The sequence below is a fragment of the Phodopus roborovskii genome, unplaced genomic scaffold (assembly GCF_943737965.1).
Source record: "Phodopus roborovskii unplaced genomic scaffold, PHOROB, whole genome shotgun sequence".
NCBI lineage: Eukaryota > Metazoa > Chordata > Mammalia > Rodentia > Cricetidae > Phodopus > Phodopus roborovskii.
Window position 1 is genome coordinate 50,486 of NW_026126598.1, and position 115,361 is coordinate 165,846.

The following is a 115,361-nucleotide window of genomic DNA, read 5'->3' on the forward strand; positions in this document are numbered from 1 at the left end:
AGTTGGAGGCGATTCTAGATGGCTGGCCCTCTGAGCGTTCCTGGAGAGCTGCATTGACCGTTTTATCTTATTCACGATATTACATTGTCTCCCGCAGTCAATGATCCCTGTTCGCGTAGTTCGCTTCCCTGCACTAAGTAGAAAATCCAGCCTTTCTTTTGTTGGGTTTTCGAGACAGGGTTTCTCTGGCTTTGGAGCCTGAAAATTCCTCTCTCCCACTGTCTTCCACTTTTGGTGTGGCTCCATAGCTGCCTAATTTCTCCCGTCTTTTGAGCTTTTGCACTCTTCCGAGTGACTGCAGTCACTATTTTCCTTGACCTTACATAGTTGGTTTCCCGTCCTTCAGGATTCAAGTAATTTACCAAACAAGTAATTTTTATATTTTATTTCTTTGGCTTTTTGAGATAAGATTTCTCAGTATATCCTTGGCTGTCCTGGAACTCGGGTTGTAGATTAGGCTGGCCTTGAACTCATAGGGATCCTTCTGTTTCTGTTTCCCAAGTGCTGGGATTAAAGGGATGCACCACCACCGCCTGGCAAACAAGTACTTATTGTCTGTTAGTTTTTTTTTTTTGTTTTTTTTTTTTTGTTTTTTTCTTTCGAGACAGGGTTTCTCTGTAGCTTTGTAGACTAGGCTGTAGATTTGCCTGCCTTTGCCTCTCGAGTGCTGGGATTAAAGGTGTGCACAACCACCGCCCAGCAAACAAGTATTTATTAAATCATCCTCTACTTATCTGGACCTTCTTCGCTATAGTACTTATACGAGCATTCATTTATTTCTTGGGAGACAGTCTAACTAGTGTAAGCAGGCATATATTCAAATCTGTTTACTAATTTTATACTTACTTTCAGTAATGTGATCTGTTATCTGACTGGTGTCAGGGATTAAATTCTTAAACGGTAAAACAAAAAGGATAAAATTGCTGAGCATAAGAATACTCGACACAAGCGGGGCGATGGTGGCCACTCCTTTAATCCCAACACTCCAGGGGCAGAGACAGGCGGATCTCTGTGGAGTCCAGCCTGATCTACAGAGCAAGTTCCAGGACAGGCTCCAAAGCAAAACAGAGAAACCCTGTCTTGAAACAAAACAAAACAAAACAAAAAAAGAGAATACTTGACACAATGTTCAATCCTTTGGTTACTGTTCTCAGTTGTAAACTTCAGGGCTGGAAATGTAAGTCAGTTGGTAGAGTGCTTGTTTAGCATTTTGCTTGGGTTTGTGCCTCAGCAACACAAAATCATATCATCCTTGCCTACACAGCAAGTTTGAGACCAGTGTGGTCCACATGAAATTCTGTATCAAAAAAAAAAAAAAAGAAAAAGAAAAAAAGAAAAAGAAAAGAAAAGAAAAAAAAAAAAAAAGAAAGAAAGAAAGAAAGAAGGAAAGAAAGAGGTAAACCATAATGACAAAACATTTTTCTGTCTCATTCATAATTGTTTTTTCTTTCTTCAAGACAGGGTTTCTCTGTGTACCCATGGCTGGCCTGGGAACCTTCTGCAGACAAGCCTGACCTCAAACTCACAGATTGGCCTGCCTCTGCCTCTAATGCTGGGATCAAAGGCGTGTGCTGGCACCTCCCAGCTCATAGGCTTAAAAATAAAGATTTTTATTATTCTTCTGTGTGTTTGTGTGCAGGTGCTTGTGGGGTACAGAAGAGGTAATTAGATCACTTGGAGCTAGTTAGTAAGTAGCTGTCAACCATCTGATGTTAGTGTTGGGGCCTTAATTTTGGTCCAGTGGAAGAGCAGCAAATACTCTCAACTGATAGCATGTGTAGCACCCCCCTTCCCCTCAAATCTCTAAAGTTATCTAGGGACATTTTCTACCTTAATACTTTGGTCCCACTCAGCTGATATGAATTGTGCTTGTTAATGAGAAAAGTCTCCCTTGGGTTTCAGGTGTAGTTTTTGATGAAGGTAGGAACTAACTCATGAATGAGGGTGTAGCCATGATAGAGCACTTAACTGGTATAAACTGGAAGCTAAGCCCCCTTCCTTTCTTTGTTTGGTTCTGAGACAGTTTCACAATGTAGCCCTGGCTGTCCTGGAACTCACCTGGTAGACCAGGCTGGCCTTGAACTCACAGAGATCTGGCTGCCTCTGCCCCCAGCACCACCCCAGTGCAGAGATTAAAGGCAGTCATCACCTCTGCCCAGTTCAAAGTCAAGTTTTTTGATTAACACTTCATTACCCAGAGAACTGGACTCTGCACAAAATAATTTGGTCTGTAACTTTATTGTTCCAGGAAAGACAGTGGTTCCTTCCTCTTGCATACAATCTCAGGAGCATGTGGAGCAACGTTGAGCTGCTAACAAGTGATGACACTGGAAGTGGACATGTCAATATTGGTTCAAAAAAAGAAAATGTGACAGCATTGTATCAAGTAGACTTGCTTGGGAGGATCTCCTCTGAGAAGGTAATGATCTCATGTTGACTGTGAGTCATTTTAGCAGTGTTTCCAACACTTTCGAACGCACATGCAAGGTGGATGGATGTAAGCTGAATTGGATGTGGTGGTTCCAGTATCTGGAGGATGAAGCAGGTGGGAGACCAGCCTGAGTCATGTAATGAATCCAGGCCACTTAGGGCAACAGTAAGCAGGCACTGTCTCAAAACTATCACAGAAACAATCCCTGGCAGGGGTAGTATATATAAACTGATATAAAGAGTTACCTGCTGTCTGCTTAGAAAATAAGACATTCCCGATAGAGTTGAAGACCAAGGCTCCCTCCCTGGCCTAGGTCTGCTGTTAGGAGCACTTTCCCAACAGCCTGGTCCCAGAGCCTCATCAGTCCCAAAATAACACACAGAGACTCTGTGTTAATTATGAAACTGTTGGCAGGTTACTAGTGTTTCTTATTGTCTAGCTCTGTCTTAAATCACTAATATATGTATTTCTGCATGGTCTTATCTTACTGAGAACGCCAGACTCTCGTCCTCTTTTCCAAGATCACTTCATGACTCCATTATATTTCCCAAAATCCTCTACCTCTCCTAGTTCCACCTATCTTGCTTTCCTATAGGCCAACAGTGCTTTATTCATTAACCAATAAGAGAAACATATTACAGATTGACATCTCCCATCAATCTGCCCCATCAGTGTTGCTTATCTACTAAGAGTCTGGTGTTTCTACATTATGGGACTATTTCTCAAAAACTTGAAAATAATAATTCATCCAGGCTCAGAAGTAGTAAAGAGATTTTATTCAAAGTAAAGCAAAGCAATACAAAAGACTAGAATGTCCTGCAAAAGATCAGCAGGGCACTGGAGGTAGGGTACTCAGGGCTTCTCTGGTTTGTGGCTTCCTTTCATGGGGTTCAAGAAGAGGCATTTGATTGCTAAGAGGTGTAGTATAGGCAATTCTGTATTTTGATTCAAATTTGGTCATAATCATTTTTATGTTGCACATATCCTTTCCAGTAATTCATTTGATTTTAATTGTATCTATGCCCAAATTATGAATAGACATAAGGTAAATAGGGGATTTTCTCTAAAATCTTAATACAAATTTTTGTTTGGTTTTTGTTTTTTTTGAGACAGTGTTTCTCTGTATTGCTTTGAAGCCTATTCTGGAACTAACTCCATAGACCAGGCTGGCCTTGAACTCACAAGAGATTTACTTGCCTCTGCCTCACAAATGCTGGGATTAAAGGTGGGTGCCACCAACATCCAGCTTTCTTAATACAATTTTATCTTACTGTACACGTACTCAAAACCAGTTGAAGCCGGACCACATTTCTGTGCTTTGTACTTAACTGCATTTGAAATGCGTTTGATTAGAAACTATTTAAATTTAATTGTTAAGGGCACAGGCATTTATCTTACTGTTCAGAGATTGGTATGAGTAGCCTGATGCATATGCCAGTCTGAGGGCATTTGACGATAGTTAGGTGTATTGTTCAGAGGTGTGTGTGTGTGTACAGGTAAAAGGGTTAGGTTCTCAAATGCTCTTTACTACACAGTCGAAGCCAAATATAGTCACAGGCTAAATAAACTCACTCTTGCCTGCCTCACTCTGCAGGGTGAAGTTTATTCTTTCTGTTAATTTTCTGTATTTTAACTTTTTTTTTTTTCTCTTAAAGTCAGGGTCTTAACTGTAGCCCATGCTACAATGAAGATTCCATTTAGCCAATATTTAATAACCAGTACTTGTTCTCTACCCAGATTTCTTGCTTAGTTAGACAATGAGGCTGAGGCAGAATTATTTTCACTAGGCTTTCAATGTTTGGTGCAAAGTTTATCTTGCTCTATATGGATTCTTTTTCATAGAGGTATATATTCTCTAGTTCACAATTTACCATGGTTCCCATCCTTAGTTTAGGCTTAATACTGTGATTTTAAGTCAGGCTTAAAGTCATGTGTTCCTCTTGATGCCTGGTTCCTATAAGTTGATAACAGCTTTTGGGAGACAAGGGATTTAAAAAGATACCTTTGCTCTTCCGTGTCCATCCTGGTTTATATCCCTACTTAGGATCCTGTATAATTTTGAGATATGCCATACAATATGTAAGTACTTTATGACTCACTAGGCAGATTAAAGAGAAAAGTCTTATCTGGTTATGTTTTAAAGTAAGGTATATGACAATACTTTGTTCTGTTTGTTTGTTGATTTTCAAGACAGGGTTTCTCTGTAAATCAGTCTTGGTTGTCCTGGAACTTGCTGTGTAGACCAGACTGGCCTTTAACAGAAGCACCTGCCTCTGCTTCCCAAGTGCTATGATTAAAAGCATTCACTACCACCACACGGCTAGTTTGTTACTTGTTGTTATTGTTTTCTGAGACAGGGTCTTAATATATAACTCTGGATATTATGGAATTTGATATGTAGACCCGGCTGGCCTTCAACTCACAGAGATCTGACTGTCTCTGCCTACTTGAAGGGAGCAGGCAAAAGCACCTTGGTCTAAGTATTGCTATTTTGACTTCAGACTCAATTTTATCTGTAGGGTGAAACATAGTTCAAGTTCCTAGGCCATAGGGGAGCTGGGAACCTTCCAATAGCTGAACTACCTCCTCCTTATGCAGTGGAAGCATTCTGTCATTTCTTGTTTTGTTTTCAAGAGAAGGTTTCTGTGTTGCCTTGGCTGAGCTGGAACTCTTTGTAAACCAGGCTGGCCTCAAACTCACAGAAATCCACCTGCCTCTGCCTCCCAAGTGCTGGGATTAAAGGTGTGTGACACTACCTCCTTGCTGAAGTCTTTTATGCCCCTAAGTTCTCTAAAATATCATGACTGTCCTTAACAACAAAAAGAACAAATGAATCTGATTGGATTGAAAGTCTCACGTTTTATGTCAGTTTACAATGATGGAAGACACAAGGAAAGTCCCAAATCTTTGACTTCTGATTAATGAAAATTGTAACTGTAACTTGGTAACTAATGTTTGTGGGTTTTGTGCTTATAAAAACCCGGCTTCTGCCCCTGCTTGGGGCTGCCAGGAGAAACAAGGTTTCGGAGTTCTTTCCCTGCATCCCTGATGTGGTGATGTATTAAACACTTTAGAACCCGTCAGTGTTGTCTCTCCTTCCTTGTGGTGTCTAATGTGCTAGGTGTAACATACTGAGTACTGGAATCTTTAAAAAAAAAAAAAACAGTGTGCATCACTACACTTGTCCCTATGATAATACTATTAAATATCATGAAGTTTATATGAAATTATTTTACTTTTGGTTATGTTTTCCCCTCCTCCAGGCCTCACTGAGTCCAAAGATACAAGCATGCAGTTTAAGCGATGGCTTTATAATTGTTGCAGACCAGTCAGTGATATTGCTTGACAGTATATGCAGAGCACTTCAGTTGCATCTTATATTTGGTAAGTCTGATAGAGTGAAATACCTGAGAGTCAATCTTTATTGCTACTGGTTTCTAATGGTCCTTGTTTCTTTAATTATTGTTATAAGAATTAAAATTAGATGAATTTCAAGAAAATCATCAGTACCTGTTGGGCCTTAGCTTCAAAGGATGCTGACATAATACCTTGCCTCAGAATGTCTAAGGGGGTTATGCATGTTAGCAAGCATTTCATTTTCTTGTTGGTTTTGTGGTATTTCTTCAACCCTTACTTGGTTTCATATTTGAATCTGTAAGTCTCAATTCCGGGGTCCTGATAGGCCAATGGGGGAGCCCCACGACACAAACACCAAAACCAGGAGATGCAACAAGCAAGAGGTGTTTATTGAACGAGTGCACTCGGGTGTCAGCAATCTTGGGGAAAGCTGCACACCCCGCAAAGGGTTCAGGCTCCTTTTTATAGAGACAAACCGCTAATCAGCATACATGCATGGGGCACAAGGTGATTGATTGCAAAGTATGATCTCATGTTTGAGAGATCACCCAGGTGTAACCTGTTTTTCTTCAAAGGAAAAACCATAGAGTGTACCTTGGAAAGTCCCCAGACTGTCCGTTGGTCAGGTGTGACCCAGACAGGGTTGCTCATCTGGAATCATTTGTTCCAGGGTTGGGGCCTATTTCCTTGTTATGGGTCAAGACCTGTGGGAACTTCTTATCCCTTTTCTCTTTGCAAATTTAAGTCTTTCATACTCTGGCTTTCTCTTGGCTGTACATTTAGAGCCTTTAATTATTCCACAAAGGTTTAATGATTCAGTAACTAGCCCTATTTAACAAGATCAGCCTAGCATATAACCACTAGCCCCATCACCATAGTAACCTTTCTTGTTCTCATAATTCCTGATCTTTCTACCCATGTCAACATCCATTCTTTGTGATTTTCTATATTCTGCTTGCAAGAACTATTCTCCTGCCCCTTTCCTACATCCTTGCCCTGCAAACTAAAGTCTTTCAAATCCTAATGTTTGAGCCATTTGTGGTCAAGTACCTAATCTTGTACACATTTTAGGTTTGTACAGGTGAAGGAGACAGGTTGCCAAGTTTATTACTTCTAGGATATATCACCCTGTAATAATCAAATAATCAAAGAAATAGTTCTTTGAGTACCACTAAATGGGATTTAATAATGAATTACATTGTGGTGTGAATTTGTAACCCTAGTGCTTTGGAGGCTAAGCCTGGAGAAATGGAAGTTAGAGGCTAATCTAGACTACATTCCAAGTTCCAAAGTTGGCCTAGGCTGCACAGTAATACCCTATCTTTAAATAAAAACAAAAAAAAAAAACAAAACAAAACAAAAAAAAAGATCTTAAAAGAGCTGTGAAGATAACTCAACCATTAAGAGCACTGACTGCTTTTACAGAGGACCTGGGTTTGGTTTCCATTACCTATATGGGACTCATAATTTCAGTGTAAGGGATCTGATGCCCTATCTTGGCCCCCACAGCCACAGACATAGCTTTCCTGCAAAACACAAATAAAAATAAAGACAAATTTTAAAAATGAGTCACAGGGTGGGCAGTGGTGGCATACTCCTTTTTAATCCCAGCACTCAGGAGAGAAAGGCATGCAGTTCTCTGTGAGTTCAAGGCCAGCCTGACCTACTGACTGAGTGAGTTCCAGGACAGCCTCCAAAGCTACAGGGAAACCCTGTTTCAAAAAAAATGACTTTTTTTTTTTTTTTTTTTTTCCTCTGTGTAGTCCTTGTTCTGTAGACCAGGCTGGCCTTAAAGTCACAGAAATCCACTTGCCTCTGCCTTGGGAATGCTGGGATTAAAGGTGTTGTGCCACCATACCTGACTCAAGAGTCACAATTTAGAAATAAAGTCTTGAATGATTATAAAAACTGTTAAAGAATGACTTGTGAAAGATTTTCCTATCTTACTGTTTTTTATTGTTGTGTTTTTGATTTTTACTAGCTCATTTTTTTTTAGCCCAGGTTATCTTTTTGTTGTTTTGTTTTTTTGAGACTTGGTTTCTTAGTGTGGCTTTGTAGACCAGGCTGGCCAAAAACTCATAGAAAGCCACCTGTCTCTGCCTCCTGAGTGCTGGGACTAAAGGCATGCGCCACCACTTCGAGGCAACCCTGGCTGTCTTCAAACTTGTGAACCGACTGACATCTTACTTCCAGCCCTGAGGAGGTAGAGGCAGGTGGATCTGAGCTGAGGGCAGCCTAGTCTATAGAGCAGCTAAGTTCCAGGATGCTGGGGCTACACAGAGACACCCTCTTGATCCTCCTGTCTCTGTCTCTTATATGTTGGGATTATAGGCATGCATCACCATATTTGGCATAGATTGGTATAATCACTGACTTTTTGGTGTGAAAATTTTGCACTTTCTAAATTGAAATTAAGGATTATTGAAAGTTGCTTGTAACTTTGTAAATTTGAAATTTTCAGATACTGACGTGGATGTGGTGGGCCTGTGTCATGAAGGAAAGTTTCTTTTGGTCGGTGAAAGAAGTGGCAACTTACATCTTATCCATGTAACATCGAAGCAAACATTATTCACCAAAGTAAGAGCCCTGTTTTCCATTTTCATCCCAACACTCTCTTAGATAACATACTCTGGTATGCCATCACTTAACCTGCATTTTGAAAATAAGATTGTTTCTAATTTAAATAAAATTTATTTAAAAGATTAATTAAGAAACAGAAAATTCTTTTATCTTAAATTTAAGAATCAGACTGCATGAACATGCGAAGCAAACACACACAGAAAACGAAGCTCTGAAGACACTGAGTATGCTTTGTTCAGTTTTCCCTTTTCAAGCCGAAGCAATTAGGGTGTAGTCTGTTATTGCTAATGCTAGTTGATGAGTGGGGCTTAAACAATATACCCCTTGCTTGTTGTATTTATCTCCATTTATGCTTGCTATTTGAAATTCGTTTGCAATCAGGCTTTTGTGGAGAGAGCTAGTGATGAGTATCAGCATACTTACCGGAATCTCATTATCGAGAAAGGTGGTTCAAATGAAGGTAAGTTTCTTTGAAGTTTTTGCATGTCTTTTGATGGATACCCAGTCAATCAAGTATGCACATTTTTGTTTAATAAACATTGTAAGTTCATTGCTGTGCCACCTAAATCATGGTACACTTTCTGTCAATGCAGTTAATATAAGAAACCAGTTTTTTTGTTTTGCTTTAGAGCCCAGGTCTCCCTATGTAGCCCTGGCTGGCCTGGAACTCACTTTGTAGACCAGGCTGCCTTCAAACTTATAGAGATCTGCTTGCCTCTGTCTCTTGCTGGGATTAAAGATTTGTGATACCATAACTGGCACATTTCTTTTTTTTCTTTTTTGAGCAGATCAAATGTTGATTATTAAGGAAAAGTAAGAGAGAATTTCTAAGAATAGGAGGTGTTTTCTAGGTGGAAATACATTTTTAGCTTTTTTTTCTTACAAATACAAATTTTTCTTCATTGTGATGTTACATTCGTTTAAAATATCTGTGTGGTTTTTAGCATGTAAGAACTTTGTTTTGTTACTTTTTCCTTGTTTTGTTTTTCAAGACAGGGTTTCTCAGTGTAACAGCTCTGGCTGTCCTGGAACTCACTCTGTAGACTAGGGTAGTCTAACATCATAGAGGTTCTCTTGCCTTGGCCTCTGCTTCCCGAATTCTGGGATTAAAGTTGTACACCACCACCACCCAGCTCATTTTTTTGTTTCTGGTTTTTTTGTTTGTTTGTTTTGGTTTGTTTTGTTTGTTTTGTTTGTTTTTCGAGACGGTTTCTCTGTGGCTTTGAAGCTTGTCCTGGAACTAGCTCTGTAGACCAGGCTGGCCTCAAACTCCTTACAGTTCCCAGTATTACTTTGACTCTCCTATTCACTAGTTTTGATTTCATTTTACCAGGTACCTATTACATGTTGCTTCTAACGAACAATGGATTTTTTTATATTACAAACCTCCAGCTTTCACAAATTGAACAGGGTAATGTATTTTCTTATTGATTTGTGACAGTGTTTATTAGTTTTAAGTAACTCTTCAAATAGTCCCTTTAAGAATATTTAAACATAGTTAAATAAACCAGTGGTACTGGATATAATTTGAAGTATTCACAGCACACATAACTCTTATCTGCTAAAGCAAGGTAGAATGTGAAGAAATATTATTTGGTTACAGCCTTCTAACAGTTTATAGCTTAATTGTGAAGAAAAGTCATAAACAGTAATAAATGACTTTTTGTAATACTGAAGATCGCATCCAGTGTCTTGTGCATACTAGGCAAGTGCTCTTATGTATTTGCTTTGCAAGCATGAAGACCTGGATTCAGATTCCCATCACCTGTGAAAAGCTGGCATAGCTATCTATGACTCTGCCTTAACTCCAGCATAGGGCTGGGGAGTTGATAAAGGTGGATCCTTAGCGTTTGCTGTCCAACCAGCCCAGCTGAAATAGTGAGTTTCCTGTTCAGTGAGAGATCCTGTCTCAAGGCAGACAGAAAAACAGTAGAGGTAGACATGCAAAGTCCTGTTCTGTCTTCTGCATGTCCAGGCAAGGGTACATGTACCCCTACACTATCACGCATATACCATAAACAACAAACACAAAATAATGCACAGTAACTATCTGTACTGATCCAATGGTATGGACTATAAGTCTCACTGAGCCAGGTAAAACTGAGGAATTGGTTTTGACAAACTTTACCAACATCTACTACAGGCTCCATAATATGTTAGGTCCCATGTATACAATTAGGTTTTAAGATGCATCATTTTTGATGGGGGTGGTGGTTCACATCCTTCATCCCAGTTCTGAGAGGCTGGAGCATCTCTGTGAGTTCTAAGCCAGGATGGTCAATATATTTCCAGTTATATAATATATATATATAAAATTCATAGTTAATTCAGGATCAGGACGGGTAAAAGAGATGTTCTGAGCCAGAATGGGAAATGGTGAATACTTTACAGGTGAGACTTAGTCTTTAGTATAAGTTGGGTGGTATAGAGGCATTTGATAAGATTCTGTACAGTTAGCTCAGCCAATCCCTTGGGAATTTCTTAGGCTCTCAGGGAAGATCCTTGGTCAAAGAGACTAATTTATGGACCCTGACCTGTATCCTTTGACCTAGGATCTATTAATTTCACTTTAACTGAAAAGGAGTCTTATTTTTAGTCTGCATAAACCTGTGGATTGATGTTATATTTAGATGGCTTTTTTTTTTTTTTTAATGAAGCAATTGAGAACACAGACTTGGATTTGGCCAAGAAGGTAAGAAAAGAAAATCATACTGATTTTTTAAAACTTTTACTGCTATGAATATAGAGGCTATTACTGTGATTAGTTGTTGTACTGGTGGTACTTTAAGAATTGTTATAATCTAACATTTCAGTAATGTTTCTGTTTAAAAACATAGATGTTTGTGTTGAACAGATTTTTGTGGTTTTATTCAGCACAGATATATACATGTATTCTAATTTTCTTTTTTTTAATTTTGCAGTTACAAGGACAATTCAAATGTAGTTTCATTTCTACTGAAAATTACCACAGTCTTGGTTGTCTTAATCTTGTTGTTGGAGAATTTGCAAGTGAAACTCCTGTGATAATTGGGGTAATTCTTTTTATAAATTTTGCTTTTGCATAAAATGTTTCTTTTTAGTTAAAGTACAAATTAATTAGTGATGTGACAAGAACAGTCAGGGCTGGAGGCCCAGTGCTTTAGAGCCCTTGCTGCTGTTGAACACCAGAACTTGGTTCCCAGCACCTAAGTTGTGAAGGTCACAAATACCTGTAACTTGGCTCTTGGTGTTTCATGCCCTCTCATGGTCCCTGGACATCTGCACACATGTGTATACACACAGAGAGATACACTAAAGGTGATGCTTACAATGTTGGAAGAGGTTCTTTTTCTTTGAGATGAGATGTTGTAATACGTGTACTGAAATATTCAAGTGATAACAATGAATATGAACACCTTACTGTTCTCAGTCTGTTCTTCACTTATTTATTTGTTTGTGTGTCATGTGAATTTGGGATCCTGCAAAAGCCCTAAAAGAATGTCAAACCCCTTGGAGTTGAGATTTTAGATATAGGCAATTGTGAGCCACTGGTAGTGGATGCCGACAAAGGAATTCAGGTCTCTGTTAGAACATCAAGCTCTCTTAACCACAGAGCATCTTTTCAGTTCTTCCAGTCTGTTCTTGAGCTAAGAGAGAAACCGAGATAAGACAAAAGCTCCTTGGAGCTGGGTGTTAGCCCATGCCTGCAAACCTAGCCTACAGATCTTTCTGGTTAGGGGACTCAGGCAGAAGGATCTTAAGTTTGAGGCCAGCCTGGGCAAATTAGCACAAGAAAGTGCCTGAAAATGAAATAAAAATGACTGTGGATAGTAGTAGGAGAGTGTGCTTAGCTTTGATAAAGCCCCAGAGGGTCATGCTCCAGTACCATAACCACATGCACACATGTGCTTGAACTCAGAATTGTGTATAGCTTGTGTGTGTCTGCTTTGTGCAATTCCTGGAAGGTTTGGGTTTGAGATTTCCACTGATGTCTATTTTCTCTTTTCCAGGGAACTGGTAGTTGTGCGTTCTCAAAATGGGAATCGGATTCTACTAAGAAAGAAATATCCCTTAAGAACTTTGTGGACACAGAGATTATTAAAGGTAAAGATAAGCCACTGGCACTACTTTCTATTGCCACTCTTTGTGTGTGTGTGTGTGTGTGTGTGTGTGTGTGTGTGTGTGTGTGTGTGTGTGTGTTTCAATATAGGGTTCCTCTGTATTGCTTTGGAGCCTTCCTGGAACTAGCTCTGTAGACCAGGCTGGCCTCGAACTCAGAGAGATCTGCCTGCTTCTGCCTCCCTGCGCCACCAATGCCTGGCTTCTGTTGCCACTGTTAGATGTGCCCAGGCTCATATTTGCTGTGTAGCTGAGGCTGACCTTGAATTTCTTTTTTTTTTTTTTTTTTTTTTTGTTTTTAAATTTCATTTATTTTATTTATTTATTTTTGCAATTTTATGTGCATTGGTGTTTTGCCATGGGTATTGGGTCCCTTGGAACTGGAATTACAGACAGTTGTGAGCTCCCATGTGGGTACTGGGAATTGAACTCGGGTCCTCTCAAAGAGCAGTCAGCCCTCTTAATCACTGAGCTATCTCTCCAGCCCTGACCTTGAATTTCTGATTCTCCATCCTTCACTCCTGCAAAAGTGCTGGAAGTACGTGTTTGCACTGCTGTATCTGATAATGTATATGCGGAAGGTGGGCATTGGTACACGCCTTTAATCCCAACACTCGGGAGGCAGAGGCAGGAGGATTTCTATGAGTTTGAGGCCAGCCTGGTCTACAGAGTAAGTTCCAGGACAGGCTCCAAAGCAATACAGAGAAACCCTGTTTCAAAAAAATAAATAAATGAATAAATAAATAAATAATGTGCTGACAGAGACTGAACGGTGTGTCTGTGTTTGTGTGTGCAAAAGTCGGAGCGTGTGTGTGTGTGTGTGTGTGTGTGTGTGTGTGTGTGTGTGTAGGAGAGAGGATGACTCTCAGGAGTTGTTCTTTATGCTATGAGTCCCAGGGCTTGATCTCAGGGTTATCAGACTTGGTACCAATAGCCTTTCCCACTGATCATCTTGTAGGTCCCCTGGCCCATTTTTACTTTGTTTTCCTCCATTACATTTGTTTAGTGTACAAACTTGATTACCTTAATGTATATGTGGAGAACAGAGGCATCGGTTCTCTCCTTTGACCTTGTGGGTTCCTGGGATTGAGCTCAGGTTTTCAGGCTTGGCAAATGCTTTTATGGTCTAGCAATCTTATCAACCCTGATTTTGGTATTGTTTTTGAGGTGAACTCTTACGGTAGAGTATGCTGACCTGAAACTCACTATATAGCTCAGACTTGACTCAGATTTGAGGCAGTTCTCCTGTAGGGGTTTCTGTGGCTCTGGGAGTATAGGTATAAGCCACTTTTCCAAGCATGGGCCATTTTGTTATGCCACAGTGAATGATCCAGATTCACTTGGTGACTGCACACATGTTCATGGCTTATTTCAGTTGTTACCTTTGCAGAGGTTTTGTGTTTTACTGGCCACCTTGAAGCAAAAGCAACATAACGAAAGCCAAAACTGAGGCAGTAATAAATGAAAACGGGAACTTCATTAAGCAGTAGCTCTGCCTTTTCATGAAGATGGTAGTTTACATCTGGGCCAGGGTCCTTTGTGATTGTGAAATAAAATCCTTAAACATTTTCCATTCTCTTTCAGGTGCAAAGTCATTTCAGCTGATCGACAACCTGCTTTTTGTGCTAGATACTGATGTATGTTTCTGATCCTTCTTCGGTGTTTTCATTTTACTGTGACTACTTATTTGTTATTTGAATCTGCACTAAGGAGTCAGCTCACAGCCTCATTAATGCCACGCAAGTGTTCTAGCATGAAGCTACATCCTCCACTCTGATAATATGTGTACTGATACAAATGTTAGACAAGGACATTAGCTGGGGTGGATTACCATGTGTGCTGTGCTTCACTTCAGTGTGTGTGTGTGTGTGTGTGTGTGTTAGACAAGGACATTAGCTGGGGTGGATTACCATGTGTGCTGTGCTTCACTTCAGTGTGTGTGTGTGTGTGTGTATCAAGTAATGTAGCCTAAAGTTTAACTTTGAAATGATAAAGATGTCTAACTGAGTACTACTTCTGTAGAACGTGCTGAGCTTGTGGGACGCTTATACTCTCACTCCTGTGTGGAACTGGCCTTCTCTTCCCATCGAGCAGTTTCTTCTTACAACAGAGGCAGATTCTCCCTCATCCGTTACCTGGTATGTTGGAGTCTAGTTAGTAGTGATTTTCATAGCCCTGGGTTTATAAAGATGGTTTATTATGGTTTGTGTTCAGAACCACATCTGAAACTGTCTAGCAGAGGAGGACCTATTCCTTATTTGCCAGTTTCTATTTGGCACAAATAGGTAATGTAATAGGAACTTGTATGTTATATTAGACACAGAATCTGTGAAAACAGAATCCACGGTCTTCTGTGAATTGCGTTTTAACCTTTTTGTGAGAATGTCACTTTACCTTAGCTTATACTTAGCAGCCTGCAAAGCTTGTTTAACTTGAGCTCCTCTCCTCTCCTCTCCGTTTCTCTCCTTTCCCCTCCCCTTCTCTCCCCTCCCCTCCCCTCCCCTTCTCTCCCCTCCCCTCCCCTTCTCTCCCCTCCTCTAACCTTCCTTCCTTTCTTCTCTTCTCTTCTAGGCAAGGGATTGCAAACCTGAAATTAGTCACTCTGACAACTACAACGAAGGAGAAGGTACTGGGAAATTTTCCTTCATACTTGTCCATTTTGTGAGTTAGAAATCACAATTATTAGCCAGTTCTGGTGGCTCATACCTATATTCCCAGCCATTCTACAGGCTGAGGTGGCATGTTCACAACTGAAGTTCTGCCTGGGTCACAGAGAAATGATGCCATGTAATTCCTACAGCATGCTAAATTGATATGCACATGGGTTTGATAAACCTGAAATAAGCCTGCTGAACTGGATTTCATTTTTCAAAGAAAAGATGGAGTTTTGGCTCTTTATTTTAGGAATCAAAATTAGTGAACTTATTTGAGCTGGGTGTGTTATCTCACACCTGTAGAGTAGGATTTAGGAGGCTGAGACAGCAAGGTCATGCATTCAAGGCAAGCCTGGGATAACCCAAGCAAGTCCAGGGGATGAAGGTGAGAGTGGCTGCTTAGTGAATGCAAGGCACTGAGTTCTCTTTGTAGACCTTAAGGAGAAGGACTGGGATGGCAAAGAAGGAGGGAGATAAAAGAGCATAGAAAGAGAGGGAGGGCACAGAGGAGAAGGCATTTGCTAGGTGACTGTTGGGACATTGTAGCACTGCAGAATTAACTGAGAGAACTTGTGTGCCTGCTTTAATTTGGTGGGTGGGAAAAGAGGCCAGACCATTGTTTCTGTCTTTTTTTTTTTTTTTTTTTTTTTAAAGAACACAGTTTGTGTGTATTGTGTAAATAATAACAGTGGCATAAGTACTGAGAGGGGATTGTTGTTTGTGTTTAGTTTTGTACAGGATCTTTTAGCAGATGTCCTGACAGGGTAGCGCTGATTTGTGCTGATATGTTTGGATTAGCTCACTGAACTGTTTTCATTTCTTATAGACGAGAAACCTCATCATCTATTCTTTACCTACGATGGAAATACTGTATTCTTTGGAAGTATCAAGTGTTTCTTCTTTAGTTCAAACAGGAATTAGCACGGTATGTATATGCACATTTTGGCTACTGGGCTGTAATTTTATTTCTTAACTTTTACAAGTAAGAAAAGCATGACTAGAACTTAGTGCAATACCTAGCTTGATCTCTGGTTTATACCTACGTTCATAATAACAGATACTCAGACCCAACCCCAGTCTTTACAAAAATTAAGATAAATCTGCTATTCCACTTATTTAAAACATATATTTGTAGTGTTTTTAATTGTGTGTGTGTCTGTGGGAGTTTGTGCATGAGCTGTATCGGTTCTCCTGGCTCTGGAGTTGGAGGCAGCTATGAGGTACTGGGTGTGGCTCCTCTGCAAGAGCAGTACATTCTCTGTCTCTGAGCTGTCTCTCGCCCTTCTTCAGCTTTTCAGCTTTCTTCTTTTCTGTACCAGAACCATTGATGGCAATTTCATAGCAGTAGCGATTTTATTTTTGTTATTTTAATTCTAAAAATTTGTGGCATATAGTATGCTAAGTCAGTACACTTATAAAGTCTATAAAGATCAAATCAAGATAGTAAACTTATCATTCCCGTTTACTTTGAAAAATTATGAATATGTAACAATCATATGCATTGTATGATATTCATATTTTTAAATTGTGATTGTTTAAAAAATGTATTGTATATATATATATATATATAAAACGTTATATATATATATATATATATATATATATATAGTGTTCTGCCTGCTTGCCAGAGGAGGGCACCAGATCCCATTATAGATGGTTGTGAGCCACCATGTGGTTGTTGGGAATCAAACTCAGGACCTCTGGAAGGAAGAGCAGCCAGTGCTCTTAATCTCTGAGCCACTTCTCTAGCCCTAAATTGTGATTTTTTTGTTTGTTTGTTTGTTTGTTTGTTTGCTTTTATTTTTTGAGACAGTCTCTGTTTGTGTAGCCCTAGCTGTCCTGGAATTTGGCATGTAGACCAGACTAGCCTGGAACTCACAGAGATTTACCTGCCTTGGCCTCCTGGGTGCTGGGATTAAAGGTGTGTGCAGCCATCCCCTTTGATTGTGATTCCTTCCTTCTTTCCTTCCTTTTTTTTTTTTTTTCTTGTTTGTTTTTTTGGTGGTGGTGGGGTTGTTTCCAGACAGGGTTTCTCTGTGTAGCTTTGGAGGCTGTCTTGGAACTAGTTCTATAGACCAGGCTGGCCTGGAACTCATAGAGATATGCTGGGATTAAAGGCATGTGCCACCAATGCCCAGCTTGTTTTTTGTTTTTCAAGACAGGGTTTCTTTGTAGCTTTGGAGGCTGTCCTAGAACTCACTCAGTAGTTCAGGCTGGCCTCAAAGTCCCAGAGATCTGCCCACCTCTGCCTCCCAAGTGTTGGGATTAAAGGCGTGTGTCACCACCACCTGACAATTGTGGACCTTTTCAAAAAAAACATTTTAGTGTATTTATAAACACACTCATACATGCACACACAAATGTTTTATTTCCCCATACATTTTGGAACTTGTATACTTCTTGACCTTTCATCTCTAACTTCTTCAGTATTTTTTTTTTAAAGATGTATTTATCCTATATACTACAGCATTCTACCTGGATGTATACCTGCATGACAGAAGAGGGTACTAGATCTCATGGTTGTGAGCCACCATGCAGTTGCTGGGATTTGAACTCAGAATCTCTGGGAGAGTAGCCAATGTTCTTAACTTCTGAGCCATCTCTCCGGCCAATTCTTTAGTATCTTATGAATAAGGCTGTAGGGTTGGAGAGATGGCTCAGAGATTAAGAGCACTGGCTGCTCTCCCAAAGGGTCCATGTTTGATTCACAGCACCCATATGGTGGCTCACAGTTACCTATAACTCTATTACCTGTTCTCCCATTATATTTTTATGGCTTTTGTGGGCACCAGGCACAAAAACCTTGCACAGACATACATGTAGTCAAAATACCCATATATATAAAATAATAAATAATTTTAAAGATCACACATATATGTATATTTATAGTGTATGTATGTGTATGAATAGTAATATTATTCTTGGAGCCTGGAGAGATGACTCAGTGGTTAAGCATGCCTGCTGCTCTTGTAGAGAACCTGAATTTGGTTCCCAACACCCACATGGTAGCTCATCATCACCTCCGACATGACCTTCTGATGTTCAGGCCCATGCATCTACATGGTGCACATATGCACATTTAAACACACACATAAAATAAGATAAACTGTAAATTTTTTTAAAAAGAATAAGGCTATTTTAAAGACTAATTTGGTGGCGAAGTTGCTCACCATCACATCTGATAACCTGAGTTTGGTGCCTTTAACCCACGTGTTGGAAGAAAGAATTGAGTTGTCTCATGACCTCCACTTACTAAGATACTTTATATATCTTGTACTGTGTCATGCATGCACAGGCACACATTCTATATAATTACATGTAAAAGCTAAGAATAAGGCAGTTCTGCTGAGTGTGGTTGTACAGGCCTGTCATTCCAGCACTTTGGAACAGGAAATTTAGACATTGGAGTTCATTCTCAGTTACACAATGAATTCCAAGCCATTGTGGGCTATATGTGACCTTGACTCAAAGAAGCAGGCAAAAATCATAAGATTATTCTAATACTCTAATGTTGCACTAAGAAATTTAACATTAATACAAATGTATTAGAAAATAAACTTTGGAAACTAATATTTTACCAATTGTGCCAATTACTCTACAGCTTTTACCATTTATTTATTTAGTGTGGAGGCAGTGCACCTTTGGAGGTTAGAGGACAACCTGTGGTTATCAGTTCTCTCCTACAGTGTGGACTCTGGGGATCTAACACAGTCCTCAGGTTTGACAACCAGTGCCTTTATCCACTGAGCCCTCTTGCCAGCCCCTGGAGGCTTTTTGGAACTTTTTTTCTTTCCAGGATCTAATCCTGAAATTACTGAATTTGGTTATCATGGCAGGGAGTAGTTTCCTGGTCCTTTCTGTCTTTTGAGAGACTGACAGTTGTGAAGTCCTAGCTTGCTGTAAGATTTCTGTTTGGATTTGTCTGCTTACTTCATTTTAATTCAATTCTTGTAAGGTTTTTAACAAAATGCTACACCGATCTCATGTCTCAATGTAACAAGTTGAGGTCCTTATCCTAACTGTTTTGTCCTGTGATGCTGACATCTTTTTCTCAGTTTTTCCACAGTGATATTAAGAATCCACTAATGGATAATTCTTGCCTGAACCATTTGTTTATTATAATGAAGTGCCTGGTTGGCTTTATATTGGAGTTTTAATTTTTTTGTTTGTTTTTTGTTTTGTTTCTGTAGGATACTATATATCTTCTGGAAGGAATTCACAAAAATGATCCTAAGTAAGTTATGCTTTGTTTACCAGATAATCATTACATAGCAGCTAAATTAGAATTTACTCATGAATGCTTCGTGGCAGGGGCATCACAATGTAATATGCTCTTTTTCAGCCTATCTGAAGACTCCGTCTCTGATTTAGTACTTAAGTACCTTACAGAGGTGTTACCAGAAAACAGGTAACTTCTCATTTTTTTTTAAGCCTTATTTGCCCTTTAATGAGAAACTTAAACTCCCTAATGAATAGGCATCTGGTGAAATTTCTTCCAACTCTTCAGACTGAGCCGGTTACTTCATAAGCATAGATTTGCTGAAGCTGAGAGCTTTGCCATTCAGTTTGGACTGGATGTGGAGGTAAGCATTCATTTGTTCAAGTTATTCTTGGGCAGACTTTTCTTGGTGTGCTAGAGGCTCAAGAGTCGCAGAAGGGCTATACTTGAATTCATTAAAACAAGAGCTCTAGGGGCTGGAGAGATGGCTCAGTGGTTAGGATAATTTGTTCTTGCAGAGGACCAGGATTCAATTCCCAGTACCTAAACAATGGCTAACAACCATCTGTAACTCCAGTTATAGGGGATCTAATTATGCCAGACTGGTGGGCCTCATGGCACAAACCTGTAATGTCAGTACTGTGAGGGCCAGAATCAGGCAGGTCTCTAAGTTTCAAGCCAGCCTGGTATACATAGTGAGCCAGAGAGAGATATCATTGAAGAGAGACAGTATCAAAACAAAAAATAGTGATAAAATACAGCTATTCTTGTAGCAGTTTGAAATGACACATTTTTAATGCCAGTCATGATGTGGTTTAGTAGACCTCTAAAACTTACTTCTCCTGTGTTTACTGGAAGACTCACTGCTTCGATAAGCTCCCCTCCTCTGTTCTCTTTAACACTTCTACTAATAAGCAGTATCTTAGCTTTGTTCCTGTGAGTTCTGTTGTTGGGCTGTGCATTTGTAAGTTCATGCATCATCCTTCTGTGCCTGGCAGTTTGGTCCATGTTGTCAGTGACAAGATTGGGTTCTTTTCTAAGGTTCAGTAGTCCTTAGTTGTATACAGACTGTATTTTACTGATTTTCTTATCTATCTATGGAAGCTTAATTAGATTGGATTTGTGTCTTAGCTTGAATAAGAAAGCTCTTTGAACACCTCTTGACAAGTTTATTAAGGATTCAGTAATGCTGCTGGAAGGACCAGCCTTCAGCAATTCAGGAATTGATGGGGAGCCTTGGAGTCGGTGGACTGATCACTCAATTGACTTTTCTATCTGAGGGAGCAAAACGTAATTCTTTGGGGCTGGCAAGCGGGGCAAAACTTAATTCTCTGGAGCCAGCAAGTGGGGCAAAACTTAATTTTCTGTGGCTGGTAAGAAAGGAAAACATATACATCTCCAACATGTCAGGATCTCACCTAGGGTGCTGATGAATGGCAGGCCAGAGAAACTGAAGAGGAGATGCAGAGTAGGCAAACTACATACTCCAGACAGACATATGAGGACTTTTCTGAGGGCCAAAGCTTAGTTCTTCATTTTATTATCCTTTCTGTTGCTTGTTCTACTCTATCCTTTTTCCTCTTCCCTTCCTTTACCCTGATGTTTCTCTTTCGTGATGACTTCCTTCTCACTACTTTCCTGATGTTTTACTTCTCCTTTATTTTTTCCCTTATAGCTTATATATCCCAGCAAAATCTTCAAGCAATAGAAAAATTACAATGTGGTTACCTTCTATTTTTTAAGTGAATGATTACAGTGAATACAAATAAAAAAAAATCATGTTTCTCATTTCCCTTACATGATTAAGCATTTTATGTATTACAGGTGAAAAACAAAATTGTCCTCAAGAACCCACACACAGTTAAACATTTATCTTTGAGACTTCCCATAGATCAGCAGCCATTCAGCCAAAACTGTTTACATAGGCAGTGGTTCTTATAATTGCCAGAGAAACAGATTAGCAGTTCCACTATTTATATGTTAGAGTCCTGTTCACGTATCTTAACTAACCATCCAATTCTTTGTTTTCTAGTTACATGAAGTCAATTGTTTAAAGCTTTGTTTTAATTATGATGCACACCAAAATTTAAGAACACGATTCCCCAATATCAAAAAGAACTTGAGCTAACTCCTGGGACTCAATTGTTTTCCTTAATCATTAACGTAAATCATAGTCTGTATGGCTCCTCAAGAGAAACTCATACATCCTAGCTGCATGACACTTGCTTGGTCCTATTTTCTGTCCTCTGCAGCCTGTGCTTCATCAAGGATGGGGACAATACTATATCCTACCTTTACCTATATTAATTTTTCCCCTAAGCTAACCTCTATCATAATCCTTTACTACATTTGTTAAAAATCTTTAGTCATAAAAATTTTATTTAAACTAACACTTATTGTATAAAATCGGGACCTTGCCTGTCTGAGATTTCCCGCCCTCAATCAGTGCTTTGCATCTGGTAGGCTGAACCTTTGATGCTCAAGTGCCGCCTGCTGCTCCTCATACATAGCCACAGGCACAGTAAAAAATGTTTTTCATAATTCCTAATAATCTGGTTTACCTTCCAGATAGGTAAGAGTTGACTTTTTTCCTTCCATTCCCTTTCTTTCCTTCCTTCCTTCCTTCCTTCCTTCCTTCCTTCCTTCCTTCCTTCCTTCCTTCATTTATTTGAGACAAGGTCTTAACCTTTCAGCCCTGGCTGGCATGGAGCTTCCTCCTTAGACAGCCTGGTAATGAATTACAGAGATCTCCCTGCTCTGCCTCCCAAGTGCTGGGACTAAGGCATGCACCATAGTGGCCACCAAAGCTGCCTTGTTTAAGCCTCGTTCCTCAACCGAGGGAGGAATCTCGGTTTGTCTTCCTTAGCTTCCCAAGATGTGTCACACTCAGATCCTATCCTTCACATCACTTGATATGGCATGTTTGTGTTATAGCTTGTTTATAAGGTCAAATCAAATGATATATTGGAGAAACTGGCTTTGATTTCTTCGGACACCAGTGAGCAGACCAAATGGCAGCAACTTGTAGAAGAAGCTAAAGAAAATCTCTGCAAAATCCAGGTGTGTTTCCAGTCATCAGCTGGAGTTTTCAGGTCGATGTGCTATCCGGCATTACTAAGTCGCCTTCGTCTACATGTTTGAAACAGGATGATGACTTCGTGGTGAATTTCTGCCTTAAGGCCCAGTGGATAACCTATGAAACCACCCAGGAAATGCTCAGTTATGCCAAAGCCAGGGTAAGTTGTTCTCCTTTTAGAAAAATTCGCTTTAATCACTCATAATTCTCTCAGTTCAAATATATTTTCTTGTCCTTCAGTATTTGTGTTTTTCCTTAATTTTTTTTTTTCTTAAGTTACCTTTCTCCATCCAGCTTTTAGACAGTTTACATAAGACACAGATTTTCTGTCTCAAGTTCAGGGTTCGTAGTGTACTCATGGAACTGTGTGCATCAACACATTCTAGAATGAGATGTGTGTAGTTTTCTTTCTGGCCCCTCTCCCTGATAACTACTCATTTACTTCCTTTTTCTACTTAGTGTGTAAATTCTGGATATTTCTTACTTATTTATTTGTTTGTTTGTTTAGGTTTTTCATGACAGGTTTTTGTATGTAGCTCTGGCTGTCCTAGAATACTATAGACCTGGCTGCCCTTGAACTCACAGATATCTGCCTACCTCTGCCTCCCAAGTACAGGGATTAAAGGTGCATGTGTCCAGCCTGGGCAGTTTTCATATGCAATATTTTTAGCAATATCTCTTTAAGATTTATTATTTTATATATTTTTAAGACAGGATCTCACTTTCTAGTTCAGGCTAGCCTGGGACTTGCTCTGTAGAACTGGCTGACCTTGAATTTATAGGGACAAGCCTGGCTCTATATCTCAGTACTAGGATTAAAGGTGTAAGTCAGCATACCCAGCTCTTTTTATTTTTAATTGTGTGTGTGTGTGTGTGTGTGTGTGTGTGTGTGTGTGTGTGTGTGTGCACGTGCATGTGAATGCAAGTTCCTTCTGAGGCAAGAAAAGGGCATCAGACCAGGTGGTGGCAGCGCACACCTTTAATCCCAGCTCTTGGGAGGCAGAAGCAGGTGGATCTCAGTTCGAGACCAGCCTGGTCTACACAGTGAGTTAAAAACTCTGTCTCGAAAAAGAAAGCAAGAAAAAGGCATGAGATCTCCTGGAAGAACAGTATATACTTTTAGCTGCTGGACCCTCATAAATCATTTCTTTATTGTTTAATACCATTGCATATAACAGATTCCTTTCATTTTGGGCTTAAATATGATTTACTTTCAAAGATAATATTTTCTGTCAAGTCACAGAAAGTCCCTCTTTATGAAGAGCAACACATCTCTCTGTTTGTTCTTTCCTCCATCTCTCCCTCCCTCCTTCCTTTCTTCCTTCCTTCCTTTCTTCCTTCCTTCCTCCCTCCCTTCCTCCTTTCCTTTCTTCTTCTTTTTTGCATCGATATACAATGTATTTTGACTAGATCCATCCCCAGCACATTCCTATCCTAACATACTCTTTGTCTCACCATCCATGTTTAGCTTCTAAAGAAAGAAGACAAAACCCTGACTGCCTATTCTGATGGCTTCATGGAGGTAATGGCATTGCATTGGTAGTTAATTCATGTATGAAGATGTTGTTTTTCTTTTTAAGGCAGGTTGCCATTAAGTGACTGTTTAGTACCTCCTTAGCAACAAAATGGGACTTCAAGTAGTATAGTGGCTTTGGAGTCAAAGCAAACAATCCCTGTAGAGCTTTTCTGCCTAGTCCCTGCTAGCTGCTAAACACTCAATAAATGAACTTCGGTGATCAGTATGGGCATGCATACAAGCATATGTGCATTTAAATTCCCAAAGTAAGGCAGACAAGTTGGCTCAGTGGGTCAAAGTGTTTGTGCCAAGCTTGAAGACCCATATTTAGTCCTTGAGACCACATGCTAGAAGGACCAACTCCTGCAGATTGTCGTGTCGTCATCGTCATCCCCTCCCCCTCACTTCTGTGGTACATGCACCCCTCCTCCTCCAAACACAGACAGTGTAATAAATGTTAAAAAAACTAACTTCTCAAAATGAATATTTAATCCAGCTATGTTATCCCTTAAATGTAAATGAGTGAGAAACCCCATACTTAATATTCATTTGCCTTTATAATAAAATGTGACTAGAAATGTTTTCTTTGTGTGTGATATATTAAATAATGAAAGCTGTGTGAATGGGAATTGAGCCATAATACTAGTTAAAATGAGGATGTATACAAAACTGTGGTAGAATGGCCTTTATTTTTAGCATTTAAAACTTTTTAAATTTCAATATCATCACAGTGTGTGTGTGTGTATGTGTGTGTGTGTGTGTGTGTGTGTGTGTGTGCGCGCGCGCGCGCGCGCGCGCGCTGCTGTTTGTATGGATGCAATTACTATAGCATGCATGTGGAGGTCAGAGGACAATGTTGTGGAATAAGCTCTCTTCTACATTTAAGTGGGTCCCAGGGATTGACCTCAGGTCACCAGTCTTACATAGCAGGTGCCTTTTGATGAGCCATTTTACCAGCCCACATATTATTAAAATTATCAAGTTATTTTTTTCTGTAGGTGCTAAAGGCTCATGCAAAGTTAACTACATTTTATGGAGCATTTGGACCAGAGAAATTCAGGTGTGTGCATTCTACTTTTAACTTTGTTTGGGACATCATGAGAAAGATAGTATTCTTTTGAGTGAATTTGTATCCAAGGGAAGGAGGAACCTATGTGTTCAAATGATAGGAAATATTTTCTTTCCAATAATATGACTTAAGAGCTTTGTCATCATTTCTGTCTTGCTCATGGTCATTGCCTTTGTTTTATAAAGATTTATCTTTATAAATAATTATATTCATGGTGTGTGTACATTAGTATGTCTGTTTGAATTCAGATTCTGGGACCACAGCTGCTAAAGCAAAATTTCTATATATCTACATATGTCCTCCAAATATATTTGTTCTGATAGATGCCTTAGAAAATTTCTGTTTTCCATTCATTCTTTTTGTCAGAAAACTCTTGTGTTTTGTTAATCTAATTTATAAAAAGTATTTCAAAATTATAACTGGCTTAATTTGTTGTTGTTGTTTGGTTGGTTGGTTGGCTTTTCAAGACAGAGTCTCTCTGTATTGTTTTTGGAGCCTGTCCTGGAACTCGCTCTGTAGACCAGGCTGGCCTCGAACTCACAGAGGTTAGCCTGCCTCTGCCTCCTGAGTGTTGGGATCAAAGGTATGTGTCACCAATGCCCGGCTTGACTCCAGTTTTAATGACTTTTGTTTTTGTTTGTTTTACATAAGAAATCCTTTTTTTTTTTTTTCTTTTACTTTTTTGTTTGTTTGTTTGTTTGTGTTTTGTTTTGTTTTTAGAAACAGGGTTTTCTGTGTAGCTTTGCATACCAGGTTGGTCTTGAACTCACAAAGATCTGACTGCTTCTGTCTCCCGAGCGCTTAGATTAAAGACTGTGCTACCATCGCCTGGCTTACTTTTTTTTTTTTTTTTTTTTTTAAAGACAGGGTTTTCTTAAAGCCTAGGTAGCTGGCTCAATTCTCCTGCCCCCCCCCCCCTTTTTTTGTAAAGTTTTGTATGCACTGTTTTTTTGTTTTGTTTTGGGTTTTTTTGCCCACATATATGTCTGTGTAATGGTGTTAGAGCCCCTGGAACTGGAGTTATAGACAGTGTGAGCTGCTGTGTGGATGCTGGGGATTGAACCTGGGTCCTCTGGAAGAGCAGCCAATGCTTTTGACCACCGGGCCATCTCTCCAGGTTGTTTATGTTGTGATTATCTGATTTGGGTCCCTTACTGGAGAGCCACTGCCATTAGTGAAGATGAGAGGAGTTCTCTGGATTTGGGAAAGGGGGCTTACTGGACACTGTGGAATTTTTAGATCTGGTTTGTTTTTTACTTAATTGTTTAAAAAAAAAATGGTGGAAAGATGGATAAAGTGCAGTTGTTCTTGTAGAGAACCCAGGTTTGGTTCCCAGCACCCACCTAATGGCTCTCAGTAATTCATAACTCCAGTTCCAGGAAGTCAGACTCCCTTCTCTGACCCCTGAGAGCACCACACGTGTGGGTGGTACAAATACATGTGTGTAGGCAAAACATTCATGCACCATACTTGTGGGTGGTATAAATACATACATGTAGGTAAAAATTCATACATGTGAAATAAAACTAAAATTTTAAAAAGGGAAGTAGTTGGAACCAGCAAGATGCTCAAGGAGTTTGCCACCAAGTGTGACTAAGTTCAGTCCCTGTGGCCCACATGATGGGGGAGAGAATCAGTTCCTATAAGTTGTCCTCTGACCTCTACTTGTGTGCCTAGCACAGTTCCCCCAACTAAATAAATAATGTTCAAAAACAGTGTTTAAGATGTATAATAATACCTATTTGGAAAGTATGATTTTACGCTCCTAACTTGGTTCTTCCCTCTGATTTCTCAGTGGTAGCTCTTGGATTGAATTCCTGAATAGTGAAGATGTTCTCAGAGATATTTTTATGCAGCTAAGAGAAGGAAACCTTGTTTGTGCTCAGTATCTTTGGCTTAGACATCGGGTAATGTATTCTGCATTTTAATTTCTTGATTTCTAGTTTCTGAAATGGGTGGTTGAGTATTGGGAACATACAGGCTGTCAAGTGTAACTGAGCAGCACAGTGTTTCTAGATTGATAGGCTGTGACCTGAGCCACAGGAGATTATCCCCAGATAATAGTAGATCATAGGAGAGCTGTGGTATGCTGATAGTGCCTTATTTTATCCATCTTCATAGTCCAATTAGCTTTGAGTCGTTCCTCAGTAGGCAATATCTTTATTAAGGGACTTATTAATATCATGCTTCTGCCAATATGATGGAGAGGATGTTCCTACTATTTGGATTGTAGTAAAGGAATACTCAATAAAGGTGTTTATCTGAGGTGTGTGCAGTGGCACATATCTATAGTCACGATCCTCTGGATGCTGAGGCAGGAGGATTGCTTAGTCTAGGAGTTTCAGGCCAGACTAAGCAATATAGACACCATCTTATCCACAGATTGACCGTTTATTTAAATCCCCTTATGTTAGCTGATATTGACATATAGCATTTAGTTTAAAAAAGTGTTGTGTTATGCCACTCAGAGACATTCTTATTAGTATTTGTATTATCATCTCCAGTTGTATTTTCCTTAGGATACAGTCCTTTCTGTGTATGTTTATTGTCTATTGCTCACTAATTAATTATCTATTACAATATTTAGTGAGTTGTAACTCCCCCTCATTTGAATTAATTACATAAAGTTCCTTTCTCATTCTTTAGTAAATCAGTAACATCATTGGGCAGTACTGGTGTATGCCTTCATCCCAGCACTCAGGAGGCAGAGGCACTCGGTGATTTTCCAAGTTCTAGGACAGCCAGGACTACCCAGAACTCTATCTCAAACAAACAAACAAACAAACAAACACAAAATCAGTAACATATTCTTTGAAATGGCTTTAAAATTTCTTGTTTGAGAAAATAATATTCTTTAGTTACCATGCAAAGTAATGGGTTTTGGCAAGGCCTTTAATGCATCTGTGTCCTTGTACTTTGTCTTTATTTCGCCCTCTCTCACTGCCTTCCGCAAAGATCAAGCAGGTCTTTGTCCTTTGAGGGGTTGTTAGTTTAAACTTGTTAGACAAGTCTTAATTTCTAATTCTGTAATTCAGGCTGACTTTGAAAGCAAGTTTGATGTGAAAATGCTGGAGAACTTGCTGAACTCAATTTCTACACAAGTCTCCTTGGAAAAACTTTGTTCATGGTTTAAAAATGATGTGATCCCATTCGTGAGGAGGATTGTGCCCAAAGGACAAGTGAGTTTCTTGTAGTATTTCCACTCTTCAACCTAATTTAATGCTTCATATTGGATTGCTGAGGAAGCCCTGTAAAAAGGTGCTGCAGCTGAGTGCAGGGTGCACATTTCTAATCTCAGCCCTTGAGAGGCAACTGCAGAAGGACTGCTGGGAATTTTAGTTCATTCTACAAAGCAACTACACAGCTAGTTCCAGGCCAGCATGGGTTACAGTCCTGTCTCCAAAGAAAAGCAAAGATAGTGGTGGTAGAGTACTGACTACCACGCTGGCCTGTTTGACGTCTTGGAGTCGGTGTCCAACAGTGTAACTGATAGATAAAGAACTCCTAAGAGACTGCTACAGGGCTGGGAAAATGACTCGCTCAGAGTCTTTTGGAAGGCCTGGGTTTAGTTCCCAGCACTCACATGTACCTTACAACCACCTGCTGGTCCAGCTCCAGGACAGCTGATGTCCCCCTCACCCCGGCCACACAGATGCACTCACATACATTTTAAAAAAATACTTATAGGGATTTTTTTGTGTGTGGTTATTGAGAATTTTGTTTTTAAATGTTGTATCCATTTCAGAATATTCTTGCAAAGTGGCTGGAACAGGCATCCAGGAACCTAGAGTTAACTGATAAGGTAATACCTGTGTATGAACTATGAAATTGACCTTTGCTCTCTCACAGCAGCTTCAAACTTGATTTTTAATAGTCTTTCATTTTTGTAAAAGGCAAACTGGCCGGAAAACGGACTTCAGCTAGCAGAGGTGTTCTTTATACCAGAAAAGACAGAGAAGTTTGGATTTGCATCCTCTTGGCAGTGGATTTCCTGGGTATGATGTTGAGACAAATTTTATGATAAAATAATCCTATCATGGTGTGGGAAGTATCAGCAGAAGGATATCCTTGGCTATGTATCATGTTCAAGGCCAGCCTTGGCTACATGAGATCCTCCCTCAGAGGCAGAATTTATATTTGGGTCTTGAAACAATTGCTTTCCTGCTGGTTCTCAAATTTTAGAATCTGGTTTCCTCCTCTGGGTAATTCTGGCTCCTGTGTGTAATTATGGCCAGTACTTACTTCTTTGAGATAAGTTTGATGGTGTTTGCCTATCACACTTTTGTTCTGTGTCCTTAATGATGTTATAATGCTTTTGTTTTAGAAAGATTACCAAAACACAGAGGAAGTCCAACAGTTACAGACACTGGTAATCAAGTTGCAGGAGCTGATCACCCTGCATAAGAAATACAACTGCAAGCTGTCCCTCTCTGAGTTTGAGAAGGTAGAGTTCCAGCCCTAGGAGTGCTGTTTTGTTTTGGTACCCAGCTGTGGCCAGACTCTGCATCATTTACACCATCTTCCCTGTCTCATCTCCAGGAAAATACAACCACTATAGTGTTCCGGATGTTTGACAGGGTCTCGGCACCAGAGCTGATCCCCTCTGTCTTAGAGAAGTTTGTGAGAGTTTACATGCGGGAACAGAATTTGCAAGAGGAAGAACTTCTTTTGCTTTATATAGAGGTAATACTTCCAACTTTTTAAGTATTCCTTGTATGACTATGTGTGCTCACAGGCATGATGCCTGTTTGAAGGTCAAGAACAACTTGGGAGACTCTCCCTACCTCCACATGGGTCCTAGGTGTCTGACTCAGGTCACTATCCCCATTACCTGCTTCCCACTTTTTGATTCTGAAATCTGTGCTATACGTCATCATGGAAAATGCTTGACTCTGTAAGGACTGCTGATGGCTTTACCACTAGCTACTATGAGGCACTCGAATTGATCAATTCTTATTCTTAAAACCGTCGGAGGACCTTCTGGCTGTTAGAGAGACTGAAATACTTGGGTCACTCAAGCCCAAAACCAGCTAGGCAGCATAATGAAGTCACATCTCAAGAAAAGAACAGTAGGGTCTCCTGTGAGGTATTAGGAGTAGAAGCTCAATGGGATCTTGAATGGGAGAAGGTACTAAGGATCAAGCCCCTGGAGTCCAAGCTTGGTCTGTCTCATTAAAGGTGTGTGCTACCACATCCAGCCTGTGAGTTTCTAATATTTGAAAAATGTATGTTTCTCTTTCTTAGGATTTACTAAAGAGATGTAGCTCAAAGTCAATGACACTCTTTGACACAGCATGGGAAGCGAAGGCCATGGCAGTGATAAGATGCTTGTCTGACACAGATGTAAGCAAACGCTAACTGTTGGGTTTTCCTTTTTTGAACATGAAAGCTATTTTCTGGTCATTAAAATGATATTTATTAGGGAATTTTTTGGGGGGAATGTAAGAAAATGATAAAAAAAAACTGTACATAATTCTGTTTCCTTTATTATGCAAAATGAGATGACAATCCACCCATTCCTACTACCAAGAGAATGTCCATGGTGGGTTGGGTGCCTCTGTTTGGGTGCTGGAATTACTCAGAAGCGAGTCTCTTAACTTGTTGGTGCTGGGCTTTACAGTGATTTCCCGCTATTATTAGTTCTCATTATAAAGGTAGGGGTGCATGTGCTCTTAGTCCCAGCATTTAGGATGGTAAGTCCTAAATACATTGGGAAAACGATAAAGGGTAGGAAAATACTAAATATTAAAATACAAGGGCAGCCCTGATTGACTGGGTTAGAGAAAGAGGACATAAAGGTTGGAGGACCCATGTGAGTCTGGGGGCAGTTGGAGGAGGTAAATAAGGGTAGACATGACCAAAATACATTGTATACATGTTTGAAAGTCTCAAAAAATACATTAAGAGATTACATTTAAATTATGGAATCTACTTTTCGGAGACAGCTGAGCATATAGGAAGAACTCCACAGCTGTGCTGACAACATCCTAGGTACTTCTCTGAATAACAGAACTGCTCAGTTTTGTTTTGTTAGAGATAGAGTATCAAGTATCCCAGGCTGACCTCAAATTCACTCAATAGCGGAGAGTGCTCTTGAACTTTTTTATTTTAGATTTATTTATTTTGCGGTTTGTATATTAATCATTTGCTTGAATACATGTTTGTGTGCCTGGTATCCATTCAAGTTATAAGACGGTGTCAGATTTCCTAGAACTGGCCTTAAAAGGCAATTGTGAGCCACCTGATTTGGGTTCTGGAAACTGAAGTCAGGTCCTCTGCAGGGGCTGCTAGTGCTCTTAACCGTTGAGTCTTCTCTTCAGCCCCTGAAATTGTTCTTTGTGTGTAACAACCGAAGGAAATGCATGCTCCCAGTCTACGCTGCACCTGATGTTTGCAGTGCCAATCACTTAGATGAGAGGTGCAGCTGAAGGCTGGTCATTGTCCCTGTGTGGTCTCTTTGTAGCTCATCTTTGATGCTGTGCTGAAGATAATGTACAAGGCAGTGGTTCCCTGGAGTGCAGCTGTGGAGCAGCTGGTGAAACAGCACCTGGAAATGGACCACCCCAAGTAGGTTTGCAAACACTAAATGATGTGCCCTGCACCAGCTTCCTGTTTTGGGGTGACAGCCAGTTGGGTTTTTCCATTGGCTACTTCATAGTTATGTTATTAATATCAGTACATTTTGTTCAGGGTCAAGTTATTGCAGGAAAGTTACAAATTAATGGAGATGAAGAAACTTTTACGAGGCTATGGAATCAGAGAGGTGAATCTCTTGAACAAGGAAATAATGGTAAGTGCTACTTGGATTTGGTTCCTCTACTTTCTTGTAATTCTAGAGCAGCTCAGGAAATTGAAGATTGAGCTAGACTTATATGTGCCATGACAGACTTGAGGGTAGAAGGAAAATTCAGAGGAGTTGGTTCTCTCCTTCTACCACGTAGGTTTCCTGGAGTAAACTCAGGTTGTCTGACTTGGCAGCAAGCACCTTTACCCACTAAACTGTCACTGGCCCCATAAACCATGTTTTAATCTCAGATCCAGTTTAGGGTTTGTTTGTTTGTTTTATTTTTCCAGACAGGGTTTCTTTGTAGCTTTGGAGTCTGTCCTGAAACTCACTCAGTAGACCAGGCTGGCCTCGAACTCACAGAGATCCACCTGCCTCTGCCTCATGTGCTGAGATTAAAGTCATGCGTTACCACCTCTCGGCCAGTTTAGTTTTTTTTGTTACATTTTAAAAATATTTCAGGCATTTTGCCTTCATAAGCAAAGTGATTTCTTCATAAGCAAATGTAAGTCTTCATATTAAGAAATACGTATTGTCTCTTTCAGAGGGTGGTCCGATACATTCTCAAGCAAGATATCCCGTCTTCTTTAGAAGATGCTCTGAAGGTGGCCCAAGGTTACAGGCTGTCTGATGATGAAATCTACAGTCTAAGAATTATTGATCTGATTGACAGAGAACAGGTGTGGAAGTTTTAGATTGTCATGGGGTTGCTTTGTTGACTAAATCTCTACAGAAACCAAATTGTCCATACTACTTTCACAGAACGCAGTAAATAAGCTATGTCACCATGAAAACAGTACATTAAAATAACTACTTAAAAACTATTCTATAAATAGATCTGAGTTTGTTTGTTTTGTTTTTTTTCTTTCTTTCTAACATCATTCACAGGAGGATGACTGTCTCCTGCTGCTGAGGTCTCTACCTCCAGCCGAAGCTGAGAAAACTGCAGAAAGAGTCATCATTTGGGCTCGACTGGCACTGCAAGAAGAGCCAGATGGTTCTGAAGAGGTGAGGGGGTCATTAACTGAGATGCGGTGCTGGTGCATACCCAGAGCTCAGAGAAGGGGCGGGGGAGCAGGACCTTGAATTCTTTCTCTCTGTTGTTAAATCTTCAGAAATAATGGCTGAAAGCCTAGTTATTTACTCGACTTAAATTACTTGAGTTGTTTATTAAGTGCTTTCCCTGAGAAAGTTTGCAAAGGTTTAGTGTGACTCTACAAGAAAAAGAAAGCTATTTCAATTAGTGTAGTCGAGAGGCTGTAGGTTAGTGCATCTTTCCTGCTATTTCTAAAGTCCATATTGGCAGTCTCCCTTTGATGCTCATATCGCCTTGCAGCTCCACATAACCCTCAATCACTTGTTTTATTACTTTTCTCATTCCTTCTCCTTCATTGGTTGTTTTGTTTGCTTCCTTTGTGTGTGTGTGTGTGTGTGTGTGTGTGTGTGTGTGTGTGTGTGTGTGTGTGTGTGTGTAACTCGCTCTGTAGATCAGGCTGGCCTTGAACTCATTGAGATCTGCTTGTCTCTATTTCCCCAGTGCTGGGATTAAAAGTGTTCACCACCACCTGCTGATACCATTGTTCTTATGTTTTTGTCTGTGTCCAGCTGAGGTGATCAGTAAAGAAGTAGATTTCACTTTTCATATTTTATTTAGGACAAGGCATGGAGAATGTCTGTGGCGAAGACATCAGTGGATATTCTCAAAATCCTGTGTGATATACAGAAAGGTAGTTTCTCTAGCCTCTGTTCCTCAACTTGGTTTTTGTGCCAAAGCTTGACAAGGCTCTGATTGTCTAATTTTACCCATTTTTCCATAGGAAAATTCTAACCTTTTTTTTTTTTTTTTAAATTAGTCATATTGGAACAGACCATGTAAAGTTGGTTTGCTTTCTGTTTACATGTTCCAGTAAGCTGTTCATTGTTGGACCAGATACTGGATGTATCTGTTGGCGATGATAAGAGGAGAAAGCCTATTTAAACTTGGACTCAAAGCAGCTGAGAAAGTGACTTTCGTGGTGGGGTGGGGGAGGGCATAATTTGTTTAGGAAGAATTGCCATTTTTTTATTATTTTTAATTATGTGTATATGCGTCTGGGGTGTGGGTATGTTCATGTGTCCATGCAGGCCAGAGAAATTGGACCCCTGGAGTTGGAGTTACAGGTGATTGTGAGCTAGTTACCTAATGTGTGGGCTGGGAACTGAACTCTGGTTTTCTGAAAGAGCAGGGCGTGCTCTTAACTCCTGATTTTATTATAACCCTTAAACTTCCCTGTGCTGCCTGAAGAAAGAAGTTTCTTTTTTTCACATTTCATCTCTTTTTGCATTTCAATTATGTCATGTCGGGGCAATGTGATGGCTCTTCAGGTAAAGGCACTTGACAGGCAAGTGTGATAGCCTGAGTTCAAGGAGAGCCCCTAATCCACAGAGCTGTCCTGTGACCTCAACATGCATGCTGGGACATGTGTGTGCTTGTGCACACACACACACACACACACACACACACACACACACACTAAGTGAAAATTTAAAAATTGCTACATTGGCAACTGAAAAGCAGCACAGAAGATTTACAAGAAAACCAAGGTTAAATAATATGTTAGCTTTTTAAAATTCCCGATGATGTAGTATGTTACTGTTTTATTGCTATAACAACATACCCAAGATTGGGTAATTTAAAGAATAGTGGTTTATTTAGCTTATAGGTCCAGAGACTGAGAAGTTCAAGGGCATGGTGCCATCATTTGCTCAGGGTCCGCCAGGGGTCTTGCTGGGTCCTCATGTGACGGAGGGCATCATGCATTCAGAAAGACCAAGCTAGAGCCATCAAGCACTCTTAAAATAACCTATTGATCCATGACTAGATTAACACATTCACGATGACTTGGCAGTCCTGCCTTCCGCCAGAGATCCTGCCTCCTGTCATCATGACATTCTGGGGGAATTCAAATTATAGCATATGGGATTTGTACATCTGCTGTAACTTTTAAAACTGCAGTTACAGGCAATCTGCAGAAGAAGGATGAATCTGAAGAGTTCTTGAAGCGATTTAAAGTGGTTGCTAGTTTACAGGTAAGATACTGCACACCCTCCCAGTCAGTGCACCTGACCTTAGTGTGTTCAGCCTTCAGAGAGTGTGACACACTGGGTCTTTCTCACCAACTGTATTGAGATGTAATTCATGTATTGTATACAGTATTAATTGATACTTTTTGGTATATTTCTATTTTCTTAAAATTATAGTAAAATAATTAACAATGATCTGTTCTAATCATTTTTTCCACCTTCATTTCAATGTCATTAATTATACTTGCAGAGTAGAATTACCCCAGACTAATGGTTAACCCTCCCCTCTTTTGCATGGCTCCCCACAGCACAAAATTATCTGGACCCAAATGTCAAGAGTGCTGAAATTGAGATGCCCTTCTCCATAATTATGTTTTCTTATCTTCCTAACATTTAGCATTGGTATGTTATTAATTTTGAGCCATAAAAATCTAGAAGTCCTAATCTATAAGTGAGTAATTTCTCAAGGAGGGAGTGAAGCTCAATGCTGAGTTTTAACCCTGAGTAAACCTGGGTCTTCATCTCACTTTGCTGCAGGAGAACTTTGAGGTCTTCCTTCCATTTGAAGATTATAGCAACAGCACCCTGGTTGCCAGCCTTCGAGAACAGTATATTAAGGCACACGAAGATGCACAGGCTGAGCACAAACTCAGGGGACCCCCAGGGCCCACCCTGGCCAGGGGGACAGACCTGAGCATCAAGTCCAAGCTGCACAGACAGGCACTGGCCCTGCAGGTGTCTGCACAAGAGCTGGAGGCAGAGTTGGCCTTAAGAGCCTTAAAGGACGGGAAGGTGGGAGCAGCACTGAGCAAATGCAGGTGACACCGCTTGTCAGAAAGTGACATTTCCTGTGTCCGTTCCATCACTGATAAGCATAGGGCCACGGCCACTTTTATTTTTACAAAAGTGATTCTGGGTTTCCTGAGAGCCTGCCTGTTTTGGGGCCTCTTTGTCTAAAAATAGTGGTATGGGAGGAAAATAGACCCTGTTCAGTTGGTCACATGATTGTTGGATGTTGTCTCCTGTTCCTTGATCCTTAAGGGTAACTAAAGTACTTTGCAAATGGATCACATTCGTACCATGAAAGTTGTTTTTGTTATGAGTATGAGTGTTTGGGCCTGAATGTATGTATGTATGTGCACCACGTACATGTTTAGTGTCCTTAGAAGTCAGAAGACGGTGTCAGATTGCCTGGAATTAGAGTTCCAGATGGTTGTGGCCACCATGAGAGTGCTGGGAATGGAACCTTGGTTCCTCTGCAAGAGCAAGTGCTCTTAACTGCTGCGCCATCTCTCAGCCCCCATGAGACAGCTTTAAAAGACTTTCAGTGTGTTGCTGTTAGTGGTTACACACAAATGCAAGGAGGACTAACGGCTATGCTTTTGATCTGAATCCTGACCCTACCATTCTTTCCTCTGCAGACACTTGCTTAACTATTACTGCAATGCTGACACCGGGAAGTTGCTGTTTCTGGTTTGTCAGAAGCTTTGTCAAATGCTGGCTAACGATGTCCCAATGACAGCACCCGTAGGACTAAATCTTCCTTCTGAGATACATGATCTCGCATGCCAAGCTGCCACCATCTGCAGTCCAGGTGACAAGATGTATAATCTCCATATTCTTCCACATGCTATCTGTGATGACTGCATTCTGGAAACCACACAAGAGACAGTCCTTCTTACAATAGGATAGTTTAGTTTTAAAACGTTAGCAGCCAAGTTGTCCTCTTTAGTGCTGAGTTAGAGGACTGTGACACAGGAGGATCAGCAGCCCAAGGCTAACTTGGGCTACTTAGCTAGACCTTGCCAATTTGTCAACCAGTCAGTAAATTCCAAAACCCATTAACACTGTCATTTCTTACTATTGATGACATTTGCTTTTGTATTGTCATGGCGTTTCTGACCTTCCCACAGCTTAAGCACAGACATGAACTGTATTTACACCCTTCAACTTTCCAGGGGATTTTAAGTGGTCATTATAATAAGGTTGTTTTCATTATTCCAAAGGAATAATATAGAAGTTTGAGGATCCTGTCCACTTTCTTTCAGATCTTTTGTTGGATGCTTTAGAACTAAGCAAATATACTTTAACTGCTGTGGAGCTTTCCAGACAATGCCAGATGGATGACTGTGGAATTCTGATGAAAGTAAGTCACCTCTCAGTTTTATTTCCATAAACAAACTGCTGTTGGCCCAGCATGTGGTGCTTCATCTCATCTGCACAGTTCACATAAATACCAGGTTTACTACTTACCCTTGTTTTGGCTCTCCTCTAGGACCCTGTCCTTTAAAAAGCTGGGGAGCCAATTCTTTTTCCCAGGCACAGTTGTTCATTTTGATTTGAACAGTTTCTTGAAATATAGGGCCCTAACCAAGGCCTCTTTGGGTACTGACCCTTCTATTAAGAGTTTATTTGTAAGTGATATTTTTACAAGTTGCCAACCAGAAAAAAAATACTAGAATGTAACTTTCCCTCAGTATACACCAAAGAAATTGGTTCCAGGACCGTCCTTCCCCTCAGAGACACCAGGATCTGTGGGTGCTAAAATCCCTTATCCAAAGCTGTGTGCCATTTACATGTAACCCACATACATCTCTCATGCCTTCGGTTCCAAGCACCCACATCAGGCATCTCACAGAAGTCTATAACTCCAGCTACAGGCTCCAACACTCTAGCTTCTGCATGCACACATAGAGACCTACATACAGTTAAAGGCTGTGTTTGTTTTGTTTTTAAAGCTGTTGGGCTGTTATACCTCACTCCCTTAATTGGCTTGGTGAAGGTGGTATGTGTTGCAGTGTACCAACTGCTGTCTTTTCTGTGTGGCTTGCTGTTTAGGCTGCTTTTGGAACTCACAAGGATCCATATGAAGAGTGGTCCTACAGTGACTTCTTCAGTGAAGATGGAATTGTTCTTGAGTCACAGGTGGTGCTGCCAGTCATCTATGAGCTTATTTCCTCAGTGGTGCCTCTTGCAGGTAAATGTCACTTGTATCATCATATATATATATATATATATATATATATATATATATATATATATATTTGCTTTATGAGCACTGGAGCTATAGATGCTTAGAACCAGAACTATATCTAATAAGATAAATTTATATGCTTAAGGACCCAAGCACAGAGGAACACATGTTTTGCATATGATTTCATTTATGCAAGGACAACAATGGGAATGAGGGGCTTCTGGGTATAAAGTTCTGCTTCTTGAACATGGTGCTGCCATATTCAGTTGGGCTACTTATTAGATTGTATGCTTATCTGAGCATTCTAGATGTGTAGTTTAAGGATTCTTGTTAGTTTGGTTGGTTGGTTTTAGTTTTTTGGGTTTGCTTTGAGATAGGACATCGTTCTGGAGCCCAGGCTTGCCTCAAACTTGGTAGCCTTCCTGCTGCCTAGGAGCTGGGATTTCAGACATGTGTCACCAGGCTCAGCTTTGAGTTTTGTAATTGATTTTACTTCTTAAAACAATTGCCGCTTTACAACATTGTTTGATAATAACTCAATTTCAATGATAACTGAGTCCGATGCTTTGTAAGAGTTATGTTATTTAGTCTTAGTTCATTTCTTTTTTCTCTTTTCTAGAAAGCAAAAGATATCCTTTGGATTCCATAAGTTTGCCATACTGTTCCACTAGCAAAGGTATTTACAATTAGAAATGTATAATATTATATTATAATTTTACAAATACGCAAATGCCAAGATAATTTAAAGCATAAATTCATAATACTGAAATTTTGAATATAAATTTGTCATAAAATCCTTGATGATGTTTAATAATTGTTTAGTAGTCTCATTGGTACATTTTTATAAGTCAGATAGTCATGTGATTTGTCTAATTGTTTTAGCTTTAATGACTTAATAAATTTCAGTTTTCTGTATAGTGAAAATGCCTTTACCTGCCAATAAGTTAAGCATCTAAACTTTAAAAAATACAGATTTTATAACCATCGGGACTTATTTTCTGATTTAAGTGTTAACTCTTGTTAACAATGGTTTGTTAACTCTTTGACAAGACTTTGGGAGTGAACTCTGTGGCTGTCACCTCTTTGAGGAAGTAGACCATCCCTGAGAGCAATTTCCCACAACAGTGATCATTATTTAAAAAGAAGAAGAAGGAGTTGGCTTTTACAGAGGACCCTGGTTCAATTTCCGGCACCTATACAGAGGCTCTAAACTCCCTATAACTCCCTCTGACACTCTCTTCTGACCCCCAAAGGCTTCTGCACACCCATAGTGCACACACACATGCTCTGGCACCCACACATACACATTAAATAAATAAGTAAATATCTGCATGAGTTTTTTATTGTTAAAAAATACAGCTATTGGAAATCTTTTCACTTTGCAGGAGGCAGCCTTATTCTCCCCATTGTACGTTCCATCTCTACTCTGCTCTGGAACCTTCAAGAATCTAGTCAGTGGGAGCTGGCCCTAAGGTTTGTGATCAGTTCCTTTGGTGCCTGCCTCCAACACTCTATGTCAAACGTCATGAGTGCCAGCTTGAGTGAAAAGGTATGACTTTCATAATAATCGATATGGTTTTAGATAATTAGTCAAAAGCTCTGGCAAGCCAATCTCCTGTTGTCCGCATAGCAAAGGCATTGATGATTATTTGTTAAATGCAAGATCTATTTGTTGAGTATCTACTAAGATTCCAGGACATTTGCACATATTTTTATTAATAGTCCTGAGAGTTTCCACTTTCCAAATGCAGAAATTCAGAACTAGTAAAGTTAAACTAGTAAGTTAAAACTAGTTAGTTAAAGTTTTAGGTAGGGCTGGTAATTCCTTACTCTAACCTGAGCACAGCATTTGTCTGCTGGTGACTTTTGTGTTTTGTTATAGGTATTTATTGCTGTTATTGTTTGTTTGAGGACTTTTTTTTTTTTTCCACAGAGTATGTTGTAGCCCAGGCTGGCCTTGAATTCACAGAGATCTACCTGCCTCTGTCTCCCGAGTGCAATTTCCAGAATTGTATATCAAAGTGGACCTAAAGATTCTTTTATTCTTTTCTGAAAGTTACTTGGCGAGACCACATTGGCGAACTCAAAGCAAATCGTTATAGAATTAAAAGAGAAGTCCATCATGTTTATCAGAGGAAATGCCACAACACTCCTGCATAAAGTGAGTATTTGTGGTTGGCTTGTTTGTTTTGACCCAGTCATCTATTATTGTTTGAGAGTGTTCTACAATTCAGAAGCTTCAAGAGCCAGTGTGACCTCCAAACACTGTTGCTGTTTTATTTTGTAGTTTATGTAAATGATATTTTATTGAACATGGATGAAAGTGTAATGATTCCTGTCCATTTCTTCCCCTTGATTTTGTTATTTTTAATGAACTAGAGGATATTAATAATCCTTAGAGTTTATATTAATAATCCTTACAACTGGAGACACAGTTGTAAGTTGTTGCTGCAGAGGTATACCTGTAAAGCTGAAACGTTTACTATGTTGATATTTTTTTAAAAGGTCTTAGTCTTCTGGCTAGAGAAATGTCCCAGCAGTTTAGAGCAGAGAGGTCCGGGGTTTGAGTCTGTGGACCTAGATGGCAGCTCACAAGGGTGTGTAACTCGAGTTCCAGGGAATCAATCCGACACCCTCTTCTGGCCTCTGCAAGAGCTGCACACATGGTGCGCATACATCCATGCAGACAGAACATCCATACATAAAGTGATAATATAACTTTTTTAAATGGCCGTGTCCTGGAGTTGTTTAATCTGGGAGGCTACACTTTAAGGTGCAGAGTGGTGCTCTCTTTAGAGTTCTCCAGAGCCTGGCATTTATTTTATTTTGTTGTTAAATAGAAGAGAGAGTATTGAATCACCAGAGGAAAGAGAGTAACAGTTTTAAGTTAGATGACTCTGGCAAAAGCAAGCCCTTAAGTAGATGAGGGGGCCTGGAGATGGGACCCGCTGACATGTAAAGGGGAGAGGCGTCTGTTAGGTAGAGTGTTGACTGATGTGTAGGTGAAACAGTATAAACTCATGAATTATTCCTACACAAACTACAATGGCTATAACAGCATCATGGCCCTGTGGGACCCCTGTTGTACATGCAATCTGTCAGGGACTACACGGCTCTGTTGCAGAGCTCACAGCTGTATTTGGGTTCAGATCCAGACGGTAGAGTGGATTGGCTGGTAGGAAGATGCGACAAGTCTCTTCAGTCAGGTTCCTTCTGATTTCCTGGCTTGCTAAAATGTGGGGTCAGTACTAAAGAGGCAAAGGAGGGTTTGGAGGGAGATTTCAGAGACTGGAGTCAGCCATAGGGAGAAGGAAGAAGTCTGCCTGCAGAGGTCGCTGAGACTGCTTTCCTTCCATTTCTAGTCCTGGCCAGGGTGCCCTAAGCAAACTTCTTAGAGCTGTTTCTCCGATTACCTCCTTGTTCTTCTTGGAGGGCTTAGACCTCGGCTGGGGAAGTGAACCGAAGGGCCTTCCTGCTCTTGCTCATGGAGACTTCACTCATGATGCTTTCTCCCCACAGGTGTTTAACTGTCGCCTGGTGGATCTGGACTTGGCCTTGGCTTACTGCACTCTCTTACCTCAAAAGGATGTGTTTGAAAACCTCTGGAAGCTCATAGATAAAGCGTGGCAAAATTACAGCAAAGTTCTGGTATGCCCTGAGCATGGAAGCCTGCTCCTGTTGGCATGTTGAAAGGGTTGGGGGACAAAGTAAAGGGCTTTGCTAGCAGGTCTCAGCTGTGCAGCAGAAGTTGTGACCTGTCTCATATGGTCTCCACCCACTTGCACTTGACTGTTGTCACACTGGTAATAAGCATTGCTTAAAGAACTAAGATAGCGCTCCCTCGCTCCCTTCCTCCCTCCTGTCCTCCTGCCCTCCCTGCCTTCCTTCCTTCCTTTTTCTGAGACAGGGTTTCTCTGTGTAGCCCTGGCTGTCCTGGAGCTTGATCTGTAGACCAGCCTGGCCTTGGCCTTTAGAGATTGACTTCCTTTGCCTTACCTGACTGCTGGGGTTAAAGGAGTGTGTCACCACTGCCCATCAGTAACTCAGTTAGAGGTCTGCCTGTTCTACAGAGCAAGTTCCAGGACAGCCAAGAATAAACATAGAAATCCTGTCTCAAAAAACAAAACAAAATATTTAAGCCTATATATGTGGTCAAGCATGGTGGTACACACTTTTGATTTCAGTACTCTTGGACTGCAGAACTGAAAAAAAAAAGAAAAGAAAATAGGGACTGGAGAGATGGCTGAGCAGTTCAGAGGACTGGCTGCTGTTCCTGTGTATCTGGGTGCTATTTTCCCAGCATCCTCAAGGAACTGGCAACTGTCTTGGGGAGTATAAGTGCCTTGGGCACAGCATGTGTGTGGCCCAGACATATATGCAGGCAAAACACTCCCATACATAAAATACAAATAAATAAGCCCGTCTGTGGGCTGGGGAAAAAGCTGTTGATGAAGCTTGCTGCATAGGTAGAAGAATCTGAGTTTGATCCTCAGAAAACACATTTGAAAAAAAACAACAAGGTGTGCTGGTGGGCATGTGTAATCCAGTGCTGGGGACGGGGAGAATTGGGTGGGCCCATGGGCCTTGCTGGCTAACATGCCTACTTGTCAAGTTCTAGTTTGGTGAGATAATGGTCTCAAGAAAAAGGTGGGTGGTGTTTGTAGAATGAAAGCCAGGGTTGTTTGTGACCCCACACACAATTTCACCCCTTTCTCTGAAACCCTGGACCCCAGAGCAAGGCTTTTGTGTAGGATAGGTTTAGAGGCTACATAACTCATCCTGGAGTTGTTCTGGTTGATTGGTTTATTTTAGTTCTTTTTATTTGGGAAATTTGTGGGTAGCCCAGGTTGACCTAAAATTGTCCTTTTATTGCAAAGGAAAACTAGACTAAATTTAGAGTTGTGCAAAAAGCGGAATTATCCAGACTATGTAAAAAGTTATGACTTCACTGGTAGAGTACTGTGTAGCACAAATTCTAATTGGAATTAATAATAAAAACTTGGAGTCAGATATTGGGGTTAAAGCTGAAGATCAGAGAAGCAAAGCAGCCAGCCACTAGAGAGTTCTCACCTCTACCAATGCTCAGACCGAAAGGGCAGTCCTGTCCTCAGACGGCATCCGTCTGTCTCCATCAAACCTCAGAGTGCTGAACTCCTGTCTCCTCCTGCCTCATATTTCTTTCTAGTGCTGGGATTAAAGGTGTTGGATCCCAAGTGCTAATATCACCTTTGTGTGAGCTGTTTTTCTTTTAGACTAGATCAATTTCCTGTAGCTCGGGGTGGGCCTTGAACTAACAGAAATCTGACTGCCTCTGTCTCCCAAGTGCTGGGATTAAAGGTGTGTACCACCACTGCTTGGCCTCTATGGCTAACTAATGTGGCTAGCTTTGTTCTCTGATCTTCAGGCAAACTTTATTAGATCATAAACAAAATGTCAACACAGTGCTGGCTGGCCTAGCATGCAGGAGGCTTGGGTTTCAATCCCCAGCCTTGCATAACAAAGTGTGGGTACATGCCTGTAATTGCAGCCCTCGGAGGTAGAGATAAAAGAATCCTCAGATACATAGTAAACTTGAGGCTAGTTAGGGCTACCTGAGACCCTGTCTCAAAAAGTCTATGTATGGTATGTGTGGGGTGTTAATGGAGAGAGGACTCAGCATATGTGTGGGGTATTAACGGAGAGAGGACTCAGCAGTTGAGAGCAGTTGCTGCCTTAGTGGAGGACTCAAGCTCAGTTCCCAGCACCAGTGTCAGGCAGCTCATGGCTGCCTTGACTCTATCTCCAGGAGAGTTGACACCTTCTAACCTCTGCAGGTATCTACACATGTGCGGCATATACTCACATGGACATACACATGTATAAATCAAAACAGAGGCTGGAGAGATGGCTCATCTGCTTTTGCAGAGGACTGGAATTTGGTTTCCAGTATCCACATTGAGCAACTCACAACCCTGTATTCCAGCTCCAGGATTATCTTAGGTCAGTGGTATCCTTGAGCACCTGCACACAGGTGCTGTCATACATAAAGAGAGACATTGTAATTTAAAATAATAAAAATCTTTTAAATCAGTAAACCTTTAAAAATTTAAAATAATACAAATCTTTAAAATGAATAAGAGAAATCTTAAAAAAAAAAAAAAAAAAAAAGTAGTGACCATACAAACCAAGACATAGCAGTCTACACTCTTGTCACAAAAAGATTTATAGGGTTTAATGTGGGTACTCAGGATGGAACCCAGGGCATCACACGTGCTGTGTCATGTTTTAGCACTGGGCCATGTCCTCAGCCCAAGGTTATGAGTTTCCTGTTCTCAAACAGGCTTTTGTGTAGCTTGGCTTGGCTGCCCTGACACTTTCCACCCCAGGCTGCCCTTGACCTCTTAGCAAGTCCTCCCCAGTGCTGGGGTTACACAGGTGCTGCTACACCTGGCTTTGACTCCCCCCACTTCTGAATTTCATCTAAAATGTATTAGAACTAATACTATTTGCTTTTGTTTTAACTTTTAAGGCATTATCTTTAGTGGGCTCTCAGCTGGCAAATCTCTATCAGGATGTTGAAACAGGACTTCGGTTCCATGAACTCAGTATTGATGCTCAGTGGGGTATTCGCCTTGGTAAACTTGGTGTGAGTATCTACATTGCTTTGATATTTAATCTGTCTTGAGAATTATCTAGTCTGAGAATATAAAACAAAGGTCTTGCCAACAGTAACTTTGGATTATATAAAGAAATAAGGGTGTTTGTGTTACTTCTTTTTTGTTACTTATTTTAATAATGTTAGAAGGAGCCCGACACTTTTCATCTGCTTAGCTTTCTCATGTACAGTGTCTAGTACCAACTGACATTTATACTCTTTCAGACTTAACCTGTAGCCTCATACCACCTGTTGTTTAGTTACTAGTTTTTGTTGTTTTCTTTTGGAGATAGGATTTTGCTATGCTGCTTAAGTCTTGGACTTGGTTTAAACAGATCCTCCTGTCTAGCCTTCTGAGTAGCGGGAGTTACAAATGTATACTACTGTTCCTTCTGGGGTAAAACTAGTATTAAGGAGTAGCAGTGATACTGACTCCTACAAGTTACCCTCTGACCCCCATTTGCTAACTACAGCAGGCACACACACAGGCATGCACACGCAATAAATAGGCAAACAAATTTAAAAGTAAAAATTGGAAGAGCTGTAGAAAATGTTTCTTTAAAAAATTATAGTAAAGTAAAATAGCATGTTGTAATATTGCCCTGTTTCTGATACTTTTCAGTTTAGAAGTTAGGAGTTATTTTGCTTGGTTGGGTTTTTTGTTTGTTTGTTTGTTCTTTTAATTCTGTGTTCTTTGTTTGTCTAGATTTCTTTTGAGCCTGCTTTCAGACAAGGTTTTGTCACCAAGAAAGACCTCCTTAAAGCTCTTGTTAATAACATAGATATGGACACAGGCCTCATTCTGGAATATTGCAGGTAAGCTTTAACTGTTAATGCTGTTGGCTTAGCCAGCTTGTAACCCTTGCTCTGAGAAGACAGTAGTCAAGGAGGTATTCGGGCAGCCTGCAGACCTCTGTTTTCTTTTTCTGTGGTCAGCCTGAGCAGACACAAAGCCAGATTAGGTTCTCTGATGAGTTTCTAAGCCTGTGACTGAAAATACAGAAACTCTGATCTGAGCGGGTGTCGTGTCTCACACCTATATTCCCAACACTAAGGCTGGAGAATCACAAGTTCAAGACCATCCTGAGCTATATAGTGGAATCCAGAATCAAAAGTAAGAAAAAAAATTTCTGGGTTCTTTCTCCCAGACAGCCTTGACTCAGCAGGTCTGGACTGAGAAGCCCTGAGACCTTCAGTATTTAGTGCAGGCTTCATGTAGATGACCTCTATATTCTAAGTACAGTGATGCCATCTACCTGTGGGAACCATTGCTAAGTAGGTCATATACACAGCATGGAGTCCTGGACAAAGCGAGGAGACAAGGAGGGGGAAGGGGAGGTGGGGATGGGGAGAATATGTGATATGGTCATGGTCAGCCAAATGACAAGTGACTGCTTCTCAAATAGTAAAGGCCCTCACTTCTTTCTGACTTGTGGTTCTCAACTTTTTATTGTTTATTTTGATGTCATATAACCCACAGCAGCCTCAAATATGCTATGTAGCGAGGCTGGTCTTGAACTCCTGATCATCTTTACCCCCATGAGCTAGGAGCATAGGTGCTGGCTCAGATCTGAGTCTCTTTGCTTTTGTTTCGGTACTAGGGATCAAATCCATCTCCTCAAAATCATTGGCTGCACAGCATCCTGATCCCCAGTGCCTAAATTACTGACAACAGCTGCTTGGGATAATCTTTCAACAGCCAAGCATCTAGTCAGTCCCTCCTCCCCTTGGGGATAAGAGTCATGACCCTGGCTCTCTCCATGCTGAGGCTGCAGTCAAGGTCTAGAAGCTGCCCAGAGCTCTGAGTAGCACTGACTTAACTGAACATGGAAATTAAACTATGTCAGTTTTTGGTTTTGAGAACTTCAAATGCTGGTGGGGTATGTGTGCCATTCTTTACAAAGTTGAACCCCGTTGGACTTCTGAGTTCTGCTTTATGGTAACTGCTCCCTTCCTGCAGTTTAAGTAGCCATGGCAATATTAAGTTTGTTTCAGTCGTTCAGCAGAGGCCTTGGTCATTTGTATTGATAGTGACACTTTGCCTGAGGCAATCCATGTGAACTAACTCAGATGGCTTTTAAAGTTTTTCATTTGGTTGTTGTGGTCCAGGCCAGCTTGCAACTCCCTACGTCACTCAAACTGGCCTGCAACTTGTGATCCTGATTCAGCCTCCTAACACAGGGATTACTTATGTGAACCACCCCAGCACCATGCCCAGCTAGATGACTTTTAGAATACCAGGGGACTTGACTGTGAAGGTTCTTAAAGCATAGCTTCATATCTCAGTTACCATGTGTAGCAGACTAAAGGATCACTGTCTCATTCTGAGGGCCTAAGGAGGTGTTTCAGTTGTTACTTATCTATACTGACCAAGATTTTTTAAAAAAGTTATATAACTTATTACTTGTATTTGTGCAAAATAGGGTCTTGAGTCTGTGTGGCTGAGGATGACCTTGAACCCTTGGTCTTGTTGGCTGCTTCCCATGGGCTGGAATTACCTGCATGTACTACCTAGCTCAGCTAGACTATCTGATTTGAAGACAATAATTGAACCAGACATTGTGGTATAGGCCCTACGATTGTCTGAGGCAGGAGGATTACCTCAAGCTTGATTCTAGCTCTAGCTGCTTATCAAGACCCCTTAAAAGGGTGGGGGGCAGTATTTAGCTTTAATGATGCACACTTTTTCTGATTATGAGGCTAGATAAGTTAGGATTAAAAGGCTTGAGTGATGGGAGCATGCACTGAGCTATCTGTCAAAACCCTTGCTTAGAATGCACATATTGGTGATCAGCCTGTAACTGCCTGCTCCTTTCAGCACCTTTCAGCTGGACTCTGACGCAGCCCTGCAGCTGTACATTGAAACCCTGCTCCACAACACCAACAACCAGAGCCAGGGAGGTGCCAGCCTGGAGCCCACCAAGCAGCAGCATTCCAGACTTCTGACCAAAGCCACTGAGATGGTTCCTTTACTGGCAAACACAAAGGATTTGGTGTTCAGTCTTACTGAGATCCTTTATAAGGTAGGTAAGTGAGGAAGTGGATGCCTCTGATTGCCACTCTCCTCATCCTTAATTAATTACCTACATACTAACAACTGGATTTATTAAGTTCTGAAGTTTGTTTTATTTTAAGATAGGGTCCCACATAGCCCAGGCTAGACTCAAGTTCAGTATATAGCTAAGGATGGTCTTAAACTCATGAGCCTTCTGGTTCTACCTTTCAAGTGCTGGGATTGTAGGTGTGTGCCACCAAACTCTGCTAAATTCTGTGTATGCTTGTCTGTCTGTCTGTCTGTCTAGGGGAGGGAGTTACTGGTGCCCCAGAAGCAGGAGTTACTACCAGTAACTGGTTTAAGCTGCCTGGTATGGGTGCTGGGAAACCTTGGGTCCTCCGCAAGAGCATGAAGTGGCTTCTAACCACCAAGCCATCTCTCTAGCCTTAAGTTCTTTATTTTTTACACAGCAGTCTATTAACTAAGCATTTACCTTCTGTCTTATCTTCTTTGCTCCCCTCAAAATAAAGCAGGATTTTCCACCAGAGTTGTTTGTTTGTTTTCCCTCACTATGTGGCTTTTTGTGATGGTCTCTAATAGTCCAAGCTGTCCTGGAACTTGCTGTGTAGTCAAAGGTGACTTTGAACTCCTTCCTCTATTTTCCAATTGCTGGGATTACAGGTTGTGCCACCATACTTGGTTTTTCGGTTTTGTTTGTTTTCATCTTACATTTATTTTGCATCTATTGTGGGGGTATGCTCATCACAGCATGTGTGAGGGTGTGAGGAGGTCAGAGGGCAGCTTGCACAGGTCTGTTTCTACCATGACGGACCCAGGGGTTTAATTCAGGTTGTCAGGCTTGACAGCTCCACTCAGATTTTTTTTTTTTTCCTGAGACAGGGTTTCTCTTATCTAACAGCCCTGGCTGTCCTGGAACTTACTCTGTATACCAGATTGGCCTTGAACTCACAGATATCTACCTGCCTCTTCCTCCCAAGTGCTAGGATCAAAGGCATGTGCCACCACAGCCTGACTCCACTAAGATTTTTTAAATAGCAAGCATCCTTTGTCAAAGAATCAAATGAGAAAGAAAGTATAAATTCCAAAGGGAAATTTTCTTGTGTGTCCTACTCTCTGGAGTGGGATAAATGTTAATAGCTTACTGTAGTGCCATTCCATAGTAAGTATCTGGCTTGTTGCCTGTCTTGTCTAATACCCTACTGCTTAGGGGAAACACTGCATTTGACCAGCCTTTGATAAATAGAAGTTTAAACCATACATTTCAGTATTATAAATGGTTATACTGAATGAATATGTGTTTTCCTAGTGTGTGTCTGTGTGTGTAATGAACTTTTCTGCAAATTGCTATTTTTAAGTTAGGAGGTAGTTTGATTGGGGGTTGGAAGGGAGGTAGCAGAAGAAATGAGGTTATCAGACTGTAAGATGAATTTCAGTTTTATATTTTGTCTGTAAGTCAGTCAGAAATTATAGACTTGCTCGTAGGTATGATAGACCATCTTCCCACTTTGATAATTATGTACTTTTAGTTGGCATTTAAAACAGAAAATGCTGTGTGGGCAGGAAAGAGGAGCAGAGAGAGCTTCTCTTTTTGTAAGCCTGTACAGATACGATCCAGTTAATTCTTGTGTTAGGAAGATGGTTAAGGTTTAATCCCTCAAGAGCCTCAAACATGACTTACCCACGTTGTAGGTAAGTCATTGCCGAGCTAGCCTTCTTCCTATTCTAATTTCTATCATAAATAGAACAAATGGAACTTCAGTTTCAAACTCTTAAAAAAACTGAAAATTTGACCGTATGTTTATTCTCTCTGTGTATTTAGCCTAGAGCCATCTGTCGCCACTAAAACAGAGCTGCCTTGTATAGCTTTGTAAACTATGTTTCAAGACATTTCAGACGTGGATGTTTAGCCTAGAAGGATAGTTGTAGAGTTGAGTTACCTGGGCTTCAGTGCGCGCTGAGTTTACTGTATTTGCCATCTGTACCAATGAAAATTACCAAATAAAGCCTGTGTGAATGTGACATTGTCTTCTCAGGTTTTGACATATTTCTGCTTTTTGCGCAGCTGGACCCGTATGATTATGAAATGATTGAAGTTGTACTGAAAGTTATAGAGCAAGCCAACGAAAAGATAACCAGTGTGAACATTAATCAGGTATAGAAGTATGGTAAAGATTGAAAACTCATCTCTGCTTTGGCTTATTATGATGACAGAATATATATTATAATTATGATAATATTAAGAATATGATCCAGGTCCGTTCTAGGTTGTTCTTTGATCTTCTTTAGATTCTGAACTTAATTCTAAATAGTCTTTTTTTTTTTAATTTTTTTTAAATGCAGTATTTTTAATTCTTTAAAATTTCAGCCGGGTAGTACATGCCTTTAATCCCAGCACTCCGGAGGCAGAGACAGAGGCAGGAGGATCTCTGTGAATTCAAAGCCAACCTTGATCTACAAAGTGAGTTCCAGAATAGTTAGAGCTGTTACACAGAGAAACCCTGTCTCGAAAACCAAAAAGAAAAGAGAGAGAGAAAAAGAAATAAAGAATTTCATACATGAATACAGAGTATTTTAATCATATTTACTCCCCTACTCCTCCTCCCAATTATTCCGGACACACACACCCTTAGTTTTCTTTAAATAATTTATTATTTTTATTAATTCTTTTCCTTTTTCCATTTTTTAAAAACATTATTAACTTTGTGTGCATTTGTATGCAGTGATGTCTGGGTGCGACTGTGGGTGTGTCAGTACCCTGCATGCGTGGGAGTTAAAGGTGACTCTGGGGTCACCACTACCACTTTCCTTCCGTCTTTACCTGGCCTTGGGGGTTAAACTCACTCAGGCCGTTAGACTTGTCAGCAAGCACAGCTGAGACATCTTACCCACCTATGCTTTTGGTTTTTTGAAACAGTGTCTCATTTAGCTCAAGCAAAGTTAGAGCAGGTGCCCTTCACAGTGCTAGGACCAAAGGCGTGCACCACTACCTTCCTAGCTTGCTTGCTATTTTTAAACTCATTATGTAGCTAAATTCGACCTTGAATTTCTTGATCTTCCATCTCTATCTCCCAGTACTGGGATTTCAGACACCTGCTACCACACCTGGCTGGTCACTGTCTGTCTACTTTATGGGTAGAAGATTTTAGAGTTAGCTTGGGAAACATAAGGACCAACCGCAAAAATAAGTTCAGTAATTGTAAATGAAAACTTTCAGCTTCAATGTTTTATACTTCTGTCCCAAACTATTTGAAGAATTTGTTCATAGCTGCCCAAGTCTTATTCTGTGAGCCAGACGGTGCCCTCAGTTCCTCCGAATGTGGTGTCTCTAGTGTTCATATAGCATGTTTCAGGAGACATCGATACAGGGAAAACTAGAAATGGACTGTGTGTGTGTGTGATGGCACTTCATACATGTGGCACCACGTGCATGAGGAGGTCAGGTTGGCAGGCGTGGTAGGAAGTGCACGTTGTGCCAATGTGACCAGGGTGACCCTTACAAGTCTCTTGCTCATTTCCACCCAGGCTCTGAATCTTCTGAGACACTTGAAGTCATACAAAAGAATTTCCCCCCCAGTGGACCTCGAATACCAGTACATGCTGGAACACGTGATAACTCTGCCACCGACTGCCCAGACTAGACTGCCTTTTCACCTAATATTATTTGGCACAGCACAGAACTTCTGGAAAATTCTTTGTATGTTCATTAACTTCCTAGTAATTTTACTAAATAACCAACTGATTTTTTTTTTTTCTTCCTCACATGTTATGTCTGTCTACTTCCCTTTCCAGCCTCAGAGCTCAGTGAAGAGTCTCTTCCAACGCTGCTCTTAATTTCTAAGCTAATGAAGGTAATGGTTGGAGCCTCCTAAGGAGCTTATTGTCTAGGCCCCTGAGCCTGGCCTGGGCCCTTACACTACTTCCTGCCTCACATCACTCTCCTCTTCCTGAAGTTCTCCCTAGATACTCTCTACGTGTCTACAGCCAAACACATTTTTGAAAAAAGCCTGAAGCCGAAGCTCTTGAAGTTAGCACAAGCCCAGTCAGCCCTGATGAGCAAGGAAGTGGATAAGCTCACACAGACCATCGAGTCATACCTCCTGTCCATAGTCAACCCCGAGTGGGCCGTCGCCATCGCCATCAGTCTCACCCAGGAAGTCCCTGAAGGTACAGAGAGCACTCTGCTTGTGGGACTTGGCATGCTCACTGATAGTTTAGGTTTGGGTTGTGTCCCTTTTTGCAGTGCTTGGGATCTCCTCAGGGTCTTGTACATCCTAGGCAAGTGTTCTGCCCTGTCGTTGTTTTCATTTGCCAACGAAAGCTGCTGGAGGAAGCTCCTGGCCTATCCCAGCGTGTGAAGAGTTTATCAATATCTTTTTTTTTTTTTTTCCAAAGTGAACTCCTGAGAGTTTATCAAGTCTTATCCTATGAGCAACAACATAGCTCAAGCCCATTCATAGCTTGTTTGAAAGGGTATTCGAAAAGGCATTGTGGATGATATTATTCTGTTTGCCCCAACATACATAGAAAACTTAGAAACTAGGAATAGACTGGAAACTGAGGAAGGCTCTCTGTGGTGTTTGATTTTTCTGTTTTGTATCCTGCTGTCCCATTTCCCTCATCTTTTATTTTTACTGAGTGTTTGTTTATAATTTTAAAGCTTTTGCTGCTTTGGTAACATGTTGTCTCAGAGGATTTAGATTTACCCACAAACCTTTGTCCTCCCAGGCCCCTTCAAGATGACTAGTTTGAAATTCTGCCTGTATTTGGCTGAAAGATGGCTACAAAACATCCCATCTCAGGTGAACCATGGTTGCTTAGCAACTGTTTCATCCCCGCCCCTTAACCCAGGGACCAAAAAGGAGGAGAAAGCCCACAGTTGTGTAGGGTGGGTGTTTAAGGGTGCAGATAAAGCGGGGAGGTTCATGATCACTAAAGATGGAGTGCCATTCTCCCTTGAGCTTTTTACGGTAAGCCTTTCTCTCCATTTGGATTTTTTTCAAAGGATGAGACACGTGAAAAAGCCCAGGCCTTGCTGAAGAAGCTTTATCTCCAGTTCCGGCGCTCTGGTACTGAAGCCGTGCTCATAGCCCACAAATTGAATGTTCCAGAATATTTAAGAATGGTAGGAAAGCCAGCACATCTCATCGTGAGCCTCTATGAACATCCCAGCATCAGCGAAAGACTTCGTACTACATCTGGCAAAGATCATCCCGGTGGGAGCAAAGCTTCCTTTCTTGGTCCAGGAAGGGCTGCTGTTTTGACTTCCAGCCGTTGCGTGCTGAAAGCCTGAGTTTTCACTTCTGTACTTTTTTTCTTGATTATCTTAGATATTCACGCAGCAGCTAAAGAAATAGCTGAAGTCAATGAAATTAATTTGGAGAAAATTTGGGACATGTTGTTGGAGAAATGGTTGTGCCCCTCGACACTACTCAGTGAGGTGAGTTAATGCTCACAGCCCCAGGTGTGGTTAGGAGCTGATTCCCTGGTCGGCCCCATGATGAGTTTTAATGAATCGGTCTGTGTTTGCTTTCTTTTATTCTGTAGCTATTCTAAAGTTTACCTCATGACTTTGGTTGTTTGTTTGTTTGTTTTGGCTTTATGAGATTAACTTTTTACTTTTTGAAATCATTTTAAATGGAATAGGAAAGGTTAAGAACAGTGCAGAAATATTTCTATACACTGTTTACCCAGTTCATTGGTTTTTAACATGTCTCTATGTTTACTTCATCTTCTTCTCTCCATTATACTCCTTTTGTGTGCATTTCTCTATTGGAGAGTATATTGCATATGCCATGTCCCTTGGCTCCTTAATATTTAAGTGTCTATTCCCTAAGAGTAAGCATTTGCTTAACTACTACAGTTTTAACTTAAAAAATAAAATCACAGCACAGATGATTGCAAGTGTAAGTGCAGTGTCTACATAACAAAGTTAGACTAGCCAGGGCTACCTACTAAAGACCGTGTTTCAAAAGGAAAAATTAGAGGATTAAATGTTCAGACAATGCTCAAGTCTGTAGCTCATCTTACAGTTTAGTCAATGATGTTCAGTATCTAGATTCACAGTCTTTGCACTTGTCCTCTCTGTAGTCTGTCTTAATCTGAAACTCTCCACAACTCCCTGGCCTCTTATGACACTGACAAGTTTTGATTGGTTTTTAAATATTTTTATTGTATGTATTGACTTGTGGAAGTGAGAGGCACATGTGCAGACAGGGTTCAGGGAAGTCAGAGGACAGACAACCTGTGTGAGTCAGCTCACTCTTACTGCTTGAGTTTTCAGAACTAAACTTTGCACCGTCAGGCTTGGTGGCAATGGCTTTTTACCTGCTGAGCCATTTGCCAGCTGACAGTGGCAGTTTTGAAGGGTGTTGACTGGTTGTCTTTCAAACTATCCTTCTACTTCAATTTATCTAATATTTCCTATGGTAGAGTTCAAATTTTAATGAGGTGTGGTGGTGCTTGCCATTAATTTCAGCACTCAGGAGGCAGAGGCAGGTTGATTCTTTGTAGTTTAGCCTGCTCTGCATAGCAAGTTCCAGGCCAGCCAGAGCTACATAGTAAGACCTTGCCCCAGAATAAATAATCATCAAAATCAAATATTTTGTTTGGGTGTCATGCTGCATAAATGATGTTGGAATATGATATTTTGAAGAACATACCTGTTTGGCACTTATGGGTGGAATTAATTTAGTAGTGGGGGAGGGGTGTTGGTATTTATGCGCACATGTGCTATAGCACAAGCATAGAGGTCACTTCTGTCCTCTTTAATAAAAGTTATATTAATTTAGATGTGCACTTTGGCTAAGTTGTTTCTCTAATACATTCTGTTCTTCTCTTTGTAGTTAGTTATTAGGGGAAATATTTTGAGATAATACAGCATAAAATTCTCTACAAAGTCTTCTCCTTACCTCATCTACCCACCCCCACATGTTAGCTTAGCAGCCATTAATGGCTTTTTAACATGTTTTAGCTGGGTATAAGTCAATTGCTTCGTAAATGTCATTGTTGCTTTGCTTGCGTTTTTCTGTGGTTTAACGTGGGTTATGGACTTTAGTCATACTCTATTGGTGATATGTTCTCTTCACTGGAACACAGTAGGCGGCACATAATGATTTATTTTTTTTTTTAGAAATAGTATAATTAGCATCTAACATTTGTGGAAGGATTTAGCAATCTCAATCCAGATTTTTCAATAGTTTCTCTGAATTTTCAGGTAGAATTTAAGTAGATTCTATAATTCCTGTGCTTATATAGGAAAATAATGTTTTTGAAATGTATGTATAAAAATGGCATAGCTAATATGAAATTAAGTGTTATATTTGGTGGGTTTGTTCAAGCTGGGGTACTAAAATGTTGCTCAAACTAGTTCCAACTCCTGGTCAAAAGCATTTCTCCTATATCCTCTCAAGTAGCTGAGACTAGTTGTAGCTGGGAAGCTTCTATTTGTTTTCATCTTATTGAGGTGATTGACTGACTTTTGTGCTGGGTACTGAACCCCACTGAGTGTTAAGCCTGTGCTTTGCCACTGAGCTATATCCCAGCCCTTGGTTTTATTTTAACTTATTTTTAATTATCTCCAAATTACTCCAGGGAACTGGCTCTTTCCTTCTATCATGTGGGTCCTGGGAATTGGACTCAGATCTTCAGGCTTCACAGCAACAATGATCCTGTTGGCTTTTAATTAGTGGCTTTTATATAATTTTTCACTCTGCTCCACAGTGTGCTGCTGCTGTTTTACCATTAGGTCTTGAGTATCCTAGCTGGACTCTAGCTCACCATTTAGCTGAGGATGACCTAGAATTTATGTGCCTCCCAAGTGCTGGGTCTGTGTTGAGCCCAGTGCTCCATGCTACTGGGCAAGCACAGCACGCCTAAAACCCAGCACTAGACTCAATCTACCAGGAGCAGACTGCTTCCATGGGAGTGTAATGTAACCTCATGTCTATCACCAACATTTCTGTGTTCCAAGCGCCACAATCGTCCAGATAGTCAACCAAAAGGTTCTGGCATCTAAGAACCAAACCTGGCATGGTGCTCTGGGAGTCCTGATGAATACGTTCAATTGGTGAATGACTCATTTAAATTCTATGACAGAGCACTGGCTGCCATTCCTGAGGCATGGGAGGAGCCAGCCTGAGCTACATAATGAGACTCTGTTTCAAAAGCAAAACAAAACAAAAACCCATACCAATCTCAGGACCCTTTTTGTTTGTTTCTTTTATAGAGCTGTTGGGCCTGAAACTTGAACTTGGTATATAAACTAGTCTTTTCCTTGAATTCACAGAGATTCACCTGCCTCTGTTCCTTAGTGTTAAGATTAAAGGTGTACTTTACCATGCCTAGTTCAGTTCCATTTTTTTTAAGATTAGTTGATTATTAATAGTGTTCTGTCTGCATGTATGCCTGTGGCCAGAAGAGGGCACCAAATTTCATTATAGACAGTTGTGAGCCACCATGTGGTTGTTGGTAATTGAACTCAGGACCTCTGGAAGAGCTGCCAGTGCTCTTAACCACTGAGCCATCTCTCCAGCCCATCCTTTTAAAATTTATCCATCAAATGTCACCTCCACGAGGACTCAAATGTTTCTTTACTTAAGGCCATGTGTGTGCTCTAAATTCTAAATTGCACTTTCATCTAAGAAGTGCTCAGAATATTTATTGTGTGAATGAGTGAGCATGGAACCTTCATTTAAGCAAAAGTCGTCATTAAGCAATTGAAAACAGTATATTCCCCCACATAAACATAGTGTTGTTTTTTGTTTTAAATCATTGTATTATGTTATGTGTGTGAGTGTTTTGCTTGCATGCATGTTCAATCACCACATGCTTGCCTGATGCCTGCTCAGGCCAGAAGAGGTTGTCATGCACCCTGGAACTGGAGTTACTGACCATTGTGAGCCACCATGCACGTTCTGGGGGAATAGAATCTGGGCTCTCTGCAAGAGCAACAAGTGCACTCATAACACTCCATCCCTATAAACAGAGCAATAAACCTGACCAAAAAAAAAAAAAAACCCAATTACAAAACTATGTTTTCGTATTCACAGCCTGAAGTTTTTAACTTTGATTCTTTTCTGTTTTCAAAGAAAGCATCAGAGTTCTTTGAGCTTGAAGAGGATGAAGTACTGCATAGGTATGCTTTCCTTATTGTGGCCTACTCCTTGACACCCAGTGGGGATCTTATTAGGAAATAGATTTAGAAGTTGGAGAAGAATCATTGATTGCTATGGCACAGTCTTCACAGGCTGAGGAGGGAGTCAATAGCCAAGAGTGAGGATTTCAGTCCCTGTGAGTCTTCTAGGATTTCTGCAACAGAGAGTGTCCCAAGCAGAGGAAAACACTTCTGTCAGCTAGAACCTTGGCCCCCGGGCCCTCTGTACACTTGCATTCTAGAAAATAGCATGGCTCAGACAAGACCCAAATTCCTTTGTCTGGGATCAAGATCTAGGGAGTTGTGTACTTGTTGTCAAATGTGCTCACTGCTTGTTCTATTGAGGAGTCTATATGTGAGCTTGGATCAGAAGGAATGAGGTAGCCCATTACCGATTCTGGACCCCAGCACAGGAAGAGGGTGTGGTGGTAAGCTGCCAGGTCTGCCATTCCTACCCTAAACCAGAAGCAGCTGAGAGGCCTGCGAGGCCCCATGGCTGCCTCCTCTCCGAAAATCAAATAGTTACGACAGACTTACAAAGCCTAGAACAAGAAGATAGTTGTTTTTAGTTTTGAGCAGAGCTGACCACCTATCCACTCTCTGCCTCCTTCCTTCTGAACCAGTGGTTGCTTGGGAGGGGGAGTTGTTACTATTGTTTTTTTTTTTTGGGGGGGGGTCTAACAGTGTGGGCAGTTACACTGATCTTAAGCTTGGAATCCTCCTGCCTCAGCCTCCCAGGCACTGAGATGACGGCCCAGCAGTACTGGGCTCGGCAGGCTCTTGTTTAGCCCTCTTATCCCACCCAAGACAAGATTTCTCTGCATAGTCCAGGCTGTCCTGGATCTCACTCTAGTCCAGACTGGCCTCAAACTCACAAATCTACCTGACTCTGCCTTCTGAGTGCTGGGATTAAAGGTATGCATCACGCCTGGCTTCTTGTTTTGTCTTTTAAGGGTAGGTGTACCTTTGTCCAACTCAGATTTAGCTCCTGGCCTGTCTAATGAACCAGTTATGTGTAAAGCATTCGAAGCAATTCAAAGAGTAAAGAAGCACACCTACGAGACCAGAATTTCTGTCTTTTCCACCTGAGAGCTCCCTCTCTTCCAGTTTGTCTAATCTCTCTGAACCTTCCTAGGAATGGCCTGCCAGCCCTGGAGCTAGAGTCAGAATTATGCCACGTACAAGGTCCTCCTGGGTACTGGGCAAACAGTTTGCTGTATGTGAGACTCACTGTGCCATATGTTGTGGTTTGTGTCATTTTCATCCCTAACACCAGAAGGCTGGCTGGCTGTGTTTCAGAGAGCTCTGAAGACAGTGTTTGTTCCATACGTTGTTGTCTTTTGCTGTGAAGAAACTCAAGAAAAAGCTAAACATCCATACTAGAGGCATGACTCATTGATGAAGGGCACTGGTTGCTCTCCTAGTGGACATGGGTTTCTTCCCAGCACCCACATGACAGCTCACACTGTCTATACTCCATTTCCAGGGGATCTGACTCCCTCTTCTGGCATCTGTACAGACACACATACAGGCAAAGCACTCACACACACAAATTTAAAAAGTTTAAACACCTTTGAAAGGGAAAACAAAGATGCCATTGGCCCACGTCCTTCGGGCGGGTATCTAGGATGTTGCCATTCACTGTGGACAGAAGCATGGCTCTATCATATTGGTGTCTGTCTCTATGTTTTAAAATATCTTCTTTTTTTTTCTTCAGAGTCGTGTATCTCCTCCAGTCTCGTCCAATTGATTATAGTTCAAGAATGCTGTTTCTATTTGCCACCTCAGCCACAAGTGTAAGCTCTAGAAATTTAATCAGAACATGGGGGCATCTGAGCTTGACATTTTCTCCCTGTGTTTTTTTTCCACACTTGGTCCATAAACACAATCGAGATAATGCTCACTTACATACTTACCAGGCTATGCTGTTGGATAATGCAGTAATCACTGCACACATCACACTGCATCTAGCACCAGGGATGCAGCATCTTCTTTGCAGGCCACAGGATGCACCTGTTGGCAGCTCCCAAAGGTGCACTAGCTCGTGGTTACTAACTTCCCATCAGTCATCACTCCTGACACCAGGAGTGTACACACTGGTCCTTCAAAGTGGCCCCACTTGTCTCCATGCCCTGTATGACGTGTTCTGGGTCTAATCCCCCACTGGCCTCTCCCCATGCTAAACTTCAGTCTCCCTGAAGGGACACACAAACTCTTTAGTCTTCGTGATTTTTAATACAGCAATTTTGTTAGTAGTTGGGTGTTTGGCAGGGAAGAAGGTATTCATTTTTTATTTTTGTTTTTTGAGACACAGTCTGGCTTAGACTCTGTAGCCTAGACTGATCTCAAACTCCTGGCAAGCCTCCTGCCTCAGTCTTCTTAGTGTTGCAGTAAATATGAGCTATTGCACCCAGCTAACAAAATCCTATGAGGCAGCTAGAGTTGGCAGAGAAAGGCTGAGGAACCACAGGACACATGGTCCTTAGAGGGGCAAGAGGAAAACTTGAGATACTGGATGTAAGCACATGACGGTTCTTACAAGGGAGTCTGTCCTTCAGTCGTTGTTTAATTATACATTGGCCAGTACACTGGCTCAGCAGGGAGATGCCTTCTTTCTGATGCACTATCTGCAAGTGAACTGTCCATTTTGCCAAGAATATTAATGAATGCATCATCATTGATGTTAACATGTAAATTCATTGACATGTTATGTATATAAGAGTTGAGGGATTAAGAAAATTAATTTTTATTGCTCCCTCAAAAACATCTCAAGAGCCAGGTAGTAGTGCTACACACCTGTTCCCTGCGCTGTACCTGTCAAGGGCAGAGATTGGAAAACAAACCTAGGGGAGGGACGTTTTCATTATCTGAGTTGAAGTCATTTCCTGACCTCAGCTGCAGCTGTGCAGCTTGACTCTCCAAACCTCTTGGTTTTGCAGACACTGGGCATGCGCCAGATAACCTTTGCCCACAAAACACGAGCTCTTCAGTGTCTCTTCTATTTGGCTGACAAGGAAATGATAGAATCTCTCTTCAAAAAGCCCACTGAAGAAATGAAGTAAGTAGAACTTGATTTATTGTATTAGAAAGAAGCAAACATATTTTGTTTTTTCTCTTTATACCTGAGCTATAACTTCTGAGCCTTTAGTGGAATAAATGATGGCCTCCTAGTTGCTATATAAATACAGTCCCATTATCTTGATTCTTGACATTTTGGCAAAAGGGAAACAGGCTTATGAGAATTTTCTTGTCTCCATCGTTTCTCTGCAACATTTAAAGACTAAATGTTTTCTTGTTATCTATATTATGTATCTATTTTATGTATCTATATTATGTCCTGTGAAGATATCTGGAAGCCTAAATGAACACAAAACAAGATTGCTTCCTGTCCCCTGCAATAGCTTTGGTTTTAGATGTAAATGTGAGCCATAAGAATGATCACTATAGGGCTGAAGAGATGGTTCAGTGTTAAGAGCTCTAAGCTGGTCTTCCAGAGATTCTGAGTTCGATTCCCAGCAATCACATGGTGGCTTACAACCACTTATAATGGGATCTGATGCTCTCTTCTGGCATAAAGGTATATATGCAGATAGAACACTCATACATAAAATAAATAAACCTTTTTTTTTTATTTTAAAAATTTATTTCTATGTACATTGGTGTTTTGCCTGCATGTATATTTGTAAGAAGGTGTCAGATCTTGAAGTTACAGGTGGTGTGAGCTGCCATGTGAGTGCTGGGAATTGAACCCAGGTCCTCTAGAAAAGCAGTTAGTGCTCTTAACAGCTGAGCCGTCTCTCCAGCCCCAAGTAAATAGATCTTTAAAAGAAAAGAAAAGAAGACTGAGCCTTACAAACACTTCTGTTTTCCAGATCCTATCTGAAATGTATAACTTTCCTGGCATCATTTGAGACATTGAACATTCCCATCACATATGAATTGTTTTGCAACAGTCCCAAGGAAGGAATGATTAAGGGCTTGTGGAAGAACCATAGCCATGAACCTATGGTACGTAGCATCACCAAGTATGGCCAAGCATGGTCACTCAGTCACCTACCACCCCTCAGCTGACCAGAGACCCTTTGACCCCAGTAGGTCCTAGATCTCTCCTGCATTTGCAGCCTGCAGTATGATAAGGCGATTTGGAAGGCCCATTCCACCCTTCTTAGAGTACATGGGCTAGTCATGTGCAAACAAGAAAGAGCACTTGTGGATCCTTCCAAGGCCTGCCTCATAGGGAAGGCTGTCATTCTCTCCCAACTAGTCACATTGCAGGGACAGGAATGAGGCCAGTAGGCAGGCTGATCTTGATTAGAAACCGGAGAGAGAAGAACCTCATTTTTTCTTTAGTTAGGAAATGGAGTCCTTCACTGAGACTAGGCATTAGACATATATCCATATGTCTTATGAGGCTGTTGGACTTGCTTACCGGTGTCTTACAGCTACGTAATTTTGTTTTCTTGTTTGGTGTTTTGGCTTTTAGGCAGTACGATTGGTGGCAGAGCTTTGCTTAGAATACAAAATCTATGACCTGCAGCTTTGGAACGGGCTCTTGCAGAAGCTTCTTGGCTTCAACATGGTAAGACTTGGGCTTCCTGAAGCACAACATCCCCAACACGTGTTGAGTTCCCACCGGTTATTGACGTATGCTGCAAGCATTTGTTCTTGGACCCCTGCCAGACTTAGACTGTTAGAGAAACTCAAACTCAGAATGACCCTGGGGGGGCTGGGAATGTGGCTCAGTACCCAGTGTCCAAAAGAAACCCAGCACAGCGCCCTGTGTCTGCAATCCCAGCACTTAGGTGGCAGAGGCGGGGGAATCAGAGATGTGAGGTCATGTTCCTTTGCATATCTAGTTTGAAGCATCCTGTGCTATATGAGACTCTGTCTCAATAAGAAAAACAGGAAAAGATATGCACAATTGTTTGATGTGATGGTACAGATGCAATCCCAGCCCGGCAATTGAAGGCCAGTCTGGCCTGTGGAGTGAGGCCCTATGAAACTTAGCATTTTGGTAATCCTTAAAAATCTTTAAATTTTCTTTCCTTTTACAGATTTCTTACCTAAGGAAAGTTTTATCCTCCATTTCCAGCGTCCATTCGTTATGGCAGGTATGCGCTTTTCCTTTAAGGTACATTTCATTAAGTTCAGTCTCTGCGCTCGGTAGTTTCTGGGCACCTTGTGCTGAGCCATCAGCTTCTCCGTAAAGAACAGAACAGATCAGCGTAGGACGGCACCCCAGCACCCTCAGCTGGCATTTCGCCTTCTTGAAGGCGCTGCTTTCTGAGTTCCCTGGGCTTCATGAGTCACTTGGCACTAATGTAGCATTTGCCACTGAGTAATTTATTTTAATTACACATTGGACTACCTCCTCATAGACCTTAAAGATCTTTAAAGTTGGAGGCTTTATCTGTTCTGTCCTTTTTAGTCTCATGAGTCGCGTATCTACATAATCATTGTACAGAAGTAGATCATTTAAGAGGCCAGTGAGAGATGGCTCAGTGCTAAAGGCATTTGCCACCAAGCCTGAAGCCTTGAGTTCGAATCCTGGGTCTCACATGGTAGAATGAGAAAACCAATACCCACAAGTTGTCTTCCAACTGTGGCACATCACTAGGTCACGATTTAAAAAAAAAGAATCATAACTTTTAAAATTTTAAAAATAATTAGGTCACTTATTCTTAATATAATTGTGAGAATATACTAAGTGAAACATTAAAATTCCACTTTACTTAACCAGACAGTGATCGCACACATCTTAAGTCCCAGCACTCACAAGGCAGAAGCAAGTGGATCTCTGTGAGTTCTGAGGCCAGCCTGGTTTACAAAGCGAGTTCCAGGACAGCCAAAGATACAATGAAAAACCCTGTCTCGAAAAACAATAAAATAATTCTTTACTAATTCTTCTAGAGGTACTTTGCTGTTACACAGCATGCTTGTGTGTATGTGTGTACATACTTAAATGCAGTCGTGTTTTTGTTTGTTTGTTTTGTTTTGTTTTGAGATAGGGTTTTTCTCTAGCTTTGGAGCCTGTCCTGGAACTCACTCTGTAGACCAGGCTGGTCTTGAACTCACAGAGATCCACCTGCTTCTGCCTCCCAAGTGCTGGGATTAAAGGTGTGTGCCACCACCACAGTCATGTTTTAAAAGTGCTATTTTCCTTTAATTATGTGCATGTATGTGTGTCTCTGTGGGTATCTGCTCATGAGTGAAGTGCCCGCGGTGACCAGAAAAGGGGTGTTGGATCCCCTGGAACTGGGATTAAAGGCAGTTGTGAGGCACCTGACATGGGTGCTGGAAAATGCAGCCAGAGCTCTTCACCACCGAGTTGTCACTCCAGTCCTTTAGGTGGTGTTTCCAAAAAACAGAAGTATCTGGGACATTGTTTGGTCACAAGACACGTAGATCTATCTTTGTTTATTAGGGTAAAATTAACCCTTTCAAAGGTTTATCACTAAGTGGCTTTTATTATGTTTGCGAAGTTGCAAAACCATCACTATCAGCTAATACTAGGATGTTTTCTCACTTCAGAAAGAAACCTCAGAGCTGGAAGTGTCGCCCAGGGTAGCATACACGAGGCCCTAGACTCAGTCCCCAGTACTACCTAAAAAAGAAAAAGAAAAGAGCCCCATACCTGATAGCCACCCTTCCCTTCACTCAGCCCTAGCAACTCCTAACCTTTGTATGGCTTTATTTGTTTTAGACATTTCACATCAAATGGATCACACAGTATGTGGCCTTCCATGTCTGGCTTTTCTCTTGTAGCTAAACACTACATTGTAGCATTTTCCATTCTTTTTTTACTATCAAACATATGCAAATATAGTAGACCCTTGATTTCTGTGAGGATTAGTTCTCGGACACCAACACTCTGTAGATTTCATAATCTGTGCCTGAGTTCCATATGTGAAAAAGCATACTGTTTGCATGTAACACACCCACTTCCTTCTATAAATTTATCTTTTATTTTTTTATTGCATTTTACTTGTTATTTTGTGTGGGTGCCTGTGTGTCATATAGTGTGAGTGGCAGTCAGATGGCAACTTGTGAGAGTCCATTCTTATCTACCATATGGGTCCCTGGATCCAACTCAGGTCATCTAGCTTGGCAGCAGGCACCTTTACCCACTGAGCCACCTCACCAGTGTATATTTAAGTTATTTCTAGATTATTCATAACACACAGCACTGGACAAATTGTTGTATAAATAATTGTCATACTGTATCATGTAGGAATCATGACAGGGAAAATGTCTACACACACTACGTACATAAGATTTTAATCTCAGCATGCTCAACATGAGCTTTAATTGAGCCATTCTGTGACTATGATAGAGAGTTTCTAGGGTTCCTCAATGCCATATTTCCACAGGTTCCCTACTTCAGCAGGGCTTGGCAGCGTGTGATCCAGATCCCTCTGCTCTCAGGTAAGCTTCTGGCCTCTCCACACTCAGAGTAGCATTTTTGGGTGGTTTTGTAGTGAGACAGGGTTCTGTGCTATAGCCCAGGCTAGCTTTGAACAGTGTTCCTGCCTCAGCCTCCCAAGGACTAGGGCTGAGCCACCATGCCTGGCTAACCATAACATTAATGCTTGATGTGTTCATTATCTTTTCTCTTCAGCCTCCTGTCCTTTAAGACCCAGCCAGTTAGCAGATTGCTGTGAGAGTCTCATCGCCATCTTAGAGTGAGTAGATGTGTGTTTTCTTATCAAGAGAGTAAGACTTGTTGCTTTGAAGTGCCTTTCCAGGTACCATCTCTGAACACAGCGGCCTCCATATCCATGGTTACTTCCTCGGTGCCAGGCATCCTGTCACCGCCAGCTGTCATGCTGTCCTTTTGTGTTGTTTTGACACAGGGTCTCATTGGTCTGGCTGGCCTTTAACTTGCCTTATGCTGAATCTCTCGATCCTCCTGCCTCCACCTCTAGAAGGCTAGGGTTATATGTGTGTGCCACCACATGTAGTTTCAGAAACTCCTGTTTTATTGTGTTTTAATAAAAGGTCTCATGTAGCTCAAGCTGGTCTCAGATTCTGTGTATAGCTGACTTTTAATTCTTGCTGTCTCCACCTCTCAAGCTGATATTATAGGCTTGTGCCTCAGCGTCCAGTTTTATGACATGTCAGTGATTTATCTCAAGGCTTTGTGCATTCTTGGTAAGCACTAGACCAACTGAGCTCCATTCCCAGCCCCAGAAATAGTTCTTAAGTTTCAAATTGTACACCATTCTGAGTAGCATGAGTTAATCTTATGCCTTCTCACCTTGGTCCATTGCGTCTACACTGTATGTGCTACTACCCATTAATTGCTTTGTGGCGATCACAGTCCTTATGCCCAAATAAACCTTATTTAATAAAGGCCCTACAAAGTTAGCATGGTGAGACTGGCCCATTTTATTATAGAATCTCATACTTTTCTATTTTATTTTTAGTAGCCATCACTAATTTTTTACTGTGCCTCATTTATAAATTAAACCTTATTACAAATGTGTATAGGTAAGGAAAATGATTATGTGAATAGGTTTTAGGAAAATCCACAATTAGAAATGTCCAATGGAGGAAGTCTTGGAATAGAGCCCCCACAAATAAGGAGGGGGACTACTGTTAATCCTTTTTGTTGTTGCTGTTGTTCTGAGACAGGGTTTCTCTTGTAGCTGTCCTGACATTTGCTCTGTAGACCAGGCTGGCCTCGAACTCACAAAGATGCCTCTGCCTCCTCTGCCTCTGCCTTGAGTGCTGAGATTAAAAACACCACTACCCAGTTTGTTATTCCTTTGCTTAAGGACATTAAGGTAACTTCTAGTTTATAAAATGCATCTATTATTTTTCCAGCACCACTTTCCTTATGTGCTAGAAACTTTTCTCCAAAACTGATGGTCACAACCCTCTGAGACTAGTGCCCGATATTAATATAGGTCCTGTAGTTTGGTCACGTGGACCCTGGGCGTCTAAGAATTTTGCTTGTTTTTGTTGCCCCACTACCACTCCCGGACAGGGTTTCTCTGTGTGGCCCTGGCTGGCCTGGAACTCACAGAGATACCCCTGCCTCTGCCTCTGCCTCTGCCTCTGCCTCTGCCTCCCGAGGTCTGGGCCTGCCTCAATGGCTCATTCCTTATGAGTAAGAATGTACTATGTATCAGCACTCAGGCATTTAAAGTAATTGACAGTGGCCGGGAAGTGAGAAAGGCTGATGTGGTCTAGTAATCCACCAAGCCATTAACTAATTACTGCCTCTCTCCAAGATGCCCAGTTTCAGATGACCTCGACATGATGGGAGTCGCCAAACAGTATGTCCAGCTAGAGCTTCCAGCTTTTGCACTGGCCTGTCTGATGCTCATGCCCCACTCTGAAAAACGTCACCAGCAGATTAAGGTATCCTATATGTTGTCCTCCAGGGCTGCCAGGATATGCTGCCTGTCACTCACAAGCCTACAAAGCATGCATCAGTGTGTGATACTTCTTACTGAAAGATGATTCTGTTATCTCCTGGAAACTGATTTTCTAGACAGCACAGTAAAGCAAGAAAAGCAGCGTTTTAGCAGGACTGTCCTCAAGCCAGGTGTGATACATGCATCTTACTTTTTCAATTTTGGTTTTATTTTACTTTTCAGCACAGGGTTTCTCCATGTACCCATGGCTGTCCTGGAACTGTAAGACCAGGCTGGCCTCAGAGATCCACCTGCCTCTGCCTCCCAAGTGCTGGGATTAAAGGTGTGTGCCTCCACCCAGTTCATTTTTTTCAATTTTTAATGGAACCGATGAACTTTTAGTTTAAGGGAAAGTGTATGTAGAGGTGACCCTGAAGAGAGTTAGTTGCACAGCTCCAGTGAGCATCACTCCCTTCCTTCCTCTCCCCCACCCCTCTTTCTTGAGACCATGGTCTCGTGTGTCCCAGGCAGGCCTCCGATTCACTGTGTAGCCAAGGACCACCTGCCTCCACCTGAGTGCTGAGCCTACAGGCTCGCTCACTGTGCCTAGCTTCTTAAGTCTGGTGCTAGAACTTGGGGTTTGGTGCATGCTAGGCAGACACTCTACCAAGTGCATTCATGCCCAGCTCCTAAAGATTTTTTAAACCTCCCAAACTTGACAGCAATTAGTAGTAATGACCATTTTTAATTATGCTTTAATCTTTTTCCCTTAGAATTTCTTGGATTCATGTGATGCTCAGATCATTTTACAACAATTAGAAGAACATATGAGCACTGGCCAACTAGCAGGATTTTCTCATCAGGTAAGGGCAGTTTCATTTCATTTTGCAATGTCTGATCACAGAGGTGATTCTTATCCCCCAAATAATACTCTTTCACTCTTATTAAAAGCTTAATTTTTTAAAAGTCAGGAACCTGGCTGGGGATGAGGCTTAGTGGTAGAGCACTTGCCTAGCCTACTCCAGAGCCTGGATTCAATCCCCAGCAGTACATAAAAATAAAAAGCAGGTGCCGTGAGTGTCTCTTTTACTGCTGCGCCCACTGTAGAAATTGTACCTATAAATACTTGTAATTAAATCCTCACTTTTAAAAAAAAAAATCCCCAAGTGAGTAATGAGAATAGCTTTCTATCCGTACTGCGCTAAGCCACAAGCCCCACTCCCAGATACTTAATCCCAAAGAACTGACAATTCAACTCTGTCAGAAACTTGTTGTTGACAAAAGACTTAAACACATTTTTGACTTAATGATAACTTTTATCTCATAGATTAGAAGTCTGATACTGAATCATATCATAAATAAGAAGGAATTTGGAATTTTGGCAAAGACAAAGTATTTCCAATTGTTGAAATGGCATATGATAAACACCAACAATATCACTGAATTGGTAAACTATCTGGCAAATGACTTGAGGTACGTTAACATGGGGGGACCCCAATTTGCTGTAGAATGTCCTTCAGATATGTCTTGATTCTGGAGTAGAACGGCCATGATGAAGCTGGTTGTGATCAAAGCTGCAGTATTGGCCGCAGCACCCCTGCGCCTTCCCAGGGGTTGGTCTTCCTGAGGCTGGGAACCTTGGGACATGAGACTGTCATCCAGTAATTAAAAGAGCAGTCTGGATCTTCAAAATAGGTTTCTCACAGTCCTGTTCTGAACCCTAAATTACAACTTTATTTCTTAATGCCTGCATGGCGCACTGCTGCTGTTATGTAACACTGGATTCTTGCTAAGCTTGGTTAGTTAGCTTTCTACTAACCCACAGGTTCAGAAACAGTGAGCCGCTTGAGCTGGGGCCAGGACTGGATATGGAAAGAAGGAAGGAGAATGCCAGCTGACTCTCTAGAAGGGAAAGTTCAGTCATGGCTCTGTCCTCCAGCTGGCCACTCAGGGTCCAGTGATGATTGCATTTTCATTTATGGATGAATGTTAATTTTTGAGTTAAAATTAATTTGTGTAAAATTTTATGTGAAGAATACAACTTGATACATTTTGACATCTTTATATATTGTTGAAGTCATCACCACAGGAATCATCCGAAAGGGTCTCCTCACACCTGCCTTGTTCTTTCTGGTTCCAGTTTAGATGAAGCATCAGCTTTGATAACAGAGTATTCAAAGCATTGTGGGAAACCTATGCCACCAGATGCAGCTCCTTGTGAAATCCTGAAGGTAAAGCTAGCTGATTATTGCTTCAATTCAAATATGAGACCATTTATATAATTTAATTAGTTAAATTATTGTGGGGTGTATGTGTGTGTGTGTGTGTGTGTGTGTGTAACCGTGTTCACATGCATATACATACATAGGTCAGTTTTTTCACTTTGGAGTCTGTGTATCACATTCATATTGTTGAGCTTACATGGCAAGCAATTTTTTTTTTTTAACCTTTTGATTTTTTGAGACAGGGTTTCTCTGTGTTACAGTTCTGGCTGAACTGGAACTAGCTCTGTAGACCAGGCTGGCCTTGAACTCAATATGCCCTCCCAATGCAGGTGAAAAACACAGGAAGCTGAGTCAGCTGTCAGTACAGACTCTTCTACACGATAAAGTGCGTTCTTTAAGCGGGAGCAAGTGCTAAAGCAATGGTTCTCTGCCTTCGTAACACTACACGACCCTTAACACCACAGCAGTTCCTTGTGTTATAGTGACTCCTAACCATAAAATTGTTTTTGTTGCTACTACTTCATAACTGCAATTTTGCTTCTGTTATGAATCATAATGTAAATATTTTTGGAGATAAAAGGTTTTCCAAAGGAGTCTAGCTTGAGAAGCACTGCACTAAAAGAACGATTAAAAAGTATGTGTGGTAAGTAGTCTAGCAACATCATTTATGATCACCTTTTGTTATTGTTGTTGTTCTGAGATAGGGTTTTGCTGTGTAGCTCTGGCTGTCCTGGAACTCTCTGTGTAGACCAGGCTGGCCTCAAACTCACAGAGATCCGCCTGTCTCTGCCTCTGGAGTACTGGGATTAAAGGCGAGCACCACTAAGCCCAGCTTCATTATCAACTGTTATGCACACATGGTTATCTATGCTACATTTGGTTTGTTGACACCAGCATCCACATAAACATGAGCAATGTGTTGTACTAGGATACTATGTTGTCACTGAAGCCCCACAGGCTAAGTGACCTGCCTGAGTCGTTTGCTACCTAATGGCCTGGCTTTGTTACCTTCCATAAATAACTAGCTGTGTTCGTGTCCAGTCGCTTGTGCTCTGTGGCTATGTCAGTTAGACACTGTTGTGACAACAAACACTGAAGAAAAAGGAACAAAGATTTGTTCCGGCTCCATTTCCAAGATCGCAGTCCACGGCCATAGCTCATTTTCATCCTGTGGCCAGACAACATGATGTCACAGAGTTGCTCATCTCAAGTCAGACAGGGAATGGCAGGACCAGGAAACAACTATCAAGGCATGGCCTCAGTGAGCTGAGTCCTCTAACCTAGCCCATCCCTAGGTGCCACCACCCAGTGATGCCAGCAAACTGATGTCCAATAGGCACTGCTCAGCAGATAGAGATCAGTGTCACCCAGTGTTGACACCATCACAGCACAGTATTGACAGTAAAAAAAAAGAAACTATTGATTGAGACCAGTTTGTAACCCATAAAATTGGTTTCTCCCTCGTCGTACCTGCCTTCATATGTGAAGTGCATTTATATGTACATTAGCATCGCTGAGCGTAGGTTCTGTAGCCTAACAATTTTCTATTTAAAATCTGAAGCTAGGGCTGACACGATGGCTTAGGAGGAAAGAACAGCTGCTGCCAGGCCTGATTATGTGAGCTTAATCCCCAAGACCCACAAAAGCATCCTCTGACACACATGTGTGTGTGCACTCACACACACACACACACACACATACTCACACACTCACATTCTCTTACACAAATACACTCACACATACATACACACTCACACAGTAAATGTAATGATAATGATAATGAAGGCCTGACACTCATAAGTTTTACTTTTGTTTTTCTCCCTCTAGACATTTCTTGGTGGATCATAGTAAATCAAATGATTTTTTTCAAAAAACAAGAGGAAGTTTGGAATTTGCTATTAATCATATTTATTACAGTATATAAATTGTACAATGTATATTTCATTATCCTGAAAGGAATAACGGAGACATTCAATGCTAACATAACTGTAACTTAAGTATCTCCCATGCTGAATTAATAAATACTTTAATATTGGTTCCTTGTGTAATTTGGAGTCTCACTTTTTTGCACTGTACATGAAAATAGTTCACTCGCCAGGCAGTGGTGTTGCGCACCTTTAATCCCAGTGCTCCAGAAGCAGAGGCAGAGGCAGGTGGATCTCTGAGTTCCAGGACAGCTGGAGCTACACAAAGAACCCCTACCTCTGAGAAACCAGTTCACGCTTAGGTTGGAGAGGTGTCTCAACAGGAAAGAGTACCGACTGCATTTCCAGAGGACCCAGTTCAGTTCTCAGCACCCACACAGCAAGCAGCTCAGAACCATTTCAATCCAGTTCCAGGAACCTGCTGCCCTCTTGTGGCCTCCATGGGCATCAGTCATGCACATGGTGCACACACATATGTACATGTGGGCAAAACACTCTACAGTCTGAATAAATGGTCCACTCTTCTCTTGTACTTAAACTTCTGTTTCTTCCATGTATAAAAATCCTGTCTTGGCGTGGATGATGGCTCAGCTGGTAAAGTCCTGTCATGCAAACACCAGGAACAGAATCCAGGTCCTCAACATCCACCTAAGGAGCCAGGACTGTGGTTTGTGCTTGTTGGACAGAGGATCCCTGAATATTCCTAGTCAGCCATTCCAGGAAATGACATGCTCCAGGCTCAGTGAGAGATACTGTGTCAAAAGCTATGATGGAAGCTGGACGGTGGTGGTACACCCTTTAGTCTCAGCACTTGGGAGGCAGAGGCAGGCAGATCTCTTTGAGTTTGAGGCCAGCCTGGTCTACTGTGGAGTGAGTTCCAGGACAGGCTCCAAAGGTACACAGAGAAACCCTGTCTTGAAAAACCAAACCAAAACACAGATAAACAAACAAACAAAACCTAAGATGGAGAGCAATTGAGTAAGATACACCAGGTCAACCTATCATACATGTCTTTGTGCACACACATACAAACGTGTGTTATGAGTAGTTTTTCTCTGCCGGCCTGGTCCCACCACCACGCCAGCCCCAAATAACACACAGAGATGCTGTATTAGATATAGAGCTGTTGGCCAGTTACTAATTTCTGATGGGAGATGCCATTATGTATATCTGTTTCTCATACTGGCTAACGAATGAAGCACTGTTGGCCAATAGGAAAGGAAGATAGGAGGGACTAGGAGACAAGGAGGAGAGTCTGGAGAAGGTAGAACCGCCAGCCACCTCTCACTGGTAAGACCACGTGGAAATACATAGAAATGGGCTAAAAATTAAGACAGAGCTAGCAGATAAGAAACAAGTAACTTGCCAACAGCATAATATCAAATACAGAGTCTCTGTGCGTTAATTGGGGCTGGTGCGGCGGCGGGAGGAAAAACCTTACTCCTTACAAATTTCTTATCGGCTAGCTCTGTTTTAAATATTAACCCATTTCTATTAATCTAAGTATTTCCACGTGGTCTTATCTTACCGGAGAGAGGGGCTGGCATTCTACTATCAGTCTTCCATTGTGAATCTCCTCCCTACTACTTCCTCTTTCCTCCTAGTCTCCTAGTCCCGCCTATCTAGCTTTCCAACAGTGCTTTGCTCATTAACCAATACGAGAAACATATTTAAAGAATGACATCTCCTATCACATGTATACACGGTAGTAAATAAATATCGCCCTGAGATTCTTAGTTGGTGTTAATATAATTTTAGTCTTGGAATACATCAATCAATTGCCATATAAAAAGATGGAAACACCCCTGCTATGCTAGGCAGGAAAAGGGTTGAATGCCAGGAATTGCCTACAAAGGTATCAAAGGAACCAAGAGTGCTGGACACGCCTAGAGAGACGCCTCAGCAGTCAAGAGGCACTCCCAGATGAAGGGTCGTACCATCGCCTGGGAAGGTGGTGTCTAGGGGTGTCAAGCTTCCTGACACAGGGAAACACCAGCTTTGCCTTTGAGAGGCACAAGGAAGTGACACAGAATGACACACAGCTGTTCCCATACTATGGTGTTAACAACACCTGGCATTCCTCCTTTAAGATACAAGTGCTTGCATGCTGGTTTGCTGGTCACTTACTTCCTGGACCAACTCATCAGCCCCAGGAGTTGTTCCTGGAGTGAATTCATTCACCCCCCTCCCGGGGTGCGGGGGGTCTTAGGTCTGAGTTGTGAGGTATGTCCCTGTCAAATTAAGAGGAATTGACTAAGCAACTCTGTGATAACTTTCAGGAAAACTAAAAGAATTGTTTAAATTAAGTACTTGAAAAAAACTGCATCCTGGGCGTCGGTGGCACACGCCTTTCATCCCAGTACTCGGAATGCAGATGCAGACATATCTCTGTGAGTTCGAGGCCAGCCTGGTCTATAGTATTAGTTCCAGAACAGGCTCCAAAGCAATACAGAGAAACCCTGTCTCAAAACCATCACCCCCCAAAAAAAATAATACAGGAAAATAAGTAATTGGTGGATTTTCCCCCTTTAAAAAGATTATACAAGGTTGGCTGGGAAGTCTCACTGTGAGGCCCTCACTGTCTGGAACTCACCATTTAGACCCTGTTGCCCTCAAACTCAGAGATCAGCCTGCCTCTGCCTCCATAATGCCATGCTGCACCAATAAAATTACTTTTAAAAAAATGGACTATTGTTTTGTTTTCCTTGTCCTTAGTCATGTTGCCTGGCTGATCTAGCTATATAGCTCAATATGGCTTCAACCTTAGGTTTTCCTGCCTCTGCCTCCCATACCCACATTAAAGTTCCTGTTAAATCATGGGATAGAGCTAAGCAGATAAAGTCACCTGCCCCCAACCCTGATAACTGTGTTTAATCTCCAGGTCCCACATGAACGAAGTTTCAGAGTCATCTTTGTCTATGTAAGAAGTTCTAGGCCAGTGTGGGTGGTGAAGCTGTCTGGAAGGCTATATGAGAACCTACTGTTTGGGGACAGAGGTTTGATCTGGGAGAGAAATGTTTTCGTCTGTGCCATGTTAGTATCAACTTCCTGTTAAGAGTGGTCATTTAGCCAGGGGGCGGAGGCAGGCAGACCTTGGTGAGTTCAAGGCCAGCCTGGTCTACAGAGCCAGTTCCAGGACCGCCAGGGCTACACAGAGAAACCCTGTCTCAAAACAAATTAAATTTTAAAAAATTTTAAATGCTCACTTGGTTGTTTTTAGCTCTGGCTGGCTTGGAACTTACTGTGTAGACCAGGCTGGCCTAGAAGTCCAGGGAATTCTGTCTCTGCCTTCTACCTGCTGGGATTGCAGCATACATCACAGCTGTTAGTTTTGAGACATCTCATTATATAGCCCAGGTTGGCCAGGAGTTTATCTTCCTTGTCTATTCCCCAAGTGCTAGGGAAAGGTATGTACCATCAGATCCAGACAGTGTGCTTTTGTTTTTCATGAGAAAACATGTATTTTTCTCAAGAAGTGGGCAGTCAATGATAACTGAGAAAACAAGAATAAAGCATTTCATACATGCTCAGCAACACAGGAATTCAGCCCAAGAGTGGGGAGCATGAATCAATACAGCACACACATGTGCGTATATGAGTGCAGGTATTCTTGGAGGCCAGAGGAAGGTGTTGGATCCCCTGGAGTTAAAAGTGGTTGTGAGCCACTTGATAGGGCTGCTGGGAATTGAATTTGAGTCCCTGCATGAGCTTTTCATCTGCTGAGCCATCTCTCCAATCCCTATTATAAGCCATTTTGTTTTGTTTGAGGCTGGGTTTCTCTGTGCAACCTGGCTGTCCTGGAACTCTCTTTATAGATCAGGCTGTCTTTGAAATCAGAGATCCTTCTGCCTCTGCCTTCCAAGGACTGGGTTCAAAGGCATGTACTATCATCTCCTGACATACTGTAAGTCTTTAAAAATAGGGAGGGGGGGATTGGAAGGATGACTCAGTGGTTAAGATCACTGACTGCTCTTCCAGAGGACCCAGGTTCAGTTCCCAGGACCCATGTGCAGTTTAAAACTGCAACTGGTTTCAGGGGATCTGACATGTTCACAGCAATTCATATAAAATAAAGTTAAATAAATTATTTTTTTTATTAGGAATTTTTAATCTTATTTTCAAGAAGGGTCCTTTTAGGTTGTTTGGGCTAGCCTCAAACTTTGTATGGTTTCCAAGAATGATCCTTAGCTTCCCATGTGTTGAGATTACTGGCATGTGCGACTTTGCCTAGTTAAAAATATTGTTTTCGGGCTGGAGAGATGGCTCAGAGGTTAAGAGCAATGACTGTTCTTCCAGAGGTCCTGAGTTCAATTCCCAGCAACCACATGGTGGCTCACAACCATCTGTAATGAGATCTGGTGCCCTCTGCTGGAATGCAGACATACATGCATACAAAATACTGTATACACAATAAATAAATAAAATATATATATATATATACATATACATATACATATATATATATATATATATATTGTTTTCAATGGTTACATGTTCTGTCCTTGGTGTTGTAAAAAGACCATGGTCTCGAGAGCCAGACATTTTACAAAACTGCTTGTAACTATAGGTTTATTAGCTAAACTGGATTGTTTAGTCATTCTGAGTACATTTTTGTATCCATAACATGGAGATAATATACTTCCTGGTCTGTGAGGAAAAGTGAGGTAGGATATTGTCCTCCTTGTAACACATCCTCAATATCTCTGTGTCATCCACTGTTGAATGTCTCTGGAGACATTTAGATGGAGGATACGATAGTCTCATTAGACTAAGCTGATCTCACACTTACTACATAGAAAATGATAGCCTCCAACTCCGGTTCCTCCTACCCCTACTCCCAAATCTTGGGATTACAGACATGTCTCACCATGTCCAACTATTTAGGTTGCACTAATAGTGATTTGTCTTAAATATTGGCTGGGTGTGGTGGTACAGACTTTTAATTCCAGCACTTAGGAGGCAGTCAGGTAGATCTCTGTGATTTCTAGCCATTGAAGTTTTATGAGATCCTGTCTTAACCTGTTCCCTCCAAAAAATATTTGTATTTGTGTGTGTGCCTATGCCTCACCACCATATACACACACAGACCCAAGTGAGTACAGATACTGGTGGAAGACAGCATCAAATGCCCTGGAGCTGGAAATACAGGCAGTCATGCGATGCCTTATTTCTAGTCCTTTGAATTCAAGAGGGCTCATTCCAGCCCTCACTACTAGGTTTCTACAAATATTCCTATTTGGATTCTTTGCCATAAGATACATTCCCGGGGCTGATGAAATGGCTTAGAGGGGAAAGGTGCTTGTGGCAAAATGTGAGTTACCTGAAATTGATTCCCAGGACCTACTCTTGCAAGGTGTCCTCGGACCTCCACATGCTTGCTGTGACACACATGTGATCCCACACACCCATACCCCCTATACATACACATACACAAAATAAAGGGGCCTTTTAAAGATACATTCCTAGGGAAAGTCTGACTGGATACTACCTGCCTACCGCACACATTACTGAACTGCACGCATGCCCTTTGGAAGGTCTCAGTGTCCTTTCCTGCTAGAGAGGCAAGGCTTTACTGTGTTACCCCCATCACTGAGCAATCTTGTCTTTAAAACCCTGTGTTAATCTCACAGGTGAACATAATGTCTCATTATATACATTTATATTTTACTTCCTTGTTTGTTTTTTGAGACAGGGTTTCTCTGTAATTTTGGAGGCTGTCCTGAAATTCACTTTGTAATCTTGGCTAGCCTGGAACTTCCAGGGGTCCGCCTGTCTCCACCACCAGAATGTTGGGATCTAAGGCGTGCACCCAACATATTTGTATTTAATATTTGTAATCTGTCTGGGATGTGGCTCAATTGCTAAAGTACTTTCCAGTGTATGCAAAACCCTTCAGTCAGTCCTCGGCCACGCATAAGCTGGGCTTGTTGGCCCATGCCTGAAATCCTAGCACGTGGGCAGTGAAGGCAGAGAGATCAGGAGTTCAAGATCATTCTAGACTGCACAGTGAGTTTGAGGCTTTTGTGGACTACATGAGACACACACACACACACAGGGACAAGGCTCAGCAGACAAAGACACTTGCCACACAGCCTAATGACCTGAATTAGAGCCCCAGGTCCCACACATGGTCGAGAAAACCAATTCCCACAAGCTGACCTCTGACCTCTGCACATGCCCCTTCCCCCAAATGAATGAATTAATATTATATATTAAAACATTACTTATGTATTTGTAATTGCATCTTAACCAAACATAAGGCTGAATTCACACGTATGCAGCTGTGTACCTGGCTGCAGATGCACAAACACTGGAAGGGATCACACGGTGGCACTAGAACGTAACAAATGGAAATGAGTCTGCCAGTCACAAGGAGCTGTTTCCCAATCTTCACTCCGTTTCCTTGGGCAGAGTAAAATTCTGCCAGAGAAGTCATGGGTGAGAACATAAATATGCACTCAAATACACAGTTGTAGGATCTTTGTTGTTACATTGATTGTAACTTATTATTCCCTGTGTTTCCTAAGCAGCCATTGCTCTATAGTTTCCTATGGACACTGTAACATAAATCAGATCCTGTCACAGCTGACCTCAGGCTTTCCACTGCCTCCCCTGTTCACTTACCCTAAAACCCATGGTGCCAGCTGAGGCACACCAACAGCTGTTCAAACTGGAAATGGGTGAACTCCAGAAAAGTGATTGCAGAAAGCCTCTTGTTTCATAGAGCTACCCTCAACTGTAGGTGCTAGTGCATGCCTTTAATCCTAGTGCCGAGGTGGTACCAGAGGCTGGAGGAGCTTGAATTCAAGGCCAGCCTGGGCTATATAGCAAGTCTCAGACAAGCCAAGGGTTTTAGGGTTTCTTTTGCTGTGAAGAGACATCATGACCATGGCAACTCCTTATAAAGGAAAGCATTTAGTTGACAGGGCAGCTTAGAGTTTCAGAGGTGTAGTCCATTATTATTATAATGCCGAGGAATATGGCATCGCCATGCAGGCAAACATGGTGCTGGCTACATCTTAAGTGGACTGAGGATCACACTGGGTATCTATGAGACCTCAAAGCCCGCCTCCACAGTGACACACTTCCTCCAACAAGGCTATACCTATTCCAACCAAGCCACACCTCCCAATAGTGCCATGCCCTTTGGGGGACATTTTCTTTCAAACTATCACACTAAGACTCCATCTCAGGAAACCAAAGTAAGGATATCAAGGTAGCTCAGTGAATAAAAGCTCTTCCCTTGGAGCCTGGTGTCCTGAGTTCCATCCTCAGGAGGAAGGAAAGGTAACTCCTGCAAGTTGTCCTCTGACCTCCACATTACACTAAGGTGTGCATGCACACATACATACTAAATATACTTTTAAAGTCCCAGATAATAATATATCAATAAATAAAGGCACACCTTAAGAAAGGTCACACTTGCTGGGCATTGGTGACTCATGCCTTTAATCCCAGCACTCAGGAGGCTGAGGCAGGCCTGGTCTACAAAGCAAGTTCCAGGACAGGTCCCTAAGTAGTACAGAGAAACCCTGCCTCAAAAAACAAAAAGAAAAGAAAAGTCACACTTTTTTTGTTTTAAAAATCCAAATATTGCAGAGACCCACACCCCTCCGGAATAGCACAGGCTGTCGCCACCATTGTTAGTTGTCTCCCAGAGCTTGGTGGCAAAGCACTATTGCTGAAGACACCACACACTATTCCATGAAGACAAAATCAAGCTGGTACTAAACAGGAAACTTCCTCCCTGCTAGCTGGCTTTCATAGCCCTAGAAGCTATTGGGGATGAGAGGGAGTCATCAGTTGTCTTAGCTCGCTATGAGCCCTGTGAGCTGTTATAATGACCTACATGTCAAGAGAGTCTCTTGACATGCGTGCAATAGTGGCATGATTATTATGGGGACAACCAACTTTCTGCTTGGATTTAAGGCCTGTTCCGCAGGCAGAAATGTATGCCTACTACTGTAATTCTGACCAAGAACCCATGGCTGGTAAACACGACAGGGGTGAACTTTACTAATAGTTTTCTTCTAAATGGACACAGTGTCCTCTAAATGTGTATCTGTACTGACAGATTAGTACAGTTCTTAGGCCTTGTTAGTTTTCTTTGTTGGTTAACTCAAATCCACAACTGACCAAAGTGCGAAGATGGAGTGTTAGTGGCATGCTCAGCCTCAAACAGGACATTTATATCACCCCACCCCGGCCCCCAACTACGGGTCAGGAGGCATCATGAAAGAGGGGATGGAAAGACCCAGAGGGCAGGAAGGACCGAAGCAGAGCAGTGTCTTTGAGACAAGACTGCTGCATTCATAAGCTCAAAGGAGCTGAGGCTACCTGAACAAGATCAAGCCAGTGGCTGGGCATGGTGATACACGCCGTTAATCCCGCCACAGGGAGGCAGAGGCAGGTGGAGCTCTCTGAGTTTGAGGCCAGCCTAATCTACAGAGAGAGTTCTATAGGGCTATAACACAGAGAAACCCTGTCTCAAAAAAACAAACAAACAAATCAAGCCAGTTAATATTCCTTTAAACATTTGTGAAATTATTGAATTTTTGGCGACTCTTTCTGAAGATAAAAATAATCCTTGAATGTTTCATGGTCACATGGACAAATCACACAGGACTAGAAGGGGGAAGTTGGCACTCACTCACTTCCAGGCAGCATGTTGAGTGCTTGAGGCTTACATGTGCTCTTCCATTATCAAAGGTCTCATTCCCTTGACTGCTTGGAGTGGAGCATGAGTTTAGGAACTATTCTTTCACTCTTAGGGACAGAAAGCATGGCCTGGTAAGAAACTACTGATTCTCCTCAATGAAATCCATGTGTGTGCTTCATATATTCATTGATGCGTTAAGTGTGTATGTGTGTGTGTGTGTGTGTGTGTGTGTTGTGCTGGGGATGGAACTAGGACCTCCAACATACTAAACACACACTATGACACCAAGTAGCACCCACAGCCCCATTTGTATGGTTTGCATCCTAAATTTATTTTTATTTCAAGACTTATTTATTCTATGTATATGAATGTTTCACCTGTGTGTGGCATCCACTGAGGTAAGAAAAGGGCGCCAGATCCCCTGGAACTGGAATAACTCACAGTTGTGAGTTCTCATGAGGGTCCTGGGAACTGAGTTCAGGTCCTATACAAGAACAGCAAGTGCTCTTGTAACCCCTGAGGCATCTCTCTCGTCCATTACTTTTATTTATGAATATGTATGTGTATCTGTGTGGTGCTCATAGGGGCCAGGGGAAGGCATCGGATACGGAAGTCGTGGGGCACTAACCATGAGGGACTTGAGTTATCTGCCAGAGCTGTATGCATTCTTAAAGAGTGAACCATTTATCCAGCCCCTCTTGGAAGGTTTTTGATGGGTGATTATGTTTTTTTAATTTTTAAAAAATATTTTATGTGTATGGGTGTTTTGCCTATACCTATGTTTGTATACCATGTCTGTGCCTAGTACATGTGGAAGCCAGAGAAGTAATTGCATCAGAGCAAGTTCCAAGAATGGAGTCCTGCCAGGCAGTGGTGGCACACACCTTTAATCCTAGCATTTGGGAGGCAGAGGCAGGTGGATCTCTGTGAGTTCAAGGACAGCCTGGTCTACAGAGTGAGTTCCAGGACTCAGTTCCAGTACACAGAGAAACCTTGTCTTGGGGGGAAAAAAGAAAAAAAAATAAGATGGAGTCCTGTGAGGAGAATGCTGAGTGTTTATGAGAACACTCCAAAAAAAACAAGTCTCGTGACTTCGGCGTCTTCAAAAACACGGAACTGTTCTTGGCACGGGCTTTATTGCCCCTCTCAGGTGTAGCAGCAGACAGGAAATGAGTTTATTTCGGTTTATTCATTATTGCTTGCCAGTGCTGTTCAGTTAAAATGCTAAACTATCCTTTCTGTGTCTCTGTGGGAAAAATGTTTTTTTTCCATTTTCAGCTTGTCCTTGTGATTGTGTTAGTTAGGGAGGTAAGCTTCCATGAGCTGCTGGAAATAGAACCCAGTCCTCTGCAAGGGAGCAGGTGTTCTTTACCACTGAGCCGTCCCTCCAGCCCCGTGATGAATTGCGTGTCTGGTCCCTTCAGCCACACCCATGCCTCTTACCTCTCAGTGCCTCTCTACCTGGGTGCCTGTGCTCAAGCTTAAATTGGAAAATCTTCAGCTGGTGAGCTGGCTTAGCAGGTAAAGGAAGTGAGCTTGACGACCTGAGTTCAAATCCCATATGGTAAAAAGGAGATAACTTGACCTCCACAGATTGTCCTCTGATCACCACATGTGTCGAGAAATACACACACACACACACACACACACACACACACACACACACACACAAGCTCAAAGTAAGAAAAGAAATGTAATAGAAAGATAGGTAAGAAGAAGAACATGCACTATGCATGAAGAAATAGGACATTGTCTGTTTTGGAAGAGATGATGCAATTAAAGAGAGGGAAGGAAGTGCTATTACTTCAGAAACAAGACTAAATGTTGACTAGCTTTCTCCAGTGTTCTTTATATAGACTCCATTATCATTTTAAGTAAAAAATGGTTACATGGCACATACATAGCGCATACTGTACTTCCCGGCTCAAAAATGAGAAGTGGTGGCTTGCAAAATTCGCACCTCTGCTTCCTCCCCCATGATGTCAGGTGCCTGCACTTGATGCCGTGGTCATGTGGGGTCATATGTCTAGGAAGCTTTCATCACCAAACCCTGGGAACCCAGACAAAGATGTGTGCTCTGTTTTAGTGACTCATGGCCATCCGTGATATAAATGGCAGTTCTGTGGTTATAAATTTACTATGTTAAAAAATACAAACTGGCCAGGCAGTGGTGGTGCACGCCTTTAATCCCAGCACTTGGGAGGCAGAGGCAGGTGGCTCTTTTGCATGAGTTAGAGGCCAGTCTAGTCTACAGACTGAGTTCCAGGACAGCCAGGGGTACACAGAGAAACCCTGTCTCAAAGCATCGACCGCTCCCCCCCCACCAGACTGGTGTGTCTCCATGGTAACCTGTTTGCACAGCTTGCATGAGACCAGGGGTTCAATCACCAGTGCTGCTGACAACAAAAATAATTCTGCAATGTAGTATTTTAAGAAGCCTTTAATTTTGGTTGTGAGCCTAGCCTTTAACAGCTGAGCCATCTCTCCAGCCCTAAGAGGCCTTTTCTTAGGAAGTAACTTTCTTGTGCCTCAATTGAGAGGTTCATGGTAGTATTTTTCAGTTTTCATTTTCACTCACCAGCTTTCAGGGAACAGGGAGTGTATCTGACAGGATAAAAAAATAAAAATATGTATGATAAAGGTTGTAAAATAGTGAAAAAAGAGGCCAGGCACATGGTGTCAGGTACCTTTAATCCCAACAGAAGGGGGCAGAGGGAGGCAGAACTCTATGAGTTCAAGGCCAGCCTCCTCCACAAATAGAGTTCCAGGATAGCCTGCAATATATAATGAGGCCCGTTGTGGTGCTTTAATGAGAAATATTCCACATGAGCTCAGGTATTTGAACGCATGGTTCCCAGTCAGTGGAGCCGTTTTTGGGGAGGTGGTGCAGCCTTTTGGGAGGAAGTGTGTCACTGAGGTTGGGCTTTCTGTGTTTATAAGCTTGGCTCACTTCAGTGTTTTGCTTTCTGCTCTTTGCCTTTGAAAACATGCTTTCTTGGCTTCCTGCTCCCTGCCACCATGCCTGTCACCTGCTGCCGAGCCTTCTTCTTCTGGAGCTGTAAGTCAAAGTGTCTTATTACAACAGTAAAAAGTAACTAATACACCCTGTCTGAAACAAAGCAAACAAGCAAAACAACCCACCCAGTAAATTGTAAATGGATGTTTCTCTCCTGACTGCTAGTTAATATTAATTACAAATGCTCGGCTGATAGCTCAGGCTTGTTACTAGCTAGCTGTTACATTTAAACTAATCTGTTTCTATTAATCTATGAATTGCCTGTCCTCCAGCATGTCTTACTTCCTTGCTGGGATCTCTCCTGACTCCACCGCCCACCCTCCCTCCCATCGTTCTCAGTTTGGCTTTCCTGCCTAACTTCCTGCCCAGCTTTTTACTAACCAGTCAGAGTAATACGTAGTCATAGCATAGAAAAGGATTGTTCCACATCAAGAAATGAAAAGGGATGTCATGGCTGTGTTTATTGGGGGCAGGTGCTGTTGATGTTTATGGAGGGGTCATTTGTTTTATTTTGTTTCCATTCTAAAGATGGCACCCAGAGCCCTTGGTGTTCTAGGCAAGCACCCTATCACTTGTGCCCAAATTCTGAACCCCCCAAATCACTAAGAGACCCGTTCTGATGCAAAAGCAAATAGTCTTTTATTAATTAATGAGTTAACTATATTAACTCAGGTCTTCTGTCCCTCCGACATGGCAGAGCGAGAAGGACCCCGGGAAACCTCGAGGCAGGAAATTTATTGGGTAGAGCAAGGGGAGTGTCTAGGGGTAAGCATCAGTCTCAGGATTGGTGCACTTCCGGTCACCGGTGTCGCGTAGATTGGTCAACGGGTTGTTTTGGCCTATAGGCCCTCCCAGGGAGGTTGCTGTGCTCTGAGAGCCACTGTTATACCACTACCTTAAAGCAAGTCCAGAGCCCACCCACTGACTTCTGATTGGTCCCTTGCCACTGGAGAGTATCTGACCTCCTAGGAGGTCAGACAAGGTCAGGAAGCTCAGCACATCTTGCTGGGTCTTTTCTGCAGTCTGTCATGGCTGCCAAGGCAGGGGCCTGAGTGGGTCTGGTCCCTTGACACTGAGTTACATCCCCAGCCCAGGAGAAGAGACCTTAGGAGTAAAATGAGAAAGAGCTAATTAGAAACCTAATGACTGGAGAATCGCCAGAGCCCCTCTCAGCAGCCTCCTTAGCTCTCTTGAGAGGAGGCATGGGAGCAATCAGTTCCATTCCCTGTGTTTGCTCCAAGCAGCTCTGTGCACCTTTCATGGGGCTGCCACCAAGGACAACCAATTATCAGACAGTTTAAAACAACAGGCATTTGTTCTCTTCCAGTTCTGGAGCCAGATGCCAGGGTTTGAAACTCCAGTGCCTCTCGCAGGCTCCCACCTAGTGGAACTGTTTGTTTTGAAGATCCGGGAGTTTTGGAAGTGGGGGCCTCTGCTCCCTGCTCAGCTATGATAGGTTGCCACGTGCTCCCACTGTGGTGAACACCACCAAACCTTCCCGGTACAGTGGAGCCAGATCCTTCTGAAACCACGAGCCAGAGTAAATCTGTGCTCCATGCCAATTTGACACAAGCTACAATCACCCGATAGGAGGGAACCCCCAGGTGAGAAAATGCCTCCACAAGATCAAGCCATAGGCAAGCCTGTAGGGCATGTTCTTAATTAGTGATTGATGGAAGAGGGCTCTGCCTATTGTGGGCGGGGCTACCCTCTGGGCTGGTGGTCCTGGGGTTCTAAAGCAGAGGCTGAATAAGCCATGGGCACAAGCCAGTAAGCAGCACTCCTCCATGGCTTCTGCATCAGCTCCTGCCTCCAGGCTCCTGCGCTGATAGCCCTCGAAGATGAACAGGGATGTGGAAACCTTTATCTTGTGCAGTGTCTTTGCCAGTGCTACTTTGTTATTATTATTGTATGACCAACTTGCTTTCGGTCATGTTTCACTACAGCAATAGAAACCCTAATTCAGCCTAAATCGTTGCTCCCTTAAATTGTTTCTGCTAGGCATTTCATCACAGCATCTCAAAGTGACTAATACACCCCGGTTCCCAAATCCAGGTCCTAGGTTTCTGCAGGGTGGTTCTCCCTCCAGTTAAGTCCTCAAAAAATGAGTCTGGGGCTGGAGACATGGGTCACCTGATAAGGTGTCTGCCGTGAGCATGAGGGCCTGAGTTCAGGTCTCCAGCACCCACAGAAAAAGCCAGCCTCAGTGGTGTTACGAGCAGTTTTCCACCAGCCTGGTCCCAAAGCTGCATCAGCCCCAAATAACACACAGAGGCACTGTATTAGTTATAAAACTGCTGGCCTGTTACTAGTGTTTCTTATTGGCTAGCTCTGCCTTAAATATTAACCCATTTCTATCGATCTAAGTATTTTCCATGTGGTCTTACCGGAGAGAGAGTCCAGACCTCTTACTCCTCTTGGTCCTACATTTCCACTCCTCTCTACTACACCTCCCAGAATCCTCCTTGTCTCCTAGTCCCACCTATCTTGCTTTCCTATTAGCCAACAGTGCTTTATTCATTAACCAATAAAAGAAACATATTTACAGAATGACATCTCACATCACAGTGGTAATCTGTTTCAGCCCAGGGGAGGTGGAGACAGGCCAATCCATTGAACTTGCTGGTGGCCACTGTAGCCTGCTCAGCAGTGAGGGGTCAGTGGGATGGCTCAGTTCATAAAGCACTTGTTCTGTACCCCGATGACCTGGGTTCCACCTCCAGAGCCCATGGTGAAGAGAGAACCAGCTCCCAAAAGTGTTCTTTCTGGTCTGCACATGTTTTGCTGTGGTATATAGGCACCCACACTCCCATACACACAATAATAACAAAACAGGGCTGGCACAGATGCCACACAAGGTAAAAGTGCCTGTCCCCAAGCCTGAAGTTAGGTCCCCGAGCTCCACTTGATGGAAGAAGAAAATTAGTTTCTGTAAGTTGTTCCCTGACTTCTACACTTGTGCTATCACACACACACACACACACACACACACACACACACACACACGCATACACACACACACACACTAAACGGATAAATTAAAAACAAATAGGTAAAAAGAAATTGAAGACACCCGTGTTGACCTCTGGCCTTCACATGCACACATGCGCACACACACACAAACATGTACACATGGGCACAAACACACAGAAGTCTGCAGTCTGGGGACACTCTCCCTCTGCTTGTCACTGTGCCCTCCTGGGCTTGGGGCTGTGTCACCTCATTTCTTTCTCATCGCAGCCTCCTCTCCAGGTGTCTGTCTTGTTCCGTCTTGTACAAGAACACTGTCCTGGACGAGGAGCCACCTGTGTGAACTCTCATCTCAATGCTTAATTGCATGTGCACAGATCTTATTTCCATATCTGGCTGGTTCTCGGGGTCCTAGTAGACCATGGACAAGCAGCCAGTGCTTTTAACTACTGTCCCTTCTTTCCAGCCCTTAATTTATTTTAAAGATTATTTTTATGTATATGGGTGTTTTGCCTGAGTATCTATTGGTTCACTATACACATGCAGTACCTGTAACGGCGGCCATAAGTGGGCATCACATCCCCTGGAGCTGGAGTTACTGATGGTTGTGAGCTGCCATGTGGGTACTGAGAATTGAACCCAGGATCCTCCGGAAGAGCTGCAAGTGCTCTTAACTACTGAAAGCATCTCTCCAGCTCCTTTACTTATGACTTTTGAGTTATGGGGGGATTTGACTTAGGGGCTCACTCATGCTAGACAAATGAATACTCTGCTACTGAACTATATCCTACATCTTTTTCTTTCTCTTTTTTTTTTTTTCCATACTTTTTTTGTCAAGACAAAGGTCTCACTCAGTAGCTCAAACTAGCTTTGAACTCACTCTGTATCCCAAACAAGCCTTGAGCTTCCAGTCTTTCTTCCAGAACCTCTGAGGCTGCCATTGCTTAGTTGAATTTAGAGGGCTACACCCTTGGGCCTGATTTTCATGTACATTTTAATGATCCCATTGACACTATAGAAACCCGTGTAGTCCCACAGATACAGGAATGGGCAAGGGCTTGTGGGTTTGCTCGGTGGGCCATTCACAAGACCTCAGATTCTAGTCCCAAGGAAGTCAGAAAAGGCATTGGACTCCCTGGAACTGAAATTACTGCTGGTTAGGAACCATCATGTGTGTGCTGGGAATCAAACCAGATGCCCCGAAAGAAGAGTCAGTGCTCGTGACTGCTGAACCATCTCCAGTCCCATCGGTTTATTATTATTATTATTATTATTATTATTACTATTATTATCATTGATATAGTTCCCAGCCTGGCCTATAACTCACTATGTGGCTGAGAGTGGCCTTGAGCTTCTGAGCCTCCTACCTCCACCTCCTGCTAGGATCACAAGCCTAAGCCACCACACCCAGCTTACAGGATCCTGGGGATCTGGCTAGGGCTTCCTGCATGCTAGGCAAGCACTATTCCACCAGCTATGTCCCAGCTCCAAGTTTATTTGTTTGTTATGAAGGGATCAGACCCTCACTCAGCCCCCTGCTTTGCCAGCTATGACAGGCTACAGAAAAGACCCAGGAAAATGTAGACCCCTGACTCAGCAACATGTGCTGAGCTTCTGACCTTGCCAGATCTTGCTCTCCGTGGTGCGAGGAACCAATCAGAAGTTAGCTGGTGGGCTCTGGATGTGCTTTATGCTAACAGTGGTGTATAGTATAGCAACCACCATGGGAGGGCCTATAGGCCATAGCAACCTACCTGCAGCTGCAGTTGACCAATCAACACAGGACAGGTCATCCTGTGCACCCAGAAATGCACCAATCCTGAGAAAGACTGTTGCAGATCTCAGACACTCCCTTTGCTCGTCCCCATAGCCCCTCCAGGCCCTTCTTGCTCCACCCGATGTGTCAGACAGATGGAGGACCTCAGTTAATACAGTCAACTCATTAACTAATTAAAGACTCCTTTGCTTTTGCATCAGATAGGGTCTCTTGATGATTTGGGGGTTAAGAATTTGTGTACAACAGTTGAACCAGGATTTTGTTGCTCACTGTATTGGCCAGGCTGCCCTCAACCTTACAAATACTGGGACTAAAGTTGCTGTACCACATCAGGCTTAAGGGCAATTCTGGGGAAGAATCCTGTATTCTTTTTCCCCTCAGATCACTCAGAGGGAGCCATGTCCCTCTCCTAACCCTCAACACAAGTCCATCAACCTAGCTCTGGCAGTTTACTTGATTTAACACAGCCTGATACTGGCAGCTGTCTCAAAGTCAGCAGGATTTTGTGTTTTGTTTTCTTTTCTTTTAGCTCACTCACCCATTGTTTTGGAAATATCTTGCATTCCAGGCAATTCAAGCCTCTAAATAAATAGATCACCTCTGCATAGACAAGACCCATTGAACACATAAATTCTCAGCTAAGTGCTGAAGAAGAAAGAGCCCAAAATGAAGAGACAAATAGGAATATAATTCCCTTTCCATACGTTCTCAGAGCAGAGTTGGAGAGGAGGTGGCTCCATGCCTGCTTCCTTCTAGAGCAGTGGTTCTCAGCCTGTGGGTCTTGGCCCCTTCAGGGTTGCATAACAGATACCCTGCATATCAGATATTTGCATTATGATTCCTAACACTAGCAAAATTACAGTTAAGAAGTAGCAACAAAATAATTTTATGGTGTGTGTGTGGGACACCACACATGAGAAACTTTATTAAAGGGTGGAAGCCTTGGGAAGGTTGAGACCCACTTATAGAGGACCAGAGTTCAGTTCTTGGTGTCCAGCAGCTCACATGCCAGGCAGGATCCAAAGCTCTCTTCTGACCTCCATAGGCACACATACATGTGACATGCATTCACACACACACTCACATCCTTAAGAGGAATGTATATGTTATAGTATATGATATATATATATATATAGATAGATATAGATATATATAGATGTGTATGTGTATATATATGTATGTGTGTGTATGTGTATATATATATGTGTGTATATATATATGTATATATATATTTATTTATTTATTTATTTATTTATTCCCCCAAGGCAGGGTTTCTCTGTATAGCTTTGGTAGCTTTGGAACCTGTTCTGGCACTCATCTGTAGACCAGGCTGGCCTGGAACTCACAGAGATCCACCTGCCTCTGTCTCTGGAGTGTTGGGATTAGTCACCACCACTGGGTTCAGAGGGATACATCTTGATGCATCTCCATCATGGCTAATTTCCTGCAACCTCAAAACCATTATAAAGGAATTGCTAAATCATCTGGATTGGCTGAGGGGACATGAAAATCAAAGAGATCTACAGCCCATTCTTTAACCAGAACAGTGAAAGGCCACAGTCTCAGGAGTGAGGAGGCTTGAGGCTTTCTAGGGCAGAGAAGAGAACTTTGGGATGGAAGATTCCATATGCAGATGTGTCCCCTGCAGTATCAAAGTTGTAAATGCCAGTTGGGATGAGACAGTGTTGGCCAGGGGCTTCCTGGATCCTAACAGCATGCAGAAGCTGTTACCAGAATGCCAGCCTTCCTGTCCAGATTTCCTCTGTCCTCCCTCAGTTTCTGAGTTACTGGCCCTTGAAAACAGCTTGGTGAGCTTCAGCTCAGGGCCTGCTTCTCTTAATCCATCAGCTGTGCAAGCAGATTTTACCGTAGGCGACTTAGGACGTTTATTTTCAAAGCTGATGTGTTATGCAATGGCTTGGGTGTCGGTGCTAAGAAATATAGAAAGATCTGGTCCGACAGCCCTTACAGGCATTAACCCCTAGATCAGCCTTCACACGCCCCACTCCGAAAGCCTGGCCAGATTTCCTTCTCTTAAAGCTTCCTCCCATGTGGAGTGGCAGGAGCCTTCTGCCAGGATGTTGCAGACCTGTGGAAGTATGAGCGCGGTGAAACTGGAAGGAGCTGCTCGGGTTCTCCACTCTCCTAGTCACACCCAAGAGATACAGAAACAACTCCTGGCTGGGGATGTACTTCTGAGGCAGAGTACTGCCGAGTGTGTGTGAGTCCCTGCCTTTGATCCTCCATAAAAACCAAGCTGACCTCTCCGTGCAGAGCCTCACACAGGGAGAGAGAGCTTTCTAGAGGCCTGGGTCATGTTTGGGAGTGGAGTTGTAGGGTCATAAACTGATTCAACTCCCCTGAGAGAAACCACACAGACTTCCAGGGGACAGCTAGAGAGCTTGTCTCACCTGTATACTCAACAGCTGGCAACTCTGTGATTATTTAAACATTGCACCCAAAGCGAGTCCATCCTGTTTTCTGAAACGCTAAGACTAGCTGGGGATAACCAGGAGGGTGGGGCCTAGACCATCTCAGGCCTCTCTCCCTTCCTTGTTCTTGTTCTCTGTCTAGCTCTCTAGCTCTTTCTCTCTCTCTCTCTCACACACACATACACACAAACACACACACACACACATACACACACACACACACACACACACACACACACACACTGCTGCCCTACACCTAAAAAGTAAATCTGGGTTTTTTTTTTTGTTTTGTTTTGTTTCATTTTGTTTCTTGTTTGTTTTTGTTTTGTTTCCGTTTTTGTTTTTTGGTTTTGGGATTTTTTTTTTTTTTTTTTTTTTTTTTTTTTTTTGAGACAGGGTTTCTCTGTGTATCTTTGGAGCCTGTCCTGGAACTCACTCTGTAGACCCGGCTGGCCTTGAACTCACAGAGATCTACCTGCCTCTGCTTCCCTAGTGCTGAGATTAAAGGTGTGTGACACCACTGCCTGGTTTATAGTGTACCTCTTAAGCATGGCCTAAGGTGAGCCCACCTCTCTAGTGTGGATTCGGGCCAAATGAATGACCCAATAGGAATGCTAGATCTCCACCCAGGCCAGAGGGTTTATTCTCTTGGCTGGGAGGCGATTTTGTTTTGTTTATTCTAATACTTTGTCTGCACATGGTTGATATTCCAGTAGGAATAGCTGCACGCAAAGATGGCACCTGTAATCTTGCATAATCAGCAGTTCTGGAACAGGTCAGTAACAGAGTCAAGAACCTGTTTTATAAAGTGGGTGGTGGTGGTGCATCTATTTACTCCCAGCAGTGTGGAGGCAGAGGCAGGCGGATCTCTGTGAATTCCAGGCCAGCCTGGTCTACACAGTGAGTTCTTGGACAGACTACAAAGCTGCACAGAGAAACCCTGTCTCAAAAAACTCAACTCCCCACCAAAAAAAAAAAAAAAAAAAAAAAGGAAACTTATTTTATTTTTTTCTGGTACTAGGAATTGAACTTAGGACATCATGCAGGTTACTCAAGTATCCTACATCCCTCAGTAGTAAGAACTTAGGGGTTTTTTTTGTGGGGGAGTGTCCTTTTGTTTTTTTTTTTTTATCATTTAGTGTCCTGGTTTGCCCTGCATTTGTCAACCTCAAGATACAAAAGAGGCTTGGGTGGGCCAGGGAGGTGAGGGCCTGAGGATGTGTGGACCTGAGTTTGATCCCCAGGACCCATGTGGCAGGAGAGAACAGACTCCTGAAAGTGGTCATCTGACCCCATATGCACCCTATGTGCTCTTGCACACATACACACATGTGCACACATATAAGTAAAAAGTAATAAAAGTAAACAGTGGGGGGAAAAGAGGCTTGGTGGGCACTGGATTGATGGCCCAGCGGTTAAGAGCACCAACTGCTCTTCCAGAGGACCCAGGTTCAAACCCCAGCACCCACATGGCAGTTTAAAACTGTCTGACTCTGGTTTCAGGGGATCCAACACTTTCACACCAATGCACATAAGATCAAGTTAAATATGTTATAAAAAAAAAAAAAAAGAGGTTTGGCTACTGTAAGAACCATATCCTTATCCTTGCAAAAATTTCTATTAGTATCATTATTATTATTGACATAAAGTTGACATAATATATGACTACCCATTTTAAAAGGTAAAAGTCAATGGTCTTTAATATGTTCTCAAGTGTTCTGTACCCATTATCGCTGCCCAGCTTCAAAATCTTTACATCATCCCCCAAAGACATTCAGTAACCATTAGACAGTACCCATCCACCCACCCACTGAGGCCCCTGGCTTCTTTCTGTCTCTTCATTCTGTCGCTAGATTTTTCTCTTCTGGACACCTCATTATGTCTTTGGCCTTCTGCACCTGGCTTCTGAGGATCATATGTGTTCCAGTGTGTGAACACTCCCTTTGTATGTCTGCACCACTTTCCACTGTATGAAGAGATAGCGTTTTATTTGTTCGTCTGTTCCGCTGGGGCTATCTCCACCTTTTGGACATTGTGCTGAAAAGGCATCCGGTGCTTTTATGTGCACACCTACATGTATATTGCTTTGAGCGACCTGTTTTTAATTCTTTGGGCATTTGCTTAGGAGAGGAACTGCTGGATGCCATGATTCACTGTCTGAGGAGTTGCCAAATTCAAAGCTCCTGAGACTCTAACTCACTATGTAACTGGGATGGCCTTGAACTTGTGACTGTTCTGTCTCCACCTTCTAAATGCTGGGATTGCAGGCATGTGCCACCATGTTTTATGTAGTATTGATGATCGAACCCAGGGGCTTCATGCATGCTAGGCAGATACTCCATAACAAGAGGTATGTCCTTGGCTCCCAAAAGCCCTTTAGAAAAATCAAGAAAGTCTGTGCCAAGTAGCCCTGATTGTCACATCTGCATGTCCACAGCATAGTCTAGGCAACTGGCCAAAGCTAATGGCACCCTTCTCTATAACTTGGCTGGGATCCAGTCACCTCCAAAGGGCACAGTTTGCTTGGAGGAGGGTCATTTTTAGGAGGCAGGAACAGTGAACGGTGACTGCGACAGACAGGTTTGATACCAGCCATCCCTACCCCTGTCCATTCCAGATTATCAGTTGTCAGCCTCTCTTTGGGGAATGTGAAGCTCTCTTTGTTCTACATTTTGTAAACATTTGTATGATTGAGGAAAGTGTGGGAACGAGAGCCCCGGCAAACAGCGAGCCTAAGGATCAAGGCTTCATGCTTCCTTTAGAGCCTGGGTCCAGCCAGTGGCTAGGGTTCCCACCTCCCCTCTGAAATCGAAGACCATATTTGCCTACTTCCCCTTTGGCCCTGGTATGTATATGTGTGGGTCCACATCTATGCAACAACAAATAACTCTTTCCTTTTGGATAGAGTCTATCTATGTAGCCCTGACTGGCAAGGGAACTCTATGTGGACCAGGGTGGCCTTGAATTCATAGAGATCTGCCTGCCTCTGCCTCCCAAATTCTGGAACTAAAAGTATGTGCCACCATAGCAACTAGTTGTACAAATTTTATCTGTGTTGTACATATTTGGGGCTCATGGGTCACATACTCAACCCTGCCTGCCATATATTGTCAAAGCACTGTAGGTGGCCTGTGTGTGACTCAGTAGAGCCTAGATACAAGCTGAGGGAGAGACAGCCCAGATTGCAAACCAGGAAGGCACACCCTCTCAAGTCACACCGGAGCAGAAACGATTCTAAAAAGTAGCAAGGCCTTTTTGCATTTTACACCATGGCTGATGCACCAGCCTGAGTCGCATTCCCAGCCGTGTGAACAGCCATGCTCACGTACAATATTATTTATGAAAAAGCAAGCAAGCAGCAGCAGGGTGGTTTGGCATGTGGGCTGTAGTTTGCCAATGGACTCTCTTCAGCTTCTTCTCAGCTCACAAGTCTCCCAACTTCCCCAACAACCAGTGTGTTTCTTTATGCTTCTCTGGCTTAACCTTAATTGTTCACAGATATTTTTTCCCTTGTTTTAGGAAAACAGGAGACCACATGCATTGTTTAAAGCATTATTTTTTTCATATTTCTCAATAATTTGTGGAAATACTATGATGGTTATTGTCTTTCATTGCTAATTAAATATCCCATAGGAAGAACATAGTGTAACTCATTCAATAATTGCCCAATTTCTTTGGATGGGCATTCACTCTGTGGCCAGTTTTCTGACCCCACCCACCACCAAAAACAACAAACAACACCGAAAAAAAAAAAAAAAAAAAAAAAAGACTTCCCATAAACATCTTTAAAAAAATACTTGAATAAGCTGGGCGTTGGTGGTGCATGCCTTTAATTCCAGCACTTGGGAGGCAGAGGTAGGCGGATCTCTGTGTGTTTGAGGCCAGCCTGGTCTACAGAGCAAGTCCTAGGACAGGCTCCATTGCAATACAGAGAAACCCTGTCTCAAAAAACATTGCTGTCTTTTTATTTCTTTGGGACAGCTTCCCACGAATGGGATTAGCATGTCAAAGGGAACATCTAGTTTCATTGTAATAGGCATTGCCAGATCGCTTCCCCAACGGCCACAGAGTGTATGAGAATGCCCTTTTCTCCACATTTCTGCCAGCAATTGACACCATTTCTCTTTCCTGTCCATCTCCGTCCCAATGCATGCAGTAATGTCTCCTTGCTTCTTTCCTCTTTTGTTTGTTTGTTAAATTTATTTTCATTTGTGTTTGAGGGGCAGGCTGTTAGACCCCCTGGAGCTGGACTGACAGGTGGCTGTGAGGTGACCCCCATGGCAGCCAAACTCAGGTCCCCTACAAGAACAGATGCTCTTATCCCTGGAGCCATTTCTCCAGACCCTGGTTTGTGTTTTTGTGACTATCGTTGAATTTGAGTTTCTTTTTCTAAGCCCATTAGCCATTTGGGTTTGCTCTTCTGTAAATAGTCCATTTGTGTGTGGCTTGGCTTGCTCAGGTCAGTTTGTAGAAGCTCTTTAAATAGTGGCTTTTGGCTTCCATCTGAGGGGTGACCGAGAGTGCTGCCAAGGGTCACATCTTGATTCTGCCCTGCCTGCTCATGTGACCTCAGCAACTTATTTAACCTTGTCATGCCTCAGTTTCTTCTTCCGTGGAATAACCATTGCTGTCATCACCATGATTCCTACTTCGAAGCCTTGCTGGACGCAAATGCATGTGGAGTAAGCAGGCTGTTGCCTGGAACACCACAACAATCAGCAGATGTTGGTGGCTGTTATTTATATTGCAAATATTTTTTCAGCTCCACCATTTAAATTGGTTTTATTTATGGTGTCCTTTGTCACACAAAACAGTTGAATGTTTATGCAGTCAAATATATCCATCTTCTCCTTCGCGGCCTCCCAGTTCCCAGGCTTGAGTAAAGTCTCTCCCACACCCTTTGTGACAAATCTCCTTGGAAAAACCAGAAGCATATGATTATTTCCTATGCCGGCATGCACCGTTGTCTGTTCTCCTTGGTCTACTTCCTGTAGGTTTATAGTTTCCTGTAAGGAGTATGGGTTTTTCCACCCGCTGCCACTCTTGTCCTGTCGCGGCGCCAGCCCCAATTAACACACTGAGACAATGTATTAGATATAATTTTGTCGGCCCGTTACTTGTTTCTTATCGGCTAGCTCTATCTTAATTATTAACCCATCTTTATGTATTTCCATATAGTCTTACCGAGACCGGAGGAATGGCGGTTCTGTTCTCTCCAGACTCTCCATCTTCACCCTCCTTACAACTTCCTATTTCCTCCTTGTCTCCTAGTCCCTCCTATCTTCCTTTCCTATTGGCCAAAGTGCTTTATTCATTAACCAGTATAAGAAACATATACAGAATGACATCTCCCATCATCTCCTCTTTTCTGTCTAAATAAAAAGAAGGGTTTTAACCTTAACATGGCAAAATATATCACACAACAGTTATCAAATAAGTATCACAGTTAATAATATTAAGTTCATTAACATTTAGCATGATTTAAGAAAATAATTCATCATCTGTCCTATCTTTGTGAGTCTAAAGTTTTATATGTAACTTATCTTTAAGCCTAACTAAGGAAAACTATAACCATAACTATTTGTCTTCAACTCCATCAAAGACCACAGAAGGATAATATATAAACTCTAGAAATGACAGAGACATCTTGTCTTTTCAGTCACCTGAAGTTTTTCTGTAATCTTTCTTCTTCAGCTCATAGGTCAGAGTGTGTCTGGCAGACTCTTCAGCAAAGCAGGAAACTTTAAACTGTTTGGCAGTTTGTCAGTCACTTTTCTCTGTGTCCTGCAGACTGTCTGGCAGACTCTTCCATGAAGCAGGAACTCTGTAGCAATGTCCATCTTGAATCAGCAGTCACTTTTCTGTGGGTCCTGCATGTCCAGTTTATACAGCATAAAGTCAAACAGTCCAGACAAGAGCAGTATCTTGTCCAAATGGCTAGTCTTGCCATATTGGAAGCAAACTTCATAAAGAGTTTCTTTAATGTTCATCTTCCTTTCTGACTCAGATGGTGTTGCCAGGAGCAATTGTGCCTCATTGTCAAGAAAAACCCTAAACCATTTTAAATGGCATATTTTGTAGGTCTTTGAAAGGTTTGAAGAATGCCTATCTATCTCAAATACTTGCCTGTATATCTAGAAATCTTAACTAACTTAACTATAATATCTGACTATCATAGATACTATCTATAATCTGTACTACATTATACATTACATTTCTAAGTGAGCTATATAAACATAATACCTAAATAAGAGGAGAAATATACATATCACAAAATTAACCTTAAATTGTATCAATAAACGAAAATCCATTCCAAAACAAAGTATTCATATCTATAACATAATCCCCTTTTTACATTTAAAAAGAATTGGCTGTGATCATTAACCATTTATAACCAATCCCATTTAAATGAAAACAAACATTTATAAACAATATTTGGGAATTTGGACGTTGTTCTTTCCAAACATCTCCCATCAGTTTCCTGTGTGTTCATGGCGGTTGGCTCACCAACTCTGTGGCCTTTACATACTGAGTGAGTTTCCAGTTCCCTTTGAACACTTATTATTTGAGTCTGAACTGTCCCCCACAGGTTCCTGGGTTGGTGACTCCTGGCCACTGGCCCCTGGCATGCTCCTGGTCCACTGTGACATGAACAGCTTCCATCCCACAGTCCCACTGCTGTGAACAGAGCTGCTTGCTCACCAAAGCAAACAAAAGTCCTCCCTGTATGTGTCATTTACTTCTCTGTTGCAGTGATAAGACACGAGGCCCGAAAGCCACTTACGGAAGAAAGGGTTGATCTTGGTGCAATTCCAGGACAGTAGACACGATCTTCTTTCTTCCCCTGGCTTTCCCTGGTGGGCCTTGAAAGACATCCACTCCCCACCCTCCTCTCTGGGGCTTGGCTGGGAGAATGGTATTTTACAGTTTTCCTGACAGAGGATTCATTTGAAATCCTTCTCTGTTACAAGAGTCTGATAGGAACCTGTTAAGATTTAAACTGTCAGAGCACATGTGCCCTAAACACCCTTTCTCTCCTTTTCCTGGTATTTGTTTTGGCTGACTGAGACAGGGTCTTCCTGCATAGCCCAGACAGGCTAACTTATGATGCTCTTCCCTCAGCCACCCAGGTGCTGAGATCAGGCCACACACCCAACCTTCTTGGGTTTCCTTTTTAGGTTCATGGTGGCTTCATCCATCCTTTCTCAAGTACTTTTAACAGAAGATGGTGCCCTGGGGGCTGCAGCAAAATTCTTGAGTACCCTTTTCTATCTTCTTCCTTTTATTAAAAAAAATTATTTTTTTTATTTTTTTATTTTCAAGACAGGATTTCTCTGTGTAGCCTTGGCTGCCCTAGAACTTGCTCTGTAGTCCAGGCTGGCCTCAAACACACAGAGATCCGCCTGTCTCTGTTTCCCAAGTGCTGGGATTAAAGGCTTTTGCCACCATGCCTGGCTCTTCTGTCTTCTTGATTCAATAGCTGACAAAGATTTAAAAACTACATATAAGATGCTTGTCTGCAGTGTGAACACATTTTGGCCTCCAAATTCTCTTCCCTTATATGTCCTTTCTTTTTATTATGGGGGGGGGAGGGTGGTAAAGTCTCTCTATGTAACCCTGACTGTTCTGAATGTGATATATAGCCCAGGATATCTAATTCCACCCGCCTTTGCCTCTTCAGTGTTGGGATTAAAAGTGTGCACCACAACACCTGGCTGTTTGTTTTTTGAGACAGCCCATCATGGGGTTGGGCTTGCTAACTTTTGTGTTTATGGTATGTTTTGTCTGTGCATGCTGTACATGCCTGATGCCCTGGGAGGCCAGAGAGAGCATCAGATTCCCTAGCACTGAAATTATAGATGGTTGTGAGCCACAATGTGGGTGCTGGGAATCAAACTTGGATCTGCTGGTAGAGCAGCCGGTGCTCTTAACCAGTGAGTCATCTCTCTGGACCCAGGTTTGCTAACTTCTGACTTCTGGTCCTTCTGTCTCTACCCACAGGCTGGGGTCTTAGGAGTGTGCCATCAAGCTTGGCTGCCTATCACTAATTTTGTTGTTGTTGTTTTTATCGAGATAGGTTTTCTCTGTATAGTTGTGGAGGCTGTCCTAGAACAAACTCTGTACACCAGGCTGGCCTTGAACTCACAGAGATCCACATGTCTCTGCCTCCCAAGTGCTGGGACTAAAGGAGTGTGCTGCTGCTGGGCTCCATCGTTAATTTTTATTAGTATGTTGTGTCATTTCTCTCTCTCTCTCTCTCTCTCTCTCTCACACACACACACACACACACACACACACAAATATAGATGTTTGAGGTATTGAATCCCCTGGAGCTGGAGTTACAGGCAGTTGTGTGCTACCCATCATGTGGGCGCTGAGAACTGAACTCACTGCCTAGGTTTCTCTGTGTAACTCTAGCTGTCCTGGAACTTGATCTGTAGACTGGCTGACCTCGGACTGAGAGATCTACCTGCCTCTGCCTTCTGAGTGCTGAGATTAAAAGTGTTTGGCACCAACACCCTGTGAGAAACATTTTAAGAAAAAAGAAAAAAATGCACTAAGGAGGAGGAGCAAGGTCATCCAAGAAGCTGCCTTGGAGAAGGGAAGCAGCTGTTCTTGAACATCCTTTAAGTTCTAGGCACTGTGCCAGGCAGCCTGCAAGGGGCCTGAGGCCCTAATTGTTGGGAGCCTTGGAAGTTCTCAAACATAATGGACCCCCCTCCCATGTGTTCAGCCTTCGTCTGTCCATCTCTCATTTCCTATGTGCTCAGAGCCTTGAAAACAATGTCCTGGAGTGAGGCGCTTGCATTTGCTCTCCTGGTTTATCATTGACCAGATGTATGGTGTTTGTTAAGCTACTCAAACTCTCTGAGCCTCAGTTGACTTCTCTGTGAAACAGAAAACCACACCTTTCCTATAATTATAGGACATCACCAAGCTAGGATCAAATGGAAGCGTTTCTCTGAGTTGAGGACTGGACCCACCTGTGATGGGTTAAGATTCCTTTCCGAGGGAGCCGATCAGTGGTCCTTCCTGTCACTCCATCAAAGTCATTTTCCCACCACCCCACTGTCCCATATTTTTCAAATGCCAAGAAGGAACCAGCTGCTTTTTGATCTGATGACACCAACAGAAGAGCTCGCTTTCTCTGCTTTGCCAACTTGTCTGGAGGATGCCAGGTGCTGTTTCCAGGGAAACCTACGTCCGGGTGTGGTCAGGGCTCTGAGTGTATCAATATTTGTCGAGAGCCCAGAAGGACCTTCCTTTTCTCACACAGGGCCGTGGGATTGTGGACCTTAGGTCAGGCCCTGATGTTTGCAGTGCCCCGAGCCAGCCCCTTTTCCCTGAAGAGACAGAGTGCAGCCAAATGTTACAGTTGGGCCCAAAGGGGATCCAGCGCTGGTTATGAAATAGCCATGTTCCATTTGTCATTGAAGATAAGAAAGAGACAGAACTATCTGTCTGTCTGTCTGTCTTTTGTGTGTGGAAGTGGTTGCCTGTGTGTGTGTGTGTGTGTGTGTGTGTGTGTGTGTGTGTGTGTGTACGCACATGTGGAAGCCATAGTTCAAGCTCAGGTGTCAACTCCTCAGGAGCCAACCATCATGTTTTGCTTTTTAATTTTTCTTACATTTATTTATGTATTTGTGTGTGTGTGTGTGTGTGTGTGTGTGTGTGTGCGTTCATGTGCGTGCAAGTGGATATGAGTGCCACTGAGCCCCTGTACAGGTCTTAGGACAACTGGTAGCATTTGGCTCCCTCCTTCCACCGTGTAGGTTCTAGAGACTAAATCCAAGTCTTCCAGCTCAGTGGCAAGCACCTTTACCTGCTGCACCGTCTCCCCAGTCCCCAACTTGTTCCCTGAAACAGGGTCTCTCATTTTCTTGCAGCTGGCCAGCAAGCCCTGTAGATCTGCCCATCTTCATCTCCCTAGCGCTGTGATTGCAAGTGGGTGCCGCCATGCCCAGCTTTTTAGGTGAGTTCTGCTAATCAAACTTAGGTCCTCATGCTTGCCTGGCAAGCATTTTACCAACCATCTCTTCTTTATCCCAAGTTTATTAAGCAATATATAAAGCAACAAAGACCTTCATTGTTCAGGAAGGTCTTCTCTGGGCTCCTGACCACATGTCTAGAAGCTCACGGGTAAATGGGTTTGGGCTGGAATGCTGTACATTGTTTCCAAAGGTTGGTGGACGTGATTGGTAGGAACAGCTCTGTAGCATGGCTGACTGGCAGAATTTTTGCAGAGAATTGAGATGAGCTTGGCTGAAAGCCCAGCCATGCTGGTGAAACTGAGAGCTCCCTTGAACCGGACCTGAGGAATCCCCGGCAGTGAGCATGCCTTTGTACAAACTAGTTTTAAAATGCCATGTGTGCTGTAGCTGAAACCAAGATGGCCTGGAGATACTCAACTCTTCTAAGAATTCTGGGCCAGTGCATCAAACTGGTTGTGTTCTTTAGTATCTGGGGCCTCCCTAGAGTTCTCTCTATAGTAGGAATACCTCAGCAGCCCCCAGGCCCACCCACCACTGCCAGGGCCCTTCTGGATTATAGGACCTTGTCTGCCATGCCCCTACACCTACCCTGACCCCCAGGGCCCTAACTTGGAGTAACTGAAGCTGTGGCTACCGGTTGGCAGGGAGGAGGCATCTCCCCATAGTCCCTGATGAAAATGTAAAACTCAGGACTGGGAATGTAGCTCAGTGGTCGAACACTTGCCTTGTACTCCTGAACCACTAGGATTGAGCCTCTGAGCTACAATAAATAAACATGCAAACCAAAACGCACACGCACCCACGAGAGCACATGCAAGCAAGAGGTGGGCCACTACTGCCCAGCTCAGATTTTTCTCTATTTATTTATTTATTTATTTTTGGTGAGATTCTTCAGTGACTGAGTTAGGAGCTGTTCATATTAAACAGGCAGACTTCCTGAAAAGAACTTACATTTATTTCTTCTTACAGTAATAGGAAAGTAGTATCTGTTATAATAATTTAATGCCAGGGTCCTTATTCTTCAAATAACTGCAATATATTTCTGCTGTGCGGCCGCGTCCTCCAGCTCAAAACCTTACTCTGAGAGGGAACAGGGAATGCTCATGGAACTCACAAGAAAGCGGCAAGCTGCAGATGTCTGGCCGTCTCTGTACTGTTTACACAAACAGTACACACGTGCTGTGGAGGGGAGACTCGAGTGGAACTGCCTGCAAGTTGTACTTGGAGCTCCAGAGATGATTTTTGTGGTTTGTCGCCCTTGCTAGGGTGGCCTTTACAGTAATGCAGGTGCCTCTCGTCCAGCTATGCTCCTGAGAGTGACCTCAGTAAAGTCACTGGCTCACTGGGCTGGACTTGAGCAGACTCCGAATTGTTTTGTCGTCTGTCCCAAGTGTCTTATCTGAGATGAGCTGACATTTCTTTATATGGTGTCAGGAAAGTCATGCAGCTTTAGATTAGGTTGCACAAGAGATTAAAGTAGAGAGGAAGGATATTGAGAGGAAATGGAGAAAGTGAACCAGGCAGGATGTGAGAGCAGTCTGTAGGTCAGGCAGAGGGTCATGAGTTCAAGATCTGCCTGGATGATACAGTGTGTACAGGGCCATGTGGTGAGTCTCTATTTAACGACATATAGACTTGGGCAGCTTCAGGCCAGGACAGATCTTTCAGCTCACTCTTAGCCAAGAATGAGACTCAGCCTGCCAGTGTACATGTCAGTTAAGTCAGATTTTCACATAGGGGAAACCATTGATTCCAAATCACCGTTTAGAAAACATTTTGAGCCAGGTGTTGGTACATGCATTTAATCCTAGCACTCCAGAGGCAGAGACTGGTGCATCTCTGTGAGTTTGAGGCCAGCTTGGTCTACAGAGGCAGTTCCAGGACAGGCTCCAAAGCTACAGAGAGAAGCCCTGTCTTGGAAAAAACAAACAAACAGACAGACAGACAAAAAGATGTACACCACCACACCTAGCTCTCTCAGGCATCTTACCAACTGAGCCATTTCCCAAGCCCCCTTTTTTTGTTTGTTTTTGTTGTTTGTTTTGAGACAAGATCTTCCCATATTGATCAGCTTGGCCCAGGCTCAAGAAGACTCCTTCTATCTCAGCTTCCCGAGTAGTCCTCAAGCTTATTCTATAGGTACAGCCTTGTTCCAATGTGAAGACATCACCAATTGAACCAAAAGATGGACAAGCTGGAGATGATCCAAATCCCCTGCTACTGGTAAGTGGTTCATTTCTAGAACTTCGCCGAACCGTTTTGCTGTCTGAGGCACCTGAAAGAACTGCTTCCTTAGCTCAATCACTGACTGCAGAAGCAAAGTCAAGGGCAGGGGATGAGGTCAGAGGCCCCCGAACAGGTCATGTGTATGGACAGCTGAGGCTTATCAACATTGAAACCAGCACAGCACCAGAACATGTCCAGGAAGTGTTTTGAATATTAAGCTGAGGCACAAGTGCAGGGCCAGGATGTGTTGTCATCAGTATACTGGATGCTAGGCAGAGCTCCCTGCGCTAAGTAAGGCCCCAGAGCAGGGTTGAGGGTAACTACCCTGATTAATCTGGAAGGGAGAGAGTTCCTGATGTCAGAAACGGGCATGGTCTTGGACCCTGGGTTTCTGTTCTAGATTTAGGGGGTGATCTGCCCACGTTTGGAAGAGGTTGTTGGGACTAGCTAAAAGGAAGTCTCTCTTTACAAAGTTCAGAGTAATTGGAATGTGTGGTACCCTAGAACTGCCACACCCCCAATGTCAAGAAAGCAGCAGCAAGATAGATTTAGAGGGCATAAAAGACAATACATACAATGCATAAAGTATTGTAACCAGGGTAACTGAGGCTGGCACAGTGGCTCAGGGGACCATTGGCTGCAAGCTGAGCTGTGCTTGATCCCCAGAACCCGAGCTAAGGGGGGAGGAGAGAGCTGGCTCCACAAAGTTGTCCTCAGTGAGACAGCACACACATCACACACACAGCAACAACAATACATTAAAAAGCAAAGCTTAAAGAAATTATCATGACTACCCTTTCCACTCAGCACCTACACTATACATGAACTTATACACTGGGTTTCAGAACACCTGTGGCGCCAAAATGCAAGGATGGTCAAAGCCTTTCTATAAAATAGCACAGTATTACATGTATGGTCTCAGTGGGTAGGGTGCTTGTCTAGCATATAGGAAGCCCTGGTTTGGTCCCTAGCACCACATAAACTGGGTGTGGTGGCACATGCATCCCTGTAATCTCAGCAAGCAGGGATTAGAATATTGTTTCTACAAGCCAAGTAGCAGGATTGCTGGCAATCTTTTTTTTTTTTTCTGTTTTAAGCCACTCAATTTGTGATTCTGTACTCACACACATCAAATTCACACAGTTCTAACTCAGTCATCAAATTCATAGTCACCCCAGGACCTGTGCACGCACTTACTCACCTGGCCTGAGCCCATGTTTTTCCATAGTTTGCTCCATCTTGTTAATCCTGGCACTTCCTCCTGGAGGCCAACCCCACCCCAGCCATTCCCACTGTTCCCATCCTCATGCTTGACTTTTCACAACGCCATGAGCTCCTCATCCATGTCTTGCCTTCATTACTGTAAGCCTTCCTGCCTTGAGTTTGAGTTCAATGAGAAGACCGTCTACCTCCCTTGCTACTGCCTAGATTGCCACTACCTAGAATAGTGTCTAGAACACTCAGTTGTTGTTTCGTACGTGAAAACCAGATGAATGACTGTGAGCTGTTGACTTCAGCCTCTGAAGGACTGGGAGTTCCAACACTGGCTTCCCTGTGACTCATGCATGCGAGCTGGGGAAATCCCTGCCCAGCTCCGAGCTCCAGTCTGCCATCTTCCAAAAGAAGGCGTCCCTGCTTTTAAGTTCCTACCTGTAGAAGCTGAAGGTAACAGAGACAGCAAACTGCAAGCCAGCACTTGAACTTAAGACTGTCCATCTGTCTCTTTTTCTTGTCGTCCACTGGGGGCTGAGGAATCTTATTATCTGAATGCTTATCTGCATCCAACTCAGGAGGAAAAAGTTAGCCTCATCTTGCCAAAGGATCAAGGAGGGACAGAAACTGGAAATGAAATTACAACAGAAACTTGGACCCATGGCAGACTCAAACCAGTACATCTCCTTTCCATCTCTGAACTGGGAACCGAAACCATTCCATAGGAAGCGCCCCCTTCCTCTTCCTGGGGTTGGAAAAAAAATACCACTGTGGTCTGATTCTTTTTTTAATGTACAGCTATTAATAGCAATGCTCACCACACTGTCATGGGAAAGCTCCTTTGTAAGCTCTTCTATACAGCCTTCCCACATGCAACGGCCTTATGTTTTCCCTACCTATCCACTTAGCTGTTCCATGACAGAGCTCTGTGCCCTTCTGTGCTTTGCAGGCACTGGATTTCCCTGCTAGGATACAGTTCATAGCCCATACAGGTCTTAAGTAAGAAGCCCATTTCTGTGAACTCTAACCCAGACAAATGCCACAGCAGACTGTCTCCTATTGAAATTTATTGAAATGGTAGATAGAAGTACAGAAACACAAGCAAATGAACCCAGGAGGATTCCACCCACCCCCTCTTAACCACTGACACGTTTAAATCCCTTTTAGAAAGAAAGGCAGGCAGAGGAGGGAAGCAGCTGTCTTCCCCCCGAAGCCTTTTAAAACTGCTCAGCTGAATTTCTTGCCGAATGTTTAATTCCCTCCAACGCTATTAGTCCAGTCCCTCCTGGGGCTATCCTCTTACCACCATCCATTGGAGACTCCCAGAACAAAGCTTTTGAATCCCCCCCCCCCACTCCATTTCTGCTAGTCTGGTGGAAAGGTGAATTGGTTCCACAGAACCCAAGTGACCTACTGGCTTGTTCAGTGACACCTGGGTAGAGATCCTCTCCAGATCCTTGGCTCTCCTTGTCCCTACTGGGGCCCACAGACAGGTTAGGCAGGACCCTGGGGGCTGAAGGACCACCCGAGGCTTTGAGCAGACTGAGGAAGGAAGCCAAGATGCCATCGGTAGGGATGGGTGTGTCTGTCCTCTTCAGCCCCGCATGCTTGGGAGACTAAGAAGTTTCTACCACCTGGGAACTTTACTTTCTGCTCCTCTGAGATTCCTGTGGCAGCACCTTTACACCCGAGTCGCTGACTCCACCTCGGCGTTTCTCTGAATCAGATTCTCTGAACCTGGAAGTTCCGAGAAAGTGCGAGCCAAGTCTCAAGATGTTACTCTGTGCAACAGCCAAATTGTCTCTCCAGAGAGCGCAGGCCTGAGGGGCAACCTCCTTTCTTGGCATAGTGGCCTAACGAGATGTTGTGGCCAGATAAGGGGGGCTGCGTGGCTCGCTGGGGTCATCCATTAATGCTTCTGGAACACTTCTGACTGTGCTGGGGTCCCCTGTGAGCTCCACGCTTGTGCTCCGGTTGTCTGTTTCACCCAGTGTTTTCTTGCGAAGGCAGCGGTTGATACATGTAGAGAAGAAGTTGGGGAAAGATGGGCTGGAAAAATAGTAGACCAGTGGGTCCAGCATGCTGTTCATATAGGTAAAGCTGAGAGTAGTGAAGAAGGCCAGGTCCGCCGAGGAGTAGATCTCACAGTTATGCACATTATTTTTGTAGAGGAGCCAGAAGATTCGGATCCGCACAGCCACACTGGGCAGGAAGCAGATGATGAAGACAATAGTCACCACCAAGATGAAGTTGATAGCCCTCTTGATCTTGGCATGTCTGTCCATTTGTCTCTGCCGTAGGCTCCAGATGATCCTGGCTGAGCAGAACAGGATGATGCCCAGCGGCAAGACGAATTCCAGGAGGAACATTGCATCATGCCACCTGAAGGTATAACAGATGCTAAAGCTACTGCACAGATTTGCATTGCCGTTGGGGGTCATCATGTTCGTATAGAGGAGATGGACTGTCAGGCCGATGGTGATACCCCACAAGAAACAAGAGATGATGGCTGCCGTCCGGTTGGAGATCTTGTTCAGGGAATGGTGTGGATGGACCACCCTGAAGTACCGGTCCACAGCCACCACAGTGAGGAAGATGATGCTGCCTTGTCGGTTCATGGCCAACATGAAGAGCATCAGACGGCAGGGGATGTCTCCAAACCTCCAGTCCCACTTTTTGACATAGTTGTCCATCAGGAAGGGCAAGCAGATGATCAGGAGAAAGTCAGCTACGGCCAAGTTGAACAGGAAAATCCGGCTGGATTTCCAGGACTTCAGATGGAAACAGAAAATCCACAGGGCAAGGCCATTGCCCAGGAGCCCAAACACAAACTCCAATCCCAACACCGGCGGCAAGACTTTGGCAATGTTTTCATCTCGGAACACACAGCAGTTCTTGCCATTTATCACCAGAAAATGGTTCTGTTTGATCATGAGTGGATCTGGTCAGTCCGCCCCAGAGCGCCTCACCTAGCAAAAGCTCAAGGCAAGTGTGTGTCTGTGTGGTGAACGTGTGGTTCAGCCCTCAGCTTTATGTCATGTCAGGGTGTTGAAAGAGATGACTGAATGGTTACCAGGAAACTACGAAATCATTTAAAAAAAAAAAAAAAAAAAAAAAAAGCTAGCAAGGCTCTTATGCAACTTGCTGTTTGCATAAACAAGTAATAAAAAAAATCCCCTAGGCAGATGGGAACCCACAAATTTTTCTAAATGTAAAGGATAAGTTCAGGCAAGCAGACTGTCAGTTGTGAATGAGTAAGATCTGGGGGCATTCCTTCTGAAGGCTGCATGCATGCACCGTGGTTAGTTAATTGACCTTGGAGAATCCATTCACTGCCATTTGTTTGGCTTACACAATTAACAAATTAACAGTGGCAGTAACCGCACACTGTGCTAAATGAACAGCAAGGGTTTCAGAAGCAATAAGAATTAATGTGAAATTTTACCATGCAGATACAGTGTCCTCTCTCTCCCTTTTCTTCCTAGGATTTACATGTATTATTAATGACATGTATGCATGTGTGTCTGTGTGGGTATGTACACATAACTGCAGGCGCCCCCAAAGGCTATCGGATGCCCTGGAGCTGGAGCTGCACCTAATGCGGGTGCAGGGAGCTGAACTCAGGCTCTCCGCAGGGGCAGTGTGCTCTTAACTGCTGAGTCAGCCCTTTAGTGCCACTCTTTGCTTTCTTTCTCGACGACAGAACCTGGCTGCGCCAGCCCAGCAGGCTTTAAATTCCCCATCTTCTGGCTTCTGCTTCTTCCCAAGTTCTGGGACTGCAGGCATGCAGCACCATGCCTGGCTGTGTGGTGTCTGTAAAATTAGATTTGGATTTCAAGCCCCAAGAGGATGTGGAGCTCTGCCTTGCAAAAAACCTTGCCCTCCTTTTTCAAAGTGTGATTGTCATCCTCTGAAGTATCCGCCGCTGAGTATTTTGGCATACATAAACATAACATATATGCATAAGGTTTATGAATTTTTTTGGTTCTCCTTTGAGTTAGAAGTTGGAATTTTACCCCTTTAGTTGCAAATCCACTAATGGTATTTGGTAAACCTCTGCAGACTAGACTCCGAGTGACCTAATCTTAGATTCCTAAAGGATTAGTGACAGTTCATGGAAACAATAGCAATGAAGGTGGGGATCTTGAGGTCAGTGGCACCCACATTGCAGTTTCCAATGTGCCAGACTCCGTGCCTTAAAGAGTCATTGGGTTTTCAATGTGTATGAGTGTTTGGGTCGGAATGTTACATCCACCATGTGCTGTACTGTGTGGTACGGCCTTGTTTTATCCTCTGTAGTCCATGGGAAGGTGAAGTTCAAAGAGGGAATGTGCCCAGGATGACCCGGCGGAACTTGGGTCTGAGTCTGGTGGACCTCAAGCCTCTGCCCTCATCACTGTGGCATACTACTTTTTCTTCATTATTTATTGAAAATTTTTAATTACATTCATTTATTTGGGAAGGGAGGAGATAAATGCCATAGCACATGTGTAGAGGTCAGAGGAGAATCTAAAATAATCGGCTCACTCCTACCTGGGTGTTGAACTCAGGCTGTCACACTTGGCAGCCAGCACCTTTCCTCAATACACCATCCTGCCAAACCATACTGTATTTTTAAAAAGATTCTTTGAGACATTTGCTTTTAAAAAAAAAGTGTGTGGGCATGTGTGTGTGTGTCTTTGTGTAAGTGTGTTCCTGTGAGTCCTGCTGCCCTCAGAGACCAGGAGAAGGTGTCAAGTTCCCCGAAGCGGCAGTTATAGGTAGACATGAGTCTCCTGATATGGGTGCTGGGAATTGAATTCAAGTTCTCTGCAAGAGCTAAATGGGGGTTGAGACAGCAACTCGCTATGTAGCCCAGGCTGGACTCACGCACCACGCCTGACCACTGCCTCTTCTTCGATTGCCTTGAGATTAGCTGGCATTAACATTTGTTGCCTTGCTACCTGTGTATGCTGGTAGTGCTCCCACCCTGGATAAATGTGGACTTACTGATGGCACGCGTGTGTTGTGGTTTGTATGTAAAGAGCCCTTCTTCAGGCTCCCAGGTTTGAACAGTTGCTCCCCAGCTTCTGGTGCTACTTTGGGAAACTGGACAACTTTGTCGATGGTAGCTATTATAGACAGATCACTAGGGATAGGGCCTGGAAGGTTATATCCACTTTTGGTTGAGGCCTGCTGTCCTCTCCTCCTGGTCCAGCCACCCTGTGAGGAACTCTGCCATGTGTCCCTGCTACCACGGGCTGAGCTGCTCCTGACATCATGCTCCTGTGTGTCACAATGGACTGTGACACTTCTTCAAAACAGATTCTCTGCTCTAAGTCTTTTCTGTCCAGTATTTGGTCACAACAACATGAAAGTAACTCACACAATGCCCATGACGTAATCCTATGGGCCTTGTGGACTAAGAGTCAGGGAAACCACCAGGACTCATTGCTTTTGTCATTCAGAACCTGCAGGGTCTCCTTCCTAAGCTTTAGGGTTTTGTAAACGTGTGTGCACATGCATGTGTGTGCAGGCGTGCTTGCCTGTATGTGCACGTGTGGTGACAGAAGGCTGACTTTGAATGGCTTCTTGAGCTGCTGCCCACTTTCTTCTTTTGAGCCCACTTTCTTCTTTCTTCTTATTAAACCCAGAACTCGGCTATCTAGCCAACAAATCCCCCACAGCCACCTATCTTGACCTGCCTGGGGTTACAGGCATGTGCCGCCATGCCTGCCTTCATGTATGGGGTGCTGTAGTTCTGAACTCAGGTCTCCTCATGTTTACACAGCAAGCTCCTTACCTACTGAGCCATCTTGCCAGCCTCTTACCCCCCCTCCTTTAAAACAAAAATTTAAACAATAAAGCTAGGCATCCTGTAATCCCAGTATTTGAAAGAAAAAGGCAGAAAGATCGGGAATTCAAGGCTAGTCTCAGTTCTTGTGGGAGTTCAAGGCCAGCCTGAGCTACATGAGACCCTGTATCAAGACAAAGGCAAAGGAGGAGGAGAAGGAGCCATTATAATGGTTAGCTCTAACTGTCAACACAACCTAGACTCATTTGGAAAGAGAGCTTCAGTGAGTGTTGTCTTGAGTTTGCCTGTGGGTATGTCTGTAGGGGAGTGTCCTAATTGATGTAAGCAGACCCCGGGCCACTATGGGCAGTACCGTTCCCTGGGCAGGGGTCTCTGATTAAGAGTGGAGAAACTGAGCTGAGCGTAAGGCGAGCAAGTAAGAGAACCTGCATACATTCATCTCTCTGTGCTCATCTGTATGGATACAATGTAACCAGCTACCTCAACTTCCTGCCTCCACTTCCCCACAAAAGCTGACTGGAAAGACAAACTGAAATAAACCCTTTTCCCCCTTACCCTGCTTTCCTCCAGGGTATTTTCTCACAGCAAACAGAAATGAAACCAGACAGTCATGAATAAATCTTTCTTTTTGGGGGGTGTGGGGGTTTCTTTTTAGAGACAGAATTTCTCTATGTAGCCCTCAGTGGCCTGGAACCTACTCTGTAAACCAGGCTGGCCTGGAACTCAGAGGTCAACCTGCCTCTGCTGGGTGTAAAGGCATTTGCCACCACCCCTCAACCTATCACAGTCAGAACGAGAATTAACAACAAATAGTCTGGAAAAGGAGAAAAGCTGGTAGCTTATTTTGGCTCCATCCTTAGCGGGCTGTGAAGCCCCCTTACTTGCCCCTGGGCTTCCTCTGGTGGAAACTGAGGAACTAGGTGACGCAGCTCCTTCCCCCAGCCCCAGCTTCCTACAATGCTCACATTCAAAGTTTCTAAACAGGAAGTTGAGAGCTGCTCAGAGGGAATGTAAACTGAAGTCTCTGGGTGCCAGGGCCTGGTACAGAATTTCCAGTCTTCCCACCTTGGAAGGGCACGCCTTGTCTTGTGCTGGTCTTTCTTTTCTGTATTTTTTTTTCTTACTGATGCATGAGCTGTACAGAAACTTGTTACGGCGGATCGGCGGATCATTCAGAGGCAGGTCATGAGTCTACAGTCTGGTGGGAAGGAAATGAGCCTCAGAAGTATGACCTCTCAAAACCAACCTGACCCCTACACTGGGGGGGGGGGCGGACAACCAGAAGGTCTGCCCTGGTACTCAGAGAAGTTATTATTAATTGAGTTTTCAGGTGCACAGGGTTTCAGTATGTTGCCCAGGGTTAACCTTGAGCTTTGGGTCAAGGGACTCTCCTTCTCCAACCCTCTGGGTAACTGGGGCTACAGATGTTTGCCGCTGCACCCAGCAGTTTTTACAAGTTTGATAACATCACGGTGGTATATGCCTGTGAGCTGAGAACTCAGGAAGCAAGCAGAGGCAGGAGGATCCTGTAAGTTCATGGCCAGCCTGGTCTGTATGGTAAATTCCAGGCCAGTCAGGAGGACTACATAAACCCTGTCTCAAAAGATCAACAACAACAAAAACTAATTAAAAAGCAATAAATAAAGCCAAGGGGTGGTGGCACACACTTTTAATCCCAGCACTGGGAGACAGAGGCAATCGGATCTCTGAGTTTGAGGCCAACCTTGTCCACATAGTGAGTTCTGGGTCAGTCATAACTATATATGAAGGCCTCGTCTCAAAACAAAATAAAATATTAAGCAAATAAATATACTAAGGCCAGAGCTATAGCTCAGTGATAGATCACTCGCTAGCATAACTGACATCCTGAGTTTGGTCCCCAACACTACCAAAGTGAAATAAGAATACCAGCTGTCGCCAGCTGGTGGTGGTAGACACCCTTAATCCCAGCACTCCGGAGCAGAGGCAGGCAGATCTCTGTGAGTTTGAGGCCAGCCTGGGCTACAGAGTGAGTTGCAGGACAACCAGGGTTGTTACACAGAAAAACCCTGTCTCAAAAAAAAAAGGAGGAGGAGGAAGATCAGCTGTCTTTTGTCAATTCCTTGCTGTGCTTCAGGCATTGTACTGAGATTTCTGAAGGAGACCCCCCCCCCAACGTGGGAGCATCCTCCTGAACCCTAAATCAGGCACAAACCACACCTAAACATCTGTTTTCATAGAGAGAACCTTTATTAATCGGGGGAGAAAAGTTAAAGTGGCTGCTTTCTGACTCGGGCAGAAACCATCGGCAAATGGCCCTGCAGGTGTGATTTTAGGAGGAGGAAAGGGGAAAGTCTGTCAGAATGGGCTAGGATGAAGGATGGTGGAGGATGAAGGAGAAGAGGAAGGGGACAAAGAAAAGGGGATAGGGGCATTTGTCCCAGAGGGACAAAGGAAAGCCTCTGGATGGAAAGGACACAGACATGGGACATAACAGACGTGGGACATGAGCATATGGCAGCTTATAAAGGTAAAGGGGGATCCCATGTTAGGGTGCGGTGTTTAATTTTAATTGGGCATATTAATTGGACGAACCAAAGGGGGCTTTTGATTGCTGGACCTTGGTAGTCAGCCTCAGGAAGAGGGAGTGGCCAAATAAGGGAATAGACCTTGGTAGCTAGCCTTAGGAATGTAATTTAAGGATTTCTAATAATGCAAAGAGAATGGGGAGTAGGGCAAGGCCTGCCAAAGCCACGTTCTTGAGTGGGTTAGTGTCCCTTCAGTTTCTATGTGTGACCTCACTTTATCTTCACACAAGCCCAGTGAGGTGTCGTTATTATCCCTGTCCCAACTGGAAAAACAGGGGTTTTTAACCTTCCTAACGCTGTGACCCTTTAATACAGTTCTTCATGTTATGGTGACTCCAACCATAACATTATTTTCATTTCTACTTCATAATTAATTTTGCTGCTGTTATGAATCCCAAATATCTGATATTTGACCCCTGTGAAAGAGTCATTTGACCCCCCCCCACACACACACATACACACAAAGGCATGACCCACTGGCTTGAAGATTTTAAGTAGGTAACTGCCTCACGGCAGCTGCTAACCTGGGTTTCTCCTTGGGTGCTTTCTGTTGGTGCCTAGGCTAGAGTTGTATACATGAGGTAAGAGTTAAATTTTCTTCTCAATGTGACAAAATACAAGACAAAAGCAATTAAGGTTTTGGTTTGGTGTTGGCTCTCAGTTTGAAGGGCTACATTCCGGCATGGTGGGAATGAGTGGCAGGTTCGAACATGGGGCAGGTAGTTACCACATGTCTGCAGTCAGGAAACAAAGGGAGAAGAGTTTGAGGTTGTGTAAGATCCAAAGTTACATTTGAGTTTTAATTATTATTCCTAAGAGATCTGTGGGACGGAAATGCCTCTTATCTGCAAGCCCCTTGCCCAAGGATAGATAGCTGGAGGCTATTGTTTATGGGAGATAGCAAGCCATATGTTTTTCATCCACCTAAACAAATTTGCTTGACCCATCTGCACCTGATGTGTTTGATCACATGTCGGTAGGAGGTTCACAGGCCAGAGGTATTTCAGGATGTATACTTGCCCTGGATTGGACCTGATGGGAAACAATGAATTATGGGTTTTCCTTCCTAAGCTCTTGCCATATTTGATTCTGGGTCACTTCCCAGGAATCTGGGAATGGAGCTGGCCAAAGCCTGTCCACCAGGCCAGTATTTAATTAAAGCTTGCTTCAAATCTGGCTCTAAGGATGAACGGTGGTGGCACAGCACTTGGGAGGCAGAGGCAGGCAGATCTCTGTGAGCTGGAGGCCAGCCTGGTCTACAATGTGAGTTCTAGGACAGGCTCCAAAGCTACAGAGAAACCCTGTCTTGAAACACCGCCTCCCCCCCCAAAAAAAAAAATTGGCTTTACACTGTGGTAATGGCCTTATTCTTGCTGCTGGGATTAACATTTTCTTCCTCCTTTTTATCAATGTGAGACTCTAGCCTATAAAATGGAGCTGCCCACACTTAGGGTAGGTCTTCCCTCAGTTTACCCTAAGCACATTCCCCTAGACACGCCCATAAGTGTGTCCCCTGTAGATGATTGTAAATGCAGTCAAGTTGACAATGAGGACAAATCCTGACAGATGGTCAAGGAGGCTGAGACTCGTGGGTTCATTAACCTCTTCGTGTGGGTGCACGTCTCAATGTGGCTTCTTCACGTGGCCTTGTCATGTGTTTAGGCTGGGCTGCATGTGGGTTTCCAGAGACCACGTGCAGACCTTAATGCTGGCTTGGGGAATCTCAGAACACCGCTCCTACTACACAGTGACACTTCACACCAAGACAGGAGACACTCAAAGTGTCAATGGCAGGAAGCACAGGTTCTTGGAGGATATTCTGGAAGATCTCCCACCGCAGACTGTAAATGACATTGGAAGCACATGTGGCAAGTAGGAGACCAGAAAGCCCTGGGGCTCTGATCCAGGAGATACAACGGCAGGAGTGGGAAATAAAGAGGCAGAGAGGGCATTAGTTGTACTGACCAGTGTGTGTGTATATAAACATATCTATGGTATAAATCAGTGTATGTGCACAGACATATATGCGTGTAATAAATGCAGTGAGGAAGGGGAGTGAGAGAAAAATAATTTTTTCTTTCTGTTTTCACTTTCTGAGACAGTCTCTCCCATAGCCCAGGCTGACCTTGAACTTCTAATATAGCCAAAAATGACTTTGAACTTCTAACCCTTCTGCCTCTACCTCCTGAGTGCTGGAATTGCAGACCTGCAGTTCACTCCCAGTTTATGCCAGGCTGGGGATCTAATTCAGAGTTTGGTGCATAGCTCTGCTCTCCAGTACTGGGGTCGGAAGCATGTGCCACTCTGCCTTGTGCCGTCCAGAGATTTTTTTTCCAATGGTTTTTAAAATGGGGGGGGGGGCTAAAATTTCCATTTTGCATCATACCCTGCAGACTGCAGAGCCAGTTCTGCAGCCATGGATGCCCCCATTGTGAGACTGGGGTCTTGCATCATTCTGGAACAGCTCAGAAGGCCAGCAAGGCCAGACCTTGCAACACAGTCCTGGCTTCCCTTACAAAAGCATTAACAACTGGTTTAACTCCTCGAGTGCTACAGATCTAATCCCTCCAAGCACTGTACATGCATGACTTCAAACCTTCCCACAGCCACTTTTCCTTTAACTAAAGGGTAAGGCATGGAGGCAAAGCCTTTTCCAAAGACATGTTTTTTTTTTTGTTTGTTTGTTTGTTTGTTTGTTGTGTATGGTGTTTTGTCTTCATTTAAGAGCGCCACATTCATGTAGTGGAGGCAAGGGGAGGATCTTGTATCCCCCAGAACTAGAGTGATAAACTGTCATGAGCCACCACTTAGGTACTGGGAACTGAACCTAGATCCTAGGCAAGTGCAGCCAGTGATTTAAACCACAGCTCCCTCCCTCAGCCTCAGTAAACACATTTAACCCCAGCACTCAAAAGGCAAAGCAAGTCTATCTCTGTGAGTTCCAAGGCTGTCCTGATCTACATAAGGAATTCCAGCCCAGCCTGTCTGAACAATCAAATAAAATAGGTTAAGGACATCTATTCTGAGGATATTCCAGAACTCACATATCTTTCCGTTGTCATCATCAATTAAAGACAACTGTCATTTCCTCCATATTTTCCTTATTGACTTTCCCAGGGGAGGGGAATCATTTCCTTTAAACCCATTGTTTTCCTGGACCAGATGGCAGCCTGTCCCCCACTCCACCAGTTCTAAAGAATGATTCCTGGTAAGACAGACTTTGTGTCACAGTCAGCCAGCTTCAAAGGGGAAGTGTATGCTGGGTGTATGCCCGGCAGTGGTGGTACTCACCTTTAATCCAGCACTCAGGAGGCAGAGGCAGGGGGGGGGGTCTCTGTGAGTTCAAGGCCAGCTTGGTCTACAGAGGGAGTTCCAGGGCAGCCAGGGCTACATAGAGACACCCTGTCTCAAAGAAACAAAACCAGAGAGAGAAAGAGAGAGAGAGAGAGAGAGAGAGAGAGAGAGAGAGAGAGAGAGAGAGAAGTGTAAGCAAAGTCAAGGCGATGCTTGAAGTCTGGTATGGTTTTTCTGGTTTCTAGTTTGCTCTGGCTGCCTTGTGGTGAGAACCTTTGTCCACAGGCCTGCGGTGGGCTCCTGGGGATTGGGCCTTTAGTTCCTCTCCTTGGAGGGCAACATCAGAGAAGCTTTCTGAGTGAGAGTCACACTTAAGAAACACACTTTCTTTCAAAACCCATTTTTATTAGGACCAAGCAATGAAGGAGTGAAAGGTATGCCCAAGGGTAGAGTTAAAAGCAGATATTTGCACAGGTTCCTATGTTTTTATTTCTGCCTGTAGAATGTTTGCATGCACTTTAGTGTGAGTGTTATGTTGGGACCAGAAATAACCCTCTGGTGTCATCCCTCATGAAAGATTTAAAGAGTTTATTTATTTATTTGTTTATTGTGTGTGTGCACATGCATGTATGAGTATACAAGTCAGAGACACACCGTGGGAGACAGTTCTCCTTCCGCTGCATGGGCCCCTGGGTGGATCAAGCTCAGGTAGTCAGCCTTGGGGGCAAGTGCCTTTACCCACTGAGCCATCATGTCAGCCCCTCCCTTGTTTGCTTGTTTGCTTTTGTTGTTGGTTTTGTTTTTGGAGACAGAGTCTGTCACTGTGACCTAAGGCTCACCCATTCAGCTAGGCTGGCCATCTTTGCCTCCCCAGCTCTGGGTTTATGAGCATGTGCTGCTCTTAGGAATTCTACTCCCTAGCCAGTTTCCATAGATTTCTGTCATACAGCAGAGGCCAGCAGATCTCAAGCTCAAGACCAGCAAGTGGGCTGGGTGATGGTAGCACACGCTTTTAATATTCGCATGCAGGAGGCAGAGGCTGACAGATCTCTGAGCCCTAGGTCAGCCTGATCCACAGAGTAAATTCCAGAACAGCCAGGGCTACACAGAGAAACCCTGTCTCGAAAAACAAAACAAAAAGCCCAGCGCGTTCCAGGTCAGGGCTATGCAGGGAAACCCTGTCTCAAAAACAAAATAATAATAACAACAACAGTAACAATAATGAAAGAGGATGTGTGATCCTTGAAGCTGACAAGAATGCTTGGCTTGATTCCTTCTGAAGAAGCAG

At 42.9% G+C, this 115,361-nt stretch overlaps 2 protein-coding genes across 2 annotated transcripts; one reads left to right on the top strand and one right to left on the bottom strand.

Annotated features, from left to right (window-relative positions):
* Window positions 1-2,252: 2,252 nt before the first annotated feature.
* Kntc1 (kinetochore associated 1) lies at window positions 2,253-70,257 on the top strand. Its single transcript, XM_051204915.1, has 63 exons — window positions 2,253-2,419; window positions 5,695-5,815; window positions 8,250-8,365; window positions 8,750-8,828; window positions 9,702-9,779; window positions 11,026-11,060; window positions 11,290-11,400; window positions 12,358-12,451; window positions 14,051-14,103; window positions 14,489-14,604; window positions 15,038-15,092; window positions 15,947-16,045; window positions 19,311-19,354; window positions 19,463-19,528; window positions 19,628-19,703; window positions 22,274-22,399; window positions 22,486-22,575; window positions 23,884-23,937; window positions 24,930-24,991; window positions 26,796-26,907; window positions 28,036-28,179; window positions 28,746-28,802; window positions 28,894-28,995; window positions 29,325-29,444; window positions 29,540-29,683; window positions 30,245-30,343; window positions 31,464-31,567; window positions 31,691-31,790; window positions 32,330-32,464; window positions 32,673-32,792; window positions 33,439-33,511; window positions 34,780-34,853; window positions 35,385-35,665; window positions 36,269-36,441; window positions 36,896-36,993; window positions 37,686-37,824; window positions 38,441-38,497; window positions 39,207-39,370; window positions 39,878-39,982; window positions 41,341-41,469; window positions 44,330-44,446; window positions 45,162-45,271; window positions 47,274-47,478; window positions 49,534-49,623; window positions 50,994-51,165; window positions 51,261-51,319; window positions 51,422-51,635; window positions 52,197-52,270; window positions 52,474-52,684; window positions 52,799-52,908; window positions 56,558-56,604; window positions 58,340-58,418; window positions 59,562-59,680; window positions 60,495-60,630; window positions 61,106-61,201; window positions 61,677-61,733; window positions 63,993-64,047; window positions 64,241-64,304; window positions 65,859-65,988; window positions 66,758-66,847; window positions 67,312-67,457; window positions 68,125-68,215; window positions 70,037-70,257. The coding sequence occupies exons 1-63, from the start codon at window positions 2,291-2,293 to the stop codon at window positions 70,055-70,057; spliced, it is 6,627 nt and encodes a 2,208-aa protein (XP_051060872.1). The 5' UTR covers window positions 2,253-2,290; the 3' UTR covers window positions 70,058-70,257.
* Window positions 70,258-103,754: 33,497 nt separating this feature from the next.
* On the bottom strand, window positions 103,755-105,483 carry LOC127236997 (hydroxycarboxylic acid receptor 2-like). Its single transcript, XM_051205009.1, is given in 2 exon segments — window positions 103,755-104,272; window positions 104,275-105,483. Coding segments are annotated over 2 exon segments (1,155 nt in total). The 5' UTR covers window positions 105,352-105,483; the 3' UTR covers window positions 103,755-104,194.
* Between the last annotated feature and the right edge of the window lie 9,878 nt (window positions 105,484-115,361).

What these genes read in the sequence shown, in the direction of transcription:
- Kntc1 (XM_051204915.1), top strand. Translation starts at nt 2,291, where the DNA reads ATGTGGAGCAACGTTGAGCTGCTAACAAGTGATGACACTGGAAGTGGA. An exon ending in CCACAACACTCCTGCATAAA is followed by an intron (nt 39,983 to 41,340) that starts GTGAGTATTTGT and finishes TTCTCCCCACAG; the next exon opens with GTGTTTAACTGTCGCCTGGT. An exon ending in AAAATTACAGCAAAGTTCTG is followed by an intron (nt 41,470 to 44,329) that starts GTATGCCCTGAG and finishes TTAACTTTTAAG; the next exon opens with GCATTATCTTTAGTGGGCTC.